At 34.5% G+C, this 144,179-nt stretch overlaps 10 protein-coding genes and 2 long non-coding RNA genes across 21 annotated transcripts; 7 read left to right on the top strand and 5 right to left on the bottom strand.

Annotated features, from left to right (window-relative positions):
* The first annotated feature begins 4,124 nt into the window (after nt 1-4,124).
* On the top strand, nt 4,125-6,352 carry GILP (GSH-induced LITAF domain protein). Its single transcript, XM_028207533.2, has 3 exons — nt 4,125-4,538; nt 5,811-5,937; nt 6,045-6,352. Exons 1-3 carry the CDS (start codon nt 4,306-4,308, stop codon nt 6,126-6,128), a joined length of 444 nt encoding a protein of 147 aa, XP_028063334.2. The 5' UTR covers nt 4,125-4,305; the 3' UTR covers nt 6,129-6,352.
* A 54,590-nt stretch (nt 6,353-60,942) lies between these two features.
* On the top strand, nt 60,943-65,832 carry LOC114266642 (uncharacterized). Of its 2 annotated transcripts, XR_014331091.1 has the most exons (5): nt 60,943-62,154; nt 62,431-62,692; nt 63,371-63,492; nt 64,299-64,347; nt 64,607-65,832. It is a non-coding gene; the product is annotated as an uncharacterized LOC114266642 (long non-coding RNA). The 2 variants fall into 2 exon arrangements; XR_014331090.1 differs by having other exon boundaries at nt 64,299-65,832.
* Nucleotides 65,833-66,765: 933 nt separating this feature from the next.
* Nucleotides 66,766-67,458, bottom strand: LOC145792097 (uncharacterized). The gene has a single exon (XM_082872589.1). The coding sequence runs from the start codon at nt 67,456-67,458 to the stop codon at nt 66,766-66,768; it is 693 nt and encodes a 230-aa protein (XP_082728715.1).
* Nucleotides 67,459-69,528: 2,070 nt separating this feature from the next.
* On the top strand, nt 69,529-73,518 carry LOC114266614 (zinc finger protein CONSTANS-LIKE 14). 2 transcript variants are annotated; one of them, XM_028207534.2, is made up of 4 exons: nt 69,529-70,663; nt 72,026-72,229; nt 72,913-73,175; nt 73,281-73,518. In XM_028207534.2, exons 1-4 carry the CDS (start codon nt 69,773-69,775, stop codon nt 73,381-73,383), a joined length of 1,461 nt encoding a protein of 486 aa, XP_028063335.1. In that variant the 5' UTR covers nt 69,529-69,772; the 3' UTR covers nt 73,384-73,518. The 2 variants fall into 2 exon arrangements, with proteins under 2 accessions (XP_028063335.1, XP_028063336.1); XM_028207535.2 differs by lacking the exon at nt 72,026-72,229 and having other exon boundaries at nt 69,531-70,663.
* Nucleotides 73,519-73,572: 54 nt separating this feature from the next.
* On the top strand, nt 73,573-78,365 carry LOC114266615 (uncharacterized). Its single transcript, XM_028207536.2, has 2 exons — nt 73,573-76,876; nt 77,622-78,365. Exons 1-2 carry the CDS (start codon nt 76,714-76,716, stop codon nt 78,227-78,229), a joined length of 771 nt encoding a protein of 256 aa, XP_028063337.2. The 5' UTR covers nt 73,573-76,713; the 3' UTR covers nt 78,230-78,365.
* Nucleotides 78,366-80,307: 1,942 nt separating this feature from the next.
* On the top strand, nt 80,308-86,655 carry LOC114266643 (leucine-rich repeat protein 1). Of its 4 annotated transcripts, none has more exons than XM_082871497.1 (7): nt 80,308-80,572; nt 84,775-84,907; nt 85,338-85,409; nt 85,601-85,744; nt 85,905-85,985; nt 86,078-86,121; nt 86,241-86,655. In XM_082871497.1, exons 1-7 carry the CDS (start codon nt 80,503-80,505, stop codon nt 86,279-86,281), a joined length of 585 nt encoding a protein of 194 aa, XP_082727623.1. In that variant the 5' UTR covers nt 80,308-80,502; the 3' UTR covers nt 86,282-86,655. The 4 variants fall into 4 exon arrangements, with proteins under 4 accessions (XP_082727623.1, XP_082727624.1, XP_082727625.1 ...); XM_082871498.1 differs by having other exon boundaries at nt 80,341-80,572; nt 86,078-86,143; XM_082871499.1 differs by lacking the exon at nt 85,338-85,409 and having other exon boundaries at nt 80,341-80,572.
* Nucleotides 86,656-89,865: 3,210 nt separating this feature from the next.
* On the top strand, nt 89,866-93,431 carry LOC114266617 (leucine-rich repeat protein 1). The gene is made up of 7 exons (XM_082871495.1): nt 89,866-90,132; nt 90,259-90,391; nt 90,783-90,854; nt 91,354-91,497; nt 92,549-92,620; nt 92,724-92,795; nt 93,022-93,431. Exons 1-7 carry the CDS (start codon nt 90,036-90,038, stop codon nt 93,095-93,097), a joined length of 666 nt encoding a protein of 221 aa, XP_082727621.1. The 5' UTR covers nt 89,866-90,035; the 3' UTR covers nt 93,098-93,431.
* Nucleotides 93,432-93,670: 239 nt separating this feature from the next.
* On the bottom strand, nt 93,671-101,759 carry LOC114266616 (uncharacterized protein At2g33490). The gene is made up of 11 exons (XM_028207537.2): nt 101,424-101,759; nt 100,133-100,205; nt 99,478-99,552; nt 98,631-98,692; nt 98,469-98,537; nt 97,632-97,660; nt 97,340-97,547; nt 96,985-97,254; nt 96,143-96,196; nt 94,932-95,948; nt 93,671-93,929 (listed from the first exon to the last, which is right to left on the bottom strand). Exons 1-10 carry the CDS (start codon nt 101,526-101,528, stop codon nt 94,941-94,943), a joined length of 1,953 nt encoding a protein of 650 aa, XP_028063338.2. The 5' UTR covers nt 101,529-101,759; the 3' UTR covers nt 93,671-93,929; nt 94,932-94,940.
* Nucleotides 101,760-103,268: 1,509 nt separating this feature from the next.
* LOC145791209 (uncharacterized) lies at nt 103,269-107,097 on the top strand. 2 transcript variants are annotated; one of them, XR_014331089.1, is made up of 2 exons: nt 103,269-103,403; nt 105,921-106,060. XR_014331089.1 is itself a non-coding variant. In XM_082871494.1 (2 exons), the coding sequence occupies exons 1-2, from the start codon at nt 104,284-104,286 to the stop codon at nt 106,970-106,972; spliced, it is 2,142 nt and encodes a 713-aa protein (XP_082727620.1). In that variant the 5' UTR covers nt 104,152-104,283; the 3' UTR covers nt 106,973-107,097. The 2 variants fall into 2 exon arrangements, 1 of the variants encoding a protein (XP_082727620.1); XM_082871494.1 differs by lacking the exon at nt 103,269-103,403 and adding an exon at nt 104,152-105,373 and having other exon boundaries at nt 105,921-107,097.
* Nucleotides 107,098-107,854: 757 nt separating this feature from the next.
* On the bottom strand, nt 107,855-114,620 carry LOC145791208 (uncharacterized). The gene is made up of 11 exons (XM_082871493.1): nt 114,201-114,620; nt 111,671-112,629; nt 111,441-111,581; nt 109,953-110,802; nt 109,653-109,739; nt 109,251-109,554; nt 109,071-109,155; nt 108,892-108,981; nt 108,517-108,768; nt 108,262-108,401; nt 107,855-108,181 (listed from the first exon to the last, which is right to left on the bottom strand). Exons 2-11 carry the CDS (start codon nt 112,625-112,627, stop codon nt 107,995-107,997), a joined length of 3,093 nt encoding a protein of 1,030 aa, XP_082727619.1. The 5' UTR covers nt 112,628-112,629; nt 114,201-114,620; the 3' UTR covers nt 107,855-107,994.
* Nucleotides 114,621-116,514: 1,894 nt separating this feature from the next.
* LOC114266618 (pyruvate dehydrogenase E1 component subunit beta-1, mitochondrial) lies at nt 116,515-122,240 on the bottom strand. Of its 4 annotated transcripts, XM_028207541.2 has the most exons (15): nt 122,061-122,240; nt 121,644-121,707; nt 121,490-121,567; nt 120,649-120,729; nt 120,234-120,260; nt 120,063-120,125; nt 119,767-119,853; nt 119,393-119,518; nt 118,829-118,962; nt 118,662-118,734; nt 118,480-118,545; nt 117,918-117,956; nt 117,691-117,815; nt 117,436-117,550; nt 116,515-116,859 (listed from the first exon to the last, which is right to left on the bottom strand). In XM_028207541.2, exons 2-15 carry the CDS (start codon nt 121,692-121,694, stop codon nt 116,791-116,793), a joined length of 1,134 nt encoding a protein of 377 aa, XP_028063342.2. In that variant the 5' UTR covers nt 121,695-121,707; nt 122,061-122,240; the 3' UTR covers nt 116,515-116,790. The 4 variants fall into 4 exon arrangements, with proteins under 4 accessions (XP_028063342.2, XP_028063343.2, XP_028063344.2 ...); XM_028207542.2 differs by lacking the exon at nt 120,063-120,125 and having other exon boundaries at nt 122,061-122,221; XM_028207543.2 differs by lacking the exons at nt 121,490-121,567; nt 121,644-121,707 and having other exon boundaries at nt 122,061-122,199.
* A 7,514-nt stretch (nt 122,241-129,754) lies between these two features.
* Nucleotides 129,755-131,915, bottom strand: LOC114266619 (uncharacterized). The gene is made up of 2 exons (XR_003630697.2): nt 131,628-131,915; nt 129,755-130,942 (listed from the first exon to the last, which is right to left on the bottom strand). It is a non-coding gene; the product is annotated as an uncharacterized LOC114266619 (long non-coding RNA).
* Between the last annotated feature and the right edge of the window lie 12,264 nt (nt 131,916-144,179).

Genomic DNA, 144,179 nt, shown 5'->3' with positions numbered 1-144,179 from the left:
TGATGTGCTCTCACTTCATAGTAGAGCTCTTCAGCCTTTATTTCGAAGGCCACTTCTCTTAACCCTTGTTCCAATTCATCAATGTCTAATTCATCCCAATAGGCAGAGTCTTTATTCTTGAAATCATTGAATTCTTCCATAAAGTTCTCTGCTTCGTATTGAGTATGAATTCGAAGGGACGAAAGCTGATCCAACGATTGTGTAGTAGCCATAGAATTACGATGCCAGTGAAGGAGTAATGGAAGTTGGTCTAGAAACATGTGAAGTTCTGCCTGAGCAAGGGGATTAAGGACATGACCCCTAGTCAGAATATCACAAGCCCATTGAAGGTTTGTGAGAGGGACTTCATCCTCGAGTACATTGAAAGGCAAGTGAGAAAAGGCTGCAAGCAGGAGTAGAGCCTGTTTCCGCTCAGCTGAGGTAGGAGGGGGTGGAGGTTTATAAGGGGGAAAGACTTTCTCCATGGATAGAGCAATCTTTAGTTTCTCTGTCCAGGAAAGAATTGGTGGGGGAGAAGGTGTGCATACTTTAACTTCGGGGGACGAAGAAGAAGATGTGGACGCTTCTGTTTCCGGGGATGATACGGGGACAGAAGGAACAAAGGCATTAATATAATCAAGCCAGTCAGAAGAACAGAGCTTCGCCTTCTGGGCTAAGAATTATGGGTTATACCCTTGTGCTTCTTCTGGGCGTGGGGCAGTGTGCACTATCTTTGTAGGCATGGAAGATGTATACCATGCTACAAGAAGATTCTCCTCCAGACTACGCCGATGGTCAATAGGCACGTAAGGATAAACAACTGAACTTCGAGCATATGAGGGAAACTTTAAAGGGTCAGTGAACTCAACAAAATGATGGTTGATTCGCTCCCTTAAATCAGGAGTCTCAGGTACTGACCAGTTTGTCCAGTCAGAACTTCCAGTAGAGCCAGAAGAGGAAGCAGCTGCAGCTTTATCCCATACAGAAATTTGCGAAGAAGAGTTGTTCAAATCCATATTTGTAATTTTACGAATCAGAGGTTTGAGAGCAGATTGTTTGAACTGTAAAGGTAAGTCAGAAGGGAAAATTCTTATGTCTTTGATTTTAGCCTTCTGAATCAAAAGATTAAGAGCAATGTGTTCGTAATCCAAAGGTCGGTAATCTACAAAGGCGTCCATGACCTGAATATAGAAAGGTGGGTAAAGGTGGCTAATAAATGCATGCTTTCGACGAGGAATAGCATCGACATATGACTCTTCGTATGCCTCATCATTGGAAGAAAGAATTAATTTGGCCATGAAATGTATCAGTCTGTTCGAATAATAAGACAGTGAAAGTGCTTAAGGATCAAGATGAGAGTATTAATACAGATGGTGTGTGACAGTTGCATTTCTGGGAAGATGCAAAACCCATGCACGTTCTAAGACGTGGGAAAAGGGACTCTGATCCACTAATATCACCAAGTCTTGGGTATATTAGTGCGGGGGGTAATGTTGGCTACACATTTTGTACTAAGCCAGTAACAATCCAACGCGTGGCAAAGTGAGGGTAATATGGGGAGACCAGGTAGGTCTTCGATCCTGACCATACACGTGGCAATTAATATTGGTTTTTATAAGATCTGAGTAGTAGCAGATCAACAAAGAGACGTACAGTGACGTGGCTTCAACGGTTGCTCACATTTCAAATTCAAATATAAGGGGGAAGCCTAACTGCAAGTGAAGGCGTAGTGGGACTACTTATAAGGTAGCATGATCAGCAACTACGGAGGAGCAGTTCGACGGTTTGAAGTACAATTCGATGGTTATCTTCGGAGAGTATAAATAGCAGGAAGGACTTCAGAGAAGAGGACGGAGAAAAATCTAAAGAATCACTTTACATATTCCAGTGTTATTTCATGTCCTTTATATTCCTGTATTTTTAGTTTCTGCGCTGCACTTCATTTGTAGGAGTAGTTGTCAAGTATATTGCCGCTGTAATTCTCTACGGAACTGAGATCATTGTAAGTTCTTTTATACTAATGAAATACTCCAGTTTAGTTAACTGTTCTTATGTTCAGATTTTCTGAAATTTAATTACCAGTAAGCCACCAGTAAAAGTCCTCTTTATTGAGGCCGAAAGAACCATAACACAATCGTCTGAATAATTGTTTGACAATTCTGTAAGGACTGATTGATCCTTGCTGGCACGCTCTTAATTACGAAAGTAACCTTCGAAAGCCAAAAAAGCCAACAATAGCAATGGATAGCTAAGCAAACATGAAGAAATTTTATATCTCAAAGAGTTGAAACCTTTATTGATCTCTTATTCTTTTCAAAGTTAGTTTTAAAATGTGGTAGTATTTTTGTCATGATATAACATATATATATATATATAGTTAGTTTTAAAATGTGGTAGTATTTTTGTCATGATATAACATATATATATATATATATATCTGAGAATAGAAAATTATCAACTGAATTCAAAAAGCAAATTGTGGTGTATAAAATTCAGTGAGTTTCCCAATTCATTCCCTACACATTTAAAAATGTGTGTTTTTAGTTGAGTACAGGGAGGGAACATACATGATGGCCTTGGGGCATGTGCCTTCTTAAATCCTAGTTTGGTTGCAAAAATGTCAACACTTTTCTCAGAGAGGGGATACTGAACTCTCTATAACTTAAAAAAATAAATAATAAAAAACAAAACATAATTAAGGGTTGGCAATGGGCCGGACTAGACCACAAAAATGATGCTCAAGTCTGCTAGCTGGTTAAGTTTAGCAAGCTTTGTGCCGGGCTGGGGTAGCCAATGGCCCAATCTTAGGCCTAAAATTAACCCAACGATCTTGGCCATATGAGTTCACGGGCCGACAAATCGCCTCTCATAAGTCAGCAAGTTGATCTGTAAACCTAGCCCAATGAGGTGAAATTTAAAAGTATTTTTGTCTCATTTTTTTTCATAATTTTGGCGAGGTCATCTCATGAGCCAACAAGTGCAACTGCCTTCAATTCAACCTTCAAACTCTAGGTCTAAGTCTACATCAAATTTCATTGCATTCAAGTCAAATGATAACCCTTAACCCTACAACAATTAGTCATTTAGGAGAACAATTAAAAAAAGTTAAATTTCACAACATTGTTGTTTAAATAACAAGATATTTTAGTCAATTATTAGACATTTAGAAGCTTCCACCCTATTCTAGAATAGAACTTTTATACTTTTATTGAATGAGCCAATTTTCTACATTCATATGGGCGGACCATTCTATTTAGAAGACTTTTCTCTATAGCTCTTCACATATAAAATAAATAAGGGGTAAAATTTTTTTTAAAAAAAAAAAGGCGTTTGATGACAGTTCAAATCATCAGAATATATATATATATATATATATATTTGTAATTCTTCTTTCACATTGTGAAACTTACTTGTGCAAGAAACATACAGTTCGAATCCGAATATATATATATATATATATTTGTAATTCTTCTTTCACATTGTGAAACTTACTTGTGCAAGAAACAAGACTACTGATATATTCATTCAATTCATAATTTTTTTAAAGATTGTTGGACTGTATTTGAATTTTAAATTTTATTGAGATTTTTAAAAGAAAATGAAAACCAAAAAATTATCTTATAATTTATTTCTTATTTCTATTTATTTATTTTTCATAAATTTAAAACTCAAACACAATTTTTTTTTAAAAAAAATGCAGCTATTGTAAGTGACTTTGATTATGATTTTTTTTAAATACTTGTAATAATAGAAGAAAATTTTGATATAAATAATAGTAATTAGCTTTTTTAATGTTAAAAGCAGTCTGGTTGTTATGAAAGTGTATAGAAATTATATACAAATATACTAAAATTATAAATATTGAAAAATTATTATATAAATATATTTTGGTAATTGGATTAAAAATTAATTTTTTAAATCACATCAACTTAGTTAGCTTTTTACGTATTAAAAAAAATAATAAAAAAAAAAAGAACTAACTTTCAACCTAATTATTAAAATATGCCACATTTATGTGTCTTATTGGCAGTCTAAAAAAGAAATTAGAAAAATAAGATTGACCAATCGTTCTTCCAATCAGTTCATGCCACGTGTCGGGGACGAGAAGGTCCTTTGATGACGTTTACACACCCAACAAAATTTCCGCCCGCCCCTAGATATATAATATAATGCAAAAAATGATTGTACAAAATCAAAACCCCCTCCTCTTTGTTTCTGGTCGAATATTTATTTTATTTTATTTTATTTTATTTAGGTTGTATCTAAAGATTGGAAGTTGAGAACAAATTGAATCAGCGTAGCGTTGAGGCTGTTGAGCTTGGAGAAATGGCAAAGAAGGAGGAGCCGGCGATCGGAATCCCGTACACAGGCAATTACCATGCTCCACAATTTCATCAACAATACTACGTGGGTCATAACCCCCATCAAGCCGGAGCCATCCCTCCCAACGCCTTCGTGGGCGATCCCAAGGGCATTCCCATTCATCAGACCATTTTCAGAGACACCCCTGCTCCTTTCAACTGCGTTTACTGCGGCAATTCCTCCCTCACCTCCGTCCGGTATTTCTTTTTCTTTTTCTTATTTATCTCCCTCTTACTCTTTCCTCTTCTATTCCATTATTCCTTTTTTTTTTTTTTTTTTTTTTTTACTTTCAATTTCTTTCTATTAGGGTTTCTGTATTCCAATACCCTCCCAGAATTTCAATTGAATTCTTGTTTTTGCATCTTTATGTGCTTTGATTGATTGTTTGTTTGTTTTTACATCTACGAGATCAAACTCTAGCAATTGTGCCAATTTAAGATCAATCGCTTCAATTGGTTGGTGCTATGTTTAGAGAACACTACTCTGACCTTGTTGATTGGACTAACTTTTTTGTGAATTGATCTTTAGGATGTCATATTGGGTATATTAATTTATGATAGAGGCATGCATGTGATCTGATCTGATCTGATCTGATCTGATCTATTCCCAAGTTATTTTTCACTTGTTTTTTCCTCTCTCAAATTCTTTTTTAAGACTCTGCTCTGTGTATTATCAGTTACTTTTCGTCACACTCCTACATTTCTAGATGTGTTGCCTTGGATCTAATTGTATAATTTCAACACTCACTGCTGAGTCAATCTACAATTATATTTTTCACAAATGCCTAGATTCTAAAAAAAGAGTTTCAAATGTACTACTGACTAGATTCCAGAACAATTGAAGTATTTGGACCCAAAAAAAAGAAAAGAAAAAAGAAAAAAGGACGGCTTTTTGATGCGGAATGAAAAAACAACCATTCCCAAAGGTAATAACAGAAAGATAGTTGGAGCAAATGGCCGAGAGTAACACGATGAGTGATTGAAATGGTGTTGAGAGTTTTTAAAACTTAAACAAATAATGTCTGACTTGCAGATCCACTAAAGAAATCGGCAAAGGATTGCGTTACGATTCTTAATAATGAACTCCTTTTTGGTCATTCTTAGATATCTCTTTAATCATGTAGTCTTCTGTACTTTATGTGGATGGAGCAATTTGATTTTTTTTTATTGATTGTAATTTTGATTTTGCATTTTTTCTTTCTTATGAGCTCACATTGATAAAGTTGGTTTTCACACTTGTCATACTTATTACGTGCGATGTAGTAAGAGAAGAGAAATACTAGTTTAACGTGGTTGAAAATGTTTGCCGTGTATTTATTTAGACACGTATCCACAAAAAGCAAAGATGTTTTGTCCCATTTAGAAGGATCTAGAAGTTTGGTAACTCAAGTTACGAATGCTAAAGTCATGAATATATGTAAACAAACCCTTGTTAAAATAATTCCCTGTTTCCTGTCATGTGCAATCCAGATCAAAACCTAGTCTGGCAGCTTTTGTTGGTTGCATGATGCCTATGATGCTTGGAGTTTGCTTTCTTTGCCCTTCAATGGATTGCCTCTGGCATAAATATCACTATTGCCCAGCCTGCAACCAGATGGTACAAAGCATATGCAGTCAACCTTTTCTTCTTCCAATATTTCATCCTGTGGCTTAATGTAAAACATTCTGACAATTTTACTGTTATTTATCTCTGTTTGGATGTAGGTTGCTGATTTTGAGAAGTCTGATCCTTGTTTGGTAATGGATCCTCCACAATGGTCACAGCCAAGCTTTGCATTGCCTGCGTAACGTGATAAGTCCTTAATCTGCATTACACGTCTTCGTTTTTTTTTTTTTCCCCTTTCTCTTGTGGCCTGCATGTGGTTCTTTGTATGCATAACGGAACTGAGTGAACCATATTTGTTCCATTCTTGAACACGTAAAAGAAGATTGTGGGAAATTGTTATTAAAATGCTTATGTAAAATAATAGTTTATTTTAGAATAATGGAGTCTGTATCACATGGTTTGCTTATGCTTTTCGGAATTACTCAAATATTTTCCCATGACAACATACAGTTATGGTTTTGGATGGTAAAGTGCACCTGCCTAGTGGTTATGCAGCAAATCTTTAGAGTTGAAAATCATTTGAACCCCATAAGATGTTGTGACTATGCTGGACTGATGGAACTCTTAGCTTCTCCATGAGAAACCAGCAATTAGAGACTATATTACTTTCAACTTTTAGGTCTTTTGGTTGCAAATCGAAGGCGCCACCTTGAGACCATCTCTTAGTATCTGCAACTAGGCTTTTATGTTAGTTGTAACCCCCAATATTCCTGCAAAACCCAGTAATCTAATTTCCATGATGGTCTAACTGTTCCCCCACCACTGGCCTTGCTTGGGTTGCCTTTGGCAGTGCCATCCACGTTGAGTTTTAGGTACCCTTCCTTCATGGTTTCCACCCCATAAGAGAGTTAATTCGGTTGGGTTTTATCCTTGCCTCCCACCAGAGTGTACCATGCATATGTGGATATGTATTATACCAGTACATGATTTAACTACTCATGCAATGACATTTACAAACATGAAATTAGGAGTAGTTAGGAGTCTTGCACTCTGTCATAGTTTTTCTGCAATGATTTTGCTATATTTTGTGATCACAACAAGACATGTTAGCAAGATATATGATCTAGTAATTCAAATTAAACCCATTGCAGAGAATCCTATACTTGCCAAGCCTTGTGTCCCTGGTTGAAATGTTAGCAAAGAGACATGTTACTTACCTTTCTCCTGCTTCTCTTTCATAAACTTATCCATGTTGGACTAATGCGAAAGCTGGCAAAGAAGAGTAGGCCTAGCATGAGAGACAAGGGCCTGTCAAGCTAGCCGAAGGAGACTGCCTGGGGAACCAAACAAGGTTTCTAAACCTGTAGACTGGCCAGAATGGTTTTATATAACATTATCGAATTACGTATCTGTAAACATCACACTGAGTAAAGAGGATCTCTCTCTCTCTCTCTCATTCAGCAGGGGTCGATCCTTGATACCCCAAGCACGATAGATGAAAAAAATTGTTTGGAGAGAACCCCAGAGAGACTGCAGGCAAGTCATCCTTGGCTACCAAACAAAGACTTTCGTCTTCATGTTAGGCCTCTCTTCTTCTCGAAATTCTTGGCAACTAAAACCAATGTTTATGGGGTTTTTATATATCGTCAATGTGGGGTCTAGATTAGATTCGAATCACCATACAGGTAAGCAGTGTTGTCAAAATGCATGATCTTCATGGAATTGATTCTTCGGATTAATTGCATGGGTTCATTGCATTCCAGTCATCTGCACTTATAGTCTTCTGGATGGATGAGGATAGAGTTTTTTAAGTGTCCATACACAAAATAGTAAAATTTTAAAAATAAATAAATAAAAGATTAAAAAAAAAAGGGAAAATTATTTATAAGTCCTATTAGGAGACTTATGCTACATATGGTGCTACTGAAAAACTTATGTTCCCATAAGACCTGTGGGAAGTTTGTTGACACATTTACCCTCAATATTAGTTGTTAATATCATAAATAATAATAAAATCATATATATAAAATTGAATGTTACCATAGATCATATCTATATAAACGTAACGTAACGTGACACCTACATAAACGTAACGTGACACCTACGATCTATGGTAACATGTAGGGATGTAAGAAAAATCGAAAAAACCAACCAAACCGATTGAATTGGACCAAATCGACTATATTTAGTCTGCTTTTTTAACAAGAATCAATCTGTGCGGTTTTTAAATTTGAATTTTTTCAATTTTCGATTCGGTATTGGTTTAAGCACCTTGTGCACCGATCTAAACCGAAATCGACCGTTTCAGCATATATTGTATTTATAATATATATATATATATATAATCTAATTAATTAACCTAAGTTTATAAACTCTTATTATATATAATCTTAACTATAACTCATTATTCTTGAAACCTTAGAATTTTTAAACTTTTTATTTTTTTATTTTTGTTAATTTAGGAATTAAAAAGTATGTATTAAATGGATGGATTTGATATATTTGAAATGGTAGACAAATAACTAATTTAATATTTTTATATAGATTAATGATTATATTTAAAAATGACTCAAGTTTGAAAAATTCTAAACCGCACCAAACCGAACCGTTTCAATTGGTTCGATTTGATGTGAGAAGCGGTCTATATCTGTGTTCAAAATAATAAAACCGACATTGTCGGTTCCGTGTAATTTTTTACCTAAATACCAACCGTACTGAACCGATTACATCCCTAGTAACATGCAAGAATGTTGCCATAAATCATATCTACATAAATGTAACGCAACGTGACACCTATGATCTATGGCAACATTCAATATCCTATATAGGAAATTGAATGTTGCCATAGATTATATCTACATAAACGTAATGAAATGTGACACCTACATAAACGTAACGTAATGTGACACTTACATAAACGTAACGTAGCACCTATGATCTATGGCAACATTCAATTTCCTATACATAGGAAATTAGGAAATTGAATGTTGCCATAGATCATATTTATATGAAACGTAACGTGACACCAATATAAACCAGCAATATTTTCACATTCAATTTAAAAAAATAAAAACTCATTAAGTTTTCGAAACGTAACGTGACACGTTACGTTTTACGTTCATGTAGGTGTCACGTTACGTTACGTTTATGTAGGTGTCACGTTACGTTACGTTTATGTAGGATCTTGTGGAATACATTACTATCTAAATAAGACTTGAGACTCTATAAAAAATTACATAAAACTTAATTTACCATAAGTGTCTGAAAAGAAACTTATAAATAAGTCTCCAAAAAAAAAAAAATTCTACCCACGTTTTCGGTATTATGTTGGCTAGCTACTTATCAAACTGGTGGTGTATTTTGCACTTTAATATTATCAGAATACCTATTTATATAAACGATATAATTATGTACATATTTGCTGAAATTGAACATCATCGGGCAATATATCAATGAATATCAATATAAGAGGATCAAAATCCAATGATATTAAATAACAGTAATGTTAGATATCATAAAAAAAAATTTATGAAAATAATTATAAAAGTTTTGTGACTCTTCGATTATACTTAGAATAAAGCATTACATCCTAATCAAGGTAATCCAAGGATCATAAATCTTTCATGATCATTTTCATGAAAAAAATTTCATAGCCCCTAACTTTTCCCATTAAATAATATCAAGCCATACATCAATTATTATAAATATAAAATGTTTAAAATTTAATGGGTAAATTACACTAACACCTCTTGAGATTTCTGTTTAATATAGATTTTCTTCTCACATTTGAAAAATTATACTTATTTCCTTATCAGATTAAAATGACATATTTACCCCTTTGTCTTTATACATACTAGCCTATGACCCGTGTTATGCACGGGATAATTATAGATATTGTGTTTACAATTATCTATATATGTGAATTGTGATTTTTAAATGTCTTTTTTTTTTCTTTTTTATATGATATTAAAATTTAATATTTTGATAATAATCATATGTGTTGGATTTTTCAAGAAATTTTTTTTTATGCTTGTTCTTAATACATTAAAGTGTTATTATGAGGGATAATAATCATATGTGTTGGAACATTTCAAAGAATTGATTTTAAAGAATTTTTTTATGCTTATTCTTTATGCATTATGATGGTAGTGGGAGTTGGGAGAAGTTAATAAATACTAATTTTTTTTTTAAATCAAAAAATCAAGAAATTTAGATTGGGAGATTGGAGCTTTCACAAGACTTTGGGTGAAAAACCCATTTTTGCTTAATATATAACTAGCCTATCACCCGTGCAATGCACGGGATAATTATAGATATTTATATTTATTTTAGATTTTTTTTTAATATATAAATTATGCTTTTAAGATTTTTTATAAAAATAATTTAACAATCTTATCACTAGCTATAGTGTATGAGAGAAATTAAAAAGGGTACTGCAGTAATTATACACGAATTGTATCTATAATTATTTGTATGAGGTAATTTTAAATGCTGATTAGAGGATTGTATCAATAAATGCAAGTATGTGGAAAGGCACGTGGATTGAAAAAAGTTAATAAATGCTAATTAAGAAATTTTGACCAAATCAATAAATGCTGCGTTTTTTTTTTTAAATAAAAAATTTAGAAAATTCAGATTGGGATATTAAAACTCCCACAGGCCTTGGGGGTTAAAAATCCCATTTTGGTTAATATATAGTATAGATATAGATAATATAATATAGATAGATAGATGTGTTGAAATTTTCAAAAATTTTGTTTATGCGGGTCTTTAATGCATTAAAGTTTAATTATTAGGGGGTTTTGACCAAATCTCCCAAAAGGCATGGGGATTCGGAGAAATTAATAAATACTGAGATTTTTTTTTAAATCAAAAAAATAGAAAATTAGGATTGGAATATTGGAGCTCCCACAAGCCTTGGGGTTAAAAACCCCTTTTGCTTAATATATAGTATAGATAGATAGATAGATATATCTTTTTATTTTTATTTTTATTTTTGTGTGGTTTCTATTCGGATTTTTTTTTTCAATTTATTTAAGATGGAGTTATGGGTATCTTTTTTTTAAAATTTAATTTATCTGTGATTTCCATTTATTTTTAATTATTATTATTTAGGTAAGTTATGATGTGAGTTAGATATGTGATAGACATGTGAGTTTTATTGATTTAAAGTTTATTTAGATAACTTTAAAAAAAAGTAGTTTTTAAAATTTTTTTTTTGTTATGTTATAATATAATATATAAAATATAGGTAGATATCTACAACTTTAATAAAAAATATTATCTGATTTTTTGGGGAAGAGAAAAATAATGCAAGTTTTAATTTTTTTAAAAAAAATTTGTGAGAGAGATTAGGAGGGAGAGATTATGAAATATTTTTGTTATTAAATAAATAAATCAGTCAACAGTTTTTTTTAATCTATTTTGTAAATTAAAAATCAATAATTTTGGAAAATTGATTAATTTTTCTCATTAAGTGATTTAAAATTTTGATAGATATACATAAAAAAATATATAATTATATTATTAAATCATAATTTAAATTTAAATGTTATATATTTTTGAGATTTATAGCTAAATTCTTATCTTTTTTTTTTTAATTTTTGTGTGTAACCATAGTGTATGGGAGAAATTGAAAAGGGTGTTGCAATAATTATGAGAGAAGTCAAAAGAGATTGTGGGTTGGGAGATGTCAATAAATGCTGAGGTTTTTTTTTTTTTAAAATCAAAAATTTTAAAAATTAGGATTAGGAGATTGGAGCTCCCACAGGCCTTGGGGTTAAAAACCTCATTTTACTTAATATATAGTATAGATATAGATAGAATAATAAAATAATGTAGATCTTTTGTTCGTGGCATTTAAAGGGAAATAACAATTGTCTTCTTTAGTTTAACTCACACAAAAAATTAAATTTTTTTTATTTTTTTGTGTTTTTTTACTGAATTTTTTTAATATTTTAAGCAATTTTTTTTTTTTTTTTTAGATATACCTAATCTAGATATACTTAAGAATTATAATATTTTGTGATTTTTTGAAATTCACTAAATACAAAAATAAAATACAAAAATAAAAAAAGAATTCAATACATTATCTTATTTTGTTGTATTCAACGGATTTTTTTTAAAAAAAAATTATACAAATTTTATACTTATAATGGTGGAGATAAAAACGAAAAACTATATTCATATATAAAAATTTATACAAAAATAAAAATAAAAATGAAAATGTTGTAATAGTGATATTATTATAAATATAAATTATATTTATGAGTGTTTTGTTTTAAAATGAAAGATCACCAAGTTATATCATTGTGTTTGAAAATTCTATATAAAATTTATTTTTATATATCATCATTCAATAAAAATATATTCAGGTAAAATTTAATGATGAAAAGTTGTAGAATATAGTAATAATAGGAAGAATAAATGATAAGATGATCATTAAAAAAATTTAGGACATAACATTAGCAATTCAAAAGACAATTAATAATGAGATTATAAAAAATATAATTTTTTAAATATGAGAGAAAATTTATATTAAAAAATAAAATAAAATAAAATAACCTGAGGTGTCAGTGTAAACAACCTCAATGAATATCAATATCAAAAATGCTTAGAGGCCCCAAAAATTCTACCAAAAGTTTTACCAAATGTCTCACATGGATGTGGGACCCACATGGGACCCACATTGTGTGGATCCCACACCCATGTGAGACATTTTTTAAAACTTTTGATAGAATATTTAAGATCCCTAACATTACTCTATCAATATAAGATCAAAATTCAATAATATTAAGTGATATATTAATTGTTATAAATATAAAACGTTTAAAATCTAATACATATCGATTAACATGATGCGTATCGTCGTTTGGAAAGAAGCTGGCTAAGTTAGGTTGGAAAGAAGCTGGCTAAATTAGTTTGGCTAAATTGATTTTGTTTGAATTTTTTTTTACTTTATATGAAATTTTTTAAATAATTATAATTTAAATATAATATTTTATCTTATTAATTAATTAATTAATTTTATCTTTTCATAATTTTTAGGCCAAATTTGACATGTGGCCAAAAAGTCAAAAAGTTACTCAAAAAATTAAAAAGTTCTCACTATTCATCAAAAGTCAAAAATTACGGCTGCACAACTCTCAATTCTAATTTTTCCCTACACACTAATTTATACAATTTTTTAATACATATTTTTTCATAAAAAGTCAAAAAATTAACCCAAACAATCTTATTTTTTTCCTCAACTTTTTAGTCCAAAAATTCAAAAAGTATACTTATTTAGAACATCCCAAACAATCCCTTAATCTTAATAAACTTCCCAAACAGCGACTAAGGCCTCGTTTGACAATGTTCCTTTTAGTCAAAAAGTCAAAAAATTATTAAAAGAACCAAAAAATCAATAATTCATATTAAAAAGTTAAAGATTTTTTTTTTTATTTTTATTTTTTGTAAATCTTTCATTAAAAATTAAAAAATCCTTCTAAATATATTATTTTTTTATATCATATTTTAATTAAAAAAAATTAAAAATTATTAAAAAAATCTATTCCCGAACAAGGTGTAATATTTAAAGCCTGATCTGAGCCGTATCGAAGGGAGTATGGATCGTCGGTCGCCTTCCCTGTAGCCTTCCCCTATCGCCCCCAAAACGACGTCGTTTTGGGGACAAATTTTCAAAAAAAAAAAACGCAGAAGAGGGAGGAAGGAGAGGAAGAGGGAGGGAGGAGGGAGGAGGAGGAGGGCCGGACTGGAGGGGGCCATAAATACAGGGGAGGAGGAGGTGGCGGTGGAGACGGGTCGGAGTTGGAGCTCGACGGCGGTCGCAGGTGGAGCTGCTGCGACGGCTGCGACAGCGGCGAGGGACGCCGGCGGTAGCCTCCTCCTCCTCCTCCCTCCTCTCTCCTCCCTCCTCCCTCCTTCCTGCCTCTCCCTCTTCCTCTCCTTCCTCCCTCTCCTCTGCGTTTTTTTTTTAAAAAAATTTGCTTCCAAAATGACGTCGTTTTGGGGGCGACGGGTGATCTGGATTCGTATAGAAGGAGCAGAGGGTGTTTTTCGATGCCTTGGATTTGGAAGATGGTGGGAAGCTCTTAAGTGGTGATGTGTCAGTTTTTTCCACACTGCTTTTCACGTGCTAAAAAGGCCTTTGAACTTTGGCTATAAAGCAGGAAGAATAAAATCTCAAAAGAATTTTTTGGGTGATTTTTGACTCTAGTACTAGTAAAGTTGTGGTGCTTAGGCCTTTATTGACAATCCTTTGTGCGATTAGCGTGTCTCACCCACGTGTTCTTTCACTAGTGTAATTTTTCAAAATAATATATTGCATTAGAGTTTAGTCCGTGCTGGATTATCGTACATTATTTTTAGTTATGATATTATATTAAGGGGTTATTTGGGGTGTGTGTACTTTTTAATTTTTTGGATTAAAAGGTTAAGAAAAAAAATATGATTGTTTGGGTTAAATTTTTGATTTTTTATGAAAAAATATTTGTTAAAAAATTGTATAAATTAATATGTAGGGGAATATTAGTTTTTTGGGCTGTATGGTTGTCCTTCAGGTTGAATAGATGGTAAGAAGTAATTGTCTACTTTTTAAGCATTTCATTAGACAATGCTTTTCGGCTGGTGGGGGTCATCACGGGTCCCGTTTTGATAATTTAAACCGTCAATATGTAACACTCGTCAAGTACTATATACTTGTAAAAAATCACGTTGATCGGATATCGATAACTATTTGATCAAATTTGGTTTTTTTTTCAACCGTTAACTATAACACCATCTTTTTTTATACAAAACTGATTTGATCATGTAGTTATCAATATCCGATCACTGTGATTTTTTACAAATATATAGTACTCGACGAGTTCTACACATTAAACAGTTCAGATTATCAAAACGGGACCCGTGATAGACCCCCCATGGACCGAACAACAATGTGTTAAAATTGCACCATAACTGTGCAATTTTCCTTTTGAACCACATCACAGATCTGACTTATTGTGATTGATGAGTTATATTTTTGTGTGTAAAATTAATTTTTTAATATTTTTTTGATGAATAATTATAACTTTTTAACTTTTTGAGTAACTTTTTAATTTTTTATCTTTTTTAAAAGATGCCAAACTTAATCTAAATTTCTGCTCCATAATCAGTTTCATGGTGAAGTGTTATGTGCCAATTCAATTATTATGTGCCATCTCATAAATTTATTCAAAATATTGTTTGCAACTAAAGGGAACCGAGTTATTCGTGGATTGATTCAGCTCGTCAAGTTTGATTAGTTTATTTTTATTTAAATTATACAATAAATATATTATTTATATATGTATATATTAAATAATATATATAATAACATAAATATATTATTTATGTATTAAATAATATAAAATAATATTTTTTATTTAACTAATATAAATAATAATTTTAAAAAAACTTATTGAATTAAGTTCGAGTTTCATTAATATTAACGAATCAAACCGAATTTAAGCCTAGTATATTATCGAGCCAAACTCGAGCTTAATAAATAAACGAGCCGAATTCAATCTCAGCAAAATTTAACTCGGCTCGGCTCGTATGCAGCTATTCTCGGAACCCATTTGATTTGAACTGTGAACCAATTTATTTGGGTTTCAAACAAATTTTGGAAGAGGGAAGTTTCATTATGGCCTTGTGGTCATTTGTGAAATTGAATTTGTTCTAATTATACTTAAAAAAATTATTTAGAAAATTATATAGAAAACTATATTAATAGGCCACATTTATTTTGGAGTGGCTCACATTATACTAATTTTAAATTTATACTATACATTTCACTTTTAGAATAAGGGTACAAATTCTAAGCACGTGGCATATAGCGATTCTGGTTAAGACCCAACCCATGTGATATTCTGAATTTGGGTTTCTTAATTTTATATGGTTGTTCTTGTCGTATTCCTCTTTTTCCTCCTTGAGTTTGGCTATCAGGCTGTGTTGGGTGTGTTTAAAACAGGTTGGTACATTATTTTTCCAAAACCTTATTGCCCAGAATTTTGCTTTAACTCTCAAGCGTCACTTCTTGCGCTTGAGCGGCCTTTATGAACTCTCAGTACTTTTGTAGGCCTGCAAAACTATTGGGAGAGTGTATTCTATACTCGAGCAGTGTTTCCTACGCTCGAGTAGTCGTGTGCTTAGGCGGCCATTCTTGCATTCATGTGATAGTCTTCTGTCTATAAAACTACTGAGAGTTTGTATTCTACGCTCGAACGTCACTTCCTACACTCGAGCAGTAACACTATTTTTCTTTGTGTCTTGGCACTCGAGCGTCACTTCTTGCGCTCGAGTGGTAATCATTTTTGTGTCAGGACGCTCAAGCGTCACTTCTTGCACCCGAGTGGACTGTGCATATATCAGTTCGTAAAAGTCACTTTTTATATCACTTTTTCATCTCTCTCTCTCTCTCTAAAACATTTCATAACCCTAAATCTAGAGCTCCTCTCTCTAGAACTTGCTCTCTCTCTACAAATACACCAAGATCTACTCATTTATCCACCCTACTCCCTTTGTTAAAAAGGTAGAGCTCACCTAAAGCTTTGTTTTCATCCGAATAGAGTTGGGTTTCGGCTTCATCCGAGTTTCATCCGTGCTTATCTCATCTTCTAGTTTTGAGGTAGGGATATATTCTATACTTTTTTATGTTTTTTTAACTTAGCTATTTGTTTTTCATAAACAATATCGTGATTTTGGAGGATTTTGAACAAAATTAGGGTTTTGGTTTAAAATCAAAAAAGTAGTTTTCAAATGGATGTAAGGAAAATGGTTATGGGAGTGGAAATGCAGATGAGTAGTGGCTAAAGTATTGATTTCATACTTGAAAATGAATTAAAGAGGGGTTTTGCCCTAAATGTCTCAAATATTTATTTTGTATGAATAAATGAATTGAAGTTGAGAATGTGAAATTGAATGGATATTGATATTGATAGTGGAGTTTGATATGTGTTATCAGTCACCTCGAAATTTGGAAAGTTATCGGTATTGGGGGATTTTATATCTGTTTAGAAATATATGTTTTGGGCTATCGGTGGAGGATAGCTATCATTGTTGTAGAAATTGCATGAGAGTTAGGTGAATTGAAACTAATTTCTCATCCGTGTGCATTAAATATTGTTGCTCATTTAATGCATTGCAAATGTATGTGATTTTAAGAAAAATTGGTGAAAGTTGGAAAGAGGTGTGTATCACCAAACTAAGTTGACCTGTGTGTCCAAGGTGAAAGTCGCGAAAAATACGCGTACACAAGGGTGCCGATTCCCACAGACGAAATATCCGTAAAATGGCAATAGTAGCGCTTGTATAGGCTACGTTTACATGGGTGTCATTTGACGGTTTCCTGCGAACGAAATATCTATGAAAGGTTGCACCAGTTTGAGATTTCCCCTTTATTTTCTACTATAAAGAACATGAATTTGGACTTGTGATGTAAACTGAGCATGGCCTAGTTTTGGGGGAAAAAAGATAAAATGTTTGACATGAGTATTGCGTATGTATTTCACCCTTATATTTTTGTTAAGATTCATAGATTGTGTTAAATTATTTTTACTGGGTTTTGGCTTACCCTATTTGGGAAAAACCATTTTCAGGTGCTGGTGACATGCCTTCCCCAAGGACTTAGCTTGGGAGGGTTGTGGAGCTGAAGGCTCGGTGTTGTATATATATATATATTATTTTATGCAGGCCTAGGGCTTTATATGTATTGAGCTTAAGACTCACTTTTGATGTACCCAAGTATTGACTTGGAAAGATGTAAGCTTTTAGGACATACGATTATCTGTTTAGCTTTTATTTCTTTTCTCAATCTTGTAACACATGTTGTAGATTTATGATGTACTGCGTATGAATGTATATCGCATGTATCACCTTTTGTATATCAAACTCTAATTAATGAAACCTTATCAATTCATATATGTTGCCACTTATCGGTTGTTATGAGATGGGTACATTGTATTTGTTTCGGGGCGTTACAACTTGGTATCAGAGCGTATCGAGTTTGAATACTTTGAATACGTAGGAAGTGATTTTTACCACAATAGGTTTGTCTCGCTTGATAGAGATATTAGTATATATGATATGCTATGCGATAACATGTTTATGTGGTTGTATGAGTATGGGATTCAATTTCTAAGTATTGATTGGGTTTATGGGTTTCTAGAAGTGCTATTAAAGGAGCAATTGATCACTAATGTTTCTAATTGAAACTCTGGCAATGCCGTGGGACGATCATTATCTAGGAAGAAAATTCGTATGTGTTTATGTGGAGTGAATTATAGTTGTCCACCGCATTAGGACGCGAATGAGTTAGCTTCGGCACATTTGTAAATGTGCTAATCTCTTTTGTTATCTTTACTAGTATGTCAGGACATGGTCGTGGTGGTAGGTGTGGTAGACCTAAACGGTAGAAGGTGCCAATAATGGATGATATTCCGGCACAGGAGGAGGGAGTTGGTCAGGCCAATGTGGCCGAACTAATTGGGCAACAGGCTTTGGACGCCTTAGCCCACGAAATGGCCGGAGTGTTGCAGAAATCCATGGACATTCTCAGGGTTAAGAATCAAGTCTAGGCCCATACTGCTGAGACGAGGTTGTCTTTTCTGAAGCGACAGTTCTTCTAATCCAACCCGAACGAGTTTTTGGGTGATTCCAATGAGCTATTGAAGGCAGATACGTGGCTAGAGCAGATAGTGAAGACGTTTGAGATGCTTGACATCTAGGACGACGAACTGAGAGTGACCTTGGCATCCTTCCAACTAAAGGGAGATGCGGGTCAATGGTGGAAGTATGTGCGTGGGCGCATTGGAGTGACTTTGAAGGTTTTTGTCAACGCTTTCCAAGACAAGTTTTTGCCTCCCACTGTTAGGGAGAAGTTGAGAGAGCAATTCTCACTGCTCAAACAGTTGAACACACTGGTGGCCGAGTTTGAGGCCGCATTTACTAGTCTATCTCGATTTACACCAGAGTTAGTGGCGACAGAGGAACACCGCTGCATGGAGTTTGAGAAAAGGTTAATGACCTTCGATTGAATGTGCAGTTTGTCCACAGGCCGCATTGCTTGGCGGTGCCCTTAGCTCAATCTACCAGCAATGACCTACAGCATGTCCCAACAAACCGGGATTCAGTTGATCGGCCTGACTTACTATGTCATCTATTTTCGTTCCAATTCCGGAGTCAGTTCGAACATGATCAGACTTGACCGGCAAAGAGGATAGAGTATCCTGCTGCATTTCTGGTTTGAGGCGCACAGCTAGCTCGGTATACCACAGCATGATGGACTAGAGGGCTTTCGGCCCCCGCTTCCACTTTCAGTTACACCCTCTCTGATGAGTGCATAGATTGGCTAAATGAAGAGGCACAGGTGAGGCCTACTTTGGCATCAAAGGCTTCGACCAGCTCTGGGAGGGGGCGCAGGGACACCTGACTTATCTAAGCCCGAATTTATTGATTTATCAATACTTTCAAGTTTGCTTTATGAATGTAAGAATAAAAGCAACTTCAATTTGTACTCAAGAGTAGGAGAACTCTGTATTGAAATCAATGAAATTGAAGGTTGTGGGTACTGAAAATTTTCCGTTTGGTCCAAAAATAGTCTAAGTCGTAAAATGATTAATTTGAGCAAAATCAACTTTTATTAAAACTTTTCAAAACCATTTTCACTATGGGTCACAACTGGACACGCCTGAAATTTGTCACTGAGATGCACGACCCCGGATTCCAGCAACTGGAAAGTTGCCCCTAGTCTGAATAGCACTGCACTGGAGATCACAAACGAGCTCTTGAGTGTAGAATAGACAAAGATGAACAAACACGATCACATGGACAAAGTTGATCGGCGAAGAGTTTATGGCTGGACTTTAGAACGAAATTGCCTACGTATCCCAAACATAGGAATCAAGCCTTACGTAGTTCGGCCTGGGTTCACTCGAGTGTTAACTCTCTCCTTTTGCGCTCTAACTTTTGCCAAGGCCGCCCTTTGTGGGTTTTCAACCTTGCGAGCTCAATTTTTATAATTTCAAATTTTTCTATGCTCTAACTTTTGCTTAGGTCGCCCTTTCGGGTTTTCGGCCTAGCGAGCCACTCAGGTGTAATATTTCTTCAACTTGTCCATGTTGATCAGTTGTGAGAACTCTAGGCCATCCAGGTCCATTAGAACAACAGCTCCACCCGACCAGATAGACTTGATAATATAAGGACCAGTCTAATTGGGTCTAAACTTGCCCCTAAGATCGTGAATGAGAGCTCGGTTGTCTTTGAGCACCAAATCTCCTTCTTTCAAATTCCTGGATTTGACCTTCTTGTTGAAAGTCCTGGGAATTCGTCGTTGATAACCCTGAACATGGTACAGTGCTTTCAGCCTTCTTTCATCAAATAGCATGAGTTCTTCGAACCTGCTTTGCTGCCAATCTGCCTCAGCTATTTGACACTCAGCCAATACCCGCAATGACGGAACCTCAATTTCGATAGGTAGAACGGCCTCCATCCCATAGACCAATGACTACGAAGTCGCTCCAGTAAAAGTTCTAATTGACGTCCGATAGCCCCATAGAGAAAACGGTAACTTATCTGGCCAGTCCCAGTAAGCTTCCACCATCTTCTGCAATGTGTGCTTGATGTTCTTGTTGGCGGCCTCAACTGCTCCGTTGGTCTGTGGTCGATACGTAGATGACTTGTGAAAAGCCACATTGTATTTTTCCAACAAGTCAATCACTTCCTTCTTGAAGTGGGAACCATTATCTGAAATGATCTCGTTCGGGACCCCATAGCGACAGATGATGTTGTTCCTGATGAACTTCGCAACATGTGAAGCCTTCAACACCACATAAGATTGGGCCTCAACCCACTTTGTGAAATAGTCTATTGCGACCAGAATGAACTCATGCCCATTAGACCCCTTCGGAGTGATAGCCCCGATCACATCAATCCCCCAGACTGAAAATGACCATGGCGAAGTCATATTGTATAGCTTCGATGGCGGAATGTTCATGCGGTATGCATGGATCTGACATTTGTGGCATCGCCAGACAAAACCAATACAATCCTCGTCCATAGTGGACCAGTAGTAACCCTGTCTGAGAATCTTTCGAGCTAGCATCACCCCACTCATGTGCGCTCCACACTCTCCTCCATGGATGGCTTCCATCAGGCGCTTCGACTCTTCGTCGTCGACACATAGTTTATGTATTCCCAGATGACCTCTCTTGTACAGTTTACCCCCGCAGACGATGAACTGAGCAGCCATCCTTCGAATTGCCCTTTTATCCTTGGCATTTGCCCCTGGTGGATACGCCTTTTTTTCCAAGAAGTTCCAAACATTGTAATACCAGGGGTTCTCATCTTGAACCTCATCTATGGTAGCAATCAGCTCGTAGGCCGGTACAAACTTCTGGTCAATGATGATCGGAAGCATCCAGACTCTGAAAGGGATGTCTATCATAGAAGATAGAGTTACTAGTGAATCTGCGAACCTGTTGTTCTCTCTTAACAGATGAGCGAAGTTCAGCTTCTCGAACCGAGGAATTGGTAAGTCCAAGGTCTGGTGGTATATTCTCATCTTTTCTTCTTTGACTTTCCAATCTCCTTTAGCTTGAGATACAACAAGGTTTGAGTCCCCAATGACGTCCAACTGCTTTGCCCCTAGTTCTAGAGCTGCTTCTAGTCCAGCAATACACGCTTCATACTCTGCTTTGTTGTTCAATACTTTGAACCGGAGTTTGAATGCTAGAGGGATATGGAAATATAGTCGGGTGCTATCAGCAACACCCTATCCTATACCCGTATTGGTTTGACGCTCCGTCAAAGTACATCGTCCAAAATTCGTCTTCGACATGCAGAATGGCCTCGTCTGGAAATAGGTACTCAACTGTTTCATCCTCTTTAACTAGGTGATCGGCTAGGAACTCCGCTACCACTCTCTCATTCACAGACTTGCGTGTCACATACTTTAGATCGAATTCGGAAAGCAAAAGCAACCAACGAGCTAGCCTACCCGTAAGTGCCGATTTTTCAAAGAGATATTTGATGGGATCTAATCTTGAAACCAACATTACAGAGTGAGCTAACAGGTAGTGCCGCAGCTTCCTGGTAGCCCATACCAAGGCTAAGCAAGCCTTTTTCCAGTGGAGTGTAACGGGTCTCATAATCCAACATCTTCTTGCTCAGGTAATAGATAGCTTTCTCCACTTTGTCCTCAGACTCCTGTGCGAGCATGCAGCCCATTGTAGTTTCAGTCACTGAAAGATACAAAATCAACGGTTTTCCCGGCTCAGGCCGTGACAACACAGATGGGTTTTGTAAATATTGCTTAATCTGTTCGAAAGCAGCTTGGTATCGGTCGTCCCATTAGAACTTCTTTCCCTTCTTGAGGAGACCAAAAAGTGGTTCACAAGTTAAGGTTAATTTTGCGATAAACCGTCTTATGAATTACACTTTACCTAGAAAGCCTCGCACCTCATTTTCAGTCCTTGGTGGTGGCATTTCTAAGATAGCCTTGATTTTGGAAGGATCGACTTCAATACCTCTCTGTGTGATCAAGAACCCCAGTATTTTTCCTGCTGTAACACCGAACGTACATTTTTTAGGATTCAGCCGCAACTAGGGATGGCAATGGATAACCTATCATGTGGGTATCCATGGAGACCCAACCCAAATACATGGATTTTTCCCTTTTTTTTCTTATCCATTGGGTAGGGTAAGTGATATTCTTTAAATATGCACAGGGGATGAGTTGGGGATGGGTACCCACTAATTTCCCCATATGTTTTTTTTTTTTTTTTTTTTTTTTAAGATTTACAACCAAAACTAAATATACATTCAAACTTTTTTCTTTTATTTATCTATTTTTTTTTCAAGTTCACAACCAACTTTTTTTTTTTTTTTAAGATCCACAGCCAAAGCTAAATATACATCCAATCTTTTTTATTTTTTATTTTTTTTATTTTTAAGGTTCACAATCATTTTTTTTTTAATTTTTAAGATTCACAACCAAAGCTAAATATACATTCAATCTTTTTTCTTTTCTTTTGTTTATTTATTTATTTTTTTTTTTTTAAGGTTCACAACCAAATTTTTTTTTTTTTTTTTTAAGATTCACAACCAAAGCTAAATATACATTCAATCTTATTTTATTTTATTTGGTTCAACAACAAAATCAAATACATATTAATTAATTAATTAAAAATTTTGTTTTATAATAATCAAATATATAATTTTGAGACAATCAACTAAGTTTTAGTAATTGAAAAAAAAAATGTGGAAGAACGTGGAAGATTTAAAAAAAAATTACAACCATCTCTCTCTCTCTCTCTCTCTCTCTCTCTCTCTCTCACTCTCACTCTCACTCTCTCCCCTACATGTTATATGAACCTGATTACAATATTATAAGAGCCTGTTAGAAAAAATAAAATGTGAAAGAACCTGTTTGAAGAAAGTGTTATAAGACCCATATTAAATTACATCAGGGCATAAACAAGAAATTGTTTGTTGATCTCTTAGCCACAGACATTTTAGACATTAAACCATCTTTCTCTTAGCAAATTTGAACTATTTTTTTTAATTTATCCAAAATCTAATTATACCTTTCAACAAATCTGAATCACTCATTTTAAAAATATCTATGCCTTACCACACCCAATCCATCCTCCATCTTCTTCCTTTAGTCCCCCACGAATTTTGTTGTTTGTTACTTTAAAAAAAAAATGTTTTTCAATTAAATTTTTACTAATTTCACAACACCATCACCACCATTCTCACATTCACAGTCACACTACCATTACCATAGCCACTACCATCATCACTGCCGCCATCACCCCACCACTGTGTCACAATCTCTACTTTCACCTTCATTCCATCACCACCACCACCACCAAATATAAAAAAAAAAATATTTTTTTAATTTTTTTTTATAAAAAATATTTTTCGTTAAAAAATATTTTCTATCTAAATAAATGAAGCATAACATTGGGAAACAAGTTGATTTCAGTTAAATCTGTTAATAACTAAGAAAAAATCTTTTATTTTAAAAAAAATTATTTAGTAAGACTTTGTATCCCCTTTTTGTTTTTCCAGCAAATAAATCTTTGTACCCATCTTTTCTAACCAATCACGACTCATGCTTGTTTTGATTCTCTATAATTTCATTATTTTCAAATACATTCATATATATATATATATATATATGTTGTGTGATAACATAAAACAAATAGATTCATACTCGTTAATTGAAATGTAAGAACAAACAAACCATTCTGAAAATCACAATACATAACAAAATAAAATAACATAGAAAAGCAAACCAAAACCTGCACTAGACAGTGTCCTTAAAATAAAATAAGATTGAATATATATTTAGCTTTTGTTGTGAACCTTAAAAAAATAAAAATAAAATAAAAAAATAAGTTGTTAACATTAAATATATTAAAAAAGAAAGAAAAAAGATTGAAGGTATATTTAGCTAAAACCTTAAAAAAAAAAAAAAAAAGTTGTTAACATTAAATGTATTAAAAAGGAAAGAAAAAAGATTGAAAGTATATTTAGCTTTTGTTGTGAACCTTTAAATAAAAAAAAAAAAAAAAAATCGTTAACATTAAATATATTAGAAAAGAAAGAAAAAAGATTGAAGGTATATTTAGCTTTTGTTGTAAAAAAAAAAAAAAGAAAAAAAAAAGTGGTTGTTAACATTAAATATAAAAAGCGAAAATGGGGATTAAAGTGGTTTGGGAAAAATCCATACCCATTAAGAAATTGGGAGGGTGGTACCCATGGGGATGGGGGAATGGGGAAAACTTATTATAGGGAAATGGGGATGGGGAATTAATATCCACCCCATTAACTCCCATTGCCATCCCTAGCCGCAACCGAAATTCTCTGATCCTTTAGAAGAACTTTTGCAAGGCGGTGTAATGGCCCTCTCTTTCCTTGAACTTGACAATCATGTCGTCCACGTACACCTCAACCTCTTTGTGGATCATGTCATGCAATATCGTGGTCGCAGCCCGTTGATATGTAGCTCTAGCATTCTTTCACCCAAATGGCATCACCCTGTAACAATATGTCCCCCACAGGGTGGTGAAAGCAGTCTTCTCTCGGTCTTCGGGTGCCATCAGAATCTGATTGTAGCCTGAGAATCCATCTATGAATGAGAGCAGTGCATGCCCAACTGTGAAGTCCACTAACTCATCGATATGCGACAAAGAAAAGTCATCCTTCGGACTGGCTTTGTTCAAATCCCTGAAATCCACACATACCCGAATCCTGCCATCCTTCTTCTTCACCGGAACTATGTTGGCCAGCCAAGTCGGGTACTCAGATACCAGCAGGAACCCTGCGTCAATTTGCTTGGTGACCTCTTCTTTAATCTTGAGAGCCCAGTCCGGGCGGATCCTTCTGAGTTTCTGTTTAATGGGTCGAGCCTCCATGTCAAAAAGGATCTGGTGTTGTACAATCTCAGGATCGATTCCAGGCATGTCTTCGTAGGACCACGCGAAAACATCTTTGAAATCTTTTAATAAAGCGACTAAGCGCTCGCGCTCCTCCGAAGACAATGTGGACCCGATCTGGACCAGCCGTGGGTCCTGCTCAGTACCAACATTAATTGTAGTGATTTCATCAACTAAAGGTTTAACAAATCTCTCCTGCTCTTGATCAATTAAACGCTATAAAACCGAAGGAATTTCTTTCTAGTCGTTTTCATCAAAATTTTGAAAGTTCTGATTAATACAATAAATCAAAGGCACAGAAAAGTATTCAGAAGCCAAAGCCATTCCATTCTCATTAATCACTTCCAAATCGTCCGATTCCTCTGTTACAACATATTCAAAAGAGAAAGAAAAAGACGACCTAGACAGGACTGTGGCATTCGGGTTGTCATCCCCAAGAATACCGGACTCAAACTCAGACTCAAACGAGCTAGAACCTGATTCCAACACCACAGACTTGGTGGAATCAGATTCCGGCTCACTACCTGACCCGGTGCTGTTTGATAAAAATCCCTCTTCGTACTACCAGATGAGGAAGGGTGCGATGGATGCATCCAAAATGTTTGAAGGTGGGCTCGCAGCCGTTTCATTCCCAATCATAAACACCGAGAAGTTATCCCCCAAGCACTTCTGTACGATCGGAGGATCTAAAAGTAAACAAGCCAGTGCTACCCCCACTTCAATCTCGGTGCTCTCGGAATCCACTTCCTTATGCTGTTCAACTTCAGCTAATAGGTCTGTCTGCTCCTCGACAACGTCACCCCCGGATAACTGCAGGCCAAAGGAGATCTCAAACCCTGGCAAGCTACGCTTCTCTGCATTCAACCATGGCTCTAGGAAGCCGCAGAATGGAAAATCCTCTCCCTCCCGGACAAAGCGTCCGTTTAGGGTACCTTGGATAGGTCGATGCATTAACTCATAAGGCTTCCCCGCCTGCTTTGCTCTGGCTCTCCCAGCCATCTCCTTGCCTTTCCTCACCCAGTCATCTTTGGTGGGCAGATAACCCAAGCCAAAGGTATGCGGGTTGTGCGGCACTTCGGCCGATACTGCAATGCCTTTCCGGTCACTCTTCCCTAATCCCATCCCGGGGATGTGTTGGAGCTTGTTTATGAGGTACACTGACTGTGCGCTGACATATAACCCTTCATCAACAGCCAAGATGTTCTGTACGACCCGGGCCTTGGCGAGGGTAAATCCTAACAGGGACATATCCTCCGTGCCATGCTCAATTTCCAAGAATGGTGTAGACACCTCTGGTGGCGGATGGATTGACGAATTCCCAAAAACTATAGCCACCCCCTTCCCATGGGGGTACTTCAACATCTGATGTAGGGTGGAAGAGACCGCCCTCACCTGGTGTAGCCACGGCCGCCCTAGGAGTAGATTGAAGGCCGCGGGAACGTCCAAGACATGGAAGTCAATCTCGTGTTGTCCTGGACCAACCTGAGTCTGGATCTTGACAGTTCCCATCACTTCTCTGCTAGTGTTGTCATATGCCCTTATTACCTAGGCTGTTGGCACAAAGTCTGCGGGTTTCAACCCAATTGCATATGTCGTCCTCGACAGGCACACGTTAATAGCGGATCCCGTGTCGACAAGAACTACCGGTACCCACTTGTCTCTATATTCCACAGAGATGTAGAGAGGTTTGTTATGATTTGTACCCTTAGGCGACAGTTCCTTGTCGGAAAAGGTCAACATCGGGGAAGCCCCTCCCGAAAAAACCAATCCTACCACTGCTCAGGCGTGGTGTCTATTGAGAGTTTGGCTTTATCCATTGCCGATAGGACAGCTTGTCTATGAACTCGTGAAGCCATAAGCAGCCCCCAGATAGAGATGTCTGCTTGTATCTTTTTCAACTGTTTCAACACAGCCTCTTCTTCGAGTAGCTTTTCTTTCTGCTTCTCCGCCTCCTTGTCCTTTCTGGACGCCTCTGGTTGATCTAGGTGTGGGGGTTTGAAATACCGCCCGCTCCTAGTCATGTGGTCAACTTCGCCAATATACCAGGTATCATCCAGCTGGTTATTCCCCCAATCCTCATCGGTGTGGGCCAGACATAGGTCATCGTCTTCCCACCACATGCCATCGGCGGCCGACAGACACCTGTCCGGCTCCATTACAACTATCCTTGTACCCACAGCACCTTTCGTCCATGTGCTTGTAGCACGCTTCTGTCCTTGTTCACACAGCACGTTCAGTCCCCACAGGGGCTTTAGCTTTTCTAGCTCTCTCAGAATCTTCGATCCTTTCCCGTTCAAAATGTTTTAGTACAACCTGCTTTTCAACATCTTCTATATTCAAAATGCCCAAATCCTGAGCGAAATTCTTGGCACCAGCGCTCTTTGGCAATGCATTCTGATTCCTGGCCCTTCTAGCCACAGCTGATGTCCTTGTCCCTGACGGGACTTGTTCTAGCTGAGATTCTTCAATAATATCTGGTTGGTCATCAAGCCACCCTGTAGCCTCTGCTGACCCATCAAAATCAAACCAGTTAACTGTCATGTCTCCTGGATCTTGTTCATTGAAAAACTGAAGGTTAGCAATGTCCTATTCCAGATCCGCTAAGTCATCTAGCCTCTGATCAAGTCCATCCTCTCGTACTACACAAATCTCTGCCCCCACTGGCAATTCCACATTCGGCCTAACCTAGCCCGCTGACGTAATGTAGCCACTCGGATTGTACACCTCCTCAGCAAAGCTCCCAAATTCCTCAGACCCTGAATCAATAGTCCCACTTTCCTCCGAAATCATCCATGTCCTATCTTCGATAATCACCACCATTGGTTCAGGTTAGGTTCGGGAGATGTCCAACATGCACAAGTCAGTGCTGTCAGGAATGAACAACTTTGGCTTGGGTAGGTGGGACGGGGTGATGTATACGCTAGGATCGTGTGACACAACCCCAGTTTGGATCAGATTGATGCGTTTGGGAGGTGGAGCTTGGTTATGTGGCGGGAGAGGGTTGGTTGTGACATTCGGTTTTTCCGGAGGTACAATTACCTTGTTGTCAATGAGATCTTGAATCTCGTGACGCAGTCTAAAGCAATGGTCGGTGTTGTGACCATGCTATTGGTGATAGGCGCAGTATTTAGTTGGGTTATGGGAGGGGGGAAGTGTTTCTGGCAATGGCCGCGGCTATAGGGACTTCAAGTGCCCTTTCTTAATTAAAACCCCCAGAGCTTTGGACAGGGGCATGTATAGTGGAGTGAAGGTTCTTTGGCCTCGAGGTAGGTACTTGGTTGTTTGTGAGTTACTTTCGGACACGCCGATGAATGGTGTAGCTGTAAGGGTTCTTGGGGTGGTGGTGATGACCATGCTCACATTTGAAGCTCTGGCAGCTGCAGTACTGCTTGTGCCTGCATTCGTACTGCGGTTGAAAGTCCTCCTGGGCTACTCTCTGTCATTGTTAATCAGACCCTGCTTCAAAGCGTCCTCGATCTGCACCCCAATCTCATGTAAATCCGCAAAAGTGGGGAGAGGGAAGACGATCATTTTCTACATGAGCTTGGGCAGGAGGTTGCATACAACCATCCGTATCTAATCTTTGTCCATAGGCCTGATGGTCATCATCGAGGCCTTAGCCCTCCAGCGGGTCACAAAATCAGAGAAACTCTCATTCGGCTCCTGCCTAGTTGTCTCGAGATCACAGGTTGTAATCTCGATCTGTGTATTATAGAAGTATTAAGCTACGAAGGCCTCAGCCATCTCCTCTCAGTTCCTCTTAACGGAGTCGTCTAGTTTTGCATACCAAATAGTCGCTACACCTGACAGGGTCCGACCAAATAGAGAAAGCTTCTGCAATCTAGAAAGGCCTATCGGCCTTAGTATATCCGAAAATAGTCGCAAATGCACCATAGGATCTCCAGAACCGTCAAAACGGTCTATGTGCAGCATTTTAAACCGATATGGCAGGGTTATAGCCGAGTGGGTATACCCATCCTCAATATCCGGAATGGATTTCACACCCTGAGATTTCTTGAACAACTTTTCAAGCTTGCTCACTTTCAACGCTGTAAGGTCCACCTCGAACTCAAAGGGTGAATCCGGTAGGTTGGTCTGTACTTTGGATAGTTGGGGTAGGATTGGAGGTGGAGCCGGCCCTGTTGGAATGCCCGTATCTTCCTAGACATTAGCTGTCTCCCCGAGTATTGGCATTCTTGGCAGGGGAGGAGCTTGGTGTGAAGCAGATGCTCCGGCTTGCTGCTGTAGCCTGGTAATTAACTCTTCCTGTTGGGCCATGACTTCGGCCTGTTGTTTGGAAAATTCTGCTTAACGGGCAGCGTCCTGCTGCATGGTTTTTATACTCTCCTAGAGCTGACGCATCATCTCCTCCAAGCCTGCCATATTGTGCTGATCTAACTGAATAACTGGTATATCTGTCCCTACAATAAAACTGAGACCTCAGCCTGACTGTTCACTGGTGGGGTAGACCACTGATCTGGCGACTGCTGTACCGATACACTACGTCTTTTTGACCTTCATCTGGTAACCGGGGGCAAAGAAAGGAATACTGCTTGTCCGTCTATCAGATCCCTGGATCGATTAAGTTTACGACCTCTAACTCAGAGTGCTCGAGGAATATCTATCTGGTCGGATGTAATAATGCTAAACTATCTTGCAAAAAGATAAATAAAGCATAATAAGGAAATAATGAACAGAAAAACGGACAGCATAACAACTTAAATAAAGACAACACACAGTTTAGCAAACACAAGCTGAATGAACCGTTCTCAACCACTGATCACTGTTCCCAAAATCACTGCCCCAAATCTGAATCTGATACCTGCAGATACGACTGACTCTCAAAATACTGATGTCCGCAGGCCTGATACCCAGACTTACAAACTGATACATGCTTTCCTGTAAAAGCACACTCTAAAAGCACATAATCAAGCAAATAAGAGCCAAAACACCCCTATGTTGGGGTAGGGTTTCCCTGTCCTATTTTGTCAGGAGCTAGGGTTTCGCTACGTACACAGCGGTTTCAAACAACCTATATTCGGGTAAGCAACTTGTCCTAGTTTGGAATAGTCACTATGGATTCCGAATATGCACTAGGTCGAATGGTCAAAAAGGATGCCTCGGTGAAAACCGAGGTTTGTGTTTTCATCGTGGCAGAGCCCGCAACCGGTCAGCCTTATGGAACGCTTTTCAAAGCAAGCATCCGGCAAACCGTTTAGAAATAGCATACGGCAAAAACGGTGTCCTAAGCGCACCAATGCAAACGCAATGCAAACAAACACATAAGTGTAAACAAAACAAGATATCATGAGTTTGAGTCAAGTTCTCTAACTCCCCAGCAGAGTCGCCAGAAACTGTAGACGCGCCCGAACATTCCGGGAAAATCCCGTTTTGTTCATTAGGCTCACTACAGTTCGAACTCAAATGTCACGGTTCTTAATCTGATCTTGCAAAGTGCAATGCGAGATTGATAAATCACCAAAGAGTCCAAATCCAGCAAATCGTTTTGAAAATTTGATTTTTAGAAAGAAGTGCCAAACATGGACTGCTTCGCCAGATACAGAGTCGCCACCTAAATATTTTATTTTTGGGAAATTTAGGAAACCCTGACTCGTGCCTAAGGCCACGTGTTCGTCATTACCAAAGTTGCCTCGGCTCGGGAACTTGGGTACGAGAGGGGAAGGTCATGCAATGAGCACCCCCGCTCGCCCGATCAAAGATCGGCCTTTACTAACATGATATCTTGTTTTTGAAAACACATGTGCTCTTTTTCCGGTTATTAACCTAGAATTACTATGTGACGCGCACAGCATACAAGTATAGACTGGATCGCCTAAGTTAGAACAAAACATCTCATGTTTGTTTTTGAAAGCGGTTTACTACTCGCAAGTAGGCTAAAATGCGAATTTTGCCACCCTCAAGTGGGCTTAGAAAACTTGGTGATTTGCCACTCTCAAATGGGCTTAAAACTCGCAATCAATGAATTGTTCCAATTCAAGTAATCCAACCTTCACCCACAGGCATTCAGGCAATTACATCACATAAGTAATTAGCCTCATGGCAAGTATGCTATCATGGCAGTCACTCATACACATGCAAGGATGCTAAAGCATAAACACTCATCAAGTACTCCGAGCCAAAACAAAAGCTATGCTAGAAATCAATTCATGATCCTAGCTATGTCAAGAATACCTAATGCAACACATACAAAATGCAACTAAGATAGGCTCGACTATTCTAAAATGTCATGTGAAATGCAATTTGATACATGTATTCAAACAGGAATTGAAATACAATGCAGTTAGTATGATGCGCCGAGCCCGGTGCATGCAAGACAGCTGAATGGATGCAAACATGCGAGCATAAGGATGCTAATTGAAATATACCCTAAAACTAACAATCGTAAGCTGGTAAATAAAAAGAAGAAAGAAATGGGGGTTAGAAGACATGCAACACACACATGCACACTTATTTACAACAGTTGTGCCTTCTCGACAGAGGGTCCGAATGAATAATACAGAACCAACTAGCTAATCTAAGCTAATCTAATTAAACTAGTTATTACACAACATAATGAATAACAAGCTACAGCTAATTATTACACAACTCTAACTAATTAACAAATTAACTAAGTTAGCAATTGAATAAGCATATAAACTATATGAAACAGGTTGCCTCCAATCTGCCTTGGATGACAAAGGATGCGTGCCCGGTCACCTCGTGCGAAAATCCATCGCGATGCCCCGATTTGCCTCTGTTTGCAACTGGTCTCAGAACACTGCAAAAAGCTCCAGAAGGCTAAAACTCCATCATGGGAATCCGTAGGAGGGATGCCGACCAGTTGTTGGCATTGGAGACCATCTGCCGACCACTTTCTGTGCTAAAAACCAGAAAAAGTGGTCGGCCAGCCACTTTATCTGGTCGGCTGACCAATTTCTGCTGCCAGACTTCAGTTTGCTGCAACAGAGAGCAAGAAATGGGCATGGCAAAGTATTTGCAACACGTGTATGCACAACCACCCTCCCTCTCATTACATAAGCTCAATCGGGGGGTGGTTCTTGACCCTCGGGCCACCAATCATGCGTCTCGATGCATGATGGCCGAGGAACCAAATTGCGCAACTCAATATGAAATGAATGCACACACGAACACAAAAGGCCTAAAACTCCATTATGTATAGTCAAGAGTGTCGGCGACCGAGAATTGAGGCACGTTTCATCACTTCGAGTATGAAACATCCCTCGTTTTCCGTGTTTGGACTAACTCCTATTCCAAACACAATGCAACAAATAACATGGCATGGCATACACAATGCGGCTCAAGCATGCAAACATTTAATGCAATGAAAAGCATATGAACACGATGCAAGGGACAAGCATAAAAACATGTAACTAACATACTAGTATACTCAATACTATGAACTACATGGCATACACAATGCTCATGACAACTACTGTACACAATACACATGGTAACTAGCATACGCTAGGCAATGGACATGGCATGCACAAATGCAGTAATCAATCATGCAACAACACGACATTCTCAATGCTATGAACCACATGGCATACTCAATACACAATGGACTTAAACCAAAATGGATAGGCCTCAGCCATGTCCAAATCAGTGGCCATACATGCTAAGATAGAAACTCAAAATGCTATACAAACATGCATGCATATCGGCCCAAGCTTACGGCTCAAAACACAACTCTCCAAAAGCATTGAAATGATGAAACATGGGGTACAATGGCATATGTTCAAGCACTGAAATGACATGCAAAATGACTTAGAATCATGCCAACAACCCATGTAATGCATGTTGAAAGGCTCAAGCGTCAAAGCTAGTGAAGTAAATTACACTAGAGGCATGCAAAATAATGCTCAAATGGCCAAACTAACCCCAAATAGACCCTATGCAGGCCAAAACAGTAGCAAAAATGAGTTGGGATGATAGCTTGAAAGGCACGAAAATGAGGCTCATGCAATGACTCACAAATAAGGCACAAAAAGCACAACCCTCAAGAGCACTTAAAGAGCGGAAAATATGGAAGTGTAACAACCCTACGTGCTCTGAAATATCATTCTCAATGATGCCAAAACATGCAAATACCTCAAGTTAAGCATGCAAGAGACCTCAAAACTCAAAACTAGTTAAGGCTATTACACAACAAGCATGCATGACAAGCATCATTCGACCAAGAAGCCACAAAACAGAGCTAGAACAACCCAAAATATGAACAAAATCATGCTGGAGCATAGCCGAAATATGCTAGAATAATGAGTCAAAACATCATGCAAACAAAGCTAGTAAATAAGATTTGCACTACAAGCATATGAAGCATGCAAGAGGCTACCAAACCAACCAAAAACAGAGTCATGACATGTCAAATGATGGCCAAAAATCTACTGAAATGGAGTCAATGTATGCTAGAAAGACATGCTACTTTGATGAGCCACAAATGGGAATACACTACACATACAAGAAGCAAACACAAGGTGACCAAACCAGCCAAAGACAGAGCTAAGGCAGGCCCTAAAAGTCATGAAAAATTTCCTGAACCAAGCCTTGAAAGTATGAAGATGCATGTTCGTTTGATAGGCCAGAAATGCAAGCAAACAAAACAAGAAGAGAGGGAATCACCCCTCTCTAATTTTAGGCCTTAAAATGACATGCCTACCATTGAAAATCCACTGGATTTCAGTGGCTAAAAGGCCAAGCAAAGACCAACCCAAAAGCCTTACGGCATGGTACAAAACAAGACTAAACAAGGCATGCAGGAGGGTAGAAGGCCCTCAACACCAAAAGGACCTTAAACAAACATGCTAAGGACTGAAAAATAGAGCTTTTTGTAGTTCAATGTTAAGCCAAGAGAAGCATGCAAATATGGATAAGAGAGTGATCAAAACAAAGCTTAAAAGGGAGAAAATAGGTTACCCTTGAAGCACTGCAATACCAGCAAATTTCTCAGCCAATAACCAGCTTTTTAACCTCCAAAATGTCCTCCAAGAACCTCAGTTTAATGATGGGGATGTATGGTTAAGAGTTGTGGTGCAAAAGTGAAGAATAACACACTCTTTAGGCACCAAATATAGGGATATAGAAGGAGATATATACTTATGCCTTAGGGAAATTTCAGAACCTATGGAATGGAGAGGGAGGCTCTCTCTTATAGAAAAACAAAAGTTAAAGCTTCTTAGAGAAGCTAAAACTTGGATGCAATCCCTCCATATGGAGGATACAGTCGGTGCCCTCCAGCTGGCACAGTTGGCATCCACACAGTCTTCCAAAATAGAGGGAGAGCTGCCGACCACTTAAAGTGGTCAGCCTGCTACTTGCAGTGGTCGGCTGACCACTTCAAGTGGTCTCCCAGAAAAGAAAGTGGTCGGCAGAGGAAAATGGTGGTCTCCACACTAAAAGAAAGCTAATGGTGGGGTGGGAGACCAGAAAAGGTGGCCCAAAGACTAAGAAAACCAGTTTCCCGACCGAAAAACTGGCTGGCAGGAATTGAAGTGGTCTCCAAGGGAAAAACTGGTCTCCCACCCTCGTACCACCTTCCAAGCAAGGAATACAAGATTTGTACTAAAAACAAACCAAAACGGATGCAAGGCAAGAGTTCGGGAGGCAAAGCGCGCAGCTGGGAGCCTTGAAAACTAGCTGTCGAGCACCAAAAGTGGTACACGACCACAAAAGTGGTCTATCGGACCACAGTGTCCCTCTAGAGAGAGGAAGCAAGGTGTGGTTCAAAAACTAAGCCAAACGGAGAACGTTAAGCGGTCCCGAGACAAGGCGCACGACCGAAGGCTCCAAAAACAGGAAACTAGTCTCTAAATGGGAAAAATGGCCTACGTCCACGAAAAATAGTCTACGACCACAGAGAGATGGTCTACAAGACCTCTCCCTCCCTCCGGGAAGGGAAACAAGGCTTTGGTCCGCAAACCGAGCAGAGGCACAAAGAGTTCGGAGACCCGGAGACAAGGCTCTCAGCCAAAACTCCGAAGCTCGAAACGAGCACAACACATACTATCACCGAGCGTTCAATCGATGACGTCTGAGTCTTAAGGTCGGTCAAAAATGAGGTGTCTACAATGGCCTAGTTTTGGAAAAGAAAGATAAAGGCTGTGTTTGGCATGACTTCCAAACCATGATTCTACCCCCACATTCCAATATGATGTTTTGATAGTATTCTCAAATCACATTTCCACAATATTTAGAAAACTCTGTGTGCGGCGCGATTTTCAAAATTTTTTTTTCAAATTTGGCCTAACCGGTCGTCCGGCCAGTTGACCGTGATAGTGCAATTTTTATTTTTATTTTTTTTTTTTATTTTTTTTTTTTGCAATTGACATATGTTAATTTTCATATATTCGAAAAAAATATTTTTTGAATTTTTTAAAAAAATTTATGTGCTTTAATAGAATTTTGAGTTGTATGTTTGGTTATGAGTTGTAAGTTTTTGTATCAAATATCATATGTCACATCAAAAATTTCTCACTCAATTCAAAACTCTTTTCAAAATTATTTTACCAAACAAATTTTTCACACTCAAATCATAATTCTAAAACTCACAAACTTAAAATATAACTCCTACTCTCAAATCATATTTAGAAAGCTTTACCAAACGCAACCAAAACGTTTGACATGAGCATTGTATATGTATTTCACCCTTATATCTTTATTAAGATTCATATATTGTGTTAGATTATTTATACTGAGTTTTGGCTCACCCTATTTGGGAAAAACTATTTTCAGGTATTGGTGACATCCCTCCATCAAGAATTTAGCTTGAGAGGATTGTGGAGCTGAAAACTTAATGTTATATATATATATATATATTTATTTATTATTTTGTGCAAGTCTAGGGCTTTTATGTATTAAACTTAATACTCACTTTTGATGTACTTAAGCATTGACTTAGAAAGATGTAAACCTTTAGAACATACGATTATCTATTTAACTTTTATTTCTTTTCTCAATCTTGTAACATATGTTGTAAATTCAAGATGTACTATTTATGAATGTACATCGCATGTGTCACCTTTTGTATATCAAACTCTAATTAATAAAAACTTATCAATTCATATATGTTGCCACTTATCGGTTGTTATGAGATGAGTACATTATATTTGTTTCGGAGCATTACATGGCATTTTTCTAATAATAATCTTGCACTCTCCTCAGTTTTGAGTTTTTAAAAATGACTTTTAAATTTTGTTATTTTTCATGTTTTGATATTTTTTTAAAATTTATATTTTAAATATTTAAAAAAAAATTAAATACACATAATCTAGATATATTTAATAGTAAAATACTTGTAAAATAAAAGATTTAAATTAAAAAACAAAAATATACTAATTTTTTTGTATTTTGTATTTGGTGAAAAATTACAAATTTTATACTTTTTAAGTGTGTTTAAATTAATTTAAACTAAAAAATAATTTTAAAAATTACTATTACTAAAAATAAAAAAATACATTTTAAAAACCCAAAAAAATTGATTTTATACGCTCCAAATCAAACAAAATGACTCAGTTAACATTTGAAGAAAAAAAAAAGAGAGAGAAAAGAAAAAAAGGCTACGATTCCACCTCCTCAACCAAAAGAATGTTTTCATACCGACGCATGTGGAGTTCTGGCTGACGACTTGTCAATATTAGTTGCTTAATTATTGCGAAGTGTACTAATATTTATTGAGTTCTACTATTAAGGGATTTTTGACGAAAATTCCTTTTCATTGGACTTATTTTGTGTGAAATCTAAGAAATTAAACAATGACTCTAAAAGTTCTTTAATTAAAAAAATGTCATGAATTGATTAAAATATTCTTCTATATAAGTGAAGAAATATAAAAAAATTAATAGTAAAAATTTATTATCAATCAAAGTGAAATTTTACTAGTACTATCAAAGTAAAATTTTACTGTCACCACAAGTCCAAAAGTCAATTTGTGTTGATAAAATTTTACTATGGTTTAGTGTAACATTATACTATATTTTAGAGTTAATTTTTACTATTAAGTTTGCCAAAGATAAATATTTCACTCATTCAATTGAATGTACATCTCACACCCCAAAAAGGCTCTCTTCCAAAAATCTTAACAAAATCCCTGATGGTGATTATTGTTTCATCTCCGCATACTTATTTATGACCTAATAAAATAAGTGTTCGATTACCTATTTCTGAACAAATAAACAATCTTCAGACTTATGTTCTTGAATTTCGGTCATATATTCGGAAGTTTACTCCAAAAAAAATGACCAATAGTTTTTATTATTTTTGTTATTTTTTTCAAGAAATTTATCCTTATAAGGCCAATCTTTTTTGAGTTAAGAATTTCATCTTAGTTATGAACCTCTTCTGAGTTTTTATTATTGTTTTCCTTTCGTCTCATGGAGTTGTAGTCATTGCCAAAGATGTGTAGGTAATCAAATGATTGCCATTGTTACTGCCGAAATATTGCTACTAAAGGGTTTTCAAAGTTGAGGGTGAGTAAGTTTTGTAGATGGAGTTTTGGAAAGATGGATGAATGATAATAAAGGTGAGTGCTCTTATAAATCCTAACTCACAATGTAGTGATTGTGTGGATTTAATTGTGAGATGAGGTATCCTAAATTATATTCTTTGTAGTTATTTCATTTAAGGTTATTATTGTAATAAAAAAAATTAAAAAATAAGGGCTCTAAAATAATTGATAGAGTGTTAATAGCAGCATTCTATTTACAACCTCAAATAATTAAGGAATTAGTCAAGAAAATTATATCTAATTCTATATAATTAAACTTGAACTTTTTTGTATAAAAAAATATAAAAAATCAGCAAAAGTTGCACCACATTTTTTGATATATATATATTTCATTTTCCACTTTCTTATAATTTCTCAAAAAAAAAAAAAATCAACTACAAAAAATTTATAAATTTCATTGGTGCTATTTGGTACAGCTTATTATAAGCTAATAATTAGAAAGTAAAAATCAAAAGCATTCCTACTCCTCCGCTTCTAAATAATCAATCTTTCTCAACTTATTTAAATTATTTATCTAAAAAACTATAAATAAAAACTATATTTATAAATTTTTAAATTAAAATTTGTTGGAGAAAATACCAGAAACTAAACAATATTATTGATAAATGATGCAAAGAAAATGAGATACAAATAGATCAGGCTGAGGCACGGATATCTCGTTTTCTTTAAGGAGATCAAGCCCACTGCGGTAGGAAGAATCCAAATACCGATGCAGCAGTCACAACACTATGACTTGTCCCCTCCAGGATACAACAGCCCGACCACTTGTCGTATGGTTCAGGCCAACTCTGCACAAGATGGTGAACCCAAAGCTCCACCAATAAAACACCCTTCTTTGCTAGTAATCTCTCTTGTATAGAAAATAGCTTATCTCTATAGATAGAAAAGAGTAGACTATATATATAGGCTATAAGGACCTTACAGTTACACCAAAAATAATGACCATTAAACAAGAAAATGGTTACATCAAAATAATGACCATTAACCAAGTTCATAAATTCTATTTAACCTCCATTTATGACCAAGAGGTTACCAAAGTAATAAAACCCCATTAATGAAAAAGATAAACCAATAAATAAATATAAGATATTAAAATGGTCCAACAATCCCCCACTCATTTTAATATCAACAAGGATAAAAGAGATTACCAAACAAAGATAGACTAGTATGCATCATGAAGGTGTGCTCTGCATTGAACCTTCATTAGTGAAACAGCAACCTCTACTCTAGAGTCAGTAGTGGTCTCAGACTTGAACTATGACTGCTTAAGGGAAATAAAGTATTACTGCTCACACATAATAGTCCAGGTGTTGACATGAGCTTTAATAGCTAGCACATTACGGCCTTGTGCTAATCCCAGTTTTCATGAGCATATTTGAGAATAAGCCTAGTTCTCATAGAAAGCGGCCCCACTTTCATGCTTACATAGGTGAAATCTGTCAAGGATGTTCCTGTAATTTACACACCCCACTCAACAAGAGCTACAGAATTTCATTAAGAGTATAAAAACTCAACCCTCCAACATTACAGGACAAATGCACTTACATCATAGGGATGGATAACAAAATATTAAAGAGTGCATTTTTACAACCACCATATGATTCGTTCTTCCCATTGAACCTAGTTACAGGATCTCTGGTCCCTAGGTTGGGTATCCTCATACATGGTTTTTGATTTTATAGGCTTCAAACCCATCCCCCTCGATGTATTCCAGACCCTATCTCTCGCCAAGGCCTTGGTTAACGGATCCGCAAGATTATCACAAGATCTTACATAATTCACAGTTATGATGCCATTACTCAAAAAGGATCTCACATTACTGTGTTTCCTTCTAATAGGTCTGGATTTACCATTATAAAAATGATTGTTCACTCTACCAATAGCAGCAGTGCTATCACAACGAATTAACACAGGAGGAATTGGTTTTTCCCAAAAAGGAATTTCATGTAACAAATCTCTTAATCAATTCGCTTCCTCACATGCTGAAGCTAACGCTATAAGCTCAGCTTCCATTGTAGAATTAGCAATTATCGTCTGTTTTTTAGACTTCCAACATATAGCACCACCACCCAAGGTAAAAATAAAACCCGAGGTAGAGAGAGAATCACCTGACAAAGTGTTCCAATCGGCATCACTATATCCCTCAAGTACCGCAGGATACTTGTTATAAAACAAACCATAATTTTTTGTTCCAAATAAATATCTCATAATTCTTCCCATGGCTAGCCAATGATCTCGACTTGGTTTGCTAGTAAACCTGCTAAGTACTCCAACAGCATATGCAATGTCAGGTCTAGTACAGTCAGTAGCATATCTCAAACTACCAATCATACTAGCATATTCCTTTTGATTAATCACTTCTTTTTCATTTGTTACAACAGATAAGTGTATGCTTGCATCAAAAGGAGTAGCAACATATTTACAGTCTAGAAAATTATATTTCTTTAACATTTTCTCAACATAATGCGACTGATCAAGAAAAATGCCATCCTCAGTCTTGGTAACTTTAATTCCCAAAATAAAATTAGCTTCACCAAGATCTTTCATATCAAAGTGGCTATTAAGCATATTTTTAGTCTCATTTATAATATGCAAATTAGAGCCAAAGATAAGTAGATCATCCACATATAGACTAATAATCACATGTGCATTCTCACAAGTTTTATAATATATGCACTTATCACATTCATTAGTCTTATAGCCATTCTCAAGCATGCAGGAATCAAATTTCTCATGCCACTGTTTAGGAGCTTGTTTTAAACCATAAAGGGATTTAGTTAGCTTACACACTTTGCTTTCTTGGCCAGGCTCCACAAAGCCTTCAGGTTGGTCCATGTAAATCTCCTCATCTAGATCTCCATTTAAAAATGCTGTTTTTACATCCATTTGATGAATTTTTAAATCATGAATTGCAGCCACTGCAATCAACAGTCTAATGGATGTTACTCTAGTAACCGGAGAAAAAGTATCAAAGAAATCAAGATCAACTTGTTGCTTAAAACCTTTAGCGACAAGCCTCGCTTTATATTTATCTATAGTTCCATCCGGTTTAAGTTTTTTACGAAGGACCCATTTACACCCAATAGTTTTACAACCTGGAGGTAAATCCACTAACTTCCATGTTTTATTTGAAAGTAGTGAGTCTATCTCATCATTTACAGCCTCTCTCCAGAAAATAGCATCAGGTGATAATAAAGCTTCTTGTACCGTATGAGGAATTTCTTCCACATTGTAAAGATAATAGTCAGGGCCAAAATCTTTTTCAACTCTAGCTCGTTTACTTCTTCTTGGTTGAATTTGAAAATTTTCTTTTTCTTGAAAAACTTGAGAAGGAGTAGAAGAGCTAGGCATAGATAAAATATTTTCAGATATTATTTGACCCCCACTATTTCTAGATTTGAAAGGAAATTTATTTTCATGAAAAATAGCATCACCTGATTCAAAAATAATATTATTTTCCATATCAAAAAATCTATAAGCTGTACTATGCAACGCATACCCAAGAAAAGCACAAGTGGTAGCTCGTTCACCCAATTTAGGTCGTTTAGGATCTGCAAGCCTCACAAAAGCTAAACAACCCCAAACCCTCAAATAACCTAAATTTGGTTTATGCCCTCGCCACAACTCATAAGGGACAATTTTAGTCTTTTTGTGTGGCACTCTATTTATCACATGGCAAGCTGTCAAAATAGCCTCACCCCAAAAATTTGAGGAAGTACCTGAATCAATAAGCATAGCATTCGTCAAGTCAATTAACGTTCTATTTTTTCTTTCAGCTACGCCATTTGATGAAGGTGAATATGGTGGAGTAGTCTCATGAATAATTCCCAATGACTGAACAAAAGAGTTGAATCCTAGAGATTCATACTCCCGGCCTCTATCACTTCTAATTCTTTTAATCTTTTTACCGAATTGATTTTCCACTTCAAGAAGGAATTCTTTAAATTTCTCAAAAGCATCACTTTTATTTTTTAATAAATATACGTTTGTATATTTTGAAAAATCATCAATAAAAGTGATAAAATATCGGTTACCACCCCGAGTTAAAATTCCTTCAAACTCACACAAATCAGTATGAAATAATTCTAGCAATTCGGTATTTTTTTCAACACTTTTATGAGGCCTCTTGGTAATTTTTGCTTTACTGCAAACTTCACATTTCTCAAAATTTTTTGTCACTTTAGGAATTAATTCTAAACTACTCATGATTCCCATATATTTACTATTTATATGACACAAGCCAGCATACCCATAAATTAATAGAAGACAAAGTGTAAGTGGTGTCATAGTAATAATCATAAAATTAATCAGCAAGTAAATTTAAGAGATAAAAGCGACATTTATACTCATCTGTATTGTAGGAAGCCACTTTTGCTTCATGTGCCTCATAGTCTTCATCATTCATCTCCTCGGTTGGGATTTTGTTCGGATTCTTTTCTGTAAGAACATATGCAACTTTCAAAAGGCTAAGGTAAAAAAGAACTTTTCCTTTCCACCTCTTAAAATGAACTCCTTTGAACTTGAAAGGTTTGTTGAGATCTCCAATTCCATCATTGGTTTTTTCTGGTACTTGTTCCATGTTTGATCTCCTTAAAATTGATGGAGAAAATACCAGAAACTAAACAATATTATTGATAAATGATGCAAAGAAAATGAGATACAAATAGATCAGGCTGAGGCACGGATATCTCGTTTTCTTTAAGGAGATCAAGCCCACTGCAGTAGGAAGAATCCAAATACCGATGCAGCAGTCACAACACTATGACTTGTCCCCTCCAGGATACAACAGCCCGACCACTTGTCGTATGGTTCAGGCCAACTCTGCACAAGATGGTGAACCCAAAGCTCCACCAATAAAACACCCTTCTTTGCTAGTAATCTCTCTTGTATAGAAAATAGCTTATCTCTATAGATAGAAAAGAGTAGACTATATATATAGGCTATAAGGACCTTACAGTTACACCAAAAATAATGACCATTAAACAAGAAAATGGTTACATCAAAATAATGACCATTAACCAAGTTCATAAATTCTATTTAACCTCCATTTATGACCAAGAGGTTACCAAAGTAATAAAACCCCATTAATAAAAAAGATAAACCAATAAATAAATATAAAATATTAAAATGATCCAACAAAATTAAATATAATCACCCCTAATAACTCACACCAACCACCCCATTATTGAGGGATGCCCACCTTGACTTTTGTAATATTAATTATGGACAAGACAAAATTCGTCTTTTGGCTCAAGTATAGAAATCACGTGTTGAATGATACTTTTTCGACTTTTAATAGACAGTAATAGTAGAATGAGAGGATGAATATATTTCTCATTTATTTTTTATTTAAAAAATATTATTACTCATAGTAATACAAAAATATTAAAAATTTTAAAAATTATATCAAAAATTCTATTAAATATCTCACATAAATGTTGATCTCACATCTATATAAGACATTTAATAAAACTTTTAGTAGAACTTATGTGAAATTTATTAAGAGATGTGATTGAGACCCCCTCAATCACCAACCCCCACCACCCCCACACACGCGTAGGGGTTGGTGATTAGAGGAGGTGGAGAGGAAAAAAAAAAATTGGCCAATCAATCCAAGAGGGGGTCGTGGGGTGGGAGAAAAGGGGGGTTCGGATCATTTTTGATTTATTAAATAATGTAATTAATGTTATATGAAGTAACTCAAATGTAATGTTTGACTCACACATTAATTTATATATATATATATATAATGACATAAATTCATTCAATCAGGAAAAAAAAATTGAACAAACTAAACATTTGGACACCCATCATTTTTCGTTTGGGAAGTATTAATTTTAGTATTAAAATAAAAAAAGTCACTAAAAAATAAAAAAATTATACAAAAAAAAAATCTATTCATAAATTTTAAAGATTTTCTCTCTCTCTCTCTCTCTCTCTCTCTCTCTCTCTCTCTATTTTTTACTATTTTTCATAAAAAATTAAAAAATTATCCCAAACATATTAGATTTTTTAACCTCATATTTTAACTCAAAAACCAAAAAATTAGCATATTTTAAGATCTGAAAATATCCTTCATCAACCACATCAGTCTATAACTTTAAAATAATTATAAATTAATAATAAATTTTATCAATATTAATAATTAAAAATATAAAATCTTTTAGGATACGTAATAATTTTTTTGAACATCCACCGTGGGGTAATTTTCCCCAAAAAACTATTGCGGCTATTTCATGATTCTCATTTATCATTCAATGTTGATTTTGGTTTAAAACACTCTTTAAAATTAAATTTATGTACTCTCAAATATTAACTTCACAACTAAATCCATTAACATTTTAATCTAATTAATTTAGTATTATTTTTCAAATTAAATTTTAAGTTTTATTTGAAAATTTTATTAATCTAAGAATTTCGACATTAATTTTCCCTCTCTTAGTCTGTCCTTGCATATTATTGCACTAGTTAATTTGTTTTAAGAATTTTATTAACAAGTATCCGGAGTCTCATATGCACGCAAAAAAGAGCATTTTTTTATTATATTTCTGATATTGATTTAAAAAATAATAAATTTCTCACCATTTTAAAAATATTTTTATGTACATTTTAATGTTATTCTAAAAATTAAAAAATTATTATAAATTATTAAATCATTCTCTCTATTATATATATATATACAAAAAATTAATTTTCAAACGTTCCTTAATTAGGTGAAAGCCTCTCAATAGGTGAGACTCGAGTCTATTGACCCATCATCTAGGTCGGTGGTGTGGAGTCGGCCGACTTAATTAGTATAAGCAATGGTGGAGTGAAGAAATTAAATTAGAAGAGATATTTATTAATTATAATATTAAAAAATTTTACAAAAATATTTTACATAAATTTTTACCATTGACTCACAACAAGAAACTACACTTTTGGCGACAATGTTTTAGTCGCCGAAAGCGTCGATTTTAGTCGCCAAATATATTCCCCGACAAAAACTTTTAGTCACTGGCTTTGTCGCGGATACATTGTCGGCAAAGGTAGTGGCGACAAAAACAAATTTAGTAGCCATAAGTCGAATACAAATGGCGACTAATATGTTGGTAGGTAAAAGTATAGGGTATTAGCGACTAAAAGTGGTTTAGTCGCGGATGAGTGACATTGGCGACTAACATCTTAGTCGCCCAAAGGGTGCATCAATTCATAACTAACATTTTCAGCTACAATATCTTTTGTCGCCAAAAAATAAAAAAAAAATCTACGGCGACTAAATTATTAGTCGCCAAAAGTGTTATTTTTTAGCTACTAAATTTTTAGTCACGGAAAGGTTGATTATTCTTTAGCTACTACAGATTTTAGTCGCGTATGACATATTTAATTATGTTTAAGTGTTCTGAGTTTTACCTACTACAAAATTAGTTGCCAAAACTGTTTTCAATTTGTTTTGGCTACTAAGTATTTAGTCGTAGGAATGGCAACGGGGCGGGGCGGGGCGGGGCAGGGGATCACCCTCCCCGTCCCCGATCCCCGATGGTGGAAACTCCCCCCGTCCCCGGTCCCGACCCCGACGGGGAGCTCATCACTACCCCCGCCCCCGCCCCTTAACAGGGATCGGGTTTGCCCGACCCCGAAAAGTCCCCGACCAAAAGAAAAAAAAAAATCAGATTCAACATCCCATTCAACATCAGATTCAAATCAGTTCCAAAAAAAATGTCATAAATAAGATTCAACATCATATTCAATATCAGATTCAACATCATAAATAAATATAAAAAAAATCGAAAGAGAAGATCGAATGAGCTCAAATGTCATAAAAAAAAAAATCAGATTCAACATCATATTCAATATTAGATTCAAAGTTAGAGCTCAGATTCAACATCATATAGAAAGAGAAGATCTGAATCTAATGCTCAAATATAATATATATATATAACAAATCGAAAGAGAGAGAGAATATTCCAGATCTGTGAAGCTTGGTCGGTGATGGTGGCGGATCGGCAAAGCTTGGTCGGTGATGGTGGCGGTGATTCGGCAAGCTTGGGAGGATGGAGATCGGCGGTGGAAGAGACGTTGGAGTTGTGGGAGGATGGAGATCGGTGGTGGGAGGAGGGAGATCGGCGGTGGGAGATTGAGATCGGCAGTGGGAGATTGAGAGAGGGAGACCGAGAGAGATGAGGACGTTGATGATGAGTGATGAGTGTGTTTGAGGTCCCTAGCCCTAAATATTATAAACACAGTGAGAGAGGGAGACCGTTTATTATTATTATTATAAATATTATAAACAGTGTCATTGGTTTGGTATATTATAAATATTATAAACGGTTTGATTTTTTTTTTTATTATTATTATTATTATTATTATTATATATAAGGGGTATAAAAGTAATTTCACTTCGGGGAAATTCGGGGACGGGACCGGGGACGGGGACGGGGACGGGGATCGGGCCGGGCCGGGGATTAAACACTGATCACCGTCCCCGGCCCGTGACAGATTGGGGATTGATTTTCAAATACCGTCCCCTCTCCGTCGGGGATATTTTTCGGGGAAAAACCGCTTAAATCGGGGTCGGGATCGGGGATCCCCGTCGGGTCGGTTTCAAATTGCCATCCCTATTTAGTCGCCACAAGTTTTTTTACTTTTTGCTACTAAACAATTTGTCGCCAAAACTTTTTTTTCATTTTGTTTTGGCTACTAAGTTTAGTTGCCAAAATATTTATTTCTTTTTTTGGCTACCAATTGTTTTGTAACCAAAAATATCAATTTTTTTATTTTTTTTTTGTTTTTTTCATTTTAATAAATTTGTTCACAACCTGTATGTATTCACCACAACCTGTTATAGGTATACAAACAAATCAATATATATTATCACCTATTCCGTAATGCATATTTCACTTACAACCATCAAACAAAAAAGAACACCTTACAATATAAACTTATATACAAACCAACTAATATATTCCAATTACGAATAACAACGTCATACATTCCAAATGTCCTACCAAAACAATGTCCTCTATAAACAACATTTTTACTATACTATGCATTGTAATGACCATTTGGCATGGCATAAATTACCATGGTAATATGTACCATGACAAAAGGTAATCTATATATATCACCAGAGTAATTAATACAAGTTCCAAAAATACTATGTACCCCGCCAAAATTATATGTACGATTCATCCAAATTTCACACAAAAAGTAGAGGACGACCAAAAACTTTCGAATGTTGCACAACTGTGAATTATCTTCCGGACAAAAAAATAGAAGATCCACATGTTAATGCCAATAGTCATCTACACAACAAAAATTACACCCATTAGTTTCATTGTAAACAAAAATTTTCAACAAAAAGTTACAACCATCTACAGAACACAAATTGCAAGGATGTCAATTGTAATTGAAATTGTATTTAGGGTTACTTTGAATTTAGGAAGTATTTGTTAAATAAATTTCACTATTCAAACTAGGACACATAAAATGAGATGGAAAGAGGATTAAGAAATTTCGAAGAATCAGTTTACAACACTTCGCATTTCAACTTTATCCATCATATGTGCACACTCTTTCCCACTCCAACCCCAACATGGTGCTCACTTGGTCTTACAGAAAATCTAAGATCTAAAACATTTTCAATGACAATATGGTTGAAAATATGGAAAGGTATGTACTGTGTACAGTATTGTATTAGAATACAACTTACTGCACTTGGAAACTCAATGCAAACGTATGTACTGTGCAACATTTACGTTGGCTTATAAAACAAAGTGAGATTAAATGTGTTGGTCTTGTCAAAATCTTGGCAATCATGATCAAAAGTCATAAATAGGTTACAATTCTGATGGGTTTGGTTGAGTTGAGAGTTTATTCAACTTCAGTGTACAGTGTAAAGAAATTTCCCAAGTTAGGCATGAGCCCCAAGTCAAGTTTAGTCTAAAGTGTAAACATATATATATTTTTTTCATAAAACTAAATATTTTGAGATGCTTATAGAACATATATATTTATAAGCTGTAATATATAAGCTTTAATATATATTTATAAGCTTTATGGCGTTTGTCGTGGAAACTCCCAACGTACGCGTGGTAATTACGTCCCATCTGACCCCACAGGTCCTATTTGACATGAGGAAGGTACCCGTGGCATCCATAGAGTGCTTCGGGGATTGCTTCCAATTTTCGGCCCTCGAAGGCCTTTTTCGGCTAAGTTTATGGCGTTTTTCACGCCAACTCTCAACGCACACATGGTAATTACGTCCCGTATGTCCCCACTGGTCCTATTTGACATGAAAAACCTACCCGTGCCATCCCTACAGTGGTTCGGGGGCTTCTTCCAATTTTCGGCCCTCAAAGGCCTTTTTCGGCTAAGTTGTTGGCGTGAAACGCACGTGTGCTAATTATGTCCCGTATATCCCCACAAGTCCTATTTGACATGAGAAACCTACCCGTGCCATCCCTACAGTGGTTCGGGGGCTGCTTCCAATTTTTGGCCTTCGAAGGCCTTTTTCGGTTAAGTTTATGACGTTTTTAACACCAACTCCCAACGGACGCGTGGTAATTACGTCTCGTATGTCCCGACAGGTCCTATTTGACATGAGGAAGCTACCCGCGCCATCCCTATAGTGGTTCCCTAGGATCCACATCAAGGTTTTCCATTCACATGTTCATGATATTATTTTTAATAATTAGTCAAATAAAAAGAGTATAGGCACATAAGTTTTATAATAATAAATAAAATTAAAAAACTTTGCTGCCACTGTGAATGCACAGAAGTGGCTGAAAGCTAGAAGATTGGCAATGTAACTATTTATTTATTTATTGTGTTTATTAAAGAAAGCATGATATGCCCAAATTCAAATTGCTATTAAGTTTGATGGGGGTATTAATAAGATTACAAAAAGGGGGCCCAAGTTATTGAAGTATGAATCATAAGTGCATAAGCAATCCTGTAAACAAACTGAAATAACATGAGTGCAAAGAGATATCTGTATATCATATTAATTCCACATTATATACAATTCATATTGTGAACCATCATGTTAATTACTCAAAAGGTAAAAGCAAAATGGCAATAAAGGAAGGAAACAAATAGTATACAAGCCAAGCAATCACTTAACCTTACCATGAATGGACTAATATGCTGTGACTTTGCAACTAGATCAGTAGTAGGATCGAATAAAAATGATACCCTTTCGCCCCATGGTGTTTTAGTCATCTAAAATCAGAAAGCACCACTGCTGTTAGCACGAGGTGACAACTTGCATATAAAAGTCTAAGTTGAGTATAAAATTTAATACTCAAATCATTTTTTGTAAGTGAAAATTTTAATACAAAATCATGGCATCAGTTATCTAGCAACATAATTTCTTCCATGCTCATTAAATTATTTAGTTTAATGAGCATGCTAATACATGCACAACACTTGGGAAATTATCTCCGTCACAACCTGTCAAATTTAAACAAAAAAATGTAGGCAGCAGATTTCTGATGAAGAAAGATAAATCTCAACAATGATAAAATTGAGAGATGATGCTACTGACAGTTCAAAATGTACAAAAAGGTCAGCTTAAAATTTGGAAGTGTTATGTTGACAGTTCAATATTTGAAAAGTCCAGTTTGAATTGTCCAAGTCACACATGACATGGAAACGAGTAACAGCATAAAATAATGTGTAGGGACATGCCTCCTGCCATATACAAATCCATTAGGTTAAAAAGAAAAATATAGCAGAACACTTTTTGTTGGACGGATTAACTTTTCAGCAGAAAAAATATGCAATTATCTGGTTCATGAGCTCATCACAAATAACGGATGTAACTTCTTAATATTTTTAAAGATTGAATCACAAAATAATTGCACAAAAAAATAACAAAAAATTATTTTATGCCACAATAGAGAGAAGTTTCCGATATCAAGATGTTTAGTCATTAATTACTGTTTGATGTCTGCAAGTCATACTAGCATTAATGACAAGAAACTACACTTTTGTCATAATTTTAGTTCATGACATTATATTGTTAACCCGTGCTGAGGGGAGAAGAAAATTTGTTAACTGATAATCCTGGGGACACAACAACAATTTGTATTTTGAATTTTATTAAGAAGACCCTCGTACACAAATGATTCATGGCACAGGAAGTATATGTTCAATACATTTATGTGAGGGCATTGTTGGGTACCCTATATGTTCAATACATTTTCGTGAATGGGTTTAGTTCACAGGATCCTAAGGCAAATTGTTTGTGGTTCTCTCTCAAACTATTGGCCCCTACATTATTAAAGGCATTAGAGTATGCAACTGAAGCTAATTAAATGGACACACTCCCATAATGACTCTTTGGTGGCCAACAGCCTCTGACTTCAGAATGGAAGTTATCAGGAGGGGCTACTAAAATCTGAGCGGCTAGACTCCTAGTGCTTTTAATGGTTGCCACTACTTTGAATGTAAACCTTAGTTATATCCTGGTATTTTAGTTATTTTGTTGTTTTATTTTTATTTTTCCATATACTACTAAATCCATAGTGGATGAGATGGGGTATTGAATGAGCAGCAGGTTATAGTAGGATGGCAGCGACTACCCCGTCCAAGTGATGCTAGTGTATGTAAAAATTGTAGATGTTTAAAAATGATTGGGGCTCTCAAACATTTTTTATAATGTAGTTGTAATTGGGGCTCTCAAATTTGAGTGTTTGATTACATTCAAAACATATGTTGTTCTAAATGCTAGGAACAGCATAAATAGGATTTTAATCATCAGATCAAAAATTAAAAAAAAAAAATTATAAGCAAATTAGACGAAAATTTTTTCCAAAGAAAAGGTACCTTAAATCTCCAAAAAGCACAGCAGAAGGGAACTGTAATGTCACTTTAAGCTCCTTAGCTTACTTAGATTGCAGAGGCTTTGTCCTTGTGGTCTCAGGTCCTCTCACTAACACACAAAACAAGGTAAATAGAGAAGACCCTTACATCTCCTATTGCAATTCTCTTCCTGGTGTTCCAGACTAGTGCTGGTTTTTCTGTCATAATTAACACGACACATTGGATTTTGGTGCGTGTTATTGCATTAAGCATAACTGTTGGTAAGAAAGTTGTGTCCCATTATTCCTTTCTTTTGTTGTCATGAACCATAAAACTTTTCATGGGAAAGGGATGTATCAACATTTGCTTGTAATATGAAGAGAATCGACACAATTTGTAATTGATGACCAACATACATTCATGTGATGCAAACAATTGGCAAGTTTGAGTTATTTACCAAACCCATGCCATTTTTAAACAAATTTTGCAAATACGAGTTGTTTTGAACATGATTCTCAAACCCACATTGTTCTTAAAACACAAACTTCAAATTCACAACCTAGATTTGGGAAATAAGTTCAAAACAATTCACATTTGGGAAATCTGTTTCAAAACAACATCGATTTGGTAAAAAACTCAGAAACGTGTCTTAGTGCACAACTGGATGCCGAAGGGAGTTGACAAACCCATTTGTCTCTAGGCCACCTAGTATATGGTGGTCCATAGCAAGTTCAAAAATAAGTACTAACACAGAAAACAAGGTAAAACATTATTTAGATTTCTCACCTATGCATGCATATATATATATATATATAGGGTTAGTTTGGAATATTCCTAAAACAGAGGCACATTTGGTCACAATCGAGAATCAGAAAAAGGGGCAATCCGAAATTTTAACCAAACCCATTCACGAAATCAGAAAAAGCCCTAAAAATTGTTTGCGAAATCAACAGAAAATGAAAGAAAAAAACAATTAAAAACCCTACAGAAATCGTTAGAGACACGGGGATGGGAGAGACAACGAAAAAGATATACAAATAGATAGACCCAGATCAACAGAGAAAGAGAGAGATCAGAGACAAATACCTGTAATCAGTGGTGGGGCCGATTTGTAGTGGTCGTGGTGGCCAGCGCCAGTGGCCAGCGACGGTGATGATCGACGGTCAGGTTTGGTATCGACTGCTGGTGTGTGAGGTCTGTATGTTGGTGTGTGAGACAAAACAGTTCCAAAAATGTGTCTGTGAAATATATACTGGGCGTGAATATTTAATAAGTTTCCCTCTAAAAAACAATTCGAAGATTTAGCGACCAAATCATTATTTGTCACCAAAATTCCTTAACAGCGACTAAAAATTGGTCGCCAAAAGCATCCTATTTGGCTACTAATTCCAATTTTTCATCGGCAATGTTTACTATACAACAACTAACTTAGTTTTGGTCGCCACAAATTCATAAGAAAAAGGCCAAAAAATTGGCGACCAATATTTTTTGTCGGAAAATGGTAGCAAACAACTACTACAATTAAGTTTGGTTGCCAATAATAATATATAGCGACTAAATTAATTAGGTAGCTAAAAATTTTCGCCGACTAAATTAGGTTTTTAGTCGCCCAATATGGTGCTTTTGGCGACTAAAATTGTTTTGATCGCCAATTTTAGTCGTCAAATGTGCATTTTGTTGTAGTGACTTCAAGAAATATATATATATATATATATTATTTGTAACTAGCATATCATGAATAATATAAAAAAAATATTATGGATATAAGTTTTAAAATAAATTATATAATGATAAAGTAATTTTTTATATAAATTTCAGTAAAAATTCAACATAATAGTAATACCACATCATTATTGACATATAATATCACTAACCAATAATAAAAAAACACATAGAGAATGAACCTTACATATCAAATGTAACTAACAATTCAATAAATTTCATATCTTTAATGAGATTAATTATAATTACATGTCAATAATAATAATAGACATTACTATTGTGTTGAAATTTTTATAGATAATAATATGACTTATCTTAATATCTTTATTTGCAATAAAAAAACAATCATTATTATTCTCAAATTTTAAAAATGTCATTGATATTTCACTCTAAATAATATTTTATAAATTTTTTATTTAAAATATTTTCTTTATGTTTCTCAGAAGAAAAAAAAAATTCAAAATCCAGGGCGAGGTCCTTTTGTGGTTCGGTCCCTGAGTACAAGTCTAGGAAAATACCAAAAAAATAAAATAAAATAAGAGATGATAAATGAGAAAAATAATTGTAGATAAAATGTATTAGTCATTTTATTCAAAATACATAATTTTGATTTTTTATAAATAATTGACTAGTAAATTTGGCTGTTGATTTTTGAAATTCATAAAACTGCCTATCCTATCTTTTATTTATTTATATAACAGTAAAAAATATATATATATATATATATATATTCTGAAAATATATATTTACAAAAAGCAAAGGAGAGTGGACACGGTGGGGCGGTTAGAAATAATAAAAAGGTTTGATTTGGTCCATACACCGTCGACTCTCCATTCTCACACGTGTTTTTCAACATTTCTGACTCCAGTAGACTTGACAAATTATTGACCGCCTTAAAAATCCATTTGTGGTATTTGAATCGGATTAAAACAGTTCATATGATAAGGAGCTGTTTGGTAATGTTTACGTTTTTAATTTATATTTATAAAAATTTTATAAATTAATTTTTGTTTATTTTTTATTTATTTTTAAAAAAACATAAATTACAAACGCATTTGGTTTAGACAAAATATTTAAAAATATAAAAAAGAGTGAGAAATGATAAGTGGTGGTGGATGGTGGGTGGAGACGAGTGGTGGCGACGGAAGATGGTGGTGGAAAATGATGGCGGCTGGTGGTGGCGGAAGACGATGGTAGAAAATAGTAGCAAGTGGGTGGTGGTGGTGGTGGTGGTAGTGGGTGGGTGACGGTGGTGGGTGGTGGCGGGTGGGTGGTGGTGGTGGCGGGTGGGTGGCGGATGGCGGGTGGTGGTGGGTGGTGGTGGTGGGTGAGTGGGTGGGTGACGGTAGCGGGTGGTGGGTGGTGGCAAGTGGGTGGCAGGTGGGTGGCGGGTGGTGGGTGGTGGTGGCGGATGGGTGGCAGGTGGGTGGCGGATGGCGGGGGGTGGGTGGTAGTGGCGAGTGGGTGGCAGGTGGGTGGTGGTGGCAGCGGTAGTGGCAGATGATGGTGGGGGTGGGTGGTGGTGGCGGAAGACGGTGGTAGAAAATGGTGGCAGATGGTGGCTAGTGTTGGGTGGTAAAAAAAAAAATTAAAAACTTAAAACGGAAACACATTTTTTGAGTTTACATTTTTTGGCCAAATTTATAAATTGAGACCATTGATTTATAAATCAAAAATTTACCAAATAAGTTTTTATTTGAGTTTTTTAAATTTTTATAAATATAAACTGAAAACGTAAGTGTTACCAAACGGCACCTAAATGTTTGGATTAAATTAAGATTATGAGAATATATTGACAAAATTCTATTAATTTTATAATTTCATTAATTAGTTTGAATTTCTTGTTATAATTCTTCATTTTATATCCCATCTCATATTGAGATCCAATAATTTTAAAAATATTATGTGTAAATGGACTATTAGTCTGGACCATAATTTTCTTTTCTAAACTTCAAATTGTTCATTTTTTGGGATTATTATGCAAAATAATTTTGGAAATACTATTTTGCAAAGCAAAAAAATAATCATTTAGTCCCACAAAAATGATGGTATCTGTGGCAAAGATGGCAATGTTGGTGGCAATAGTAATACAAGCGATGATGGCAACAACAAAAATGATGGTGGGTGAAAGTAAAGGTGATAGTGGTAATAGTAATGATGTCAAATAGTTATAAATTCTAATTGATATTAAGTTTTTTTTACTACATCATATTTTTTAACTCTTAACTTACATTTTACGAGTTACTTAAAATTTTAAATGATAATAATTATAATTATTACACAAATTTAATTGATTTTAATTGAATACATTCAATTTTAAATGAAATTGAATTTTCAAACACATCCATAATAGAGAGCAAAACGCCTTTCTTGTTTTTAATTAGTTAATGTCGTTCAAGTATTTTCTTTTAATGCATGGCCAAAAATTGAACACAATAGGTATGGATATGCAATTTTTGTTGTAGATATAGAAGCTTGTGTTGTTTGAATGCAATCTTTATCCCCCATCCAAAAAAGGAAAAAAAAAAAAAACACTTCATAGAAATAATACAAGATAAATGAGAAAGGAAAATGTCTCGTAACTCAAATTTTGTGACTCAAAAACGACGTCGTTTTGGCCATTTTTATGTTGTTCTGTACTCAAAACGACGTCGTTTTAGCCATTTGAGCCACTTTTGAATCACAAAATTTGAGTTACGTAGCATTGTCGAATGAGAAATAAGTTTCAATGATTAAGATGAAGTTTAGCTACTTCCTAAAATTATTTGGCCACATATAGTATTTTTATTTGGCTAATCATGGATAATTTATAGGTCCATAATAATTTGGTAGCAGAACAAAATAGTACTCTAAAAATTATCTTTTTCATGTGATAAGAGTTTTTTTTTTTAATAAATTTCAAACATCACATTTTATATAATAAAAAAATACCTTGTTCACTAGATTAACTATTAATTTCATTATCTGAGAGTAAAAGTGGACATGGCACTCACCCACCCCAAGACCATCCCAATAGAACCTCTATATGCCATCTTTACTTATTATGTGTGTCAATTTCCGACCACACTGTCAATCAAGCACTCAGTTGGAGAACACTGACAGAATAGATTAAGCTCGAACGACCTGTCGCAAAAAAAAGAGATTCCGGCGGTGGTTCGTCCATTCAGGGGCACTCCGACGATTAAGTCAGTTATCTCTCAAAGATAGCAAAAGTGTTTAACTCACTATTCACAGCATAAAAAACATACCTTAGACCCATGAGGGTGCCTCTCTTTTATAGCCAACACAAACCTAGTCCCAATAGAAGCCTAGTTTTAATAGACTTAAGATTACTGTTAATCTTGGACTCCCAGTAAGATTGGGATAAACTTTCTAAGAGTCTTACCCTACCCAAACTGAAGTCCTCTCTCATTCTAGGACTCTTGTCCCTTATCCGCTTATTCCGGATTTCGGTATCTTCGCAGATAACCTCGGCCTAGCCGAGATGATCTCGGTGTCATGACCAAGACACGTGGCACCTCGGCTAGCACTTCGGTGACACCTCGGCCACGTGTTGTCATTCAAAAATTATGTCCCCATAACTGCCCCCTAGGTTCTATTACCTCGACATCCTAAGGTGATGGAACCTTATATCATTCATTCCTTTAATCATGACCCCGGTTTAACTTCAGCTTGTAAATTTTTCTTAAAATTTCAATAAGTGTTAAACATGACCTTAGTTTAATTTCAACTTATAAATTTTTCTTTAAAATTTCAACAAGTGTTAAACATGACCTCGGTTTAATTTCGACTTGTAAATTTTTCTTAAAATTTCAACAAGTGTTAAACATGTCATCGGTTTAACTTCAACTTGTAAATTTTTAAAATTTCAACAAGTGTTAAACATGTCCTCGGTTTAACTTCAACTTGTAAATTTTTCTTAAAATCTCAACAAGTGTTAAACATGTCATCGGTTTAACTTCAACTTGTAAATTTTTAAAATTTCAACAAGTGTTAAACATGCCCTCGGTTTAACTTCAACTTGTAAATTTTTCTTAAAATTTCAACAAATGTGAAACCAAACTTAGCTTGTAAATTCCAACTCCCAAGCATCATTCTCTAGATGGCGTGATTGTGGTTCGATTCCCACAGACAGCGGCAAATTGTGTGTGTCAATTTCTGACCGCACTGCCAATCAAGCACTCAGTTGGAGAACACTGGTAGAATAGATTAAGCTCGAACGACCAGTCACAAAAAGAAGAGACTCTGGCGGTGGTTCATCCACCCGGGGGCACTTCGACGATCAAGTCAGTTATCTCTCAAAGATAGCAAAAATACTTAACTCACTATTCAGAGCATAAAAAGTATATCTTAGACCCATGAGCATGCTTTTTTTTATAGCTAACACAAACTTAGTCCAATAGAAGCCTAGCTTCAATGGACTTAGGATTACTGCTAATCTTGGACTCCTGGTAGGATTGTGATAAACTCTCTAAGAGTCTTATCTTTACCCAAACTGAAATCCTCTCTCATTCTAGGACTCTTGTCCCTTATCCACTTATCCCAGATTTCGGTATCTTCGTAGATAACCTCGGCCTAGCCGAGATGATCTCGGTGTCATGACCAAGACACGTGGCACCTCAGCTGGCACTTCGGTGACACCTAGGCCACGTGTTGTCATTTAAAAATTATGTCCCCACACCTATTTGAAGGAATTAAAAGCTCTCTATATCCTTCTATTAGAGCTCTTAAACACTTTCCTAAAATAGGAATTGCTACAGTGACTCCCTATTTGTAGGGAGTCACTGTAGCTCCCTTATAATTTTATTTTATTTTATTTTTTTAATTTTTTTTAGATTTTTATTTTTTTTAAATTTATAATTAAAAATTATATTTTAATAAAATATAGAAAAATTAGGGAGTTTGTTAATAGAATAGGGAAATAATAGGGAGTCTCTTGGGAGAAATAAATGAAAAAGTGATTCTTAAAATAGGGAATGAATTTTTTAATAATATTTTAAGGTAAAATTTAGGTAATCTGATAGAGATGCTCTAACACCCAAAGGTTGGATGGGCGTTTTGGGAATGCAGCAAAAAGTCAGATTTTTGGTTTTTTTAATTTTTTTACACAAAAAGTCATAAAAAGTCAGTTTTTTAACAAAAAAAAAAAGCCAAAAAATTACACAAAAAAAAAGACTAAAAAATCAGCTTTTTATCAACTTCTCAAAACACCATTGAACTACGGGTTGTTTGGTTAGGACTTTTTAGTTGAAAAAAACATAAAAGATAAAATATAGACTAAATCTATATAATAAGACAGAACGATTTTTAAAAATATATAAAATGTATTAAAGATACATTCATTTAAATGGCTGAGATAATCCCTAATCAATATCCAACGGTTAAGATTAATTTTTTTTCCTGCTCAAACACTTTCTGCTCTCTCTCGCATGTCTGCCTAAACATGTCTCTCCCTTACCCTTCCCACATACCCACATCTCCTCCCCACATTGGCCTTGTTTGGTGCAGCTTAAAAGCTGCTTATTTCAGCTTTCAACTTAATTTAAGCTATTTTGATGTGTTTGGTTTAGCTTATAGCTTTTTGGAAGTCAGAAATTAGCTTATTCTTTGAGTGGGGCAGGAGATGCTTAATTTATAAGTCAGAAATCAGCTTATGTTCATAGTTATAAGTTATAAGCTGTTTAAGCATAAGCTATAAGCACTTTCCCACAGCTCTACCAAACAGGGCCATTCTCTCTTTATCTTTCTCCCCTCTCTGTTCTCACGTCTCCTCTCTATTCCTTATTTATCTCTCTTCCTCTCTATTCTTCTTCTTGAACAGAATCGCCAAAACCACTTGTCTCCCTATTTCCTCTTTATCTCTCTCTCCCTCTTTCTCAACCACTGCCATTACGACTATCGACCACCTCTATTCCTGTCATCTTCCCCCTCTCTGTTGTATTTTTTTTTTCCCGAAATACATCTTTAATCTAGCTCTATTGTTCATCGTTGTTGTCTTTGTTGAAGTCGATTCACTGCTACTCATCATCACCACTCGCAAGGTTCCATCTCTCCCACCCTCGGTTGTTCCCTTTGCAAGGTAATTTCGGCTTTCTTTGTTGTATTTCTGTGACGCCCCAAAAATCGCGAACTTCAGAGAATATATTATCAATTAAATACAGGGTTTATCTAAGGTTAGGAGTCTAGGAAATGACACTAATGAGTCCTATGGCCAATAACCGAGTAAGATTCCAGATCGCCGGAGGAGTCAAGTTAGCCTACCTTCTAAGTCCAACTTTTTTAAGTAGCGCACCACCTTTTTGACAGATCTTAAAAGGCATTGACGCAAGGTCTTATAAGAAATGCAGAGATAGGCATAGGATTACAAAATAAATAATAATTATAGCATCTCAAATTTTAAATTTATAAAACGAGTTCCATTATTATTACAATCCAAAAAGAATAAATAAAAACACAATTAGACTAATGAGCGAAATGGTTCCAAACTTTCTCTAAGGAAAACTTAAGTCTTCAAATGTCTTTGACTCTTTGTTGGCTTCATACGTTTCTTCAATACCTGGCATGAAACGCCATGAGGTTTGAATGCTCAGTAAACGCGCACACACCCCATCCATTTTTTCTAATCCAATACACCATCACAATTATAACAAGCAAGTAATGGAGTATGATAATCATTCAATAATAAAGGATTACAAAATTAAATGTTAGAAATCTAGAAATCCCCTAAAGAGACTTCGTCCTCCCAACCACAAGAATTGGACGCGGATTATTCGGTATGTCCCATCTTTTGCTGTTTTGTTGCAGAACTAACCTCGGATGCCTATCAATGGTTATATACCGCGTAGCGCCAGTCACAGGGCCTCAAAAGAGACGGTAATAATGGGCCTTGCCCAAATCCCATTTCACCAAATACCTAGGGTCCGAATACAACCGCTCCGTTCAAGGGTTCTGAAAACCACTTGCGCAAGATTTTAACTTCCAAATAGGGAACGTGTCCCGTCAACCAATCAATATCTTAGTAATATTGTCTAAAAATTCGCAACCCATTACCACCCATTAAGTTTCCCGTTTGAGTTAGATAATTTAAGTCAGAGTTAAGACATGCTCTTGAAACATCTATTGCACAAGTTTGAACAACTAAATAGTACAAATAGAAGGAAATAAAGTTACAACACATAAGATTCACATATGAAGATAGGCACAAGTAGCTCTAGGCATATTCAAGTAGTTAAGGGAATAAATTCACACATGAATATAATTTCCAGGTTTGCATAAGTGTGAGCACCATCGAAGGATTAAAATAAAATACATAAACCTATGACATGTGAAATATCATAGCGAGACATGATCATAAATTAATAAGCATATTCATGAACACAAGAGCATAAAACACTGCTGAAAACAGAATTTCCAGATTCAGTACTACCTAAAGATTATACTCAAAAGGGCTATTTCAGATTTTTCTAGAGCCCGGCCTTCTTACGGTTCGTAGGGAATTTTATCTAGTTTTCAGAACATTTTTCAGAAATGGAATAGCTTTTCCAGATTTGTAATTATTTCAGAAATACTCCAACTCTGTCCAGATTCGTCGGCCGTTACGAAAATCAGATTTTCTCAAAAATCGCTCACTCGTTTTCAATTAAACCAATTTTCCTTGAAAGATAACTCTTTAAGAAAGATTTTGACATAAAATGGAAGTCCAAAATATTTTTATACAATTTTCTTAAGGTGGCTGTAAAACAGATTTTTCTTGCATAGTTTTTGAAAATAGAAAGTTGGTGAGAAAAGAGGTCAGCTATGGGAAATTTTCCACTTATCTTGTGATGAAAATATGCTAAATAATACTTATTAAACTCATAAATTTAATGTGAAGGTGTGCCTTTGAAAATTTTGAGAGATTGATAGGGAAAAATGTAGTCTTATACCGATTAAAAGAAATATAAGAAGGGTATAATTAAGGCTCAATTCCTTTCATTTTTGACACAAGAATACCATTATAACACATTTGAAAATGCCATTTTAAACTTCTAATAACATGTATTTGAAAAAGGAAAATGGAAGAGAGAGTTGTGTTGTGACTTATTTGAGGGTTGTTGCGATTGCTAGCAAATTTTTTCTTCCTCTTCTCTCTCCTACCAAGCTCACCCTCCTTCATTTCTTCTCTCTCAGCTGAATATAGTGTATATAAGTGTTGTTCTTGTATGTAAAACGCTAAGGGAGGGGTTGTTTATATAATGAATTTGGTGCAAAAGGTTCTAAATGCCCCTTGGTTGGAATTGGGTTGGATAGTTTGGATTTAGTTTGAATTCAATGGAATAGTGGAGGATTAAAGGTCTTAATTAGGTTCCTAAATATGATCTAGTTAGGGTTTTCCTCCTAATCAAACCAACCTAGTTGCTTATATACATGTATATAACAGTTTGTACCAAGTCAAAGATTTTTCTTCTTTAAATCATGGAAAATTGTCTCATAGTACATTCATTACACCTACAATGGTGATGACTAGCCATGTGATGGTGAATTGATGGACTTGTTTTATATTTTATTTATTTATTTATTTATTATTTTTTTGTGTACAATTGTTGGAATTTGTAAAATAAAATGTTTTAGGATACAAGTGTATATATAAATATATAATGGTACTTGTTTGGGGTCAATTTGTGATTTAATAAAAATATGAGGGCTTGGGCTCAATTAAAGTATCTATTTCAAGTGTAGAGTTAATAAATTAGTGTTAGAAAAAATAATTCGGTTTGTATTATCTTGCTTTGAATTTAAAGGTAAATAACCGAACGAAAATTGTGAAAATCGGAAGTTAAGGTTTGGAGTGATTAATCTAAAATTTGAGAGTTAAATAATTTATATTAGAGTGTTAGAAATGATTTCTAAGCTTCCAGGGTCGATTAGGGTTTGTATGGGTTCGTCCATGATGCGTTTTTGGTTCTAGGGTTTAATTTGCGAACAATCAACGAATTAATGGCTTTATTACAATAACTCAAAATTTAGGGAACTAATAAGGTTTACAAAAGTTAGGGGTCTCACAATTTCACATTCGGAGGAAATAGGTTCTGCTTTCACTACTGTTCATCATCACCACTCGCAAGGTTCGATTTCTACGGAGCGTTCTCTTTTAGCATTGAATCTATAATTAGGGTTTTGCTTTGTCAATTTTCTTCAGACCTTACAAAAATTTGTACCCCGAACCACTCGATTCAACAGATCGAAATCACGATCCGCTCAAAAAATTGTTCATTTTCCCCTGAATCTGGTACTTTATCTCAAAAAATTGTTCCTTTATATGCATGCATGTTTGTCTTCGTCTTCGATTTCATTATCTTCTACATTTATTGTCTTACTTTTTTATCTGCATTGGAAGGCTACGATCGAAGTCAATTGAATTCTGTTTCTTTGTCTTCGATTGCATTATCTCCTACATTTATTGCCTCTGTAATGTTTTTTAGGGCTAAGGTTGAATTGAATTATCTGCATTGAAAGGCTACGATGTCAATTGAATTCTGTTTGATATGGATTTGAATTTCATTTGAAGGGAAATCACGTTCATGTGTGGTTGCTTTGAATTTAACTTATCGATTTCAAGGAAGTATATTTTACTTGGATCAGTAGATTTGTTGATGTATGTTTTTGAATTGACTGAATTGTTCATGTGTGCTTTAGATCTAACAATAATTTGTATGTCGGACCACTCGATTCAGCAGGTCGAAATCACAATCCGCTCCAAAAATTGTTCATTATCCCTTGGATTTGGTACTTTAAGTATGTTTGTCTTTGTCTTCAATTGCATTATCTCCTACATTTATTTTCTCTGTAATGTTTTTTTATTTTTTATCTGCATTGGAAGGCTACAATCGAAGTCAATTAAATTCTGTTTGATGTGGATTTGAATTTCATTCGAAAGGAAATCACATTTTTGTGTGGTTGCTTTGAATTTAACCTTTCAATTTCGAGTGAGCATATTTTACTTGGATCAGTAGATTTGTTGATGCATGTTTTTGAATTGAATGAATTGTTCGTGTGTGCTGTGATTTGTAGCATTTGTTTGATAGATCTTGAAAAATTGGCTCCCCAACGCTGGCAGCGCCATATGGATGGCCAAATGCAATAGAGCAATGCTGCTACGACAACTGCTCTATATGATCACCCTAGCGGAGGGTCCCTGCACAATGAGGGTCCCGGGAGCAATGTTGGAGATGCAATCTAGGCACGCTAGCTCCAATTCGCAGGGTTTGCAGCATCTGGCCTCACCCTTGGAATCTACTGGAATTGATCATCACCTCCTACCTAACTTTCTCATGTAGGTACCTCTACATTTCAAATTCATTGCTATGCCTGTTTGGTTACTTCATTTTGTCTTTTTTATGGGAATGCAACAGTAACTTTTTGTCAAAATATGAATTATGTGACTGCTTTTAGTTCTATACTCTATGATTGATGCTCCGTAGTCCCATTTATGTTGATAAAGTAATGCATGTTTCATTATATTTACGCTTCATAATGCATATTGAAACACAATGCAAGACTAATCTTTATTTATCTTATTATTTTTTTAATTTAAATTTTGATCCTACTACGTATCTCTGTTAAAGTTTTTCTCAAATTCATTATGGTCGATTAAAATGGAAAATATAGCTATCAGTTTCATAATGCATATCGAATAACAATGCAAGACTAATTTTTATTTATTTCTTATTATTTTTTTAATTTAAATTTTGATCCTACTACGTATCTTTGTTAAAGTTTTTCTCAGATTCATTATGGCCAATTAAAATGGAAAATATAGCTATCAGTTTCATAATGCATATTGAAACACAATGCAAGACTAATCTTTATTTATTTCTTATTATTTTTTTTAATTTAAATTTTGATCGTACTACGTATCTCTGTTAAAGTTTTCCTCAAATTCATTATGGTCGATTAAAATGGAAAATATAACTGTCAGTTTCCTTTCATTTGATTTGTAAATGTTGTCCAGGAAGCGATGCTGGAGATGTAGTCATGGCACGCTGGCTCCAATTTACCAAGTTGCAACATCTAGCCTCACCCTTAGCATCTACCGGAGTTAATCATCGCCTCCTATCTAACCTTCTCATGCAGGTACCTCTACCTTTCAAATTCATTACTATGCCTGTTTGGTTACTTCATTTTGTCTTTTTTATGGGAATGCAATAGTAACTTTTGTCGAAATATGAATTATATGACTGCTCTTAGTTCTGTACTCTATGATTGATGCTTCGTAGTCCCATTTATGTTGATAAAGTAATGCGTGTTTCACTATATTTACGCTTCATAATGCATATTAAAACACAATGCATGACTAATCTTTATTTATTTCTTATTATTTTTTTAATTTAAATTTTGATCCTACTATGTATCTCTGTTAAAGTTTTCCTTAGATTCATTATGGTCGATTAAAATGGAAAATATAACTATCAGTTTCCTTTCGTTTGATTTGTAAATGTCGTCTAGGGTTTCTTTTGACTATATGCCATCTTTTGACTTTCTCCCTCCCTCTTTTGTTAGTTGTTCATATCTCTTTATTCCCTTTAACATTATATCCATAAGTCAGTGGAGTTTTGTTTGTTTTATTTATAGATTTCTTTATTTTTGCTATTGTTGTTGTTGATATATATATGTAAAATTAAGATGAATCTTCTTTTCGAATTGTGCAAACCCTTCCGCTCCTTCATCTGTGTTGGACACACCCGTCTTTTATTGTTTAGTTTTCTGTTTTTTTTTTTTTTTTTTGGTAGTTGTTATCCAGGGAATTAGTTTTAAGTATGAGAGATATTTTCTCCTAAAATCAATGCACAATTTTTTTTTGAACTAGAGTGTTGCAAAGAAATTATCAATTCATGTAAGGCTGATGTTTTTATTCTTAATGCTTTGTACATGTGACGGAGGCATTGGAATTTGGTGAGGAGAATAGTTGTAAAGGCTCCATCAATAGAGGTAATCAAGATTTCATCCATTTTTTTGCTTCTATTTTTTATTTTTTGTACATTCATGTTGTAAGTTGATAATTTAATCTTTTACTTCATTTCCATAGTTCAAAGACCAACTTCATGATGTCACTTGGAATAATTGAAGTTTTGCAGTAATTAAAGTTCAAAATAATTGGTTTTACCACTATATAATTTCTATTACTACAATGTTCACCAAATGCTTGATAAATTGTTTCTCTATTTGATGTGTTTGATGTGTTTATTAGTTCACAGGGAATGGAAGATGAGGGAAGATTAATCGAATGATCAAACTTTTGGTTGAGGAAAAAGTTTCCCTTTGCTAAACTTTTGATTGGGGTGAGGAAAAGGTTCCCTTTTGCTTGACTAGATTAAGTTTATGAATTTATCTATTTTTTGGATAATATGCTATTTGCTAATTATTTTTATTATTATTTATTGTTTTTGGGAAAGACTAAAAAAATTAGCAATTTTTTGCTTTTTTGTTTGCATTACTTCTAAATAGTTTGAATGCTCTCAATTGGATCTTAGTTGTGAGTCTATGAAATATTTCTTTTGAGATTGTGGTTTGAGGATTTTTGAAATGGATGCTCCTTGCATTGTGGTGCCAAAGATATCCATAAAGGTTATCAAAGAAAGAGCATTTTTCTTGGTCAGTAAATCTCTCTTTGTTTTGGCCTCTATATGGATGTGTCTTTGAAACATTTTTTTGATATATAGTAGTTTCCCGGGCAAACCCCACGTGTCTGGATGCATAAAATATTTGCTACATAGATTAAAAAATAAAGAGGGTGTGTGGGTGTGGGATGAGGGGGAGTAGAGATAGAGGGAGGCAAAAAGTGCAGATAAATGAATAAAATGGTGTGAGACAAATTGCTTCTTGAAAAGTTATCTACCTAAGTGCTGAATTCCATGTCTCTAAAAGACTGACATGCTTAAGTTTAGAAATTAAATATATTTGCTGAATGTGCTTGATGATGGAGGGGGTCATTTATAAACATTAGTGTTTGATAATGTGTTTAAGAGCTAAAATCTAATAATGTGTTTAGAACTTTCAATTAGTGCTGGACGATTTTTGCTTTTGCAACTATTGTAGATAGTGCTTGATCTTTTGAGATTGGTATAATCCATAGACATATATGCTTGATTGGAGGGTTAATTGATTGCCCAAAGAAGGGTGGCTTTGTTAATTAAGGTTTAGTTTCTATTTTTTTTTTTTTACTTTCTATTTTTTTTGCTCTCTGTAATTGGTTTATTAACTAAGCTTTACCAAGAGAGAAGTGTAATATGAAGAGTCTGAGATTTAAGCTTAGGAAAGTGGAATGAGTGTGGTAACTAATTAATGCTGCAATATCACTGAGACTTGAGTGTAATATGTTCATGAGTTTGTTAATCATACATTTTATTTAACTAATTGATACATTTTTCTTACTACATTTTGGCCTTTGATATACTTTAATTTTGTACAATAGGGGTGAGTTGCAGTGCACGATTTTTCTTTCCATGCCTTTTCTTTTTAAACATTATATGAGAGATGGTTTGTTAATATTGCAATCACTAAGATTATATTCTTTTTGAATTTCAGCCGAAATTCAAATGAGACCAACCTCCTCAATTAGAGCAAGAAAGTTGATAGCTTGGATAATAATAATAGTGATACTATAAGAAAAGAACAAATTTTTTTTCGAAATTATTTTGTGAATAAATTTTTCATGTACTACATAAAAGATTAGACAAGAGAAGATTAATCCCAACATTATTTTTACCGTGCCTTTAGGCACTGGCATATACTAGTAAGTTAATAAGATAAAATATCATATTTAAATTATAATTATTTCACTTTTTCTCTCATAAAAGTTAATAAAACCAAACCAAACAAACTTTTAATCCCAAACTAAAATAGTCAAAAAAAATCAAAAACTAACTAAAAAAATCAATTGCCAAATGACAACTAAATTTTTAAACACATTTAGGCCTCGTTTGGGATCATGCTTTTTTAGTAATTTTTTGACTTTTTGGCTAACATATAATGTAAAAAAATTAGTATGTTTAGAATGACTTTTTGATTTTTTACAAAAAGATATAAAAAAAGTAAAGAGAAAATAAAATTTTTAACATTTTGGTATAAATTTTTAACTTTTTAATTTTTTTTAATAATTTTTTGACTTTTTAATTAAAATCATCACTTACCAAACGAGACTTTATAACGTGGATTGGCTTTGAAATACTCTTTCAGCTCCAGCCGGGCCTAGCCTAGTAGCTAACTTGATTATTAAATTATTTTATGTTTTATGAACTATACTTTTTATTTAATTTTTTTAAATAAAATAATACCCTTCAATGGAAATACATCCTACAAGCTTTTTTTTTTTTTTTTTTTTTTTTTTTTTTTAGAGAGGATAAGCAATTACACAGAGGAAGACGCCTCAGACATTACCAACGCCATTAAAGAAGGAGGAACCTCCTCCATCCAAATACGTGGCGACTCAAAATCAAAGGCTAACCTACTTAAACAATGAGCCACCGAATTGTCATCTCGACAAACATGCGAAACCGATGAAGAAGGAAACCGCAAAAGGAGCGCTTGAGCCACCCCCACAAAATGACCATAGCAAGAGAAGTTATCCGCCTTACCTTGAATTGCAGCCACCACATTTTGAGAATCACCTTCCAGATGAATATGGCCCAATCCCAAATCACAAGCCAATTGAAGAGCTTTTATCGCTCCCATTGCTTCCACACAATCAACATCCTCCATATACTGTAACCGCTCAACCATAGACGCAATGACTTCCCCATGACAGTCCCGAATAATAATGCCGACCCCAGCACTGGCCTGGGCCTTCCTAACAGAGCCATCAAAATTCAATTTGAAGACATCCTCGCGTGGCGCAACCCACCGTCGCATCCGAACCTGGGCCGGAGGAAGATGGCCACGGTCTTGAGCTTGAGCATATTCGGAAACATAATTTACCGCGAAAGAAACAACTTCCTCCACCGTCCTTGATTTATTGCCAAACACAATGGAGTTTCTATTATTCCAAAGGCTCCAACAAATAGCCACAAATAATTGCATGGATTCTGGACCAAGTGTGGCCATGAGTTGATATACCCACTCAAAACAATTATGAACAGGATTGGATTTGATAAGCAAAGTTAGTGAGCTCAATCGCCACACTTGCATGGCAAAGCCACAATTGTGAAAACAATGGCCTACCGATTCAATCTCCACTCCACACCTAGGACATAAGTCCATATTGACGATATGACGTTGCCGCAAATTGGCCCTTACCGCTAACAACCCAAGGCACATTTTCCATCCAAAAATCTTAAGTTTGGTCGGTAAATTAAGCCGCCAAAAACCTCGCCAGAACTGTTTATGCGACTGCCCATTAGTGGAGGTATCACCGTGGCCATCCACAGAGGCCATATCCATACACAAATGGTATGCCGATCGTACTGAAAATTCACCATTTCGGTCCTACAAGCTTTAATATAATGAAAAATATAAAATTTTATGCTGAGCATAAAGTTATCATAAAATTTTAAGATCATACTTAAAATATAATTTTTAGGCTTGATATTGGCTCTAACCAAATGGGTATGCGCCTTACTCTTTTTATTTTTATTATTTTTTTTTTCAACTTACGCCTGACAGTATTAATGCTTATCGGGCCTTTTAGATGTAACTGTTAAAATAGATTATAAATTATACCTTAATAAATTATAAATTATAACTTTAATCAGAAATTGTTAATTTGTTTGGTGTACCTGTTAAATTATAGATTTAAGTTGCTGAGTAGTGTTTGTTAAATAAGGTGTGAAGTAACTTTTTCAATTAATTTTTATTTTTTATTATTCACTACTTGTTTATATTTCTCATAAAAAATAATAATAATATTCTATAGTCTATTTGGATCTTTTTCTATTTTTAAAAAAATAAAAAATAAAAAAAATTTAAGAGTATAACCGTAAATTAACATGTTCACAGCAGAAACTGATAATCAGAAGCAAGGGGTAAGCAGTTTCTCAGAATTAGCTTTTTTGACTTAAAATAAGTTGCTAGAATTACAAGCTGTTTAAAATAAGTTTAACCAAACAGTCCAAAATAACTTTTCAAAAATCAAAGTCATAAACTGGCTCAAAAAAAGCCCAAACAAACACCACCAACCTTAAGTCAAGAAAGACTAATCACGTATGTATATATTCAAGATTGACCAAGGATCTTGGCGTGGACAAATAACAAATCTATTTGTTGCAGTTTATTCTAAATTAAAAATTCAATAATCTACAAGTTTACAACAAATAATTTGGCAAATAATTCATTAATTAAAAAAATACATAATCTGCTAATTTAAGTTAAACTTTAATCTTCAATCAATAATAATGACCAGTCACACAAAAATATGTAGTCTTTAATCAAAATTCACCATTTGAAAAATTATTTAAAATAAAATAAGACAAATAAATCATAATTTTTGGATTAAATCTAACATAATTGTTCAAAAACTAAGATCTCATTTAAAAATAAGTTATTTTAATAATTTATTAATATTTTATAAAAAAAAGTGCAAATCAAATTTTTTAAAAAATAATGTAATAATTTATAATTTTTTAATTAAAATATATAATTCACAAATAGAATTTAAGAATTGTTTGAAATAATCTAAATAATTATACTTTTTATCTTTTTATAAAAAGATATATAAAAAAATAATATAATAAAAAAAAATAAAAAAAATAAATTATTTTAAAGATTTCAAATGTAGCGGATGGTCACCCTATATGTTTTCAAAAAGATGACCCTCGCCAGTGCACCGCCAGCTCAGCCTAGAAGCTCTAACAGATATTTCTCAATTATGATGGGCCCTATTTATTTTTATTATTACTATATTCTCTTCAAAATAAAGGCAAGTAAAATTATAGATATTTTTTTAAAATTTGAGAAATTACAGATATTCTTTTAAAAGTACTATTTGTATAACAAATTAAGAGATAAATTATTATAAAAATATAAATCTCAGAAATAATTTAATTATTATGAAAATATAAATCTCAAAAATAATTTATTATAAAAATATAAATCTCAAAAGAAATCTCAAAAGAATATCTATAATTTTTAAAATTTTAAAAATATCTATAATTTAAATAAATATCAATAAAGATATATGTAATTTGCCCCAAAATAATCACCTCTATCTGTCTCTGCTCAATTCTCTCTCTCTCTCTCTCTCAACAAGCGAACAACTAAACTAGCCCATGCTTCTCATGTGCTCCCATTTCACACAACAAAAAGGCAAAAAAAAAAAAAAACAATTATTAACAAAAACAAACAAAGCTTCTGCAAAAATTATTCAATTCTAGTTCTAGGGTTTTGAAGCTCCCAGTTAGGGTTTTCACAGAGAGAGAGAGAAATGGTTAGCCCCAAATCGAGAACCGGAGAGAGCGTTCCCTGCGATTACTGCAATGACCAGATTGCGGTTCTCTACTGCCGGGCCGACTCGGCCAAGCTCTGCTTGTTCTGCGACCAACACGTCCACTCCGCCAACGCTCTTTCTCGTAAGCATCTCCGATCTCAGATCTGCGACAACTGTGGCTCCGAACCTGTCTCCGTCCGCTGCGCCACCGACAACCTCCTCCTCTGCCACGACTGCGACTGGGACGCCCACGGCAGCTGCTCCGTCTCCGCCTCACACGATCGCAACCCCGTCGAGGGTTTCTCGGGATCTCCCTCTGCTCTCGAGCTCGCTTCGGCTTTGGGTATCGATTTGGAGGACAAAAAACCTCAATCGCAATTGCCATCGATTCCGAATTGGAGTTTTCAGGATTCCAGTGGAGTGAATTTCGATTCGTGGATGTATAAATCTGCTGCGGGTGTTACGCTGCAAGATTTGATGGTTCCGAGTGGGAATAATGCAATGATGTACTCGGAGATGGGTTCGAAGAGGCAGAGTCCGAGCTGTGGGAAGCAAAATCAAGTCTTGTTGAGGCAGTTGATGGAGCTGTTTAAGACGGAGGTAGTGGCAGTGGATGATGATAACGGCGGCAGCGGTGGTGGTGAGAATTTAGTTCCGAATCAGAGTGATTGGCAGCAGGCGAATGTTGAAGGTGCTGATCTGGGAAGTGGGGGTGATGATGAGGTTGTAGATCCTGTGAATCAGTCATTGCAACAACAACAACAACAACATGAAACGCCTTTTACTTCTCTGCTTATGATGCAAACCCATGTCGATCCCAAAAGTGGCGATCAAATTGCTCAAGGGAACGTGTTTTGGGACACTAATCATAACAGTCAGGGTACTCAGGTTTTGTCTTTGAAACTATTCTTCCTCATCTCATCTTCAGTTTCAATTATAATTTTCCTGTTTAATGCTCCTGGATGGAGGCAGATGGTCTTTTATCTCCAATTTGTTGCTTGCCTATTTTTCTCTGAAAAGTCATTGAGATCGAGCAAGGATCTATGATTTTTCCCTAAAGTTTCGTAGAGTGTTACATTGTGTGATGTGACTTGTCAGTAAATCTCAACTACACAATGTAGTACTCTAGGAAACTTTAAGAAAATTTCACTCTAGAGGATCTTGGTGATTGAGATCTTTAACATTTATGTGTAATACAGGGAGGTGTCTGCTGTTCAAAATTACCTTAATTTTATTTTTATTTTTTCTAAAAAAAGGAAAAAAAAAGCTTATAATAAGTTAGCAAAAGTTGCAACACTTGTGTTACAAGATTAATATCTAAACTGTTGGAGACGTTAGATCTGGATAAAGCATCTCCTTCGCATATCCCACTTCCTGAGCTGGAAAGGAACAGTCCGTAGTCCTAAAAAACACACACACTAAAGAGTACCCTGAAAAGTGCAACCTCCATGTACTACCCAACTTTTGCTTGGTTTCTTTTTATTTGGTTTTGATTTGTGACACCAGCGATACATCAATGACCCTTTGCAGTTTTCTGCTAATGGCCTTGTTTGGCAAAGACTAAAATAGTCAATTTTAGGCTAAAATTCATAAAAAGACAAAATAGGCTAAAATAATCAATAAAACAAAATATTACTTTAAATCCATAATCATTTCACTTTTTCTCTCACAAACATCACATTTCATTACAAAAAAATCTAACCATCTTTCTAAACACAAATTTTATCCTACTAAAATAGCAAAAAACTAAAATAGCTTGCTAAAATAGCCAACTGCCCAAACAAGACCAATGAAGACTATTTATGGTCGAAACTGTTCCTTCAAATTTATGGCTTGTATGTTTGTGGGGGTAAAACCAATTCATCTTATAGGTGGGACTTTTCCTAATTACTCATTTTCAATCTCAACTTCCCAATTTTTTTTTCCTGCTTTTTTTATTGCTTAGGCTTCGTTTGGAAACATGCTAATTTAGTAACTTTTTGGCTTTTTGGCTAAAATATGTGCTAAAAAAAACTAGTATGTTTGGGATGACTTTTTGGCTTCTTATGAAAAGATGGGCAAAAAGTAGAGAGAAAAGAGAATCTTTGACTTTTTGGTATGGGTTGTTTGCTTTTTGACTTTTTTTAGTAACTTTTTGACTTTTTAGCTAAACCGGTCTGTTGTCAAACGAGGCCTTAATTATGACTTAATGAAGCAATTGGTCCAAGTGGATGCACTGTACTAGTTTTCATTGTTGCATTGTCTATACAGATATGGGATTTCAGTTTAGGCCGGTTAAGGGGTCATGATGAATCCAGTCCATTGGAAATGGGATATGGTACAAGTGATGCAGGATTTATGATGAAAAGTTATGATGAACTCTTGAAAGAAGCATCCTTGGCTAGTACGAAAGGGTTTGGGGAAATTTATGGGGCCAATTGCTCTATGACACACGAGGATCTCACAGTTTTTCATGTAAGCTATTTTAACCATTGATATCTGTTATTTCAAATATCTCAATCTCATGCTTGCAAGATTACATTTACAATTGCGTTGGGATTGTGTCATAAACATTCTTTATTTAGCAGTTTAGCTTTTTTGACTTGATTTGTTTTGAGGATGCTCAAATCTGTGTTCAGTTTTGTGTGGGTCATAAGATATGGTCTCTTGATTAGGCCATCGATATGCTAAAAAACTTCCTACCCGAGATGTTCAATCTGCACTTTCTAAGGTCTCTATTGATGAGTTTGCTAAGGTGGGTTGGGATCCCAATTTCACAGCAAACTATCCAGTGTGGAACACATACAATGATCAATTACTGGTAGCCTTTAGTGAGAGATTTATAAAGTGATTGATGAATATTAAATTGGTCACCAAAATGATTGTCATGTTTGATTACGAAGAGATATCAATACTTGAGAGTACTATAATGGAATGAGAGGAAACACAAAAGTATTTGTCAGGCAGACCCAATGGACGGTTAATGGCATGTTGAAGTGTGTGACACTTGTGGAAGGGTGGAGATCACCATTTGCTAGTATGATCAGTAGTGTTAAGTAAGTGTTCTTCTGATTTGATTTGGATAGGAATTGTGCATTCTATGTCCTAAAATATTTTACTGGCCTAGTGAATATTCATTTGTTCTACTAATGATGCAGAAAAACGCAAATAAGCCAACAGCAAGCCATGGGCCTGCAACATCAGAGAGCAACAATTTACCTATAGGACGACCCTCATCAGGTTTAGCTTTCATTAAACCAAAAGGCTATAGTGCCTCAAAGGATATCCAGTTTACAGAAAGCTCTGTTCTGCTGAGAGGCGAGACCCCAACAGCAGCAATAACGAAGGCTGACATGGAGCAGCTTGCGCAAAACAGAGGCAATGCCATGCAGCGTTACAAAGAGAAGAAGAAAAACCGAAGGTACATAGAACTGTTATTCCGCTTTTACAATGTTTCATTTGATTTACAGTGTTACTATAGAAAATTGAAATTTTTAACTTCTTAATACTTATATATCATATATAGATACGATAAGCACATCCGGTACGAGTCAAGAAAGGCGAGAGCAGATACCAGGAAGCGAGTTAAGGGTCGATTTGTGAAGGCTAGTGAAGCTCCAGATGGTTAAATTCCTTCTGAATTATCTTTTTCTGAGCATAAGTTTTTCTCTGTTCCATCTTCATGTATATATTCCTTTGTTCTCCCACTTAAAATGTATAATTCGTTGATTTATTCTGGGACTGGCAATAATTTCATTCCCACATAATCTGTAACCCCCCCCCCCCCCCCCAATTGTTTGTGCTTTTTCTTTGGGTTAGGCCTCGTTTGGGAACAGGCTAATTTAGTAACTTTTTGGCTATTTGGCTAAAAAGGTAGGTAAAAAAAACTTGTATGTTTGGGATGACTTTTTGGCTCATTACGAAAAAATGTGCAAAAAGTAGAGAGAAAAGAGAATCTTTTACTTTTTGGTATGGGTTGTTAGCTTTTTGGCTAATTTAGTAACTTTTTGGCTAATTGGCTAAAATAGCCTCTTGCCAAACGAGGCCTTAGTGATATTTCAAGCTTATCAACACCATAATAGTTTGATTCATCATCTATTTGAGAGTGAAAAATGGAAAAAAAGAAGATTGATTTGACTTTAATTTATTTATTAGTGGTCTAAGAAGCATGGATACGGATACAGACACGTGACACGACACGGATGCGACACAGACATGCTGACACGCAAATTTTCAAAAAATACAATACACGACACGTAGGGTTCACGCATGCAATATATAATTTTATATATTTATTATATGTTATATATATGAATACACTATTCAAAGATAATAAAAAATACAATATGACACTAATCCCTATAAATTTATATGGTTTTTGTTTTATTATCATATCTTAAGTTGTTTTGTTCGTACTTATAATTAGTTTCACATGTGTCTAATCGATAGATACGTGTGTTTAACAGATACACACGTATGTCCTCCAAGTGTTCGAAGAGTGTCCTGGTTTTTAAAAGATAGGATACATTTTGAAGAGTGTCAGACACATGTCGGGAAAGTGTCCAAAGAGTGTCGGTGTCCGACACGAACATGACACGGATACGTTAACTTTTTAAAAGTGTCCGTGCTTCTTAGTCAGTGGTATTATGGATATTGCAAGTCTTTTTTGGGTGATAGAAGCCATTGTGGATGGGGATGTTATGTGTAAAGCACATTTATGATGGAAGAGACTTGGTGGCTTTTGTGTGTTTAATCTGCATGCATCTTCTTAGACTGGTAGTAATTGTTTATACCTGTTTTAACCACTTATGGGTGCGAGGATAGGATTTCATAATGATTACTGTGTGTGTATGTCCTGAATAGGTAGATAGTGTAACCATGGTTTGGTGTTACCCTCAACCAGACCTCTGCTATGCAGTGTGTGAAGTGAAGCCAGCCAACATCTTTTTGATAGGTTTGGTTGGTCAAGTAGCAACCGCTTCTCTTTTCCAATATACAAATCAATTAGTACTCTGCTGGTTAGTTTGTTGGCTTCTAATATTATTCCATCCATCCAGGCATCTTTCTGGATGGCTTAACATTTTGTGGATTTACTCTTTGTAATTTTTAGTTGCATTTATGTGTCAGTTGTAATGGTTGTGTTTTTATTTCCTTTGAATCAAAACAAAAAAAAAAAAAAAATGGTTGTGTTTTTTGTTGTATTGGCACTTCGCTTTTTTCTTTTATTGGAGTGGCATTTGTTAACAAGAATATCAGTATGTGCATTACGATTGAAAAATGATGCTTCAATATGAGATTTAAGATAATAGTTATGCTCTAGGAAAGAGGGGCACAAGTGAGACAAAAGACGAGTCTTACGTGTACTGTTTGTGTTTGAGTTTTGCTTAGGAGGTGGAAAGCTTTTAGACCTGAGCATGATGCTAACGTTCTGAAGGAACAAGCTGCATGCTTACTGGGCTTTGAACCTATGAGGGAAGCAAATACTTTGCAGTAATTTTTTATTCTATCGTAGTGCTATCTAAAGCTTATGAGTTCTTAAGGAACAAACTGCATACTTATTGGACTTTGAACCTATGAGAGAAGCAAATACTTTGCAGTAATTTTTTATTCTATCAAGTGTTATCTAAAGCTTATGAATCCTACAGGAGCAATCGGTAGCAATTGTAGGCTCAATTGTGTTGAGAAACCATGACATGATCTGTTGATTTGTGGCATTCCAGTTAGTCATCTTAGTATCACTCACATTAGGGATTAGAGGCAGAAGACAACATTGGACTTCTCTACGAAGCTTTTTGATTTGATGATTGGCAAAGAGATCATTGGATATCTATCTTAACTCCTTCGGACACATATGCTAACGTAGGAAATAGATGATGGGCTTTGATCCTATCCATTCCACATATGATATGAGTTCGGAGATGGGGGTTGGGAGGACAAAATGTTAAGCCACAAGTGTTGTTGAGCCACAAAATGTTAAAGCCCAAAATGCAGACGAAGCAACAAGTGTTGTTGATTAAGCCTGATCCCACTTCATTTAACTACCCTTGATTCCAGTTAGCTACGTATACTATATGCCCTCATTTTGTGTGCGATGGGATGGTCGAGTGTTGCCTTTTTATCTTATATCTATATCCCATTTTATGAGAATCTTTTGTGTACTTAAGCTTTCTCTTAAGATAGATTGAAGGAATCTAAAATGTATTTAATTAAAAATAAATAAATATCCTTAAAGTCATGATGTAATGAGTAATAAGATGATGTACTTTTGAATCTAATATTCACATTATATGGAAAATTTAATGTGTGTAGATGAACTATTTATCATTAAAATGAAGCAAATCACTTCTTATGGTTTGTAAATCAAAAGGTACAGTCAGATTTTTTTGTTCAAAATATCGTATTGTGGCTTTCAAGAAATGTCCTGTTAAATCATAAGGGTTGAAGTATAATTTGTTCTATATTATAAAAGGTGTTATATGTTATCAATTTTTTATTATTATTTCTATCGCAGTCGAGATAAATATTCATGATTAATTCTTTTATTTGAACATAATTATTAAAAAATAATGTATTATCAAGTATATCCCGATGATGTAAAACAGTAAGGAAAAAAAAAAGGAAAAAGATTGATATATAAGAATCATCTATATTATATGTTGGGTGATGAAGGCATTTGCTCTAAAGTGTGTTGTGTAAAGATGAAAGGTGAGGAAACTTGTGAAGCTCCTCCCTCTTTAGTCATGTGAGTGCTATTAAGTCCATCCAACAAACAATATCAACAACCAAACAAGTCACTCACAAGTCATACCGCTCCCATTCAATCCATTCACGTTCCCATAATTCCTTCTTCATCAACACTTCTTCTTCATCACTAAACTCTCTCAATCTTAACCCCCACCTCTCCTTCGAGCCTTTGAACCCCCTCTCTTCTTCTCTACACATACATTCACTATCAGCCAATGAAGGACTTGTCCTTGTTTCTCCTCAAAAACTCTCTCGGATCCAAGATGAGGAAAGGCTACAGAAGCTTCTGCAATGGCAACAGCTCCACCTCCATTCTCAACCAACGCAAAAATGACAGTAGTGGTGATGACTCCTGCTTGGCTGCCCACTCTCTGTCAGGTTCGTCTTCTTGAAATATCTTTAACCAAAAACAAAAAAAAAAAGTTGATGCAGTTTAATTGCTTTATTATTTAGCTCTTACAAAATTTCTAATATATTTTGATAAGTTTTTTGTCAAAGAAATTTTGTTTTGATAATTTGAAGTACGCTATATATATATATATATATCTATCCTACTTTTAAAGAAACAGAGAACAGAAAGGGCAGTTGCTAAAGGGTGTACCCACAAACTATAGGTTAATGGAGACCACAACCACCCAACCTCTTCCAGGAGAGTGCTAGGAAAATGTTGTTTGGCTACAAGGCAATTATATTTATATTAGTATATGAAAATATTCATGCTGTGTTTGGTTGAGGGATTTGAGGAGGGATTTGGAAAGGGAAATGGAAAAGGTAGGTGAAATGTGAAAAAAATATACCTACATTTCACATAGTTTCACACACTTTTTCCCTTTCCCTTTCTAAATCCATTCCCAAATCCCCCAACCAAACACAAAGAATTTAGATACCCATATAGGGACGACTTTGGTTTGTGATTTAGTTTAAGCCTTTTTCATAAAGGGAGGGAAAGAAATGTTTCTAAAATCCAACATATCACATTGGGCTTCCTATAATTTACAAAATTCTCAAATTGTATGTTGTTTTGTTTTCTTTCAATTTTATCATAATATATGTACTTAATATTCTGCTTATTATTTATCATGTTTGTACTCGATATTGTCCTTGGACAATATTTCAATTTCAGGAGAAACTCCTCCAACTCTGGAAGAGATGATATTGCAGTTGGAGTTGGAAGAAAAAATGGCCAAAACTGCCAAGCTCGACTATCAGTTTGCAGAAACGCATCGTCGAATGTCATGCGTCAATAATTCGGACATCTTACGATCTGCAAGAAACGCATTAAACCAGTACCCCAGATTCTCTCTCGATGGCAAGGACGCCATGTATCGATCATCTTTCCGAAACTTGCCTCCCATTAGCAGTTCCAACAATGGGTACTTAAGAAAGGGATTGAAAAAGGATGGTTTTAATTCAGAATCAGAGAAGACACTGTCATGTTTGCCTCCAATAGTAGCAGGAGAAAGTGTGGTTTGGTGCAAGCCAGGGGTGGTGGCTAAGTTGATGGGGCTTGAAGCCGTGCCGGTTCCAGTCCGGAGTCACCGGAGGAGAGAGAAGTCGAGCTCTGTGATTAAAGAGCAGATTAATCTGAGCAAGAGAGCTGAGAAACAAGAGATGGAGAGAAGAAAACCGATCATGGGTTCGTGTTCAAATACCGGATACTGTGTTATGAAGCCAATTAAAGTCGAGCCGGCTGACGATGGACTTGGTTGGCCAATTCGACGTTTTCAGTAGAAAAAAAAAAAGAAAAAAAGTTTTGTTTAGAAACACTGATGACAAAACTATACTTGTAAGTGAATCTCACACTTCTATTGTAATGAATGAATTCTATGACTGGTTTATTTGTTAATAGAAAAACGGTTTCTATAAATGTTGGGAGGAGATAGCATAGTTTACTATTTAGAATTTTAGGAGTTGGTTGAGATGGTCTAAATAAGTGTATTTTTTAATTTTTTACTAAAAGATGTACAGAAAAGTAAAAAATTGTAGATCTATATTTTACATTTTAGAAGTATAGATCTACATTTTAGAAGAGTAAGGTAGGTCATCGGAGTGTCATCGGTGTACTGCCGGAAATCATCTACATAGAGAGGTTCTGCTCTATCTCTCTCTCCCTAGACTGTGTAGAGAAGGTAATTAGAACAACTCCATAGAAGGTGCTTTGTTAAGGATGGAGAAATTTTTTTTATAAATGCTAATTTTACAATTAATAACTAACCTTTATCAATAAAACAAGAGTGTTGCTATTAGCATTTCATGAATTATTTTGGACTCCTCAATCTTTATTTTTATTTTATTACAATAATAATCTCAAATAAAATTATTAAAAAAAATATCATTAATTTTGAGACACCTCATCTCGCAATTAAACCCACACACCACTACATCATGAATTAGAGTTGATGAGATCACCCACCTTCATCACCACCCATCCATCTTCTCCAAATATTACCTTTAAAACTTATTCACTCTCAAAACCTTGAAAATCCTTTGGCGGTAATATTCCGGCGATAACGGTAGCAACTATTTGATTACCTACACTTCTCTGGCAATGATAATGAGTAGAAGTTTTTCGACAACCACAACTCCATGAAATGAGAGGAGCATAACAATAAAAGTTCAAAGGAAGTTCATGGCATTGATAGTGTTCTTAGCTTAGAAGATATTGGCCTTGTAAAGATAAGTTTTTTAAAAAGGGGAAAATTACATATACACCCCTCGAGGTTTGGTTAAATTACAGATACCCCCCTGAGGTTTCGAAAATTACATCCCGCCCCCTGAGGTTTGTATTTTCATAACAATTTACCCCCTGAGGTTTATATTTCATTACAAATTACCCCCTAATTTCTTATGCAAATATAGCATTCAGGGGGGAATTCGTAATTTCTCAAACCTCAGGGGGGTATCTGTAATTTAGGCAAACCTCGAGGGGTGTATATGTAATTTGCCCATTAAAAAAATAATAATAAAATCTGTTTGTCATTTTTTCGAGATTGAACTCCCGAACATATGACCAAAATTCAAAAATACAGGCTTGAACATTGTTTATTTGTTCGGTAATCGGTAATCGAATATTTATTATTTGTTCGGGAACCGGTAACCGAACATTAATCACCGAAAAAAAGGATGAGGCGGGAGAGAGAGAGGACAGAGATAGTAATCACACTTGGCACTTTTTCTTTTTCGTGGATTTTGTTAGGATTTTTGAAAGAGTGTTTTTTTTTTTTTTTTTGGAGTGTGAAGGGTATGCATTCAATTGAATGAGTAGAATGTTTTTACAAAAATAATTTTGATATTATTTGAGAGAATTTTTTTTTTAAAGAATTTTAAAATTTATAAGTAGGGATCTAAAATAATAGATGGGTCACTCTAAAACAGAGATGAAAAATAAAAAAATAATAATGGACGGTTTTCAATGTTCAATTTGGGCAACTATCTTGACTTTTCAAAGTCTCTTAGAAGTAATGGCGATGAACCTTATGCTGAGTCATCTGTATAAAAGTAAATTACAAATATACTTTTTAAAATATAAATTATTTCTCATAATTATAAAAATTACATATATTCACTTATTAGAATTTTTTATTTAATATAATTAACTAAAAATTACTTAAATAATTAATTAAAATATATTTTAGACATTATTAAAATTATTAATTGATTTAATGATTTATTAATAAAATGACTCATTTATTATATGATTATAAATTGGAAGGGCGGAGTGTAATTTCTAAAACTATAGAGAACAATTCATATTTTAAACAAATATCATCTTTTATATAATTATCATTTTTTTATTGACAAAAATAATTATTAGTATTTAGATTAATTAACCTCTCAGTCCTATGCAAAACACCAATTCAACTTAGAAAGAGTTGACCCATTACCTTCTATATATATAATTATTACCAAACTGCATACATTCAATTAAAAGCAAATTGAGAGATATATTACTTTGATCTTCATCCTTCGTCTGTTTAGGCTTCAACTCAACTAATTCTGCACAAATGAACTCTCACTCTCTGGCTTTCCTTTTCTTCGCTCTTCTTCTTGTCACAGTTGAATGCAATTCAGAAGGTATGAGAATTAACTTCTTTCATTTATTTTTTCTCTTTCCTAATATTTTACTCAATCAACCATAGTTAGATCTTTTAATGTCTTTTCTTATGGAGGATTTGGGTGGGAAAGAAGGGGGGAAAGGAAAACAAAAAAACTGAAGAGTGGATTGTTTATTCCCTTAACATAAACAATCTGCTTAAAAAATCACCCTTTTTGACTCGAAAATGGGACAAGGGCTTGAGGCTCCATTTTCACCAACTCATCTAAAACCAATTAGTGTTAAGGAAAATTTCAATTTTCGTAGTTAAACTTGTGTTCGTGTTAGGAAAATTACGATGAATTGTTTGGCCACATAACCAAATATTTTCCTTTCACAAATTCAAGCTTCAAACACCGTCTCTATATTTTATTGTTTATATGGATTTTTTTTATTTATTGAACTGAACAGGGTGTTAATGTACACTAAACCTAACCCACTAACCTAACCCACTACATCCACCCCACTAAACCTAACACACTTACCATCTCCACTACCACCCACCACCTCCACTACCATCCACTACCACCACTCACTTACCTCACACCTCTCCTATATAATAGCTTGTAACATACAAATCAAATACATCAATCTTGTAATATATACACATCAATCAATAATACATACCTTCAACATGGTATCAGAGCAGGTTTAGAACCTAGGATTTTCGCTTCACCGGCGGGCGGCAACCTCACCTTGGCCGTCCGCCGGACCTCAACCTAATCCGCCAGAATTCTCTACACATACCTTCCCTCAGCTGCCACAAATTATTCTTCTTGATCTTGATCTTGATCTTGTTGTTGTTTCCGGTGCCAAGATCAATCATTATGTGTTTGTTCCTGACAAAGAACATCACCGTTGATGGGTCATACAGCTCATACATTGTATTGAAGTCGGGCACCTCTGTGATGTCGGCTCAGTTCTTTCAGGCTGCCCTCGTGTCAGTTGCTTGGGTCTTTGACGCACAACAAACCTTCGTCAGTGTGTTCACGGATGCCCAACCAGCATGGCACCTTACTACTGCTACTGGTGATGGTGACACGATGATGATGATCTGCCAACTTCCGAGGAATTCATGGGCTTGGGATATGCCTATCGAGACCTCCATAATCTCAGAGTGGTCATTGGAGTGCGCCGGTTCGATAATAACAGGGCTGCCGGCGTCATCATTCTTCATGGATTGCCCACACTAGCAGACTCCTCACCACTCGGTCGCAAGAACATGCTACTCCTATTCTGCCTCCTCATGTCACTTGCTGGCCTCTCCACAGTGTTCTTCTCCACCAACATCTGGATCTACTCAGCCCTCAGATTTGTTAGCGGCTTTGGCCGTTCCACCATTGGAACCTGCGCTCTCGTTTTATCCACGGAGCTCGTCGGGAAACGCTTAGATGCTCAATGGCTGCACCCTCTTGCTCTTCCTCTTCTTTTTCCTCTTCTGTTTGATCTCCCGTATCAGCAGTAGGGAGTTCTTTTTCTAGGCTCTGGTTCATTTCTGGATCCTCGCTCTTGGGTAGCAGGCTTCCAACAAATGCCTCTTTCTTTTTTGCAACACCCAACTTTCTTTTTTTTTATTTATTTTATTTTATCTCCACAAACCATGTGCTGATTTTACCAAATCCATGGGCCACCCTACACCCAAATCCCTGACTATTTCCTATTTTATTACTCTAAAAAAAAAAACAACAAAAAAAAAAAAAAAAAAAAAAAAAAAAAAAAAAAAACGCACATGGCACTCACAGCCGACACACTCACACACCCACGGGATTGACAATACACTCACACACCCACGGGATTGACAATCTTTTATTATTTTATTATACATAGCAGACACACTCACACACTTACTCACACACTCATCCACTCCCTCTCTCTCTGGTCCCTTTTCTATCCACTAGCCCACTTCTGTCCCCTCCTCCACTTATATCTTCTTTTATTATACATATCTTTTATTATTTTATTTTTCACCGTAGGCACTCCTCATTCCACCAATACTATATATATTTTCTCACCAACCCAACAACCAAAAAAAAAAAAAAAAAAAAAAAAAAAAAAAAAAAAAAAACAAACCGAAGCAGAAGAACTGCACACCAAACCATCTTTTATTTATCTCAACGATCAACACTGATCACAATTTTACATAAACAAAAAAAAAAAAAAACAAAAAAAAAAAAAAAAAAAAAAAAAAAAAACCACAAACACAACAACCACACCCACAGTGGGATTTTTCTCTACTCTGCCGCCGGTCTTTTCTTCTTGCCTCCGTCCTGGGCGGCCCTTGCCGGTGTTGCCTCCGTGTTTCCCACTCCACTGGGCATGATCACTACTCCCTGCTCCTCCACTGCAGCATATGGCGGCCCTCCAAATCGGAACATCACGGTGGCCTTCCGCTTCAGCTCCTTGTTTTCTGCCCTTAGCACGCTTATCTCTGCTCGCGCATCCTTATACATGCGTTGGAGCAGAGCCAGCTGGGAGTTTAATTGCTGCACCTCATTTGTCCTACTCTGCAGCCGGTGCGACAAGTTTGTGACCGCCGTCATAGACTCCACACATGCCTTCAAAGTATACTGATTAGCCTCCACATCCGTTTGCACTGCCATTTTTTGCTCCACCGACTGCATCGGAAAGTTCAACGGAGCAAACCCAGTGGTGTTTAGTTGAGGTTCACGGGACACCGCACCAGTTCTCTCTCCTGTGGACTCGTTGAGATCGGGAAAGAGAGTGAGCAGCCCACGGGACGACGAAGCCATTTTCTCTCGCAACAGAGTGTTACAGCCTCTCTCTCTCAGCACAACAGTGTTACAGCCTCTCTCTCTCAGCACAACGCAGAATTCTTCAGAGGTTTCTCTCAGTTTCTTGTCTCAGCCTCTGCCTCGGCCTCAGCTCCGTCTTGGTTAAATAGCCGAGGCAGCCACGCGCATCGCGCGCCTCTTCTCGCCGACAAACTGGCACGCCTTTTCATGGCACGCCTTTTGATACATTCGGGCACGCCTTTTGATGGCACGCCTTTTGAGGGTACGGGCACACCTTTTGAGGGCACGACTTTTGAGGGCTCGATATCTACATCCATGTATATTTTTTTTGGGCAGCCTATATACACACTCATACAGTGTCTTCTACACCGGCCAGCTTTATCAATCCCTTTGTTTCAACCTCAAATAGGTTTCTATCTTCACACCTATTTGAGTTTGAGGGGGGGTTATACATATATCATGGTGAGCACGGTTACACACCCTGCGAACCACCCAAGCCACCCCATGGCGCACTCCCTAAGTCGCCCCCTTGGTGCACCACCACAAGCTTCTACAACGGTCCAACATGACCCCATAAACTGTCTTTTACAACGGTCTGACACGACCACACAGTGTCTGCTACAACGGTCCGACATGACCCCGTAAACTGTCTTTTACAACGGTCCGACATGACCCCGTAAACTGTCTTCTACAACGGTCCGACATGACCCCATAAACTGTCCCGACATTGATTTCGGTCAGCTTCTACATCGGTCCGACATGACCCCATAAACTGTCCCGACATTGATTCCGGTCAGCTTCTACATCGGTCTGACATGACCCCATAAACTGTCTTCTACAACGGTCCGACATGACCCCGTAAACTGTCTTCTACATCGGTCCGACATGACCCCGTAAACTGTCTGCTCCAACGGTCCGACATGACCCCATAAACTGTCTTCTACATCGGTCTGACACGACCACACAGTGTCTTCTACAACGGTCCGACATGACCCCGTAAACTGTCTGCTACAACGGTCCGACATGACCCCGTAAACTGTCTGCTACAACGGTCCGACACGACCATACCGTGTCTCCTATCCTACACGACCATACCGTGTCTCCTATCCTGTTTTGTTTTTTATTTATCAGTTTACTTTTCTGTTTTGTTACTCTCTTCAAACTCAAGTTGGTTAGTTCCTATCCTCCTTGAGTTTGAGGGGGGCTGTTAATGTACACTAAACCTAACCCACTAACCTAACCCACTACATCCACCCCACTAAACCTAACACACTTACCATCTCCACTACCACCCACCACCTCCACTACCATCCACTACCACCACTCACTTACCTCACACCTCTCCTATATAATAGCTTGTAACATACAAATCAAATACATCAATCTTGTAATATATACACATCAATCAATAATACATACCTTCAACACAGGGGATGCTCTGAATGCTTGGAAGATTAATTTGGCAGATCCAAACAATGTCCTCCAGAGTTGGGACCCAACACTGGTTAATCCATGCACCTGGTTTCACATTACTTGCAACAATATGAACAGCGTGATTAGAGTGTAGGTGCCCTTTCTTGGTTGGTTTTGATTAGTTTTCATCTAATTAGTGACTTTGAAACATGATTGAGCAACACTAAAATATACCGAGAAAATTCATTGTGTTGGGTCTATCCCACATCTACTCGGGAGGGACTCCTCGTCTACCTTATAAGCGTACTGGCCCCCTCCATCTATCAACGCCTTTTCCCCTTTTCCAGGGGGAGGAACAAAACTGTGAGGGGGCAAGCTCTCAGCGGCCCAACCCCAAAGCGGACAATATGTTGACACATTACGAGGGACCAGGCACGTGCACATTGTATGGTCAAGATTCATTTTAAATGTGAGCTTCACAATACCCGAGTTGAATGTGGACCATACATTATTGAGTATTTTTCTATGCACCAATTCTGTGCACATATCTTTATTCAAACATGATTTGGTTCTTTTGAAGGGACCTTGGCAATGCTAATCTCTCTGGAAATCTTGTACCTCAGCTGGGAAATTTGACCAATCTTCAATACTTGTAAGATTTTCATAGAATCTCTCTATGAATCAATTTTATAGAATACAAATGATCGTGCATAGATAGGAGAGTTCGAATTGATCTTAATATTATCCAAATTAGAAAAATCAATGATAAATTTTATTTTATTTTGCATCAATTATAAGAAACCATATGATATGTGAATTTGATAAGGGTGTGAGTGGCTTCAGGGAAGCATTTGGTAATAACCTCAGTGGATCCATCCCAAGAGAGATAGGGTATCTAAACCACTTGATCAGCCTGGACCTCTACAACAATCAACTCTCCGGAGTCATCCCACGAACTTTTGGCAACTTGAAATCCTTGATTTTTATGTAAGTTTTATCATATATGTGATGTGTATACCGTAGTTTTAAATATTGCCTCATATGTATTTGTATGGATGTTGAATTTTTATTCTTACTAATATATTCTGGTATACTAGTTGGAATAAAAATGACTGTTTTTGTTTGTACCGTGCATGATTAAATGCAGGAGATTGAACAGTAATAAGCTAAAGGGCACAATACCAGATAAGGTCATTAAACTCATACAGTTTGGAAATTTAAGCATTATGTAAGTTATATATATTCCACTTTTCTTTTTCTTTTTTTTAATTTTTTTTCCTCAAATAAATATAATTAGTTTCTTTTTCATGGGTTCGTCAGGAATGTATCGGACAATCTGTTGGCTGGCAGCGTTCACCATCACGGTAATTAGCAGAGAGTGTAGTTGTTAGTTCTAGTTTAATTTTCATATTTTAAGACTTACATTTTGGTAATTTATGGACTCTAACCTCTCTTATGTAACCGTATTGTTGTGTTTTTGAAGGATTTGCAACCACTACAATAATACAAGACGCAAAAGCTTAGAAGTTGTTGAAACCATAAATAAGATAACCAGGCTACATATTTGCATGAACAAGTGTGATACACTACAAAGTTGTGTTTGGTTGATTTCTACTGCTTCAGACGTGAGCTATAGCAGATGCACAGGAAGCACATTCCTTGGGACAATAATTGTACCGCGATTTGGGTTATGAATTTAGAATTGTATCTATATATAATCAATAAGTATGCATAAGTGGACACAAAAAATAAATAGATGGGTGGGATTTTGAGAAGTGGTTTCTACCAAAAAAATCTTGTAACCAGTCGTGTGTTTCTCGTGTTAAGTTCTATAGTATTTAACTTACGTGTTCCTAACAATGTTAATTTATGATTATTTTCTTCGAGTTTGTTTCTTATTTATGTTGATTAACAGTTTTTATATAGAGTTGTAGGAATTTCTATTACGTGAATAAATATTGATTGTAACTGTAACACTATTTTATATAGTATAATCTAACCATGTAGTCTCTTGACTGCTATAATGTAAAATTTTCCATTAATCCAACCATGTCGTCTTTACTACTATAATATAAAATTTTCCATTAATCTAATCATGTCATCTTTAATGCTGTAATGTAAAAATTTTCTTCAATTAGTGATATCGCAACATAATATCATCTACTAAGAAATCAGATGAGCTACTATATTATGTGAGCCCAAAACACATTAACTGGGGCTGATTTATGCCAACTTTTCCACAAGTGGGCTTGTAACTCGCATAGCAGTTGATTGGCAACCGTCACTAAAATCCTTGAACTCAAACTAAAAAGCTAAATACTATGTCACTCCACATAAAAGCTAAATACTATGTCCAATTAACAAATCTCAATTTTATTATTCTGTGTTTTTTTGTTATTGGAAAAATTGGAATTTGCATACGCTTGACCTTTAAATTGCTTCTGTCTAAAGCTCATCAAAATAAAATAAAAAAAGCTGCTTGTATCCTTTATGACATGAAATCTAATCTTTTGAATCGATTAAATGTTAGGTCGTTCTCCTTAAGTGACGCGTTGCATCTGTCTACGGGCGTTTTGAAAAGTGAGCAAGGGTAGCTGTATCAACGCCTAGGTGCGGTGAAAAAGATTAATAAAATGGCTTTAGATAGAGTCAAGTAGAGAAGAAAGATTCATATAACCTACTTCATTTGATGAGACTCAAGACTTGGTTTGATTTGATTTGGGTTTGGTTTATCATAGACCTAAGAAATCCAAATTGCTATCGCCAAAACTCTACATTGATTTGAACAATATGGAGAGGTACCAAGAAAGAGATGATTATGAGCAAACTACAGAGTGACTTTGTTTTTTGTTTTGTTTTGTTTTAATTTTTATTTTATTGCTTGTTGTTGATGGGAATGTTCTATAAAGGAAAGTTGACCGGTTAACTATAAATAAACAAAGGTGGACTCTACAAATTCGATTCTCCGTGATATATGCTTTACAGCCTACTACACACAATAACCGATGCTGCTTTTGATGAGATTCCAAAGGTGAAAATTGAATATAAATTTGGAGGGAAAAATAGGAAGAACTCGACTTCCAGCTTTTCTTGAAAACATGTAGGTCAATGAGAATTATTTGAACCAAAAAGAACCTTTTTGACCATTGTACCAACTTAATTATGATGGTGATCTTGAACCTACTTAGCAATTTTAGCACTCAAAGCACATTTAATTAAGAATAAGGTGTGCAAAAGTTACAAATTTATCTCTTATCGTCTCTTTAAAAATTATTTAAATTTAATAAAAGAACCGATTCTACTCAAAATAAATTGATTATGCAATTCACATTTCCTCATTTATTTCCCAGCTTTATTTCTTGCTTTTCTATGTTGTATGAATTCGAGGATTTTTACAATTTATGGCAAGACTTTGATAACTTCAATTGATAGAAGATGTGGGTTCATTTATTGGAATTGAGATGCTCCATTATGCTCCAGTGATGATGATTATACAAAAGGAGAGGGAAAAATTTTAAACAACAAAAAAGTGAGGAGATCAGTAGACACCAAAAAAGAAAACAACAATGATTCATCCCACTAAAAACATCACCACTAATAGCACTAATGCATTAAACATCACCACTAATAGCACTAATGATTCATCCCACTAAAAATATCACCACTAATAGCACTAATGCATTAAAAAAATAAAAAAAAATACAACTCCAAGACCAAAACATCACATCATTAATGACGGGGCCCACTACCACCTCATTAGTGGGAGCACTAATTAGTGCTACCAAGTATTTTTCAAAAGAAAAAAAGAAAGAAAACAAGTTCAATAAACTTTGTCTATATATATGTGGTGTGAGACTGAAAACAGCTTTGGGGGCTTTATTACTTTGAGAGAGGTCAATGGTCTGCTTTTTTATTTAAAGGAGAAATTGAAGCAGAGAAAAGATGAATGATTATACACTCATCAATATGTCCGTATAGATAGAATTTTTCTCTTTGAAGAAGAAGAAACACTAGGGATTTTTTGCAGGTTCTGCTTTTCTCTGGTGTGCTTTATGATTGCTCTTTTCTTTGTAAGCTTTTTAAAGAAGAAGAAGAAGAAGATGAAGATAAAGATGAACAAGTAAAGTAATACTGGTTGTGGTAAGTCTAGTCAAGTCGCTTCTTTTAAGGAAGTGTTGATCATTGTTGTCTCTTCTTATTACATATAATACAAAGGTGTTTTTGCAACTTTGCCTTTTCATTTTGCATGTCCCACCCACCCACCATATATTCTTGGTGATGGACAGAACAACATCCACATATGCACAAAAAAAAGAGAGATATGTCATGAGAAATTGACCTCACAACAAAACAATTACATCAACATTAAGGACATGTTTGATTGGGTGGATTAGAGTATGAGATTGAGATTATTAATCCGTGGGTCCAATTATCATATGTTTGTTTTAATATTTTGGTTTAGGATTATTAATCCAATGAATAATTAATCTAACAAATTTGTAGGATTATTAGTAATGGGATAGGGTGGGATTATTAATTCAATCGATATTAATCCAATTGGATAGTGAATACTACACTAATTTAATAAGATTATTAATATTTCACTATTAGTCTTGTGAATCAAACATTACCTAAAAGACGAGTCTCACATGTTACCGCTGTTGCAATTGTATTGGTATATGTTGCGGTGTAACAATATTATAAATATCTAAGGATATTATTACAAGTTGAATGTCAGTCATAAATTTTTAATAACATGTAAAAGTAAAAAGAATAAATGAAAACTAGTATTTTTTTTTTCTTGTGCGTGAATTCTCAAAATTCCCACGTGAATTGCACATGGTATGTTTTCATCCAAAATACTATTTATAAAATTAAAACTATGGAGTCTAAAGTAAAATTTTGTTTAAATTACAAGGAGTAATGGTATAATTTTTCCAATAACTAGTTGCTAGAGAGAAGCTGGACAGGACAAGGGGGGGAAAAAATGCATAAAAAATTCTAAATAAAAAAGAAAAAGCCTGTCAAAATAATTTTAAAAATTGATAAATAAATAATAATGAATATGATAAAAGGACCGACATCATTTAAAACTAGAATTTAGTGTATATTGCTCCCACAAGGACCAGTCCTCTATAAATTCTACCAAGAAAGCTGTAGATTCGTTCACATTCTCTCTCTCTCTATTAGAAATCAGTATTTGGACAAAGCTCAAGTCTCTCAAGTGGCCAAAGGCTTTAAAATTAGGAGTACTTACTACAACTTTCAAAGTTTTCAAATGCCAATCTTCATTATGTTTGATCTCTCTGTTCTTCTTCTTCTTGTTCTTCTACTATCATCATCATCATCACTGCCAGCAATTGCAAATGAAGAAGGTAAATAATTAAGCCTTGTCGTAGAATGTAGTAATTTATACTAACATTATTTCATATGATAATGTTATGTTTGTTGATCTTCTTCTATGTATGTTATTGTTGGTAATGAATGAATGAATGAAACAGGGGATGCTCTGTATGCATTGAGGAGAGCAGTGAAAGACCCAAACAATGTGTTGCATAGTTGGGATCCGACGTTGGTGGATCCTTGTACTTGGTTTCACGTCACTTGTGACTCTGCTAATCGGGTCACCCGCCTGTTAGTACTCTCTCTCTCTCTCTCTCTCTGTGTTTATAGTTCTTTGAACCCCCACCAATCTACCTTACTAAAGAAAGAGTAATCTTAGGAATCATGAAAAAAATATCATGAAATCTTTTATGAAAATTTCTCCTTATTTAATTAGTGTGTGGTGTATTTTTTGTATGTATAATTTAACGGTGGAGAATCTTTCATGATCATTCTTAGAATATTTTTTTTCATGATACGTAACATTAACCACACAAGAATCTCATTGATCGGACACTGCATCCCCTGTTCATGCAGGGACCTTGGAAATGCAAAATTTTATTCCATCATATTCATATGAGACAATCTAACATATCTATAATAGCAGTGAGATAACTATATATATATATATATATATATGCAGGGACCTTGGAAATGCAAAGCTGTCGGGTAATCTTGTTCCCGAGTTAGGGAAGCTTCAACATCTTCAGTACCTGTAAGTATTTCACACCACATGAATGATTTCATAGTAAGACATGAATTTTTTTTTTTTTTTTATAAACTATTTCTTTTATATAATTCATTTTAAACATAGAATCAATATATAATTCACAGTAACAAACGTAAAAATTGTTATATGTTGTTTACGTGGATATGAAAACCCAAGCACCCAGCAGCACATGCAGATTCGGCTTGCTTTGCTGCAAATCCAGCCCAATGAATGCGTACATGTTGGTTGGCATTCCCATAATTCTTATCCATCATTTATGATATAGCTCACCTACCCTATCAGCCTGTCAGATCAGATCATGACAGCTTATTCATTTTTAAATGCATGTGGCCAAACATGATTGACAAGTGTCCTGAAAATAGACTCATAACATTAATATTAATATTTGAACAACAAATCATATTTAACTTAGTATGTTGTATTAGTAAAGTTTTATTTTTGTGTGTTTAGAATTGTTTTATTTAATTTTACTTATTATGAACAGGGAACTCTACATGAACAACTTGGTTGGGCCAATACCAAAAGAAGTTGGAGGTTTAAAGAGCCTATTGAGCTTGGATCTTTACCACAATAACCTCACTGGGCCTATCCCTTCTTCACTCTCCACCCTCTCCAATCTCAGATTTCTGTAAGTATATTCACTCCTACTCTACCTATGCTATGTATTGTATTGTATTGTATTGATTATTTGCAGTCTGCTCAGACTTGGTTCCACTTGGGGATCAGAGTCATTAGACCATTTAATGTACGTTGCACCCTTTTGGACTATAAAAGTAATTAGATTGGATTGTAGGTAGGCGGTGTGATGAAGATGAAGTTGATGATCATCTTTTTCAAGACTCAGTTTTCACCGTACCGTCTTGTTACAGAGATTCATCATGTAATAAAGAAAATCTGACCACATCTTGTGATAGGATTAAGTTTCTTTGTTGTTTTTTTCTCTGAAATTAAATCATATTGTGATTTTTTAACTTAGTAAGGTCTCGTTTGACAACTCAATATTTTAGTTTAGAAGTCAAAAAATTATTAAAAAAATTAAAAAGCTAACAATCTATACCAAAAATTTAAAGATTCTATTTGCTCGCTACTTTTTATACATCTTTTGGTATGAAATTAAAAAATCACTCTAAACATACTAATTTTTTTTACCTCATATTTTAGCCAAAAAATTAAAAAGTTACTAAAATAGCGTGTTCCCAAACAAGGCCTAAGACACCTCAAAAATGACATAATTCAATAATTTTAATACTGATTTTTTATTTTAAACTGCACAAGCTAAAATAACGTCGTTTTGATTCAATTTAAAACATGGAGCGTTGAATTATCGTAGCAAGATGATTGCACTAAAAGAAATGATAGAATTCTGTTCCCATATATAAAGAATTTGCTTGAAACAATTACGCTGTGTTTGATTGGGAGATTTGAGGAAGGATTTGGAAAGGGAAAGGGAAAGGGAAAAGTTAGGTGAAATGTGAATAAAATATACCTACATTTCACCTAGTTTCATACACCTTTTTCCTTTCCCTTTCCAAATCCCTTCCCAAATCCCCCAACAAAACACAGCATTAAGGATTCAAAGAGAAGATCTGACATATCTTACCTGTGTGACTTAGTTGAAGTTTTAATACTCAATAAATATAATAGGTTTAACAAACCATTAGAGAGATGCTTTAATGCAGGAGACTAAACAGTAACAGGCTCACAGGAAGAATACCAAGAGAACTTTCCAAGCTTGGAAACCTCAAGATCTTGTAACTCTCACTCTCTCACTTTCATTTTTATGCCCAAAATACCTTCTTCTTTCTTTTTCTTTTTAAGAAAACTTCATATTTATTTAATAAATGTTCTTTGCAGGAATGTGTCAAACAACGATTTGTGTGGTACCATTCCAACCTCAGGCACTTTTTCCAAGTTCACAGAAGAAAGGTGATTGTCTGTCTGGTTCACCATTCAACATCACACATTACCATTTGATTATAGGAAAACTCTACTCAAATGATTGTATTTTTCATATAATTTTGTATTTGTTCTTATACAGTCGAATGTTTGCATGGTAATATTCTTGATTGATTTTAACAATTTCATATTTTCTTTCTTTCTTTCTTTCTTTCTTTCTTTTGTGTGGAGACTTACTCTTTGTGTTTGGATGCAGTTTTATAAATAATCCAAGACTCGAAGGACCGGAACTGATGGGATTTGTGAGATACAATACAGGAGGCTGCAACTAAGAGCTGACAGAGAGAGAAGGGCCATTAGTTTTGCAAAAGCAAATGTGTTTTTCCTTAAAAACTCTCTGAAGGGGCTAAAATCACACTTTGAATAGTCTTCTTGTATAATAAAGTGTGGAGATTCTCAAATCCATGCTTTGTTTTAGCTGTACCATACAAATATATATATAGGCATATGCTTGTGCTGCCACTAATAGAAGTGTAGGTGTTTGTTTAATTCAAGAATCTTATTGTACTACATAGATATACAGAGTTAGAAGAAAGTTTTCTCTTTTTTTTTTTAATTGTATGATTTTGTAGTGCAACAACTAACGGAGAGACTTGCTTTTGCTTCCGTGTTTTGTTTGATTTGTTGCCAAAAATGTTGGTCGAAAAATATCCTTTACATTTTTTAACATTTAGTACAATTAAATAAATGAAAATAAATTCAACAAATAGATGAGTTATGATCAATTTATCCTCCGGAACATCTAATAGTGAACAAAACAGCTAACTACATTTTGCACCAAAATATTGTTTTGAAAACCATATACAAGCATACACCAGAGACATTATTAAAAATGCAGCACATAATTGATTCAATAAGCAAATTAATTATTTTAAAAAAATGTGGAAAATATCATATAAAATTCCTCATCTGAGAGCTCATATCATGATAAATAAAGTGAATTTAAAAAATAAAATAAAATAAAATAATGGGCAAAAATAGACAAAAGCAACATATTTACAGACCTGCACCTGTACCAAATCATAAGAGAGACACTTTGTCTCCCACCTAAATTGGAAGAACAAAATTATTTGGAGAAGAGTATCGAATCAGATCAACCTGTGCCTGTGTCAAAAAAAAAAAAAAACATTTGAAATTTTCATTGCTAAGAAAAAATTTGAGTGAAGATCAAATTTAACTACTATACAGAATAAAAACTTGCCAAAACAAATAGCACAAAAACAGAAATTTTTTAATAAAACTATTGCTAAAAAAAAAAAATTCTAAAACGGCAAACAGCACAAATTTGAAAGCCTAAATGACCTAATTTGGTCAAAAACCAACGTAGCTCAAAGCTGTGAGTGTGTTATCCTTTCCAATAGAACATGGGCTTTTTGAAGCAAATCTAAAGACGTTGACCTAAGCTTCTAACTCCATCACTCTAATTTGCAGACAAGACAATCTTATATTCTGAAACAGACACCAGGTGTGAGAGAGGGCAAAACCTCAAACCTGGATTCAAAACATGCCTATTTTGCACTACACATATTCTACATTGAGCGCACAAGATTTTTTTTTAAAATTTTTCACATTTTCTTTACTAAAGAACCTCAGGAAAACGATATAGTGACAATAATGTCTGAAGCAATAACTGTGCAACTGGTTCCAAGCACAACTCTGGTGTCCCACAAACTATTATGCAAGTGAACAGGTGTCAAATGAAAATGAGCACAACCTTTATTTAGTTAGAAATACAACTCTAATAGTGAGTGTCCTATTGCATTACGGCATCTCCAATCACGAATGACTCAGTTAGAGTTTTCACCTCAACTTCACATAACACAAAAGTAGAGTTAAGGAGGAATCAAAAGTACTTTCAGAAAAAAAAGATACCTAGGTTTTGGCCACAAAAAACATGTAGCTTATCTGGCATGATCATCTGATCAATGAGCTTACCTAAGCATTGTCGCAATTAAGATCATTTAAGCATGGTTACCAAAAAAGTTCAGCCTCACGATGTTTAACAGATTGTGGAATCTAATTAAACCTAAAACAGTGTCTAACTAACATGATTTAGTACAAACTTTTCAAATTCAAAAGGAAATAAGAAGTGGGTTTCTTAATTACCTCTAGTTTCTATGAAGCTGTAGATGCAGGCTGAATCTTTGGTATGGAAATTGGTGTCAGAGGAGGCGAAGCAATGTCTTCAGCCTTCTGGTCCATCTTCAAAGTTTGTGATGCTCCCAATGGCATGGACACTGTCAATCTTTGCCCCCCGGATATGGAAAAACTACAAGGAACTGCCTCAGGAGGTGTTGGCAGAGGAGATGCCACTGTGGGCCCCAATTTATTTGCAGCAGGATTCTCTTGACCTTTTGACACCAACGGGCCTGAATAACCGATTTCATTCGAAGGTCTTGCAGAAAACTTGGAGGCTGCATTGGCAGGGGGTCTAGGAAGCTCATGAAGTTCACTTATTTTAGGTGATGACGTGAAAGTAGGGGAAGCACTTGGAGATAGTTTTTGAGATGATGATGGCCTAGGTATTGGTGTACGCAAGAGAGGTCCAGAAAACAGCTTAGGTGGTCCTGTTGAGACGAAAGGAATGCTGGTAGATAAACCTGCCTTTTTTGACCATGACTTACCTGTTAATGGACCAGAGAAAGCCAGTCTTTTGATTTTTTTAGCATCAGAAATAGGATGTCGATCATGCGGATGTGATGGGAGCTCCTCAGCCAAAGGAGGGGATAAGCTGGTTGATGTAGTTTTATTATTGCTCTCTTTGAGTACTGATGTTTGACTTGGGACAACAGGTCCTGACATTCTCTCATTTCCTACAATTTTTTCATATTTTTTCTGTTCTAAAGGAGATGAATGACTGTAGTTAAATGTACCCCTGCTAAAACTTGTCTGTCTTATTCGAGAATCTTGAGCACCTTGTCCTTTAGAAACTGGACTCTTTGTTTCAACTGGTGTGGGAAGTACATATGAGTGAAACTTCCGTGAAGATAATGGCCGTAGTTGTCTGAACCTTTCAGCAGGATCAAATTTCTTCTCAGCAGAAAGTGGTGCTGATTGGCTGCTCGCCTTAAGTTCTCCATCGAAGGCAAAATAATTCCCACCAAGGTTTCCATCTATATTTTCCTGCAAACATGAAAACAGGAGAGGCATATATCTTGGTGCCAAACTTAATCACCAATATGACGGCAAAAGGTGGAGCTAAAATTATTATTATTTAAATAATAATAATAATAATCAGCTTAAAAGCTACAACAAGGGAGATAAAATGTGACACCCAGCTTATTATCTCTGTGTAAATAGGATTTCATGTTCTTTACCTTTGCTGCATCCACTTCAGCAACTCGTGGAAATGTAAGGCCCGCACAATCCAACTGTAGAAAAATTATACATAATAAAATAATAAGACATAACATACAGATTACATTAGAATGCAATACTTTCAGTAATTAAAGCTAAATGCAATAGATTAGTTGATATGTAGCTACATTAGAGCATGAAATATCTAGGAATCAGAAGTTCTCAAGTACACATGAAATATTTGTGCATTGGCAAGTAACAATGTCCTGTTCTTGCTTATGGTTCTATCCTCATGTGATTATCAAGGTCATCAATGATCTCAGCACTACCGTGTCACCAAGCATCTTTTCTACCACAAGCGTGGTGATAGAGCTTTTGAAGTACCAAATGAAAACATCCAATAATTTGTCCTGTTTGTGGCATTAATAATGATCATGGCTAATATAATAATGCCAAATTGAGAACTCCTAATCTGAAGGTCCAAAAGAAAAAACCATCCATTCTTTGGTTTTCAATTTCATTGACCCTTCATAAAGGCAGCAAATAATGGGCTAAGAACCTTTAATACCAACAAAAATATATGTAAATTCAATAAGAGAACCTAACAATAAAAAAAAAGAAGAAAAAAAAATCTAGCTTGGCATAATCAAAGCCTCATTTCTTTATAAAAGCATGACAAAGAAACCATGATTGCAAACTTCAATGGGAAGGACAAATCCCCCAAGTTTAATTCTTTTTACTAATAGGTTTCCCTAACTTAAGTTCGTTGTTATTTGACAAATATCAATTTTCAATTTTCTATAAACAAAAAAAGAAAGGATTTGATTCTTCTCAATTAATATAAGAAACTTTAAATTCTCACCTCCATTGAGCTTCCTGGTGTAGAAGAAACATTTTTCCCCTGGTCATTTTGTCCATAGTCAAAACTCAACTCACTATCATCATGAACATTATAGTCACCATCATCATCGTCGTCATAGTCATCATCACTAGTATCACTGTCATCATCATCATCATCATCATCATCTTCAAGTCCATTGAACTGATAATCAATATGTTGCTGTTGAGTGACCAATTTGACATGTGGCTCAACTGTCTCAAGAGATTTGAGACCCTTCCTAAAGAAGCACAACTGTTTCAACCATGAAAGAAAGCATATCATTGATCATCCAACAAGAAGTAAACGACATCTGGCACTAAATTATTAAGAAGAAAACCTGAGCAGCATGGTGCCGAGCAGCTTGTGTAAGAAGACTCCGGGACTGTCCTTGTTTCAGAGATTTCAAGCGGAACACAAATAAAGTAGCCTCCTCATCATATTCATCATGAGCTGCTTGCAACTGCTGAGAAGAAAAACTCTCTCCTTTACTGCTTCTCAACCTCCCCTTTTCTCTGTGTCTTGTTGTCATGTATTCATATACACTTCTGGTGAGCACGAATCCAAGGTCAGAATAAATTCATTTCACATTGTAAACTAAATAAACAATAAATAGAAAAATAAAATTGGACCTTTTCTCATCACACTGTCTCTTCATCTCCTGCATCAACATAAAAGGAAAAACAATTTTGACTGTCACTATTACAAAAGGCTTGGATGCCCATATAGATATATATAATATATTCTGATAAAATGAATGCATAGAAATAGAATCAATAAAACCAATATGAAAAATCTCCCGGTGGACAATCTGACAATACAAGCAAAAGCTGTAAAGCAAAATGAATACAAACAAATTATTAAAAAAGTGGGTCATACTTCTTTCATTCAACCCTCCCATCTTACATGATCTCCTGCTTAAACAGAAAAGATATTTTCTACAAAATTCACTATATTGTCATCACTGAAAAAAAATAATTACACTGAATTTTTATCATTGCTCATTGGTTATCTTTTAGCAACCTCAACAAAGCTCACGCTATTCCCAAGGCCAATCATGAAAATTTAGTAGCTTTTCAAAAATTAGAAAACAAAAATGGCATTTGGGACCATGCCACATGTTCAGAGATGAGAGGCCCATTCATTAGAAAGTCCAACTTTTAAATGTAATAAGCATTTAGTGTTTTAATTCAAATGAAATAATTTTTAGTTTCCAAGTCTACCTTTTTCCACTTCTAAATGCATTCACACTCATTTACAAAGGATAAATTTGAAAAGTTGTAGAATTTTGCACTTTTGACTTTTCAAAGCAAACTATATTTTGGGACATCGCAAAATGTAAAGGACCTACAATTTGGGACAGATGGAGGTAAAGATCATTTAGAATTGGATAACAAAGATGAGCACTGTCCAAGAACACCAATAACACTGAACATGCTGATTACATCAAAGAGCTCACAAGAACAAACCTCAACTGTTCGAAGTTCATTAAGAAGGGACTCTGATGGGATCGTGATTGTCTGGAAAATATGAGAACGCTGAAATACAGAATGCAACAACTCTTTATCATCACCCAGGCATAAACAAGGAAAGAATTTTAAAATAATCAACATAAATAATTAAGGACCCACATAATTGTCAACAAGTTTCTGAAGTTCAAACTGCAGTTTTCCCAGCATTAGCAAAACTTTACCTGCATACGAGCAGAAACAACACAGATCAAAATAAATAAATATATAAATACATAAATAAATAAAAATGAAACATCTATAAGGCAGACTCCAAACCAAGACAATTTGAAAGTGCAACAAAGTCTCTTCACGAAAAGTTTAGTATCAAATCTCCCGTCTTTCAATCTTGTATTGTTTATATACATTTTACGAAATGGTAGATCAACATAAATATTGAAATACATCAGCTCCCATCCCCCAGAAAAAAAAATAAAATAAAAATAAAATAAAATAAAATAAAATAAAAAATAAAAAAAACTTATTACACAAACCATCAAGGAATTAAATCTAACCAACTAAATAACTAGCTAAGGTCACATCTGACAAAGTAGAAGGATTTTTCCTGTATCTGCTAATGTAACTTAAATCAATCTTCTCTTATCACCCAAAAACCAAAAAATGTTCCGTAGAAGCAAATTTTAGAAATTTCAATTATCTTTTCCCTATTATATTTTTTAAAAAACCATGCTTTCCTCCCAACAAATTGTATAAGTGGAACGAAAGCCCATGATTTAAATTCCAGTGTGCAACTCACAGGGAAAAGAAGGTTAATCACAGTAATCACTATGCTTGCAAGAAATATTATGCATACAAAGATTCTTAAGAAAATATTTTTAGGGGAAAAAGAAAGAAGAAGGAAGCCCAGACTTGGTCCTCAGTAAAGTATACAAAAGATTATAAATCACATATATTTTCTCTAAATAATCCCAGTGAAAGTAAATACACAATAGAACTTCCATTCACTTACCACTTTCTTCATCATCATTCAATGCAGTCTTCTCAAGAAGACAAGCACCCATTTCCCTTAATGACTCTGAGAATTCTGAAAATAAATGGAATTGATTCATGAGACCTCTTGCTCGAAAAGAGCCCACCAAAAAACTTTGATAGAAGTAAGTTGCCACTAAGACTGCAATAATAAAAAATTAAGAAATCCCCCCCGCAAGCAAAAATAAATCCAGAAGACAGTTTAAAGGGCTAAAGTAATCAGGTCATCTTGTTATGTTTCTGCTTCCGTAAGTTCAAATATTCCAAGAAATCACAGCAAATTACTTACATAAAAAGCTACTGCCTTCCAGGCAGGATAGCGAAACTAAGTTTTGACTTCAGCATTGTCAGAAATGCATGGTTTGGACAATTATGAAGCAACCAGCCAACCCAGCCCGCATCAGTGAGGCCATAAACTAGACTTACCTATGAAGTATTGCCAACTATGGAGGACCCAACCCCATGTTCCATGGAATAAACTCACTCCCAATAGACAAAACATAATAGGAGACGAATGCTGTTGACAGTTGATTTATGTAATTGTCCAGTTTCTGTATTATATGTTTGTTACAAACAACTACATTGTTCTATGAGTCAAGAAAACACAAAATATAAAAATTACATCAGTTAAATACCATATGCACTGTTTGCTGTTGCTGCCGCAGCAGAAAGTAAGCTATCATAGCAATCTCTCATGTCTTGCATGTCCTGCAATAAATAAAACCAAATTAAGTATAGAATTTGATTGGCAAACATTCCAAAAGCCCTAGACATTAAAACACTCAAGCCAGATAGTATATGTGTGTGTGTGTGTGTGTGTGTGTGTTTACAAAGTCCTAAGTTGTCATTACAGTAAAATATATATATATATATATATGAAATTGAAAACTTGACCACTGAATCTGTTGGTTACCACCATTCCTCCAGAAATTGGATTTCACAGTAATAAGGCCAAGACACACAAAAGTCAGGAGAGGGAACTGAATGCAATTTGCAAACTGTATTGGTGGTATGAAATTGAGCAAAGAGAGAGAAACTAAGACACCACCATTTGGACCACCATCATGTTGTCATTGTTGATGCCCTTCATTTCAAGCACCACAATCTATTGCCAACGATAGCCATCATTACCAGCTCCATTTAGGCACTACCCTAACCCAACAACACCTATGAACTCCAGTATTACAGTATATCACTTCTTCAAAGTAAACCACCTCTGCCATGTAGCCTTCAATATAAACATCCACCCTGCCTTCAGCAACTCATAATCATTTGCACCTCACACAATCAGTAACTAAGATAACCACAATAGTCATCGTGATATGAAACCTTCAACCCCTCTCACGATTAACGCCACTGCAATTCGACATGGCATCAAGATACCATTTTGGAACCAAGTTTTATACTTTTAAGGAGGAAATTGTAACTACGCTTTATACTATATGACAGGTACCAACGAAATCCAAGAATTCTATGAGATAATGAGCACCAAGAACAAAGAATTTAACTCCATTTGCATGCTAAAGACAACCAAGAGAAAATACCATTCCCAAAGTACAGATGACACATTGAATTCCATGACAGTAAGTAAGAGAGAAGACGCATAGGCATAACCTCAACCTAATGAGGAAGATCAAAAATCCACAACCAGGAAACTCAAAAAAATCCAATCTTTTCTTTTGTCTTTTAATTTTTTCCTATCGCCCTTCAGAATTGAATTCAAATTCATTCAAGTTCGCAGCAACATGAAATCAATTAATGACAATACATTTACTTCTCGTATAACGAAACGAAAATGTAATACAAGAATATAGCTTCTGTCATAATTCAACAAAAATAGTTGCATTTAGTAAATCATAAGAGGACAAAGACTGAAAAAAATCTAAAATTTTCAAGGGAAACAAACAGAGGCGCGAATGAATATACCTGAGAAGCAGAGGCAATCTCTTCCCGAGATTGTTGAAGACGACGGTCTCTTTTATCCCTGGACTCGCTGTGCCTGTGAAGCAGCTTCTTCAAAGAAGTCCTCATCTCCTTCTTCTTCCTCTTCTTCTTGAGAGAGAGAGAGACAGAGAGAGATCAGACGTGTTGTTTGCTGTGTTTAACTACCAGAAATGAAAAACCTAGAGAGAGCGCGCGCGCGCGCCAGAGAGAGAGAGAGAGGGGAGAGGGAGCTAAGCTACATTGACCAATTTGTTGTTCAACTCGGCTATCTCCTTTTCAGAGAGAGGCATTTCGGTTCCTCTCCTCACGTCACACAACAGTTTCGAAATGAATGACCAAATATTTATAAAAGGGCATGGCTTCTCTCCGATCCGGTATCGGGCTGGTCGTATTGTTGGGTCTGTGGAAACTTATTACGGGTTTTGTTTTGATAATCTGAATTGTTTAATGTATAGAACTCGTCGATTATTATATGTCTATGAAAAATCACGTTGATCGGATATCGATAGCTATATGATCAAATCAGTTTCGTATTAAAAAATTAGACGGTGAACAAATTAACGATTGACAAAAAACTGTTTTAATCACATAGCTATCGATATTCGATCAATGTGATTTTTTACAGATATATAGTACTCTACATATTGAACGGTTCAGATTATCAAAACGGGACCCATGATGAGCCTCGAGAGATCCAACAGTACGATTCAATCCGATTCCAGACTGAACAGAAACCAACGATCACGAAAATGAGATAATAAACAATATTATAAACAAAAAATTTATAAAATTTTTAATGTGATGTTTCTTTTCTTCTCACGTGGTTTTCAATTTTGGTTTTCTATTAATATTAATTTTTTTTATTTATTTAATCTCTCTAACCAATCCAGCCTAACCCAACATTTTCGGAAATTGAGACTTGATATTTGAATTTGACTCTCACCTAAAATATCATGAGAAATAATTAGTTTGAAAAAAAAGAATATTTTAATAGAGTTATTCTTTGAAAGAAAAAATATATATTAGATAATTTTTTTTTATTTTATTTGAGAGTATTGTGTCCAACATAGAAGAATGTTATATTTTGTTCTATGATAAGAGATAATGAGTATTTTAAAAAATTATTTATAAATTTATATCATAAATGAAAGTAACTCCATTTCACACATTATTGAAATGTTACAATTTTTGATTGATTCAAAATAACAAGATTCATAATTTTAAGTGAAGTCAATAATTCTTTTAATGAAAGGTCTACCATTTTTAACTATAAAATTTTGTGTTTTATCTATACACTCTCAAAATGTGAGAACAAATTTAAATTCTATATAATATGATAAAAAAAAAAAAGCTTGGCACCATTAAAATATTACTTATAATTTACTTACAAGGAAATAGGAATTAATTGGTAAAATAAATCAATAACGATCTTCATAAAAGAATCCACATCAGTATGGATAAATTTAAGAATTAAATACTTTTAATGTGAAAATAAAAATCTCACTTCTTGTAATTTATGAAATAATTATTAGCTATTTTAAACAATATTATGGTTTTGTTTTTTTTTTTCAAGCATACATATTATTTAGGGAAAATTGGCCTAAGGTCCCTCCTCTACTTTTGATATGAGGAGAGGTCCTTTATAATATGTTTTGATGGCTAAGGTCCCTCAAATTTATTTTAGGTTATAAAGTACCTAAATTACCCTTCCTTTATAACATAAATTTGTTTTGTTTGAATATTATATGGTTGAGTTAACTGATACATTTTGGAAACCGAATTTGAAGGGGAGATTTTGTCGGAGTTTTCGTCGGAGATTTCAGTGGAGATTTCTTCGGAGATTTCAGTGGAGTTGACGAGAAAGATTGCTACGATCGTGTAGATTTTGTTGGAGATTTCGTCGGAGATTTCAGTGGTGTGATAGTGTATTGATCGCGTAGATTTTCAGTGGAGTTGAATCAGGTTTGTTTTCGATGGAGATAGCACATGCATTTTGATATTTGTTTTGAATTTTTGTGTAGAGAGAGGCCAGCTTGATAGAGTTGATTTTTATTTTTGGAATTAATTTTTTATTATTTGTTTTTTAATCAATTTGAAAGAGTGTTGACAGTGTGTTGATCGCGTAGGTTTTTGAGTTGAGTTGGATTAGGTTTGTTTTCGATTTAGATTCCAAATGTATTTTGATTTTTGTTTAGAGAGAGGCCAGCTTGATAGAGTTGATTTTTATTTTTGGAATTAATTTTTCATTCTTTGTTTTTTTGATCAATTTCAGATAGTGTTGACAGTGTAGGTGATTTTGATGTTTAGAGTTCATTTTTGGTGCTCTGTTTTTTATCAACATGATGATGAATTATAGTTGTGTTCTATGTTTTTTCAAACCAGAGAAATTTCATTTTCTGCACTATTGTTTGTGTAGTCCAGAGGAAATTATAAGTGTATATGGACATATTATTAGAAGTTTGTAATGGAGATAGAATATGAGAAAGTCAATGTAAGTTCATAAATTTCTCTATACTTGTATTTGTAGTTCAGAGAAAATTGTAAGTTTGTTACTCACTTTCAGTTTGTAGTTCAGAGAAAAGTATTTCTCTGGACTTGTATTCTATGTGATTTTTTTTTCTATAATTGTGTTTAATTGTTAGCAGTAATTTCTCTGTGATTCATTAAGTTTCTGTGATTTTGTTTTTTATCATCTTGAAGGTGAATATCAGTTTGTAGATGTCTTTGGAGTTTTATTTTAAGTTCAGAGAAAATTATAATTTTTAGAAATTTCTCTGACCAGAGATGTTGTTATTGTGAAGTGTTTGTGTGATTTTTTTTGTTGTTTTTTGTTTCAGTTTTAATGGACAGTGCAGTGTTGTTGCTGTGCAAATATGGTTATGATACTATTGTCATTAATGTTTCATGCGAATTGAATTTTGAGGAATTGGTTGGCATTTTGTGTAAAACATGGGAGAATTTGAAACCTGAGACTATGTGTATTTCATATTCTATTTTGGGCCATCCGAATTGTATGGTTCGAAATAATATTGATTTTCTGAATATGTTGAGGGTTGTTTGTGCACGCGGTGTTGATATAGTTGATGTTTCAGTTAGTAGATGTAGTACTTCTGATGAAGAGGATGAAGTGGGGTCTAATTGGGTAGATGTTGTGGATGGTGAGTGTGATAGGCTGGTGGATGTTGAAAGGAATTCACTCTCTAAGTTTTGTTCTCACCAAGAAAAGGTGTTATTGTCGGCTAGTTGGCGGAATAATATTACGAGTGTTGGACAAAAGTTTGAGGGTGGTGTGGTTGAGTTCCGTACTTTTTTATGCAAGTATGCTATTGAGGTTGGTTTTCAGTTTACGTATGTTAAAAATGACAAGCTGAGGGTTACGGCAGAATGTGCATATAAGGAATCAAGGGGATGTATGTGGCGTGTACATGCTTCTGTTGAAAAAACAAATGGGTTCTTCTACATAAGGACTTTGAACAATGAACATACGTGTGGTGTGGCGGTTCGTACGAGTAAACATTCGAGGATGACTTCCAGCTTGGTTTCTGGGCTGATACTTGAAGAGGTAAGTGCAAAACCTTTAACTCGTCCAGTGGATGTTGTGAAAGGAATGAAAGACAAGTATGGGGTCTCAATTAGTTATAACTGTGGTTGGTTGAGTGTTGAGAAAGCAAAATGTAGTACATATGGGGATTCTTGTTTGTCATTTGATCAATTACGGTGGTATTTTGATGAGGCATTGAAGAACAATCCAGGGAGTCGTTTTGAGTTAGATTTTGAAGATAACAAGCGTTTCAAAAGAGTGTTTGTGGCTTTTCATGCATGCATTGCTGGTTTCAAATATTGTCGGTCATTGCTTTTTCTTGATGGAACATTTTTGAAAGGACGATACAAAGGAGTTATGCTTGCTGCAACGGGGAAAGATGGGAATGAAGGTAATTGTAAATATATCTATTTTTATCTAAGTATGTGAATTTTCTATACATGTAGGAATTGAGTGAATGTGAATTTTCTCTGGTTTTGGCCACTGTGTGGATTTTCTATTGTTGTGGCCACTGTGAGAATTTTCAATGGATTTTTGTCAGTGTATGAATTTTCTCTGGATGTTGTCATTGTGTGAATTGTATCTGTAGGTGGTCACTAAGTGAATTTTCTCTGTATATTATGATTGTGTGAATTTTCTCTGTAGCTGGTCACTAAGTCAATTTTCTCTGGATGTTGCCAATGTGTGAATTTTCTCTGGATGTTGGCAGTGTCAAACTTCTCTTGTTGTTTTATTGTTCTATTTTTCTCTGTTGTTTTGTAGGTGGTCACTAAGTGAATTTTCTCTGTATATTATGATTGTGTGAATTTTCTCTGTAGCTGGTCACTTATTCAATTTTCTCTGGATGTTGCCAATGTGTGAATTTTCTCTGGATGTTTATTGTTCTATTTTTCTCTGCATGTGCGTACCTAATATGCTTGTTCCTATTTGTTTTGTAGGTTTTTTTCCTGTAGCTTTTGCTGTTGTTGATGCTGAGAATAAAGACAATTGGTGTTGGTTTCTTGAACATTTATATGGAGTATTAGGATCAGAAAGGGTGATAAGTTTCATATCAGATCGACATTGTGGAATTGTGGAGGGAATTGCTAGGTTTTTCCCTAACTGCTTTCATGGATTTTGTCTGGAACATCTAAAGAGAAATTTGAGGGATAAGTTGTCATGTGGAAACACAAATTTGGTTAGGGAGACGATTGTGTCCAAGTTTTCAGAATGTGCATATGCTCCAACAAAGGCATCATTTCATTTCAAGTTAAATGAGTTAAAAAGTGAGGGAGGAGACATTGTGAGTGTTTTCTTGAGAAGTTTACCATATGAAAATTGGAGTGATGCATATTTTGCAGGGAAACGTTATGGTGAGATGTATTCAAATGTTGCTGAGTCATTCAATTCATGGATACGAGAAGCTCGGCACTTGCCAATAACAAATTTGGTGGACATGATACGGTTGCAAATCATGAATATGAGGTCTGATAGGAGGCTGTTCTCTAGTAAATGGAATAAAATTTTGTGTCCTCGTATGGATAGTGTGTTGGAGAAGTCTTTTTTGGACGGGAGGACATGGAATGTGAGTTTATCATCTGATAATGTCTTTGAAGTGCATTGTTTTCCTTCGGTTATGGTTGATCTTGGGTTGAGAACTTGTTCATGTCGAAAATGGGAAATAAATGGGTATCCATGTCAACATGCTGTTGCTGCAATTTTTAGGAGTGGAAAGAATTTGAATTCATTTGTTGAACCATTTTTTCATGCTGATATGTATCGTCAAGCATACTCCTTTTCGATTGGCCCAGTTCCAACTGTTGAAAAACCTGTGTGTAGCATTGAAGATGCTATGATTTTACCTCCATTGAGCAAGAGACCTGCTGGGAGGCCGAAGAAGAACAGAATTGCTTCTACTGGAGAGTTTAAAAGGGTGATTAAGTGTAGTCGCTGTGAGAGTATTGGTCACCATAATAAGAGGACATGCAAGGAACCTTTGTTAAATAGTTGAGGATTATACATTTTATTGATGGAATAATACATTTGATGATTACTTTGTGTATTTTGTTTTGTGAAATTTATTTTTTGGACAGTGTATATAATAATATCAATCAAATTCATCCAGAGAAATTATTCAATATGAGTTAAAGTGTGTTTGTTGATATATACTATAGGCAGTGGGTTTGTAGTACCTGTAAAATTCATCCAGAGAAATTTTCCTATGGCAGAGAAAATTCTGTGTGTTGTGTTTTGAAGCTTCATATTCATCCACATAAATTTGACAATGGCAGACTAAAGTACTGTGTGGATTGTGTTTTTTCAATTTGATAATTGTTTTGTACTAACACAGTGCATTAGAGATTGAATGATCATATAGGCACCTTCTTTGGTGAGATAGGAGTTAAATTTATCTGTAAATTTCTGGTAGCTTCATATCAGTCGTTTCAAGAAATGTGCACAGCAGACAGAGGATTCAAAAAATTTCTCTGAGTTGAGAATTTCTCTGGACCAGGATAGAATTTCTCTGGACTCACTTGAACTCAGAAATTTGTGTCAAAGCCAGAGAAATTTTCATCCAGAGAAATTTTTCACCAACAGAGAAAACTATATGGGCATTGTGGTCTGAAATTTGAAACTCATGCAATGAAATTTTCCAGTGGCAGATAAAATTATTGTGTGCTTTGTGTTTTGTTGAGTTTGATGATTGTTTTGTACCAACACAAAGTTTTACAGATTACATGATCATATAGGCATCCCCTTGGGACGATACAAGTTAAATTTCTCTGTGAATTTCTGGTAGTTTATACCAGAGAAATTTCTGCAGACAATTTTCTCTGGTAGACAATTGTTGAAATTTACATTAGTCGAAATAAAAAAAAAAATGAAATTTAGATTAGTCAAGAAAGGATATATACATATACGTCAAGGATCATCATTCCTTCAATGTATGAACAAGAAAGGATATATACATATATGTGAGACAATTTTCTCTGTGTGGATATGTACATTGTCTTCCTTTCACTAGTTTCACTATTACATTTGTGGTTCTTCTGGGGGTATTTCAATTGGTTCAGTCCATGACCTGCCAACTTCGGTCACAAATCTCTCTATGAGTTCTGCCCTCATCAACCTTATCTCTTGTGTGGATAATTTGGATTTGATAGGTTCATGCTTGCTATATTGTTTCATTATATAGCAGACGAAGAGGCCACAATCCAGACTGCATACAAATTATAGGTATGGTTAGTTTTAAGAAACATGCAACAGAAATTATCTTATTTATAGATGTATGAAACTTACGAATCGCTTTCTTGTTGTGGAGCATTGTTGACATACTCAAAGTCATAACTTGTATTTTGTGAGTTAATTAATTTGAAAGAGGGTTGTGATTGAGCGTCTCTTTCAAGACAAGCTTTCAGAAAATTCTCCACGTAATCTTGCTGCAAAAAAATAATTTTTATATAAGAGAGAAATTTACGGACAAGTCAATGGGATTCTATGAAAATTATCATCACATAAAGATGATGATGGATCAGAGAAATTTGCACTCGTTACCAATTGTTTTGCATCTTTGACATATTTGTCTTCTGCATCATCCCTCCTTGGCCTCAATGAGTTGTAGAACCTCCATAAATTGTCTTGTTTGTCCAGGACAAGCAAGGTCCAGTGATTTCCATGTGTGGACTTCTCATTACCTCCAGTATTTATTGGGAAATGGAGGAACCTATAGTTCCTCCATGCTGTTTCAATATGCTTGTCAAATAAGGACACTCGAAAACTTTGATTTTCTGTCATGTTGATGAAATTCTGTGCTCAGAGAAAATCAAAAAATGGTTTTGTTAGTGACACAACTGACTTCAAGAAGTATATTAAGAAGAGAAAGTAGAAAGTAAATTCCAGAGAAAATCAAATAAAATAGTAGTAACATACTAAGCACATGGATGTGAAAAAAAATGAGGTTGGTTGTTGTTTCTCTCTGATTTGGTCAGCCAAAAGGATCTCTCCATAGCCATCAATGACCTGAAAAATATGATCTATAATTGTAATATTTGTTTTATAAAGGCTGATGGAACATTGCAGAGAAATGTTGATGAAAGGGAAAGACTTACATTGTTGGCAATTTCTTTTTGCTTTATGAGGTTTCCAATGTCTTCAAAGGTAATGATATTCAACTCACTTGTCCAAATTAAAGCTCTACAAGATGACAAAGAAGGGATTGAATTGTTGTTAATGCAACATAAGTTTGTAATTTGTTGTTTGTTATGTTCTATTTTGTTTGTTGTACTTACTCAAGCCCAGACACATTTGATATGTGCTGCAAGATGTCTTTTATGTGATCTTTTATCAATCTTGAAATGGGAAGAGTTTGTGGAAAGACCCAAGATTTTGTGATGCTTATAGGTTGAGGCAAGACGTATGCATCAGCATCAAGCACTTCTTTGTCCTTTGTGCTTTGCTCAACTTGTTTTGCAGCTTGTTTTGAAGCTCTAGTCACTTTCGCAACTTTTGGATATTGGAATTCTGGATCATGCTGCTTTTCCTTCCTTTCTTTTGCCTTTAAATTTTTTATCATTGAGGTTGGATCTTTTTTGACTGTAGGCAGTGAAAGTATTAGGAAAAGTGAAATTTCTCTGAAGCAACAGATGATATTTCAATATGTAAATTTATTTAATTCAATATTTTGTAGTTACCATAGAGTTTCTTCTTTTGTTTCGGTTGTTGTTTGTGTGGGATTTGCTCTTGTTGGGTTGTTGGTTGTTGTTCCAGTTGGATTCCAACTATACACAGTGAAAATCAAACAAGCCCCAAAAATGGAATAAGAAAATATACAGAGAAATGAAATGAGCAGTAGAAATATAACTAATGTGTTGAGAGAGATATAACTTCCAGAGAAAATTACCAATGACAGAGAAAATTATAATAAATAGAAATTTCTCTGAGTTATGATGGCACAAGGACATAACTTTTTGTGGCTCAAGATTTTCACTGACCTTGTGGTTGAAGTTGTGTTGGTGTTCGGTATGGTTGTGTTGCTAGTTGGACAGATAGTTCTTGAACTTGTTCATGCAATTTGGCATTTTCAGTTTCAAGCTCCGAATTTGAACACCTCAACTGTTGAATTGTTTTTGCATCATCTGCTTTTTCAACCTCCAACATCCTTAGTTTCATTCGGATTGTGCTTTCTTTTTCTTGAAGTTCTGAGTTATGTGATGTCAGGATTCTTATTGAAATATCCTTTTCAGCAAGTAATTCCATCCAATTTCTGTCTTCTTCTTTTTTAGATTGAGACAGTGCCTTCAGTCTTTGACGTAGATCAGCAATTTGGGCATCCTTTGATTCCTCAAATTCTTCAGGCTGATGCATTGTTGAGCCACAAATGCCATCATGTTGTTGGTCCATCTGCTCATTATTTTCTTCTTCATCACTTTCATCCTTGTTCTCTTCTTCTTGTTCATCTTCATCTTCATCTTCTTGTTCACTTTCTTTCTGTTCATTTTCTTCTTCATCACTTTCTTCATCATGTTGTTGGTCCATCTGCTCATTATTTTCTTCTTCATCACTTTCTTCATCATTTTCTTTCTGTTCATTTTGTTCTTTGTCTTCTGGTTCTATTTCTTCACTTTCTTTGGTGGTTTCTTCTTCTGTGCTGCTTGCTTGATGTTCTTGTCCATTGCTGGTTTCTTTGGTGGTTTCTTCTTCTTTTTGTTCATTCCCTCCATCTTCAGATGGATCTTGTAATTTCTCCTTGAATATGACAATTGCCTTTTTTAATTCTTTCTTTGTCTTTTTGCCAAGACAAAACTCCTCAGATGGGTTTTTGACTAGCTGCTTGTTATCAATCTGTAACAGGAGACTCTTTTATTAGAGAAATGTTACAAAATTCACTCAGAGAAAAAATTCAAATAAGGAAAATAAAATTCATCTAAATGATACTAATTGGAAACAAACTTCAGAGAAAATTGTATTGGGCCAGAGAAAATTAGAGGCATGGAGTTAATTGTATGGGGCAGAGAAAATTATGAAACAGTGAAATAAACAGTGTTTATAAGTTAATGTTTTACTATATTTGTGTCAGAGAAATTTGAATTCCAGTGAAAATTCATTAGAAGGGTAGAAATAAACAGTGTTAATCAAAGATGCAAGGCACACAAGTTATGGGCAGAGAAAATTACACACAAGGAGATAAAATTTGATGGGCCAGAGAAAATTATGTGACAAAGAACATAATTCAGATATTAGAGAAAATGAATCAGGGCATATAAGTTAATGTGTTACAATTGTGGTCAGAGAAATTTGGTTGGGAGAGAAAATTGATTACAATGGCAGAAATAGACCAGTGGTTAACAAAGAAGAAAACAGAAATTGATATTTCAGAGAAAATTAATCTTAATCAATCAATGCATAAGGAGGGAAACAAAGCAGTAGTCAGAGAAATTTTTGAAATTTCACTGGGATTTCGGTAGCAATAGGAATCTAACCTGTCGAGGTGCAAGAGAGTGGACTGGTGTCTTCTGCAGCTGTTTTGTCAAGGTTTGAAGGTTCCACTTGGCACATCTTGGGAAGTCTGTTGTGTTACTGTCTTCTGAGTCAATGATAGTTGCATGTTCACATAGCCAATACTGTGATGAAAATGAAAGTAAATAAAATTTTGTAAACGCACAAATTTGTAAGTATGATAACTGCAAATTTGAATGGATATTATACTTACCAGCAATGCAATGACACACCCCGTAACTTTTTCTGGAGTTCTATGCAATGCCATGATAGAATCAATCAATGTTGATGTGATTGCTTTCGGCCAATCATACTGTTTCATTGATTCAAGAGGTTCCACATACTTTATAAAAACCCAACCTATTGAATTCCCACTTGTTGCAAAAAATAGGGTGAGACACAAGTACAATGTAACAATGATTGCTACATCTTTGAAGTCAGTTGGTTGCTTGCCTTTCATTGCTTTGACCAAGGCATTTTTAAGAACAGGACCAGTGAGCCTTGTGTCCTTTTGGAATCTTCTCCTGAGGAATGCAGATTTTGGCTTTTTAGAGTATCTTAATGACATGGCTCCTTTACCTCCTTCCAAACCAAAAATCAAGGTCATGTCATTTGTTGTAAAGGTCAGGTTCTTCTTCCCAACTGTGAATGCTTTTGTTTTTTCATTGTAACATTGGATTATGGCAACTACATCATCATCAGATTTCCTAGATTTCTTTGGATCCATCCTTCCAGTGGTTAGAGCTTGAATCAAATACCAGAATGGGGTCTTTTGAAGCTCTAGAAGATGTTTTGAACTGAATTTAAGTGTTTGAAAGAAGGAGACGACAGATGACAGGTTGGATCGGTATTGAATGCTGTAGTGAGCTCTCTTTCTGTAGAGTTTAACAGGTTTTTTCCCCCTTGAGCTTGAGTCTTTTGAAGTTGGGGTACTCATCTGGATGCTAGTTGCTTCATCAGCTTGGACTTGTGTGTTTTGGGAAGGAGTTTGTGGTGTTTTATTGCTGGTTTTTGATCTTAGATGATAAGAGGACTGAGAGAGTTGTTCTTGCTTCCTTGGTGTTTCTAGTGTTTTGCTGCTGGTTTTTGATCCTAGTGCATAAGAAGACTGAGACAGTTTCTGTTTTTTGCTTGGTGTTTCCGGTGTTTCGCTGCCTTTACGTTTTGCCATTTCTAGACAATGATTAAAGCATAGAGATGTCAACATTAAATCCCAGAGAAAAATGGAAATGTCAGAGAAAATTACAGATAAGGGAGAAAATTGGAGATGCAGAGAAAATTACAGATAAGGGAAAATTACAGAAATTTTGACATGTCAGAGAAAATCAACTCAGCATCATAAACATGGGAGAGAAATTTTCAATAATTGTTTAAATTACAGATAGAAGTAAACATACCAGAGAAAATGAATGATAGAAAAAAGTAAACATGGCAAGTGAAAGAAAATTTGCATTCCACAATTAGCAAAGATAAAATAAACAAAGTAATGTAAACATGGCACTGAGAAGTATACCCTATTGAAATCAAGAATTGAACAAAATAAACATACCAGAGAAAAATGCACATTCTGGAAAAAATTACACATTCTTGAGGAAATTTCCATTCCAGAGAAAATTTCAATTCATAATATTAAAATGCAAGAAAAATTTACATACACAAGCAGAGAAAATTAACCATGATAGAGACACTCAATGGAGGAAAGTGGTGCGATGTGGTCAGAGAAAATTATAAATACCAGAGAAACTTAGACAGGGGCAAGAGTGTAATTGACATTGCAGAGAAGGATACATATTCCAGAGAAATTTACAAAGCAGAGATATTCAGAGACAAAATGACAAAACATATTCAAGAATAAGATTAAAATTCAGAGAAATAACTTTTTCTCAAAGTACATATGGCAGAGAAAATTCCAAGAAGAAACATTCATTCCAGTCCACAATATTAAAATTCCAGAGAAAATTTAAAATGACAAAGACACAAGGGAGGAAAGTGGTGCGATGTGGTCAGAGAAAATTGTAAATACCAGAGAAACTTAAGACAGAGGCAAGAGTGTAATTGACATTGCAGAGAAGGATACATATTCCAGAGAAATTTACAAAGCAGAGAAATTCAGATACAAAATGACAGAAACATATTCAAGAATAAGATCAAAATTCAGAGAAATAACTTTTTCTCATAGTACATATGGCAGAGAAAATTCCAAGAAGAAACATTCATTCCAGAGAAAATTATAAATACCAGAGAAACTTAAGACAGAGGCAAGAGTGTAATTGACATTGCAGAGAAGGATACATATTCCAGAGAAATTTACAAAGCAGAGAAATTCAGATACAAAATGACAGAAACATATTCAAGAATAAGATCAAAATTCAGAGAAATAACTTTTTCTCATAGTACATATGGCAGAGAAAATTATAAATACCAGAGAAACTTAAGACAGAGGCAAGAGTGTAATTGACATTGCAGAGAAGGATACATATTCCAGAGAAATTTACAAAGCAGAGAAAATTGAAAGAACAAAATTACAATAATAAAAAATCAGAGAAATTCAAATGCCAGAGAAATTTACAGATAAAATCAAACAAACATGTTGAAGAATATGTTCAAAATACACAGAAATAAATTTTTTCAAATGCAGGTAGCTTTTTATTACGAAATTGAAACCCTAATTTATGAAAGGTTATTATAAAATGCTATTAACTGTGTTTCCAGAGAAAATCTAGTTGTATTGTAGAAAAACTGACCAGAGTTAGGATGAAACTTGAATGATGAGCTGATATGGTCCGCGATGAAGATGCGACGTGACGAAGATGGACTGAGATGATGATAAGCCGTGAAAACGAAGCTTTAACGTAGGTCAGAGAAATTTGTGAGGAAGGAATGGGAATGATCTTTGGAGAGGATAACGAAGCTGTAATGTCGATGGTGCAGATGATGTTGAAACCCTAATTCTGCTGGTCTTCTGTTCGTGAAGATGCTGGATGTTTGGAATGTAACTGAGACGTCGGAATGAGTTTGGTTCTGTGTTGATTTTGGCGAGGGTATTTTGGTCCACAAAATAATTAAAAACGCGCGCCAAGTTGCTTCAGGGACGTGAGGCATCACTATCTTTTTGTGTGTCCTTTAGCCTCTAAATTGTTATTATTAGGGACCTTAAAAAAAAATCCCCTATTATTTATTACGAAATAAATTAATTCAATAATTATAATTTATAATTTTATTTTGATGTTGTATTTATAAACAAATTTTTCTAGCCAAGGTAACGTGTCTCATGGGAGCCCCAAAGATGGGTTTAAGCTTGAGAGAGAGAGAGAGAGAGAGAGAGAGAGAGAGAGAGAGAGAGAGACAAAGCGCGTTGAAGCATTCATGGGGGAATTAGGGAGAGTCAACTTAGAATGAGAGCAGTCTACCCATTTGCCGGCAACACTTTCAATCCTTCTGCTATACCTATATTATTACCAAGTTTCCATATTCTCATGTGGGTTTTGTTTACTCGGACCTCTTTGATAAATTTAAAAAGAAAGTAAATAATAAGGTAAGCTATTCAACAATTGTAATAGCGAAATGTTTGGGCCTTGAATTGTGAGGCTAGAATGCCTCGATTCTCACATTTTTTTATTTTATTTTATTTTATTTTTATGTGCATAGGTGTATTAAAAAACAACGGTGTTAGGGACTCCCAGTGCGACACCCCTAGCTCTCCCAATTTTTTTTCATTGGTCAGTCAAAAATTTTTTTTTTCTTTCCTTCCAATCACCCACAGCCACGTGGATTGGGGGTCACTGGGGTCCTTGGAGGGTGGGGTCTGCCACATTTTTCATTAAAAAATTAGACATTCCGTACCTATTCAACCTGTGTGGTTTGATAAGGTGAGTGAGTTGAGTTGAGTTGGATTGGTTGGATTATAAAATTGACTGATCAGTTATGCTACTGGTTAAAATTTGTTAATTCCATATGATTTTGTACGAGTCTCTCTTATATTTTTATTTCAATAAGCAAAGACTCGTACAAAATTATATAGAATTAACAAATTTCAAAAAGCATAATTTGATTAGTCAATTTTATCACCCAACCAATCTAACTCAGGCTGAATAGGTGTGAAATATCTAATTTTCTGGTACACCCCTACACATAACCATCCTTTGGGAAAAAAAAAAAAAAAAACAACAACCAACAGCAACAGCAACAACAAATAGAAAATCAAAAACAAAAACAAAAGAGAGAGAAATTGTCGAGGCATTCGCCCCTAGCATCGCCGATTAAATCTTTTAAACTTTCTATAATTTTATTTAATTACTGCATTTCTAGAATTTCAAACCTTCATTCATAGATCGATCTTTTTTTTGTTTGTTTGTTTGTTTTTCTAGAGAGGGAAGACCAGTCTGGTCAACAAAGCCTGGTTTTATTTATAGACTCTTGATTCTTGTCTTCATTCTACCACAAATATTATTTATAAAATAAAAAAAAAAATACTTATTGACTTCAAAAAGCAGCCCATAAAAAAGGAATAATTAATAAATAATAATACCACGGAATCTAAGGTCGGCATGAGTCTAATCAAATTTTGTAATGGTGCACTAATTGATAAAATAATTAAAATTTTTGAGTTATTTAAAATGTAATGGATGCAATGCAATTAATTCAACTTTTATTTAGTATTATAATTTTAAATTTTGCTTTATGGTTTTTTAGTTGTAAATTAAATTTTGTTAAATTATAAAGCAAGATGATCATATTTTTATCTTTTTGAGTTCTTATAATATTTTTTTTATATCTTAATCCTTATAAGTAAATTTTAAGTACATAATTTAGTAATTATACATGCAAACAAACTTTCTATGGTTACTATGAAATAATTTTGGAGTTTGCCTAGGCTAAAAAAAAAAAAAAAAAAAAAAAAAAAGAAAAAAAAAAAAAAAGTCAAGGCCAGCCCAGTGAACAACCCCGTCCATTTCACAATTTTATTTTATTGTTTTTTTTTAAAAAAAAAAAAAAAATTTATATTGTGCCAACAAGAATACAAGGGTGCCAACAAAAGCATATGTACAGTTCATCACATTGTGCGGCAAATCAATGGGAGTTCAACTCATTGAAAATGTTGATTGTCAAACAAAACACAACAAAATTCCCACCATTATCTCTCTCTTGTGTGGTTTAACAAGTAGTTCCACCCCTAATTCAAGGCAATATAATAATAAAAAAATCTACAACCTTGCTCCCCAAAAGAACCAGCAACATACACAACCATTGCCATGTAAGATATAACTGCAAAAACAAATATTAAAAGGTACATCACAAATAGACTTGGAAGAGTTCTGGACCCTTATGCTATGGTCAAGCTGTTGCAGCCATAGGAACGGATCTGTAGCATACTCTTTTTGCTGCACGAACAATATCTTCAACCTTGAAGATTCAAAAACCAACAAACCAAACAAATGAGAAAGTTGTTAGGCTGAGCAAAAGCATTTTTAGAACGGTCTGGTGGTTTAGAAATATAAAATGCTTCACCAAAAGCTACTATTGCTTTGGCCATAGGGTTGGCCGTGCTACATATTAACATTACTCAGGTCACCCACTCAACATCATATGGGCTTCTTTTGGAGTTTGTTAAAAAACTAGTTTATTGGCTAAAAACAAGCGAAACAAAATTTAATGCTAAAAAAATATATATATAAAAAATGAAAAAAAACTAATTTGTTTGACACATTTTTAACTTTTTGTGGCTATTCTAATGACATTATAGAGGGACTAAAGTGGGCTTTTCGGCAAAAAATGGGTTTCCAAATGAGCTAAGATTTATTTTACAAAATTAGGTTTTTTTAGCCAATAAGTTGGCTTTTAAGCCACAACCAAATGATGCCTAAGGAGGGTTTTGTAGGAATAGAAAATAGAACCCGAATTCTGGAAATCGAGAAGTTCATGAAAGTACTATTCTAGAGTCAAAATCAAACCAAAGTTGAGAATAAGAACAATATCAACCTGTGGGACAGCCATTCTCTCGAGATTAGCAGCATATGGCATGGGAACATCAGCCCCAGCAATCCTCTCTACCGGAGCATCAAGATACATGAAGCTTTCTTCTATAACTGATGCACTATTTAAAATAACAAGAACATAATCAAAACAACAATATTATGTATGTGTGCGTGTATATGTATATCCATCTATGTACATGTAAATTATATATCACAATCAAATTCTGCATGAGGAAAGCACGTCGAAAGAGTTACAGACCAGATTTCAGCACCAATACCATGTTGAGGGAACCCTTCTTCAACTGTCACCAGTCTACTTGTTTTCCGAACTGAAGCATTGATTGTGGCCCTATCTAGTGGCCTAATTGAGCGAAGATTTATAACCTGTTTAAGCAGTAAACCAACACTACCATATTTAAAACTGATACTTGAATTGATTCAAGGTCTTAAACCAACACTACCATATTCATTTAATGTATTTTATACCTCAGCACTGATCCCTTCCTTCGCAAGAATATCAGCTGCCTGAACATCACACAACACAGTTACATTTAAATGGGGGGCACAAATTTGACTAACTGTAACCAAAGGCAATATAAACGAGAATTTGAAAGATGTGAAATGTCAAACAACAGAGATCACTAATGTTCTCATCGAAGATGAATACAAAAGTGTTTACTGCGGAACTACAGCACCACTATATGAGAATGCTTAGCTGCAGTTCAAAGTAATTTCATCCACAAAGCTAAAAGCAATGTCACAAGATCATAGAGACTAATTCAAGCCTTAAAACTCTGTATTCCATGTGGTAGTGACAATCAAAACTGCTACACCTTGTAGAATGTGGGCTAGTTACTAGTTAGCATACCATACCAAATACAGAGATGCTCCTGAAATTTTTAAAGTTCAAACTATAGCTTCATTTTCTCAACTTAAGATGACTTCTTGTGCAAAAGCACTGTCCTCCCATGGAACAAGCAACGTTAGGTTATATTTCTAAATGACAAAGATCACATCTCAAAAACTATATAAAGTTTCATAGACAAACCTCAATAGCATAGCCCACCATCCTTGAAAAAGTTGTAATCGTGACATCCTTTCCTTCTCTCTCAACCTAGGAGACAGAAGGCAATAAATTTTAAATAACAACAATAGTGAATCGTGATAAAATAAATAACACAAGAAGGCAGAAGCAGCCACAGAAACTATCATAATCTTAAGGAAAAATACCTTAGCTTTCCCTATTGGGAGGCAAAAACTGGAATCAAGAACTTCTGCCGAAATAGGGAAAGACTCGCCATATCTGAAGAACAAAAGTCACATCGGACAATAATAATGATAATAATTATATGGATAAGTTTGATATATTACAACTTAATGCTGCACTGAGTACTCACAACAACTCATTTTCAAGGAAAACAACAGGATCAGGGTCTCTAATGGCAGCTTTTAGCAGTCCACGAGCATCTTCAGATGAGTATGGGGCCAGCACTTTCAAACCAGGGCAGGCGCCATACCATGCTGCGAAACACTACATGACATTCCATATATGTCATCAATGGTTATGTGTGTTGTTGATATAGAATTTTATCATTGAAAGCATATTTGAGATTAGTAATGAAGAAACTCTAACATGTTCACAAGAAGAAACTATACTGTGTAAATCAAATATTAGACTTGGAGGTACTCAAACCTTAAACCTAATAAATACCTAGTGAAAATGAAGAAGGAAAAAAAGAAATCTGACATTCTCCCTATTGACAACTGGTAGGTTGAAAACTTAATGATACAACTGTTTGCAACCGTCCAAATTGGACGCTAATTTAATACTCTTCAATTATATATATCTCTCATATTACCTTAAGGCTGAAGGCAATGACGCTTAATAACGTGTTAGTTGTTAAAAAACAACCAAGCGAGTAAAGAACCATCACTTGCAAAAGAAGCTTGAGGAACCATACCTGGGAGTGTTGGGCACCTACGCCAGCAGCAGCACCATTTGGTCCTCTAAAAACAATAGGTACATTTATTTGGCCAGCAGACATGTAATTTGATTTTGCAGCAGAATTAATGACGTGGTCAATTGCCTGCAACAAAATCAAGATTGAGATCCCTTGGAGACATTAAGTGCAAAAGAAAGGAACACAACAAATTATAAAAAGAAACTCAATATGCAACAAGTGCTGAGATACAAGATTTTAAATTAATTAGCTATTAGTTAAAGCTCCAAAGTAAGTTTGACCATTGCAACCAAGTAAAACAAATATAAATAGAATATCAGAAATTTTCTCTTTGCAAGGTATTGGGGATGACAAAAATATAAAACAACTCTGACCTGCATTGAAAAATTAAACGTCATAAACTCCACAACAGGCCTAAGACCATAATAAGCAGCGCCTACTCCGATGCCTGCAAATCCAGCCTGCAAAACAAGCATTTATACACGAGACAGAAGAATTATGGAAAAACAAAAAGCATATGTATATACACACAAGTCAATCATCATTGTAGAAATTCAAGAATTCAAATCATCAAGTTTACCTAAGAAGAGAGAATGAAAATAATTTGGTAAGTTAAGCATGGAAATTAACAAAAGGAGCAAGCAATAACAAGTCTAATAATAGGTCCCACCTCTGTGATTGGAGTATCAACAACCCTGTCAGGGCCATACTTCTCCAAGAGCCCTTTGGAAATCTATACAAAGGTAGTATAAATTGACAGTTATATGACCATGGACATCATCTATATTCTTAATAGAGAGAGAGAGAGAGAGAGAGAGAGAGAGAGAGAGAGAGGTCTAACCTTGTATGCACCTTGGTACTCTCCAACCTGCAATAAGAAAAGGGCACATAAGGAAAGAACAAAGTGAAATCTTGTTAAAAAGTCAAAAAGTTTGGGATGCTACTAAGGGCTAGTTTGGCATGTACTAAATAAGCCAAAAAGTCAAAAAGTCACTATCTTATTTAAGTCATATCATCTTATTTAAATCACATCACCTCTCTAACACATCACATCAAACCCAACCCAAACACACCAATAAGTCAAAAAGTGCACTTTTTTAGGACATCCCAAACCAACCCTAAAATAGCATACTTTTTGTCTTTTTATCTTTTTTGGGTTAGATCACCTCTCTACTTTTTTGCACATCTTTTCGTAAAAAGTCAAAATGTTACTAAAATAGCATATTCCCAAACAATCCCCAATCACAATTCCTTACCTCTTCACCCATTAAAAAAACTCTAGGATCAGCAGACATTTCTTCATCAAGAGCAGAGTTTAGAGCATCTCTCACAGTCATCTGTTTAAGTAATTTCCAGAATGTAAATATCAGTGTTTCCATGAAAATATCAGTGTTTCTATGAAAGAAAAACAGCACAACTCGAAGCATGAATTAGTAAATTGAAAGAAAAACAAGAAAGAAAATATCATTTTCAGATTACTTCTATAAATTGAATTAGTAACACTACAATACAAACTAACTATCTATATGACACCAGGTTTTGCTTTCCTTCTTGTTTTATTTTTGGGTAAGACATTAATACCCCTTTTAGTATTTCATATTTAGCAAAGCATCTGAAGTAATCAATTCCAACTCCACCACTGTCATGCTTAGTGCTTAATCTTTTATATAGAGCTGGTCCCAGGCCTTGAAAAAATGAGGAAGGTTGTGTGTCAGGTAGCCTAACAAGCAACACGTAAAAATCCCCCAAATCGATTATTATGGACATTGGAACACAAAGCTTAATTTGGTTTGGCATATGAAGTAATCAATTCCAGCACTTCAAAATAACTCTTGTAAGGCAGACAAAAAAGGAAATAAAAAGAAAAGGGACATGTTACAATCTGGTCATGGTATTTGACAATAAATAAATTTAAAAAATAAAAAATAAAGTGAGAAGTTTTAAGTTTTCAATAACCTAATTGATGTTTTCATGATTTTCAAAAAAGGAAAAATCAGCTTATGAAATAAAATTAATTCTAACATCTCTAAACAACCAAATAAGCATCAAAGAAAAACGAAAAAATTGAACAACACAATGAACATAATCCACAACTACCTCTTTGGTAGCAGATGAATAACATCTCAACGCGGATACTGCAGGCTGCTGTATCCTCTGCAAGGATTGTTCTAAAATCTGAAATTAAATACTATCTATTAGATGCAAAAAAATCTTCCTTTTTCAAAATCAAAACATACGATTGAAAGACTACCGGAACAGGAAATCCTCCAGCTCCAAGTTTTTGCCTTGCAATCCTCCACATCCTCACAAATGAACTAAATACATACACACATAGTCCACATACACAAACAAACCATAAAATTAAGCAGATAATATCTCCAAATCAGAGGCAAAACAAAATATTATACATAGTTCAAACCCGAATTGCAACAGACGGAAAATAGTCAATCAAAAAAAAAAAAAAAAAAATTTTGTTTTAAATTTTTTATCATAGACCACCGTTAAAGCAATCATATTCATACGGGACTCAATCAAAGATAGTAAATTAAACACCAAAATCGATCAAAATCATCCAAACAGATCCAGTAGGTAATCCATAAAGTAAACCACGCAGCAATAATATATAACAAATGTAAGTACATCCAATTCGAGAGATTAAAGTTCGTACGATCGGAGATAATGGTCGGAATAGCTGCCGGTGGAATCCGATTCCCGGCGAGATGAACGGAGTCTGGTATTATGCTCCCTCCCCCTCTCTCTCTCTCTCTCTCTCGTATCTATATGTTTCGATTATTGGTCGTTAAATATATATATATATATATATATATAAGTTTAAGAAGGGCAAGGTACGAGTATATTTAATTTTTGGGCAGATTACAAACACGCTCGTGATTTAGTGAAAATACAGATTTTTTCTTGAGGTTTGAAAAATTACATTTTATCTCTTGAAATTTATATTTTTATAACAAATTGCTCCCTGAAGTTTTTATTTTCATACAGATTCTCCCCTAATTTTCCTAATTTATTATGAAAATTTGACCCTTAGGGTGCAATTTGTAATTTCTCAAACCTTAGGAAGGAATCTGTATTTTTATCAAATCTTGAGGGGGTGTTTGTGATTTGCCCTTAATTTTTTATTTTGATAATTTTTAAAAAATTAAAATATTATTCTATGAAATTGAATAGAATAAATTATTAGATATATGATAAAATTATGTAGTATGATATATATCATTTTTTGATTTGTTATACACGCAATGATGTAGGCTCAAATTCTATTACCATATCATTTTTGGTGAATTTATGAGTGTTTAACATTTATTCCGAATTTTTAAAAAAATTTTATGGTGTGTAACTTTTCTTAACAGATAAATATAAATAAATATTAAGATAATTCTTCTATCTAAAAAAACTATTAAGATAATTCACCGAACTAATAAAATAACAGAAGAAAAAATATATATACAAATGACTAATTTTATTAATACATAAATCATACTCGCATAATAAATAACCAATTTTATTAATAATAAATCATTAAGTAAATTAATAATTTTTAATGATATGAAAAATATTTTTCAGTTAACCATTTTGTTTATAAATAAATCATTAAGTCAATTAATAGTTTTAATGATATGAAAAATATTTTTTAATAAATAACTTTGATAATTTATTATTATATAGAAGAATAGTTTTTTTTTCTTAAATATTGTGTTAAATTAAAATTTATAAAAAATGATAGTTGTAATTTCTAATATTATAGAATCGATTCATATTTTAAATAAATGTTTTGAATATATTTGTAATTTGTTAAAAAATAAAATATTTATATTTCATAATTGATTAAAAATGTTTGCGTAATTACAAAAAAACCTATTGCATAATTAACCAAAAATGTTTGCGTAATTACGAAAAAACCTATTACATAATTGACCAAGAATGTTTGCGTAATTATAAAAAAACATTCACTCAACCTACAAGCCACCATTAGTAAATTATTCCAAATAAAAGAGTAAAATCAAAAAGAAAAGACGGATCTCAAGGAGTTAAGCAGTTCTTATATATATATATATATACTAGTTACAAAGGCTCGTGCAATGCACATGCTGCTATTACAATATATTAAAGTTTTATGTTTTAATAATTTTTTAAAATAAGAATATTATTTTATAAAATTAAATAGAATAAATCACCAGATTTATAATAGAATTATATAAATTGTATTATAAATAATAACTATTAGAAAAAATATATAATAAGTCCTGTCATTTTAACATAATTATATTCTTTTCTTTTTTAGTAAGGCTAAGTGTGAAGGCATAAAGATAAACAAAATAAAATATACATTTTAATATAAAAGAGATAAGATAATTCCCCATCTAAAAAAAAAAATAAATTGAACTAATAAATAAGCAAAAGAGAATACATATATAAACAAATTCTTAAGTCAATTAACAATTTTTAATAATATAAAAAATATCTTTCAGTTAACTATTTTATTAATAAATAAAGCATTAAGTTAATTAACATTTTTTAATAACATGAGAAATATTTTTCAATTAACAATTTTGATAATTTATTATTGCTCAGGAAAGTAGTTATTTATTTATTTTCCTAATTATTGGGTTAAATTAAAATTTATAACAAACGATAGTTATAATTGTATTATTATAGGACTAATTCATATTTTAAACAAACATTATAGGTATATTTGTAAATGACCTATTTGATTAATAAATAAATTATACTTGCATAAACAAATTATCAATTTTATTAATAAATAAATCCTTAAGTTAATTAATAATTTTTAATGATATTAAAAATATCTTTCAGTTAACCATTTTGTTAATAAATAAAATATTAATTTAATTAACAGTTTTTAATGATATGAGAAATATTTTTCAATGAACAATTTTGATAACTTATTATTGCGTAGGAAAGTAGTTATTTTTTTTTTCTTCTGGTTATTGGGTTAAATTAAAATTTATAACAAACGATAGTTGTAATTTGTATTATTATAAGACTTTCATATTTTAAATAAACATTATGGGTATATTGGTAATTTATTAAAAAATAAAAGATTTATATTTTACAATTGATCAGAATGTTTGTATATTTATGAGAAAACCTTAATTCAAATTGTTATATAATTAGTAAATTATACAAAATAAAAGGACAAAATAAGAAATTTCCAAACAAGCTAAGGGTAAAATAGACAACTCAAAACAAACATTCCCAACCAAAACAACAAAAAACAGATAAGGGCAAAAGAAAAGAAATGACAAGTTATCAAAAACAGATATATAGTGCCATTTTGGGAACATGGTAAACGCCAGAAAAGCCATTTGGCAAGTGCCAAAAACGCAGCCGTAAAATTATAAATTAGGGCCTATGAAAAAAAATAAAAAAATAAATCTCTTATGTTGGGTAAGGGTATTTTGGTCATTTTAATTTGATTTGACACCATAAATAAATATTAAACTAAAAAGCAAAAAGTCAGCTTTTTACCAACTTCTCAAATCACTTTCAAAAAAGTCAAAAAATTTGGTAAAAAGCCAAATGCCAACTTTTTACTAATTTTCCAAAACAACCCATAGATATATGCACGCTTGTCTGAGATGGTGGTTATTTTACTTAGGTATTTGATTTTTTTTAACTAATTTAATTTGGTTAAAATAGTTATATTTAAAAAATTATTTTTTAAAATTAATAAATTAATTTTTAAAAAAATTATAAATTTAATCTAATATTTTATCTTATTAATTATTTTATGAATTATTTTAGTCCACTCCTTCCTATAGTATATGTTATGGTAATATTCTTCTGTAGTCGCGATCATAATAGTATGATGTCGCAGCACCATGATGTGTTGGATCATATATTATCTGGTAAAGGAGAGGAGAGGACAATCGAAAGGTGAAAATATCTAACACAAAATGGTTGAATAGGAGGTCCCACCGTCACAATCTGCGCATGTGACACAGTACTTAACTGTGGGTTTGTAGCAGTGTATATGAATGCCCTTCTTTTTCCTTTTTTTTTTCTTTTTTTTTTTCACCAAAAAAAATAATTAAACAAATGAATTAATTTTTATTTCTTAAAGAGAAATTGAAAGTGACACTTCAATGCTCAAGAGCCGCCAAATTCAAAAGGTTCCGATACAAAATATATATATATATATATAGAGAGAGAGAGAAAGGTCAGTTTATCTCCGGTCTGTTTTGTAAATTAAACAGTATTGTTAAATTTGTGAAGTTTATCATAAATCTTGTTACGATAAATTGAACCGTTAATGTATAGAGTTTGTAGAGTATTTTATTTTTATAAAAATTACGTTGATCGGATATCGATAACTACTTGATACATAAGATTTTTTATCAACAATTTATTTTTAAAATTATACTTACCGTTGATAGAAATTTGATCCCATCAAGTAGCTATCGATATCCAATCAATGTATTTTTTTAGAAGAATAAAATACTCAATAAGTTCTTTACATTGACGGTTTAAATTATTGAAACATGATCTGTGATGGCCCTTCATAGACTCAATAATATGTTACAATCTCATATCGGACTTAAAAAAAAGTATGGCCTACATGGAATTAATCCACCAAGGAAAATGACAAAATCAAGGGTAAGATGGTGGCATTAGTGTGTGCTCACCTACCACAAATATTGTTTTTAATTATTCCCAATTTAAGATTAAAATAAAAGAAGAATTCCAAATTTAATTAGGTGAAACAAAATTGGTCCAATTTTTGTTGTTGTTTTTGCTGTTGTTAAATACAGTATGTATTTCCATCACTCAAAATATTTAGAATAAAAAATGAAAGTGTTATAGCCAAATAAAAAGTTGTTTTTAATAATAAACGAATCAGAAAATATTCTATAGAATATTCACATTGGTGCAATGCTCACACTCATGTGTATATTATGTTAAATATTTGATAATTCATTTACAATTTTTAACATTTTTGTTTAATTATTTTTAATTGTAAGAATTTTAGTAATTTAAAAATGAAATTTACAACTTGGGTACTTAATTTTCTTACCATCTTCAAATAATTGAAAGGAAATTCGGTTGAATTGAAAATAAAAAGCTAACTCCTTCCCAATTGGCTAAGGGAGCCAAATACTGTTTGATATTCTATCGGTACATAAAAATTTCTCCCTAATTGAATCCTTTTTTTATTTTTTTTTGGATAGAAAAATTGAACCCTTTATTCGACTAATTTTAATCATTTGCTTTTTTTATTAGGTAGATATGATCAATCTAAATTATTCCGAGGTGGCCCACAATAGAAACATCAATATCACTAATTGGAAATTAATCTGATCAGATGTTCTTTACAATCAATAAGAGAAAGAAGATGCTCACTTACAGATGCCAAAGTGATCCGCGAATAGGTTATTGGTTCAATCATGGAATTAAATTAGAGTTGAATCGTAATATTATAAGTATATTAAAATTATATTTAAATAAAAATAAAAATAAAAATATTATAAATTAAAAAATTGAAATTATTAAATTATCTTAAATATTTCTTTTAATATGTTTTTTTTGCTAAAAACTATAATAATATATTTTAAAATATTACTAATTTTAATTTTCGAAGTGAAAACCAAATATTTAATATTTCCTTCACATGATTGTTAATTCAAATAATTTGATTGATAGAAGATCAAAAATTTTAAAGGAATATTAAAATTTCAAATCTCCCTCAATAAATTTGATTGAATCTCATATAAATTTGAGTTTGTGTAAAAGAATTTTTTTCTTATAAATAAGTAAAGACTTTCACAATAATTTCAAGTTTTTAATGAGATTCCCTCACAAGAGAAAAGCCTTAAAAGAGAGTTTATAATTAAAATTTTCATATATATATATATATATATTAAGAAACAAAAAAATGAAAGATAGACAAAAAAAAAAAAAGTTGGAAAATATTTAAAAAAATAAAAAATTTTAATTTCTTCAACTTGGCCTGTTCGTTTGACTCTTTCCTGAGTCACCAAGTTCGGCTGTCTAACCATCGATTTATCTGATTCTCTCTAAATAAACCAATTTTTAAGTTAGAATGGTTTAAGGGTTATATCTGGACCAGAACATCGACCGGTCGATAGTTCAACTAAACTAATCGGTGGTCCAATTCAATTTTCAAAACCATAATTCAACGTATAAATTAACATATAAATCTTGTCATTTTGCACTTTGAAAGGATATATATATATATATTTTTAAGTGTAAAAGCGACACTCTTTGAGGCGCATGCGACATGCGCAGATTAGGTTTTACAATTTTTTATGTGTACAAAGAAACCTTGAGCCAAAAATATATATGTATATGAGCCGTGATTCCGACCCCTAGTACGGAGGCATCCCTAGCACCCTCACCTCCACGTGGGAGGCTGGCAATGGAGGGAAAAAAAAAAAAAAAACAGTTTTTGACCAATGGGAGGAGACCCCAGCACCCCCGCTGGGGGTCCAACTCATTTTCGTATGTATATATATAAAAAATTATAAAAACTTATCATTATAATTAATAGAACGGAAGAGCAGTACAAATTTGAATTTGATGTTGACAATCTATAGTAAGGGCGTTTGCTGTTCAGTTTTGGATGATTTGTGGATTGGTTTGAATTTGTCTATACGTATTCAGTTTAGAAAAAATTTAACTCGCAACTGCCCGCAGTACGAGTTGCGATTTGTATGGATAAGATTCGTGAATGTGTGGGCGACTGCGAGCGGTTTGCAGATTGGACCTTTTTCAATTTTCGGATTCAATTTCAATTTCCAGATTCAATATAATATAAGGTTGATTTCAATTTGAAAAATAATTAACAGATTCAATTTCCTCCCCATGAAGAAGTAGATTCAATTTTTTACAATGTTCACAGAGCAAATAAAAACAAACAAAAATAAAAACATTAAAAAACAATGTTCTCAAACAATGTTCTCTACAACATTTTTTTTTGTATCAAGAAATTAGAGTTTGGTGTGTTGGCCAAATATATTAGGATAGAATGAATGAAATCAAAGGGTTCAAGTTTTTTTAATTAAAAGGAAAAAAAAAATTAAGTGCGGGCAAGTTATTGTAGGGGCGGGTTAAACCTGCAACCCGCAATTATACCATATTTCAAACTGCATCCGCCCGTATTGTGTCTACAAAACCGTCCATTTGTATGAAAATCGGTTCGAATTGTGTCAGTTGTGCGGTTTGAATAATCCTATGCCAATGCTAATCTATAACCCAATTAGTGCTGAAATAAAAAAACTAAATTGGACAATAAACTACATAATTAAAGAACGATATTAAAAAGAAGTAATGTTGCGCATTATTTATTTTATTAAATTTTGATGTTACAGCGGGTTTCCCCAAAAAAAAAAAAAAAAAAAACAGTGGGTTCCAAAGGTGGGCCAGACAGCCCAGAACTATTGTACTGTGGGCCAACAAGCCCAAAATTATTGCACTGGTGATAAAAGGAGCAATGAAAGGGGGTTCAGTGAATTTTATGGGCTTGGATGAAACTCACCTAAATCTAACTCTCCCACGTATCCCTTGATGTAGCCTGCTTTGTTCAGAATAGCCTACGAACATTAGGCCCACGAAGATAATTTCAGAATAGTCTACGAACACTAGGCCCAATGGGCTCCTGTTACTGAACAGAGGTGTATCATCACGAGCTAAAAACTGCAGCAATCAAATTTATTTGGTTTGGGCCAAGATGAAGGCTATCCACTCCACCTTATTCCTCACTAACCAAAATCTTTCAATACCCATTTCATGTCAATATATGGTCGTAAGATGGTGGCAAATTTCCCTCTTGCTCATGAGAAAAACCTTTTGGAAAATGATACATAAGTTTACTTTCTATACTTATGTATAAGATAAATGATTAACCAATAATTAGAGAATAAATGAGAGAGAAAGAGTTATTTTAAATATTTTAATTGATTGTAGGTTTAAAAAATAGACCTACCTTTTGGGCTAAAATAGTAATACCCAAAGCTTTTCCAACACTCCTAAATATGTAAACTTAAACGACAGAAAAATACATAAGAATACAATACTCATTGGTGTGGGCTCGGTAGGAAATAACCTTGTTTTGTGTATTTTAAGTTTTTTTTTTTTTTTTTTTTTTTTTTTGTCGTTTGGGGACTTAAAATTTTAGTCAAAAAATTAAAAAGTTACTATAAATTATCAAATCACTTTCTCTATTTTTTTGAATATATTTTTATAAAAAACTAAAAAGCGATGCCAAATCTTTAATTAGAAACAAATGATTTATGCATAAGAAACTGTGGAATACCTCGAGCTTGCATTGGGCTATCTTGGTTGTGCTAAGAAAGTAACCAAAGGTTTGTCCTATAGTAGATGGATGTTCCTTTACCATGTGTGATATACACTTGAATTACAGTCTTAATGCTACTTTTTTTGGGATACTATGAAAAAGAAACAAGAAGACAAAAGAAGATAAACAAACAACAGATAGGGTTAGAAGGCCCTCTTATGCACGGTTCCAATTATATCAGCAATAAACATACACCTATTTGCCTCTGTTAGGCATTCAAATACCAAAATAGTTTTCATCTTGTTCCACTCTTGTGTTTGCAACAACATCTACGAGATTGTTCTCTTTGTAATGGATGTGTTTGATGAAACATCCCATTCCTCCAAGCAAAAATCTAGCATCCTCAATTAAAGCTTGAAATGGATAGTGCTAATTAAGCCTTTTGGATTACATTTACTACATTCCAGCACTCTGCTTTAATCTCCAAGTCTGCCAACCTTTCGCGAAGATGATTCATGAGGCTATGAGAAGCATCCACATCCCTCTTTCATCTCTGAACCCGTCTTTACCTGGTTCTTCTTTTGCACAATATTCAGCTTAAGCTTACTTTACACTAAGAATGGCACACTTAATTAGTTTGGGTTTTGCCTAATCAGAGGTTAAGTGGGATTGGAGGCCTCATAAATTTTAGACTTTTTAAACATACTAGAACATTTATTGTAACTTCTTTTCTCTTATTTCCCTCTTAGCCATTGCAAAATAAAATTTTATAGTAAATGACCTTTTTCCACCTGAAAAAAAAATGTAAATTAATATAGAAATTGGCAATAATTGTGTAATGGGAGCATTAATATCAAAGTCCAAAGAGTGTTGCACTAGACTTCATTCAACTACTTACCTGGAAAAAAAAATCAAAAAAAAAAAAAAATCAAAAGCAACCATCAAGTAATATTAAAAAAAAATATTAGTGAATAACAGTAGAACATACCTTAAAAGACGCACTTACTTTCTCTTTCTTTCATTGTGATTTGTAATTTGTACATTCATTTAAGAGTGAGTATTTCAAACGCATACAGCGTGGCACCACTGTCACATGGTTATGTTATCATTGGTGCCACGCCAATATGCGCTCGAAACGTTTCCTCTTTAATTTGTTAATTCAACGCTTAAGAGTGAGCATTCCAGACGCACATAGCGTGCCATTGGTTCTAGGCTAGTGTGTGCCTAAAAACTTTCATCTTTAATTTGTCACTATCCTGCCATCCAAAACACTTATGGTAAGTATTTTGGGACAAAAAATGAAAAGAAATTCAAGAACAATGATTAATGATCTTTCTCTATAAATAACGCAATATTTGTACATCCATTTAAGAGTGAGAATTTCAAACGCACACAGCGTGGCACCACTGTCACATGATTATGTTATCATTGGTGCCATGCCAATATGCGCTCGAAACCTTCCCTCTTTAATTTGTTAATACAACGCTTAAGAGTGAGCATTCCGAACACACATAGCGTGCCACTGGTTCCACGCTAGTGTGTGCTTAAAAACGTTCCTCTTTAATTTGTCACTATTCTGCCATCCAAAACACTTATGGTAAGTATTTTGGGACAATAAATGAAAAAAAAATTCAAGAACAATGATTAATGATCTTTCTATATAGATAACGCAATATTTTCACTATCAATTAACATGGTTATAAATATTGGTCCGTATATATCATATTGATTGATACATACTGAATTTTTATCATTGTGACATCATAATACATCTTAAGACCGTGATTGGCTCACAAGTAAATAAATCATGAGCCAATTCACAACCTATAAAGCTTACTTACAACCAATATAGTTGATTTGACTGCTACAATAACTTAATTTCTTGGTTGATAATTTGAAAAAAAAAGCTTATAATCACAATAATTAATTTTCGATACGTACCAATCAGTATTGCTGCCATCGTTACACTGACCAATACTGCCACCTAAAAAGCACTCAGCTCTCTCAATGGTAAGGAAAATGTATGAATGTGATCGTGGTGTCTGAGGATTGATGTATATATACAAAATGCTCGAAAAGGCACTCAATGCTTGAAAAGGCAGCAACAGAGAGTTGGACTATAGCGAGTGGATGAGTGAGTGTGAGTGCAAAGGATACTTGCTGAGAAAAGAACAAGAAGCCACATGTATTGGTTAGATCGAATGGATAATGGGATTGGAACAAAGTCCATCAACGTGGAGTGTGACACGTGATCACTGATTACGCAGTGGATCGTCCATATACGGACCCTGCACTGCTCTCTGCCCAATGCCACCCTCTTTTTGTGGCTCCTAACGTTTCACAAAAAAATTATTTGATGATTTAAGGACACCACCTAACAATGTTCCCCGCTAATACAACTCAATCACATAACAATTACTGAATAATTAACCAGTCAAATAATGCCAAGTGTAGGATGTGAAAGCAACTATTTCATTGTACCGCTAATTTTCCCGTTTTAATGAAACTTTATTTACTTTTTTTTTTTTTTTTCGTCAGGAAAATGACGAGTTCCTTAATTCCATTTTACCGACTGCAGTCCAAATGATATTAAATAAATACTTTTGTATGTATATATTTATATATAATTTAATTTATTAAATATAATAAAATTAATGTGAAAATATTTATATATATCCCTTTTACATTAATATTAAAAAAAACTACGTACATTAAGTTTAGTATGGAGATAATAATAATAATAAAAAAACTAGTCACGAAAAATAATTATGAGCATATGCATAATATGAAACTGATTGATATTTTAATTTTAATTTTATTTTTATTTTTAAAACCTAATCAAATAAGATTATTGTAATTTATGTAGAACTTATCTAGTGCAACTTTTAATAACTTAAAATTTGATAATTAAAAAATAAAACTCAAAAAACACCCCTTCATTAATTTCTGGATAATTAACTTTCTATCTAACAACTGCATCGAATAATTTAACATAAACTCTTATAATAATATCAATTAAAAAAAAAAACTATATAATTTTGAGATAAATTGCACAAACAATTCAATTTATAACGTAGCTTTGTTATTGGGAATTAAAACTGTGTGCGTGGAACTGGTTCATTGTTGGAAGAGACAACAGGGCCACGTGAAGCATCTTGGACGAACCTGGCACAAATACGGAGAGAAGAAGCTAAAACATAAACTTGGACTTACATGCCATTTGCCTGGCAACAAAACACCACTTCTATTCAGCTCCTGCCGAGGAACTGCTTCATACAACACCCCCCATAGGCCTATTTGATGTACGAGTAGGTTTTTTTTTTTTTTTTATTTATTTTTGACTGTTTGTAATGGACACTATTATGAGATGAACAGTTCTTAGAGCTGTTGTTTGTATGTGAAATATGTATTAAAGCGTAAGAAAATAATATAAAAATTTACTTTTTAGATTCAGTAATTTGTAAAAGAGATGATAGACTGATAATTAAAGAAGACATGAAAGAGAAGAGATGATAGACTGACGATTAAAAACGATATGAGAGAAGATGTTGCGAAAAGTGTATTGAAATTATAAATAGTTTGACATTTTGTACTTCTTGTTATGAGATTAAGGTTGAATTAATAATATTTGGGAATGGTGTGTAAATAATTTTATGGTGTTATGCATATAACAACCTTCATAATTCAAAATTGTAAACCATTATGATTTTCACAAATAATAATATAATGTGAAAAATAAATGGCATATCCGGATCAGTTATGCGAAATCTTCAAATGATTCATAATTGATTGAACGTAAACCTAATATCAATATTAGTGGGAAAATGTTTCTCTCTCTTAAACCTCTTTAGAATACATTGAATTCATAATTTATTTGATGGGTAGTCTGAATGTCCTTTTATTGGTAGAGAGGGACCAGTTTCCTTATTCAACAATGATTTCACTTTTCCATCAAAGTAGGATATTTGGAAAACACTCTTTTTTATTTATCAATTAATGTAGCAAAAAATATGGAATCATAATCCTGCCAAATCTCTAATTCATATTACCATATCATGTGGGTCAACATAATGGCTAAATTTTAGCCTTACATTCTCTCACTTGGCCCCATATGATAACTTATGTCAAGATTTAACAAGGTTAATATTAGGCGCGCAATAAACCATATTCAATATTACATTTAATTTGGTTTTTATCATAATGCTATAATTAAATAGTTCACTAATATGAGTCATGGCAGTTCTGCACCAATAGTGCGATGTAATCCCTTCCATGTACTACAACACTAGCAACTAATTTAACATAACCCTTTAAGTGAACAGTATAAAGAGGTCCAACGATAATATTTTTTATGAAAGACTATTCTTATTGTCATTCATTCATTCTCATATATATACGTACTCATTTCATAATAGGAAATATATCAGAAACACAATTAATGAGATCTTAATGTGTTAAATAACACAATCAATCATAAACAACTGTTATGGATTACATTCAAGACCCAATTGGCAAGTTTCTTTATTGTCTTTAAGAGTAATCCCTTCATCAATAGATCTGCACTTAAAAGTTATGTACTTATGTGTTTTATTGACACTTTTTGCTTCTGAAATTCTTCGTTAACGATTCTATGTGTTTAGCATCATTAGAATACTTGTCATTATAAGAAAATAAAACAATTGCAAAATTATCACAATAAATTCTCAACGACTTGGCAACAAAAGTCGACAATTCCAAATTCTGAGATAAAGTTTCGCAATAACAATTCATGAATTGTGGTCTCAAAGCACATCACAAATTCAACTTTCATAGAGGATACTTATGATAGTTTGTTTTACACTTTTCTTAATATTGCTCCTCCACATAATAAAAACAAAGAATCAAAAGTGAATTTTTTACTATCAATATATCTTCAAAAGTCTAAATCTAAGTAACCAATCAATTCAAGATTATCAGACTTCATAAATGTGAGCAAGTAATCTTTTATTCCTTATGATTACTTTATCACTTATTTGATCATTAAGTTTCTTACAATAAATGTATAAAGAATCATTTCAATTCCAATTGATTTTATAAAATTTTTGCATAAGACTAGATTTATTTCCTTTTAAAATATGGGTAACATTATGTGAATATTCTTTCATTTTGAATCTCTATAGAACTTTTAATATATATCTTCTAAGACAATCTCAACAATTTATGTAATTCTTTCAGAAATATTTCAATTTCCATCACATAGATTGTCTTACTAATATATTTAATTTCAAAATTCTTAAGGAGAAATTTCTTAACTCGTGCGATAAATCATGTACATTATTGACAAGCAAAATATCATCAACATACGAAATCGTAAATATAAACTTACTCTCACTGATCTTTGGATATGTACACTAAATTTAAAAAAAAAATTCTTTAAATCCAAAGAAAAATAGTATTATAAAACTTAAGATACAATTTGTAGAAAACTTGTTTAAGTCCACAAATTGATTTTTTTTTAAGTTTGCAAGTCACATTTTCATTTTTCTCAATAAAGAAACCTTTGAGTTGATCTACACAAAATTCTTCATCTAAACTCTCTTTCAGAAAATTAATTTTCACATACATTTAATACAACTCAATATCATAATGAGTTACCAATGCCTTAATGATTCTAAATCAACCTTTTAAGAAACAAGTGAAAAAAGAATATCTCATTGTAATCAATGTCTATTTTTTGAGTAAAATCTTTGACCACATATCTAGTATTATATCATTTTATATTACTTTTAGAACAATAAATATTTTTTTATCCTTAGACAATTCAATGATATCCCAAATTTCATTTTGGTCTATTGATTTCAACTCATCATTCATGACATCAATTCATTTAGTAGAATCAATACTTTCTATGGCTTGTGACAATGAAACCGAGTCTTTACTTATCCCAATATTATAATAAGATTGTTATAGATATATCACATAATCATTCGAAATGACAAATCTTTTTACCTTATGAGATCTTCTTAATATTATTTTTTGTGATTCTTCTATAACTTTTCATTGGTGATAATTACGTTATGGAGTAATTGATTATTCATTTGTTGTTCCAAGACATTAAGTTATTTAACAACTATAAGAACAATAATTTCCTTAAAATTATGGGTAATAATACTTGTACCCAAACTTATTGAATAATCACATTTCATGATTTATCACTCTGTAGCTCGACTTTTACGCGCCCCCTTTCAGAGGTCGAAATAAGCCCAACAGTATCGGACTTCCGCGGTTCTGAATCTGATTCCATAAGTGTATTGTAAAATAGATAAATACCAAAGAATCCAAATCTGACAAATCTTTTGAAAAATCGATTTTGAATCAAATTGTCAAAAATAGACTGCTTTGCCAGATACAGAGTCGCCACCTAAATATTTTTTTGTGAAATTTAGGAAACCCATGTCTCACGCCAAAGGCCACGTGTCCGTCATCACCAAGATTGTCTCAGCTCGGGAACTTAGGTACGAGAGGAAAAGGTCATGAATTGGGCACCCCCGCTTGCCCGATCAAAGATCGGCCTCTACTAATCGTAATATGAATCTTACTTTGCATTTATATGTTCTTGTTCCAGTTATTAATCTAGCATTACTATGTGATGTGTACATACAAGTATAGGTTAACTTGCAATAATTGGAACACTTGAGTCATGTTTGTTTTCTGAAAAGAGTTTGAATTTTCCACTTGAAAAGTGGGCTTAAATGTGCATGGCTCAAATTATTCCAATTCAAGTAATTAGCCTTCATCCACAGGCATACAAGCAGGTATATCAATTAAGCACTTAGCCTCATGGTAAGCATGCTAAACATGGCAACAATCACACTTATGCAATGTGCTAAAGTATAAAAACTTACCTCGTACTCCAAGCCAAAAGAGAAACCAGTTAGAAAAATGCATGATCCTAATTATGTAATATGGCTAATGTAACACATACGATATGCAATTAAATAGGCTCGGCTACTAATATGGCATATGAATCAATTGATAGTATGCAGTTAAACATGTATTCAAAGAAGTATGTAAACAAGCAATTTAAGATGATGAACCGAGCCCCGGTGCATGTAAGACAAGTGGATGCAAACATGAATAATGCTAAATAAAACGTGATGTCCCTAATCTAACCATCATAAACGATTAAATAAAAGGGAGAAAGACATGAGATTGGAAGACATACACATTATTACAAAATTGCACCATCACATGGGAGGGTCTGAATGTCTGAGTGTCCAAATTAACTATTTATTACAAATCCAAATGAATAAACAATTAAAAGGGCTGTCTAATTTATTATAATAATACATATGCAATGCTCGCGTGATGCTCATCGGAAGCCACTCTGTCTGTCTTGCCTTGTTGGGAACTGTTCTGTTTCACCCTCAGTCACTATTGTAGTCATTACTACTAACCAAAAGTGTACGGTTTGCCATATATTGGGGTCTGGATGACTCGTAATCGATTTGAGCTCAAATAAATCCGACCATGCCTTATGTCTTTGCAGAAGACTTTATTCGTGCCTGAGGTGAAAACAGTGCAGACAGGGTGTTTTGAATTCTGTTTGACCCTTTCACACTTCTTTTTCATTGGAAAGCCTCAAGAAAAGGATGGAATTTGTTTCTAAAATCATTAATGAGCAAGTTGATTGCATGACGATTTTGGGTACAAGTTAGACAAAAATTAATAAATGAATGGAACCACACCTCCCTCCTATTATATTTTGAAGTCAAAGAGGAAGGTAGAGAGTTCATCTAAACCATCATCATGAATTGATGTTTAGACAAGCCTTGACACAATAGACTCGGCATAACGTCTGGCCGAATCCAAGCAATATATTTTATTTTCTTTATGTGGATTGATTCATTTTAGTAATTTTTGTTAGTCCTTTCCATTCTTTAATTCATTAAGTCCAAGGTGACGATTATGTCCACTAAATGAGAAGGTCCCCAAATAGGACGTAATTCTTAATATAAAAGAGAGATTATACTGTTGGCGATGAACCTCCGTAGAGATTAAGCCATTAAGCATAGATCTCTAGTTCATATTTTGAATAACTATCAACCATTTGAAATCACCCTCAATTTAAAGAAATTGATGAGAGGGTGTCACGACCCAAACCTACCCCTATGGGTTTAGCATCGTAACCGGCTAGTAATCCGTGATTACCAAAGGCCTGTTTAACAGTAATAACAATCATATAGAGTAACGGCGCTGGCGGAAGCCAAACAGTAAATAAAAGATGTCCAATGAGCTGTGAAAACCTGAATGCAAAAAGACTTTTATGCACAAGCCACATTCATAACCAAAACTTATATACATACGTCATATACACGTGACATCCGGGTTAAGGACAAAATCCCTAAAACATAACTATACAGTCAAGTCTTATTCATCTATTACAAAACAGAAACAAAAGGGTGAATCTGAAACACCCCAAAACAGTCGTGGCTTGAACAGACTTGGAACCTCGAAGTGAGGCGCGATGGTTAGCTTGACAAAACAAGAGCTTAACTTGACGCTCCTAGCCTCGGTCCGGTGCCTGGACAACTATATATAAATATAAACAGTGAGTTAAAGCCCAGTGAATAACAAATGCGTAAAGGGATTTAGAATGAATATCCTTCTTTAATTAAAACAGTCATTTGCATCAGTAAATCAGTTATTCAATCAGTTCATGGCATATCAGTCATTTAGAATTCATAACAGTCATATGTGGTACGTCCAATAGCAAAACAGTATAGTAGGTCTTAATAGACCAAATAGTCAGTTGATGGCCATCATAACAGTAAACAGTAGTAGTTCCAAACATTGGAACTGACAGAGATCTCTGTAACAGTAGCAGTAACAGTAGCAGTAACAGTATAGTAACAGTAAGTTGTTATAGATGCCACAAATACAGTTTACAAATAGGACAAACATTCATTTAGTAAGTAATGTCATTTCAGAAAGCGGTACAGTCAATCGTTCAGAAATAATTATAATTGAACGTATCTTTACAACATTGTTGCTCATAGAGTATTGGGCTAAAGATAGGCTAGTCAGCGTCCTCGGGTGCCAACCCTACACAGTTGCAAAACGAACACACACTAAGTTACACACTTGGGATTAATAACTTAGCCCCTTAACTTGACGCGGTGTGGTTCTATAACATTATCCTCATTAAGATGCCTTAAACATGGCCTAGGAATGCCTAGGATGGGATGTGGATGCAAAAAAGTACTTTAAAACACTTTTCAAAATTTGCTGAAAACAGGGGTCTCGCTCGAGCGTGACTTTCTACGCTCTAGTGAGCTTACCAAAACAGAGGGGTCGCTCGAGCGTAGACTCCCTCGCTTGAGTGGTTTGTAAAAACATGAAAAGTACTGGATGTTGAAAATCCCCGCTCGATGCTTGCTCGAGCGTGAGACATAATTCTTCGCTCGAGCGTAGGTCTCGTCGCTCGAGCGTGTGTCTGCGTGCACAAAAACCTGAGAGCTTGCAATCTACGCTCGAGCCAGCATTTCGTCGCTCGAGTGAAGCTTTGAACAAAAGATGGTCGCTCGAGCGTGGAAACCAAAATCTGGAATTTCTAGATTTGCTCCCAAAGCTCAAACCAAGAATTAAACATATCAAAACTCAACCATTTGGGCCAATTTTCTAAAAAATACTTGGAAACTCATACTACAACATGTTTAGAAGATCAATTTGTAAAATCAAGCCCAAAGGTAAGCCAATTGAACACCAATATCATAGAAACTTGAAGAACAATGCAAGAACATAACATGCATGAATTCTTATGAATTCCAATGCTCTAAAACATGATAAAATGAAAGATTGAGCTCAAAACTATGGTGAATTCATGGACTACAACCAAAATGTGAAATTACATGTAAGAATTTTCATGAAAACAACCCCAAAATTACATGATATGGGCATGCATGCATGAATGGACTCTTAATTTAACACATTAAGCTAATTCTTGACTCAAATCACTAATTTCTTATGAACCATGCATGTAACAACTCAAATTCATAATCAAGAGGGTGAATTTCCTACCTTAGGTCTTGAATTCCAAGTATGCTAGCTCAATTTTTGCAAATCTCTTTAATTCCTCTAATTTTTCCAAGCCAATTCTTGTTGAAATCAAGTTTTTCTCCTACTCTCCCTCCATCTCTCTCTCTCTCGGTTTTGGTCTAGAAGATGAACAAAATGATGCATCAAATATGTATAAGGTGTAATAAAGGTTGGTCAATGAGTCAAGCTGTCACGCCTCAAACTCGCCCCTAAAAGTTTGGGCATGACCTATTTAGAACCGGATACTTAACCCGATATACAAAATATATGGGGCTTGTACGGAAGCATTTCACAACATAAATTAATGTAAATAAAAGAACTACATCCATTGAGCGACCACTATCATGCCAGTATCACAAACAAAACATAAGGCAGATAAACATACAGTGATGTGCATCAGAGAATTTAGTTATGTACATATATATATACAGACCTAGCCCTCCAGATTGGGCGTATAACAAAACATTGAAAGGTAAAGGGATTATATACACTTCAACCTTAGACAGACAATCAGGGTACAAAACCAAAAGCTTAGCAAAACCCCATAAAATGAGCTGTTTTCATATAAGTGCCTGGACCCTCTGAGGTTGACAAAGGAGGAATGGATGCCATGGGTTAAGACTGACCTCCAAGTGGAGTGCCTACAGAAATAAACATAACATAAAGTGAGCCAAGCTCAGTGAATAGTAGTATGTAAACAATTTAAGAATTAACTTGTATTACAATGTACATGTATCAGTGCAGAGAGCATATTGCTAACTTTATCTTGTCATTATTTCCAGAATGGCCTTAGGCCCAAACTTTAAATAGAATGGCTTCAAGCCCTTGATCAGAGAATGGCATTAAGCCCTTAAACATATCGGTATTAAGCCCTTTTCATGCATGTATGAACTCAAGAGGTGGCTCGCACGGATTCTAGAGGTAACTCGCATGGCATCACTTAGTTCCGTGCAGCACTTTGTTTCATACTAGCTGATCATACAGAATGGCCATAGGCCTTACATATGTCACAGAATGGCCATAAGCCTCATAACGTTCACAGAACGGCCATAAGCCTCATAACGTTCACAGAACGGCCATAGGCCTCATAACGTTCGCAAAATGGCCATAGGTCTCAGTTCACATATATATGGACTCAAGAGGTGGCTCGTACGGATTCTAGAGGTGACTCGCATAACAGCACTTAGTTCCGTACAACACTTTGTCAGAAATCCTTAGGTCTTAAAGACCGAACCATCCATATAGTGTCATAGTATAGCATAACATACATGAACCACGGTATTATTATCCCCGAGCAAGGGCCTTGTGCTAAGGATGCCATGAATACTTATATACATATAGACAATCATTCATTAATTCAAAACGTAACATATCAGAAAATAGAGCATTTCTTGTTATATCATGTCATTACAGTACACGTAATAAAGACAAAACAGTTTACATCATAATGTGAGTTACATGACGATGTCATTGATATCTAATTCTGTCCTTAGGATAAGTCATTCGTAAGTCAATCCGATGTTTATCATAATTCTTGGCAGTTATTAACGTATAAAACTATCCGTGGTCTTATCTCATTATTCATTCTGATGATCCACTCTGGGTAGATATCTATGCCATAAGACGTGTGTTGAACCAAATAAAACTGTAGAAGTTCATGATAAGTCATTCAGAACATCATGTTCCTGTTCAAAATATCATGTTCCCATTAAGTGGGATTTACATTCATAATTTCTTTCCGTTAACTAATTGCATAGTATTAATATTCGTATGTAATTCTTGTGCGGAGTTCATAGGTAATTTACGGTTATAGCACATTAATGATAACCATTAACCGTAACCGGAATACCGAGTAGGTTCAGAGTCATACCGATGTACGCCAAAATCTTTTAACGTTCACATAACTTCACACCGCTTTCCAATCAACATAATGTTAACGTAACATAACTACTTGTGAAGGGCAGAGCGTTAATAGGAATTATTAACAGTAAAGAAATGTGCGATTACAGTGCTACTACTCACAGTGCTTTAGCAGAGTGCTTGCCTCTCCCGGGTTATGACCTACACGTATGCACAACTTATTCATTAGTTCTTTTTCTATCTTAATTCATTTTCTGCTTCATTTTACTTCGAACGAATTTACAGGCATCTTAGGGACATCAAACACATATTTCAAAAATATCAGAGGGCTAAGCACGCAAAACGGAGCGAACAAAATTTTGCAGCTTGGGCCGCACGTGCGGCTGTGAGCCCCGCACGTGCGGCAAGGCTTCCCGCACGTGCGGCAGTGGTCCCTGCACGTGCGACGATTCTGGGCAGATTGCAGTTCGAAAATCCAGCAAAACCCAATTTTTGGTACACTTTTTCAAGGCTCAAAATAGGTTCTTTAATTGATGAAATATGGTTCAAAATCATGTGTATAAACATTATGTAAGCTCAATATAACTTGGATCTTAATCTTTAAAGTTTATAAACATAACCGAATTCCACAATACTTCCAATTCCCTCACATATCCACACACACATACACACACATATGCAACCACATATCCATATAGATGGTTTCAAGTTGATAATTGAGGAAATATGTTGGACTTCCAAATCAATTCAACACAAAAGATAATAACTCTATTAATCCCTTAGCACAATAACATAGAGGAATTTCTTCTATATTCAATGAGAGGGTCAAGTAAAAATGAGTAGACATACCTTGGGTCAAATTCCCTACAATCCTCTAGATTTTCCCCAATTCTTTCCTTGAAGAACTTTGCTCCTCCTCTCTAACCCTTTTCTTTCCTCTCTCTACGTTATTTTGTATAAAGCTCCAAGTCAAATATTTAAGATAACATAGATATATATATATATAGAGAGAGAGAATAGGAAAAAAATCAATCAATTTAATCATTCTAAATCAAATTCCTACAAAAATGCTTATTATTAATTAAAAATTATGCTGATCTCAAATATAAGATTAATCTCGGGTTATTGATCTCCTAAGGCTTTCAATTCCTGATCCAAACATTTTAATTGTGACAGATATGTTTTCTTATTAAACAGATATGGATCTATAATCATAAGGTTCACTTAATTAAACCTAATTTCTCATGAAATTTCACCATAAGTATTTAAATGCGCAGAATAAAGGGACTGAAAGTATATCAGAAAACATGTACGAGGGTCGAGTTATAACACTCTCCCCCCCTTAAATAAGTTTGGTCCCTCAAACTTGTTCTACCATGTAACAGATTAGAAATCTCGGTCTCACACCCTCGTCCAATTCCGTTATAGATGTTCAATTAATCCCTTCGTTCGAACCATTCACAGATGCATCCAATATTTATCATAGTTACGTAAAAAACATCTCATAGTGCTATCCAACTAGTCGTTTCAATGTTTATTTCAGGTGTGTAGAAATAAAATATCAATTCCATATATTTATTTCATAGGATCATAAGTCGTATGAGATGAGACCACAAAGGCTCACTGCGAAATACTCAAGGCATAATTCCCAAGTAGGCAGGGTTTATAATCACAATATTTTCCTATCAATAAGGTGCATAACATCAATTTTCGAAAACAGAAACATAATAGGTATCACTTCCTTAAGTACATAATGCATATATTCTTATAATAACAGAAACGTTCTCTACTATGTTCATGACCAAATTGATCCAGCAGTCACAAATAAATTGCTTAGGTACGTTGCAACTAACTTTATTCTTAGTTTCTAGTATTTCTCTATTTCCGGAAACATATCAAAGTCATATCGTTATATTGCTTCAAAACCATATATACTAATTCTTGACAAGGTCAGAACAATGGGAAGAAGAATCCCAATCAATATCGTTAATTCTTTACAGTTTCACTTCTAAATACAGTAACACAAGGAGAACCATATAACAAATCAAATAATGATGGTACTACCAAAGCAAAGAACATACAGTTTTGTAAATTCATGCAGACATACCTTGTAGCCACTCGGTCATGTCATTATAAGTTCAAATCTGAACAATAAATACGGCTATAACAGCCATTATTTTGAGCAAAGGGGCCACTCAAAAACAAAACCAGAAATCAAATTCAAAATCATGCTTGACTAATCAATCATAACCATAAGGTGTAACATCTTTCTTTAATAAACATTTCTTCTTGTTACAGCACAAATTAATTTGGCCTCTTTTTAATCATTTCAATATTCCCCTATTCAGATGGTTCTTTCTTTTCCTACTATAAGACACAAGATCAACCACATGGTTTCGTATCCATAACTTATAATTACCACCGTGGGTCAGCAATAGCCATACAGAAATTATAGGCCAGTCATCTGGCTCGGTCAATTAACATAACAGAGTATCTAGTTACTTCATATACGTAAGTCCTACTAGGTTCATTCATAAGGTCAACAATTTCATTACA

The sequence above is a fragment of the Camellia sinensis genome, chromosome 5 (assembly GCF_055761805.1).
Source record: "Camellia sinensis isolate YWXY chromosome 5, ASM5576180v1, whole genome shotgun sequence".
In the NCBI taxonomy this organism is placed as follows: Eukaryota; Viridiplantae; Streptophyta; class Magnoliopsida; order Ericales; family Theaceae; genus Camellia; species Camellia sinensis.
This window is presented reverse-complemented; position numbering and strand designations above follow the sequence as displayed.

Bases quoted from the DNA above. Each gene is read 5' to 3' on its own strand.
- GILP (XM_028207533.2), top strand. From the start codon at position 4,306: ATGGCAAAGAAGGAGGAGCCGGCGATCGGAATCCCGTACACAGGCAAT. The intron at 4,539-5,810 runs GTATTTCTTTTT...TGTGCAATCCAG, and splicing joins TCCTCCCTCACCTCCGTCCG to ATCAAAACCTAGTCTGGCAG. The intron at 5,938-6,044 runs GTACAAAGCATA...GTTTGGATGTAG, and splicing joins GCCCAGCCTGCAACCAGATG to GTTGCTGATTTTGAGAAGTC.
- LOC145792097 (XM_082872589.1), bottom strand. From the start codon at position 67,458: ATGGCCACACTTGGTCCAGAATCCATGCAATTATTTGTGGCTATTTGT.
- LOC114266614 (XM_028207534.2), top strand. From the start codon at position 69,773: ATGGTTAGCCCCAAATCGAGAACCGGAGAGAGCGTTCCCTGCGATTAC. The intron at 72,230-72,912 runs GTAAGCTATTTT...CTAATGATGCAG, and splicing joins AGGATCTCACAGTTTTTCAT to AAAAACGCAAATAAGCCAAC. The intron at 73,176-73,280 runs GTACATAGAACT...TATCATATATAG, and splicing joins GAGAAGAAGAAAAACCGAAG to ATACGATAAGCACATCCGGT.
- LOC114266615 (XM_028207536.2), top strand. From the start codon at position 76,714: ATGAAGGACTTGTCCTTGTTTCTCCTCAAAAACTCTCTCGGATCCAAG. The intron at 76,877-77,621 runs GTTCGTCTTCTT...TTTCAATTTCAG, and splicing joins GGCTGCCCACTCTCTGTCAG to GAGAAACTCCTCCAACTCTG.
- LOC114266643 (XM_082871497.1), top strand. From the start codon at position 80,503: ATGAACTCTCACTCTCTGGCTTTCCTTTTCTTCGCTCTTCTTCTTGTC. The intron at 85,745-85,904 runs GTAAGTTTTATC...GATTAAATGCAG, and splicing joins TTGAAATCCTTGATTTTTAT to GAGATTGAACAGTAATAAGC. The intron at 86,122-86,240 runs GTAATTAGCAGA...GTGTTTTTGAAG, and splicing joins TGGCAGCGTTCACCATCACG to GATTTGCAACCACTACAATA.
- LOC114266617 (XM_082871495.1), top strand. From the start codon at position 90,036: ATGCCAATCTTCATTATGTTTGATCTCTCTGTTCTTCTTCTTCTTGTT. The intron at 92,621-92,723 runs GTAACTCTCACT...TGTTCTTTGCAG, and splicing joins CTTGGAAACCTCAAGATCTT to GAATGTGTCAAACAACGATT. The intron at 92,796-93,021 runs GTGATTGTCTGT...GTTTGGATGCAG, and splicing joins TCCAAGTTCACAGAAGAAAG to TTTTATAAATAATCCAAGAC.
- LOC114266616 (XM_028207537.2), bottom strand. From the start codon at position 101,528: ATGAGGACTTCTTTGAAGAAGCTGCTTCACAGGCACAGCGAGTCCAGG. The intron at 100,206-101,423 runs GTATATTCATTC...TATTTATTGCAG, and splicing joins AGATTGCCTCTGCTTCTCAG to GACATGCAAGACATGAGAGA. The intron at 99,553-100,132 runs GTATTTAACTGA...ATTTATTTTCAG, and splicing joins AACAGCAAACAGTGCATATG to AATTCTCAGAGTCATTAAGG.
- LOC145791209 (XM_082871494.1), top strand. From the start codon at position 104,284: ATGGACAGTGCAGTGTTGTTGCTGTGCAAATATGGTTATGATACTATT. The intron at 105,374-105,920 runs GTAATTGTAAAT...TTTGTTTTGTAG, and splicing joins GGGGAAAGATGGGAATGAAG to GTTTTTTTCCTGTAGCTTTT.
- LOC145791208 (XM_082871493.1), bottom strand. From the start codon at position 112,627: ATGGCAAAACGTAAAGGCAGCGAAACACCGGAAACACCAAGCAAAAAA. The intron at 109,555-109,652 runs GTAACTACAAAA...CACTGCCTACAG, and splicing joins ACAAAAGAAGAAACTCTATG to TCAAAAAAGATCCAACCTCA. The intron at 109,156-109,250 runs GTAAGTACAACA...GTCATCTTGTAG, and splicing joins TCAAATGTGTCTGGGCTTGA to AGCTTTAATTTGGACAAGTG.
- LOC114266618 (XM_028207541.2), bottom strand. From the start codon at position 121,694: ATGTGGAGGATTGCAAGGCAAAAACTTGGAGCTGGAGGATTTCCTGTT. The intron at 121,568-121,643 runs GTAGTCTTTCAA...ATTTAATTTCAG, and splicing joins CTGGAGGATTTCCTGTTCCG to ATTTTAGAACAATCCTTGCA. The intron at 119,854-120,062 runs GTGGGACCTATT...CTTGTTTTGCAG, and splicing joins TTGATACTCCAATCACAGAG to GCTGGATTTGCAGGCATCGG.